This window comes from Medicago truncatula, chromosome 4 (genome assembly GCF_003473485.1).
Source record: "Medicago truncatula cultivar Jemalong A17 chromosome 4, MtrunA17r5.0-ANR, whole genome shotgun sequence".
NCBI lineage: Eukaryota > Viridiplantae > Streptophyta > Magnoliopsida > Fabales > Fabaceae > Medicago > Medicago truncatula.
The window spans coordinates 1,645,399-1,789,577 of NC_053045.1; the positions used below are offsets into that span (position 1 = coordinate 1,645,399).

Here is a 144,179-nt window from a genome sequence, read left to right on the forward strand (position 1 = left end):
CAAAAAAGAGAACAATTGAGTTCTTAACAATAATAAAAATAAAAAAATAAAAAATAAAAAAAAAGAGAATGTTAAACAGTCCTAATGACGTGGTGTAATAATTACTTGACTAAAATAACCGTTTATATTTTTAAGAAATTTTTTTCTTCCTTCCTTAACAAAGAGTTTTTGAAACGATTCAAAAACTAAAAGAACTTATTTGGGATTTTTGAAACTTAAAGGATTTGTTTGGAACTTTTAAAACTTAAATGATCACTTTAGAAAAGACTTTTAGATGCATTAGACTTTTTTTATACATGTTGCATCTTCATATGTAATCTAAATATGCAATATGTAATCTACCTCTCCAAATCCAAAAACTTTAAATTCTCCTGCCAATCACTGCAATATAACTCGATGTCTTACTTGAACTTTTCTATTGACAAACTATTTGTCTTTATCGCTTTAAAATAGTATCGATTTGAAAATTTTCAACTAAAATCAAATAGCAGCCGCTAACTGCTCTGCTATGCCGCTATAGCGCCACTATCTCATTCCGCACCGCTACGACAATTAGCATAGCAGTTCGTCGCCACTACACTACACAGCCGCTATTGGCTACTATGTTAGTATATGACAAATTTGAGATCAGGTATATAACAAAGGGAACATTATTTGCACCTGCGGGTATAAGCTTTAAATCTAGCAAATAAAAAGCAAATTTGAGACAGAGAAAATGACAAACAAAACGCGAAACAGATAGCTAAGTATTAAGATAGAAATATAACTTATGAGTCTCATAAAATATGACAAACCAATTCAGACTTTGCACAACAAACAATTTATAAAAGTAAAATGTGTTATTTCCAAAATTTCAGATGCCCAAATGATCTTGATCTAAAGCCAACAAAAAAATATCAATTGCCCCTAAAATGATTAAACACTGCAATAGTTTAATTCATTCTTTTGATGAGCTCATTGATGTAATTTTCACGGTTTCCAGCATCACCACCTTCAACATAGTGGTTCCTCTTTTTCTTTAAGCCACCCAATGGAGCTTTGAGCTTGAATGGCCAAAGGAAGTTGTTTGCTTCCTTGAAATGTGGTCCAACAGTCAAGATCTCGTGGATAAGATCTTCAATGCATAGGATACCATGCTTTCCCAGTCCCTGAGGGTCATCAGCAAGTCAGCAACGTATAGTGAATAAACTTGCATAGTAATATTTATTTTAATTTAGAAAAGTAAATTACTGCACCTGCTCAATGATGGAGTTGTCAGTGAGAGGAGTTCGCTGCCTGTCTAGCTTTCCATACCCTCGCTTATAGATGAGTTCCCTTACACTCTTCAAGTTAGGGTATCTAAAATAAAATTGAAAGCCTAATGAGTGTTGAAAAAAGAAAAGAATCACTGCCTTTAAATCAATGGGAAGGAAGTTAACATACCCATAAGTCACATAAGGCTCAACCCTGTGCAACATGTTCATTGTTGCTTTGTTAACTTTAAGGAAAACACCATTGAAAATCTGTCAAGCAAAAACATAAGGATCACCAAACTGCTTTTATACCAACAGAAATATGCACTATACAGTTGTTTTAAAATGCTATACGCATCATAGACTCCCTCAAAGAACATTCAATGTGTTACAATTGTATTACCCAACCAGAAACACAACAAGGCAATTTCTTCAAAACCTAACAACTTAAAATGAGGAGATATCAGTATCCGATGAAAACAAATATTACCTGTCTCAATCGAAATAGTTGCAAGATCTTTCTTGTCTTGGGGTCCATGGCATTTATACTGAAATTTTGAAGTTAACCAGAGTTAGGACGACCAGAAGACCAAAACATCTAAGGAGACAACTTGAATAAACTTCTTAAAAATACTTATAGAAGAAGAAAAATTAAAAGAACATTATAGTAATAGTAAGAACCTACATAACATTATATAAAAACGGAGTGGTCGGTAAAGAACATTGTAAGGATATGAGCTTTTGGTTGATTGATTAGAAATGACATTAACATCACAATTGTTTCAAAAGCTTACTGGTAATTGGTATAACTTCACCACAAACACCACTAAACTAACAACTAACAAGTCCTTATTAATTTTTGTAAAGAACAGTAAACTTATTTAACTCAGCTAGCATCTAATACAATCTGAATCAACAAACAACAACAACAGCAGCAGCAGCAGCAGCTACAACAACAACCAAACCATATCTCCCTATGTGAGGTCGGCTATATGGATCAAACAACGCCATACATTTCTATCAAATACCATATTTCTATAAAACACACTAGTCTCTAGATCTTTATTTAAGAGTTTCTTTTATAGTTTTTATAGATCTTCCCCTACCTCTAGTGATTTGACTCCCCCTTGTATGATCTACTCTCCTTACCACAAAATCCACAGGTCCTCTCTCTACATGCTCAAACCATCTAAGCCTAGTTTCCACCATGTTTTCTACTATATGTTCTACCCTGGCTCTCTCTCTAATGTTGTCATCTATGCTACACATCCAACACAACATTCTCATCTATGCTACACTTAAATCAATTTCATGTTAGTTCTTTATATACTAACACTCTAATCCAATCTGAATCAACACAACAGAAATAAACATACCCTCTGATGCGAATAATAAACAAGAGCTTGGCCTCTGGATCAACATAAAATCCACCTTTCAGCTTAGCCTCGCGCTTCAAACTAATCAACTCTCTTTCCTACACAATACAAAATAAAACCACAACACAATTGATTAGTGAGAAAAAATTAATAAATATCCAGAACTATCACTATAAATCGAAAACAATGAAAAAAAACCATTTAAGAGACATGAGAAGTACCTTATCCTCATACTCCTGAGAATACTGCTTAGCCCTACTGTAAATCAGCTTACGGTTCTCGGCTCTCTTCTTCTTAGAAGCTTCAGATTCTTGAGTTTTAGCCAAAGCCCATTGTTCTTCCCTGTTCTGCTTCTTCAACACAGACTCAGGAACAATAGATTTCACTTCTTCACCCATCTCTGTGATTCATTACCCAAAAAAAAATGCAATTACAACAAAGCTATGATTCATAAACAAAACAAGATGAAAATGAAAAACATACAAATGGTGAATCTAGGGTTCAAGGAAAAACGAAAACAGTGTAAAGAGTGAAAGAGAAATTAGGGTTACATTACCGAGGGAGGAAGTGAATGACACTGCAAATGCAAAGGGTTTTCGCTGCGGGAAGGTTTGTGAATATAAAGTAGGGTTTTGTAGTTATGGGCTTATCACAAATAGTGAGGTGTAAGCCCGATTATTTAGATCCATTGTTTTTTCTTATTACCCGCACCATCAATTTTTCTATTTTGCAAAAGTTTACTTTCTCAAACATTTGATAGAATACTTCATGAGTAAAAAAAATAGGAGTCTTGGCTCAGTGATAAAGATGTCGTCACATGACTGAAAAGTCATGTGTTCAAGTTCTTAAAACAATTTCTTGTGTATAAAATAAAGTAAGATTGCGTATAATACATCAAAATGACGGGACACATTCTTGAACTTTGTGTATGTGAAATCTTTAGTGCATCGGGCTACCAATTTTACTCCCTGAGTAAAAAGATAATTAATAGAATAAAGGTTTACTTTTTTTTTGAAAATCAATTAAACAAGTAGTTTAGAACATACACAATGTTAGTGAAAATGTTGGCTTATTTGCTCTTTTGAATGTTGTAATGAATGCATGACATTTTTGCTAATGAACTTTGCAGTTAGATGTTGAGACAATGTCAACTTTTCAAATTGGATTAAGTGTAATCGGAGTCCTTTAAAGATTTTTTATTATATCACTTATTAAAAAAAAATTGACATGATCTCTATTACCAAAGTCTATTTGTTTGAAAAATCTTTCGGAAGTATTAGGAGTCCCTGCATCTGTTTGGATGTGCGATTGCAATTCACATTTTTTTTCGAAATCAGGACAACACAAAAGCTCCAATTATTAAGTTCTTAAAACCACGCCAGTTTTATATTAGATATTGTTCATATGTGTTTGATGAAACCATTGACAACCCTGCCTCATAAAAAAAAAAAAAAAAAAAAACCTTTATGTTTGCATTAGAACGGAGTTTCACACTTTCAAACTACGATTAACATATGTGCTCGGATCATCGTCATAGCTCACTTCTAACTTTAAACTAACTTATCACTTCCACTCTCAAAGAATTCAGTCAGGGCATGCGTAGCAAGGACAATTCAAAAGTTTCAACTACACTTATTTCTCTATCCTCTCGCTCACCAAGTCTCTCTTTGCAAGTGTGTTGGATAAGCCATTCTACCGTAGGCTTGAAGAGACTCAAAAACACGCATTCAAAGTATATCCAATCACACAAATTTTAGAGGTCTTTTAAGGTTGTAATGTGGCTTAGGTTAATGTGGTATATGTTTGAAAAAATAGGCTAAAAATTGAAGTTAATATATGATATTATTCCTTGTCTATTCGTTAAACAACCAACCTTCCTACTCATCACCAAGACAACATGGGTAGTAAAGAAATACTTGTAATGTTTCTTTTTTAAAGAGACCAGTTATTTACTTTTGGCTCTTTTTTTTTTCTTTTTTTTTTGTCTAAACTGATCTTAGATGGAATAAGTAAAAAAATATTAATTTCTTTTGCAATTATATATTATATTTACTCTTCCTTCTTTCATTGTGTTTTTATCGATATAAGTTCTCTTTGTTAAAGGTAATCTTATTCAAACTTTAATTCATTCCACTATGCTCAGCATTTTGGTTATATATAAACGAAAACATACTAAAGTAAAATTAAAAGAAAAACGTGAGGCGCATGGGAGCTGCATGCATGCCAAAAAAGCCCACTAAATAACAATAGTAGGTTTGGTGCATTTGGTGTGTGCGCACGATAGTCGGTGTACCAGTAATGTAGGAAGTTTCCACGAAATTGCCTTAACATCTTTTACAACAACAAATATTGACTCAAGATCCTATCCTCATCATAGTTTCTCTTCCACTATACTTCACTCTCCTTTTTTTTTTCCTTCTTGTCTCATCTCAACTGATATGCGATCCAAATCTCCTTCAGATAGATTTGTGTCTCTGTGCTCATGCTCAATCCCACATGTTATTTTTCTCACGGTACTTTCATTTATTTATATACTTCTTTATTAAATTATTTATTCATTCTCACTTCTTTCTGATACTGATAGTGATGTAACAACACTTAGTAAGAAAAATAGTATAGAATTACCTTTGCCTTATTGGTATTTACAAACTTGTTTAAGATGTGATGAATGCAAAGGTTAGAATCTTTGCACCTAACAGTGACATTCCCTGGACACAACACAAGTGCCTCGCTTAGACACGAAACAGATCCGTACCAGAGGATTAATAATAAAATAACTTGCTAAATAATAAGTAACATTTAGCATAAAAATATATATCGATCAATAAATTGTGAGTTTACAATATCCTTCAAAAAATTACAATATGATTGAATTCATTTTGTTGAGTTGGTTTTCGACAATTGTTATGTCACCTACTCTTTAGTCGAACCTAAAATCAATTTAAGAAGTCTTTTTTATCCGACTTACAAAATGCTTTCTGCACTAGTGAGTAAATTTTAAAATTCTTTTCAACATTAGTGAGGTATTTTAATTGAACAAGAGCCAAACTAATAAGTATATAGAGTTATATGATCAAATGGTGAATACCTATAATTTGTGGTATTGCTTGTGTTTTTCTTTTTTTTAATATTCTTCTTTTCCTTTTAAAAAAAACTTTGGCAGCGCATTACAGCTATATTTGCTGGTTGAAAGAAGTTGGACACATGCTTGGGGTACCAGCTGCAAGTTATAAGTGTACACAGTTGTGTACTTGCTAGTCGTTTTCTCCAATCGTGATGGAGTCACACATATTACTTTAGGTAAACCAGCATTAATTCAGAGAATCCAGCATTATTCACCATATGATCATTTTTTATTTTTTTTTTATCCAACATTATTCACCATATGATCATGTGTTAGTTGCTGCTAATTAAACCGAGGAATTAAAGTCTAACACATGCTCTAATGATACATGTTAGTATGCTAAAAATAGAAATTATATATTGAAAATCGATAATGCTACTTAGAGCAAATTCAATTTTCACGACAAATCCCGACGTGTTTATTCCACCCCACAAGAGTGTTAACTTTCCCATCAATTAATAACTCCCCCTTGAATTCTGGAAAATGACTGTTTTTCATTGGCAGAATGCCTTTTCGGGATGATTTCTTGGAATTTTTAGTTGCATTATATAGCACTACTGATTAAAAATTGTGCTAATTTTTTTCTTAAAATTTTGAAAACTATTTTTTTTAATAAATGCTAATTATTTATGGAATCTTTAACATGTGCCTTAAGAACACATATTAGTACAACGTCATGACGCAATTAAACAATATCTCTTGTTTGTGTCTTTAAATTTTAGCAACGATTAACAATTATTCGTGCACATAAAGAGAATTTTAAGGTAAATGATAAAAATGTAAATAAATTTGGCCTTTGTATATATATATATATATATATATATATATATATATATATATATATATATATATATATATATATATATATATATATTTAAGAAACTTTGTAAATATAACTAATGAGTTTGGTGTAAAATTATTTAATTAATTTATGGTATTGTCATAAAAGGAACTTTGTTTGTTTATAAGAATCATACTAATTTTTTATATTGTATCATATGAGTAATAAAAATTTAGAAAAAATAACTTTTATCTAACTGACATTTTTGGTGAATAATATTTACCTACTATAGTTTTAAATGATAGGAAATGATATTTATTAAAAAAAATTACCTAATAATTTAAGGATTTGTCTAACAAGATTACACATGTTAAAGTAACAAAAGATGGAAACATTTTATTCAAAAGCAACCATTATTTATTAAAATGGTACTATACATATTTATTATTAAATGTATAAGTTACAATGCAAATTTACTTTTTAAAACTTCTAACATGCACAAATTTATTGGTACATGTCAAATAATCGAGTGTACCTAAATCTTCTCTTATTTTAATATCATTCAATTTTATTTTTCAAAATCAACAAGTCATATGGTGATCAGAAATTGGCACAAACAACACATAATCCACCAACATTGTTAGACTGGATGACAAAATGTGTTTGGAAGAAAAGATCCTACTAAAAATGATAACCATGCGTTTCAATCAAGATTGATCATGAGTAAGAATTGATAGATACCTCACACCAGTAATATGATTGAGAAAACTCAAACTCAAATGATAGGTCACTCATAAAAAGACGCACCACCATTAATCGTTATTCTTAAATGCTAGTTACAAAGTTTACTTGGATAACAATATTACAAGTTTTCATTAAATATTTGTGTAAACTATTTTATACTGCCAATATATCTCCACTGAACTCATGAAACAAATCCAAAAAGTCATGCTAACCGGTGCTTCTGAGGTACTGGTTAAGCATATTATAAAAGAGAATTTTATTATCATAAAAGAAACTGTTTTTTATTTTATTATAAATTAATTCACAATGTATTAACTATTATATAATTTCCTTTTTCATATCCTTAACCAGTGCCACCGGAACACGGTTAGTATTTCCCAAAAAAAAATCATAAAATACATCTAACTAGGACTCTATTGGGCAAGATCAATTTTCAAATTTTGGTAGATAATTTATAACTTATAGAACCAAATTTGATAGTAAATTTTCTCATGAACCTATAACAATTTTTATTTAGCTCAGTTGGTAAGAACAGTGTATAATATATGCAAGGTCCGGGGTTCGAATCTCGACCACCACAAAAATAAAAAACAATTTTTACCAACTTATAATAAAAAATTTATATACTTTAGTTCGAATATGTTTGGATAAACAACTTATTTAAAGTTTATAACACAAATGTTTATCACGATAAACTCTTATCTATAAGCTCACGTAAGCTTTTTTTTTTTTTTTTTGCAAATGATAAAACTAAATTAAATTATTTTTGTATATACTATAAGAAATTTTCATAAACTAGTTTGAAGAATTTGTATAAATAAGCTAAACAATTTTTTTCTTCACAAAAGTTATCCTAAACTATATCAGAAAAATTATTGTCGAACAAAAACATAAATACATTTTTTCTCATTATTATAAATAAAGCTTAATTATCTTTTTGGTCCTCTAACTATTTCATTGGTATTGGATTGGTCCTCTAACTAAAAATTGATTTATTTTGGTTCTCTAAGTTTCTCATCGTTATTACATTTAGTCCTTTCTGTTAGTTTTATTCAAATAAACGTTAGGGTTTGTGTTATGTGAGTATCTGACCTCTTATTTCACACATACATATGAACCATAATAGTTACCAATAATATCAGTCACTATTTAATCATAATACCATAACAAGGCATAAGACCAAAATGATACTAATAAATAAAGTTAGAGGACCCACATAACACAAACTCTAACGTTTATTTGAATAAAACTAATAGAAAAGACTAAATGTAGTAACAGTGAGAAAATTAGAGGACCAAAATAAATCAATTTTTAGTTAGAGGACCAATCTGATACCAATTAAATAGTTAGAGGACCAAAAATGTAATTTAGCCTATAAATAAAATAGAATGTCATTTTTTAAATTATAACTAATGTATCTAGTCTATAATATTAATCAAATACGTATATTATAAATAAGAGAACTTCTATGGTACACTCATAAATTAAGGTGTACCGGTATTCCTGCTTCCTAAATTTATGCATTAACAATCAATTTTATGAAATAAAAAGTTATTTGTCGCATTTGTATCTCAGAAAATATCATTTCATAAAAAAAAAAACATCATTCATTGTTTATAAGAGTCATAATAAGTTTTTTTTACATATTATCGTATAAAATAATTAAAGTTCTCTATTATGAGCAATAAAAATTCAAAAAAATTGAATTTTAATTCGTTGATGCTTTTGGTGAATAAGATTTTAATCATTATAATTATAAATGATAAAAAAAAAATTCTAAAAATAATTCATTTAACTATAAATTTAAGGGTCTGGTGTACTGGTACACTCAAATATGTTGGATGTACCGTAAAATTTACCTATAAATAAAGAGTGGTTCTCTTTTACACATCTTACATGAGATGAATCATTCTGGTGATTATTCCATTTTGGTTTATTAAAAAAAAAATTAATCAGATGCGTCCGAGTTAATTTAATGATGATCAAGACATGCTTTATAGAGTAAGACAAAATTTCAGTGTAATGATAAATGAAAACAAAAGAACGATAATGAGGTGTGTCTAAAACTATCCACCAAAAGTTAACAGAACAAAGCGCTTCTCATGCATCACCGTACAATACACACAACTCATTCTTTCAGTTTCTCCGTTTTAATTTTATTTTATTTTATAATTAATTAATAATTAAAATTAATCAATAATATATTATTCTCCATCAATAAACATTTTCCTACTTTTTTTAATCATTTAATTCTTTAGATGAAAAATTGAATGGAGATGGTGGGACCCATCAACGTAACCACACATTGATCTCAAATTGTAAAACAAAAAAAATAAAAAATAAATCTAATTTGTTTGATTTTGTGGTTGTGCCTGTGCCCTACCATCTCTGTGTGGCACTGGGCCTTACTATCATCGTGTTTTCATTTCTTCACGCAGTAACCGTTTTTCAAATTTGCGGCAATAACAATGGCTTCCAACGGCAACGGTAACGGCCATTTCTCCGTTACTATCGGCACCGGTCACAATGACGATGACGACGATAACAACAATCATCATCCTTCCGATAACAACAACCGCCGTAATGATAATGACAACAACGGCGACAACGATGAAGATGATGAACAAATTGATCCTGATGATCCTTTTGATATTGCTCAAACGAAGAATGCTTCTCATGAAACTCTTCGCCGTTGGAGAGTAATTTCCTTTTCTTATTCTCATTTCTAGTATTATTGTTAATTATTGTGAATTTTGATTATTAATCGTCTTATGTTTTGATGCATTCATCGATTTCTTGCTTTTTCTGTAACTGCATTTTAATGTATAAAATCAATTTCTATTTCTGTTTCTATCTAATTAATTTAATTAGGATTATTCATCGCATTTTTTGGCTTAAATTTTGATGAATCTATCAATGTGAATTGCATTCGTTAATTTCATGCTTGTTCTTTAACGTTTCAATCAATTTGCATCGCTAATTATCTGTACTTTCTATATTGAGATGGATCCGTTAGTGTAATTTGAATTAATGTGAATTATGATTATTAATCACATTTTTTTGCCTAATTTTTTATGCATCGATTTCATGCTTTTTCTTTATCCGCATTTTAATGTATCAATCAATGTAGGAGTACATTACTTAATTGTCTGCACTTTCTATATTGAGATGCATTCATTACTGTAAGTGGAAATTGTACTCGTTAACTAGTACTTAATTTAGTTACTAACTTACTATTATTATGAATATGATACGATTATCAATCACGGTTTTCGCCTAAATTTTGATGCATCAATCAGTGTAGTACATTACATTCATGCTTTTACTTTAACCGCATTTTAATGTATCCGAATTTTCGACCAGTACTTTTTTATGCATCAATCAATGTGCATTGCTAGTTATCTGCACTTTCTATGTCAAGATGGTTCCGTTAATGTAATAGGAAATTGAACTCGTATCCAATGAGATATACTCAAATGACACACACATGCTTTCTATTTTTTGAACAAACATTCATCACTCTTACTTGTTACTTGTTGGAGAATTTATACACTCCTCCTCTCATATTAGGTCAACATCTTATACAAAATTGAGAGATGTTGGAGAATTTAAAGAAACTTTCACTCTTATTTTTGTATATGTGAGATGAATGTAATAAAGGATAGGTCAATATCTTGTACAAAATTGAGAGATGTATGTGTCATTTGAACATATCTTAGGAGGATAGGTGAGTGAAATTTATTAGTGTATAATCACCAATTTGTTGTGACTAATCAGAAACTTGCCATTATATGATATGAGTATTTAGTTTTAATTTAAAAATGAAGAAAAAAAGAAATGAGTATGCAAGTTCCGACAATTGATCAACCTGAAAGTGTATCTGCAAGGAGTAGAAAATAGAAGACTACAGCAAAATGTAACCTACTAAAAATCAAAATTAATTAATTTGATTTGAGGCTTGATTTGATTTGGCCACAAGTACAATCTCGATGATGAGCACTGAATTCAAATGGAAAGAATGAAAGTTATGAGATTCTTCTTTTTCCACAGTTGTTCAAAACTACTGATTCATGTAGTTTTTGAGCTAATTATAAACTACGATTATCATATTTATGGCATGTACAAAAATGCATTTTGGTTCCCAAGCACTACATTTAATACTCAATGAAGTAGAGTTTGTCATAGCCAAATCATCAGTGTGTCGGCTTTTAGCATTATCTCGATCCTGTGTTGTGTTTAACTAGTTTAATTTTGGTGAGGAATGGTAGCTTTCTTCCAAGGCATCTAAACTGAAGTTACACTCATGTACAGCAAGCAGCACTGGTACTCAATGCGTCCAGGCGTTTTAGATATACTCTGGACTTCAAAGGGGAAGAGGAAAAACAGCAAAAGAAGAGCTTAATTAGAGCGCATGCACAAGTCATAAGAGTAATGTTTCAGAATGTCAAACATGTTACCTGATTGAATGTTTCTAACCACCTTTGACTATTCTAATCAACAATTAATTGTTCTATCAGGCTGCACTGCTTTTTAGATTGGCCGGTGAACGTGAACTAGGTATACTTACTTTGATATCGTATTTTTTTCTCCCCGTCTTTTATTGATTATGATGTCTGTCATCTTTGCTTACCGAGAACGTAGAACCTAGAAAGAATAATCTTTATTAAACCATAGCCTGCCACCCTTTTAAGTTGTATCACATAATTAACAAATCTTGTATTCGTTGCAATGATGAGTTTGTAGTATAAACATTGGAGAGGTTACGAGATGTAAACCAGAATGGTCAATTGTTGCGATAATAAGATCCAAAAAGAGAACCAAAAAAAAGTAAGCACAACCTTGATTCCTTTTCTTTCATTGAAGGTATCATAATTCACAAGTGAAGATAGTGCCAGATTACTAGTAATGGTTAAAAAGCAATTACATCATCTGATTTTCTCTATGTGGAATAGAAAATTCTACTGTATTTAATATCCTTAAGCAAATATGCAATTTAGAGACATGAGCTGGTGAAAATCATAAACTATAAAAATGTTAATTGCTTTCTAGTTTTGTAGTTTGTATTCCGCGGCAGGAAGGAATTTATTCGTAGATTTCAATTAATTATTCCGTTATTGGCTTGTACAAATTTATAAATCAAACTACATGTAGTTAGAGCTTGTGCAACTGAATCATTATCTACATGTGGAGTTACTTATTACGACCTTTCAATTTATATTTTGAATTATCCAGTGATAAGTCCAGCAGCTACACCCTCACCTCAACATTCAGTTGGTGACTTTGGAGTTGGCCTAGAACAACTTGCTTCGATGTCTAAGGATCAAAATATTTCTGCTTTACAGCAATATGGAGGGGTAAGTCTACAGCATACTCTTTTGTTTCTAACACAGATGTTGCAATGAGTCACTTTGCTAATATAATTTGATGATATCTTCATCAGGTTAAAGGCCTATCAAGTTTACTAAAAGCAAGTCCAGATAAAGGAATTAGTGGAGATGATGCTGATCTATTGAAAAGGAAAAATGCATTTGGAACTAATACATATCCTCGGAAAAAAGGGAGAAGTTTCTGGGTATGTTTATATCATTATACTATTGTTCCCAATGAATTAATTATGATACTGGCATTAATTCATTTTGATTGTTTACAGAGGTTTTTATGGGAGGCTTGGCAAGATCTGACTCTCATAATATTGATTGTAGCAGCTGTAGTGTCATTGGTGCTTGGAATAAAAACAGAGGTGTGATCATCATTCATATTTTCTAATTGTATCGTTGATTGCACATTCCATTTAAGCTCAATATTCACTCTACAATTTCTGAGCTTTTGACATCACTAAATTTTAATTGTTTACTTTATGCATTTTATTTACGAAACCCTCTCTTCTCTTTATATGACTGTTTCTGCATGGTGCTTGGTTCTGAATCTTCTGATTATTCTTGTCATTTCATTTGATATTGGATAAGTTTGTTGTTTACATTCTACTGACATAGTTATTATAATATTATTCCTGGTGGTTTATCCTTTCTTTCACTTGTAATTCGCAGGGTTGGAGTGACGGATGGTATGATGGGGGAAGCATTGCTTTTGCAGTTTTACTTGTTATTGTAGTTACTGGTACTGCATATAACTCTTTTTAACGATGAATTTACTCCTATCAAAAATATTATGTTATACGTGTGTAGAGGATGGCATGTTGAGATTTGGAAGAAATTCTATTTCCCATTGAACCTATTTGTGTTCTTCGATTTTTCTTTATTAATGACCCTAATGCAAACTGTATCAATATATTTGTAAGACCGACTGCATGCTGTTACTGTTAATTTTTGTTTGTCCAGCTGTCAGCGACTATCGACAATCTCTGCAATTTCAGAATTTGAATGCAGAGAAACAAAATATACAATTGGAGGTGTGTAACACATCTTAGCAACACATAACTTGCTAATCATTGGGAACATAAGCTAACATAACTATCCTATACTTTGAGCTTGTTACAGGTCATGAGAAGTGGGAGAACGATTAAAATCTCCATATTTGATATTGTTGTTGGTGATGTTATACCCCTTAAAATAGGAGATCAGGTGAGTTTGCATGATATTTTGAGTTTGTCAGGAAAGTAAATGTGTTTTCTTTTTCAATAATTACCTCTATCGGTATACTCAGGTTCCTGCTGATGGAGTATTAATCACAGGTCACTCACTTGAAATCGACGAATCCAGTATGACTGGTGAAAGCAAGATTGTATGTATTTTAATACCCTCTATTTACAAAATTTAACGGTTTTTAATTCTTATGACTTTAAAGTAAATAGTGTTATGCAGGTTCATAAGGATCAGAAAGCACCCTTTTTTATGTCTGGTTGCAAAGTAGCAGATGGTGTTGGCGTTATGATGGTACAATATGATAATATTAGACTATTTTTTGTGAGCAGTGGCTTTTGTTGATATATAAAAAATGAAAATTGCTAAATGATATGAAAGTATTTTCGTGAAACAACTCAAATCGAAAAAAGTATGTTTTATGTCTCACTTGCCCATTGAATTTTCATTATTGTTCTTTTCTTTTCCTAACTATCATCGGTTATTAGGCATTTTTAAATGTTTCATTCATAGAGATTTCCTAAAATAAATAAAAAAAATTGCTGGTAAAAATTCGCTGATTTTAAGGTTTTTGGAATTGTTTCGGTGCCAAATGTTTCTGGCTTATTCTGCTTGCATGTATTCATGCTGATATTTTCTTTTCTTGTGGTTAACTTTGGCTTCATTTGTTCCCGTGAACTTAGCTCAGTTGGTATGGACATTGCATATTATATGCAAGGGTCGGGGTTCGAACCCCAGACACCCCACCTTTTCAACTTAAAAAGAAGAATTCCTAGCCACTAGACTACTTGATAAAAAAAAAAAAAAAAAACTTTGGCTTCATTTGTTTGGGGCCAAATATTGAGAGCTGGCTGATTGTGTTCCATTGTTGATACATAGATGAATTAAAATATAAATTTAGTCTTCTATAATTTTTTTTTTTTTTATAAAATTAGTCTTTCATTTGTTTTAGTAATTAGTGGTCCCACAATTTTCTTGTTGTTTTTGTAATGCAGTGAATTTAATCCTTTCAATAATAACTTTTATTGATAAACTTTTCGTAGTGTGCTCTCTATGTAAGTCCTAGTGTACTATTTTGATTATGGTTGTCTTCAAACCCGTGAAACAAAATTTATAGAATGCCCCTACCATAAAGTCACATTTTAGACTGCCATATGTAGGTAACTGCTGTTGGTATTAATACTGAGTGGGGATTATTGATGGCAAGTATCTCAGAGGACACAGGAGAAGAGACTCCATTACAGGTCCCCCCCTGCTCCATCCTAATAAAAGAAAAGAAAGACTGTTGCTTTAGCAGTATGTTATCGAACCCCATGTGTTAAAACTGAGATTACTTTTGGTGACATGAAATAGGTACGTTTGAATGGAGTGGCAACTTTTGTAGGTATAGTCGGGCTTTCTGTAGCTGTTTTAGTGCTTGCAGTCCTCTTGGGAAGGTAATCTGAAGTTTTTCTTTTTTCGTTGGCTATAACTCGTTAAACATGTATTGTGTCATTATTGACATGTTATGTTATGGATTTGAAATTGTAGATACTTTTCTGGCCACACATATGATGCAAAAGGAAATCCCCAATTCGTTGCCGGAAAGACTGAAATTAGTATAGTAGTTGATGGGGTCATCAAAATTTTTACCATTGCAGTAAGTGCAAGTTTTGAACTGTTTTATACATTTATTTGTTCATCTATGTGTAGCAGCTTTTGACTATATATAGAGCCATACAGGTCACAATTGTAGTCGTTGCAGTGCCTGAAGGTCTACCTTTGGCTGTTACTTTAACGTAAGAACAAGTGGCTAGGTTACTTCATTATACAATTTAGATGTAGCAAAACGAACCCATTGATTTTTCTTCTAATCTGTGTAATTTTCTTTCTCTGTTGCTATCACGATAGCCTGGCATACTCGATGCGGAAAATGATGGCAGATAAAGCCTTGGTAAGCATCATTCACATCTCCAATCCTCAAGTCCATATCTTAGTTTTGCAAATTTTTATGCTATTTTTAGTTTTAAAACCTAACGACATAGATGTGCAGGTGCGAAGGCTGTCAGCCTGTGAAACTATGGGCTCTGCTACAACAATTTGCAGTGATAAGACAGGAACATTGACGTTAAATCAGGCGAGTTTCAAAATCCAAGGCTTGGATAGTCTGAAAGGAGTTATAAGTAATAACTATAATTTACATTTATGCAAATTAGTAAAAGCTTCGAGCGTTGTGGCTTTTATCTAAGTGTAGGTGATTGTGGGTTCATAATACATTCGTAATTGCCACTTTCCTATAATTTTCAGTTATTGTGTCGCAATGCATGTATCAAAATGCTGATATTTCCAGAATTCTAAACAGTATAACTTCAGAGATTAATCCCTGATTTATTTGTTTGGGTTGACGAAGCATTGTGGTTGAATTTCTGTCCCTTACAAAATTCAAGGCTTCTGTATGGACGGGAGAAGGATACATTATTCATTATTAAGTGTGATATGGATAAATAGAGAGAAGGAACTCATAGAACAAATCAGTTGTTCAATAAGTGGCTTCATTTGTTTGATAAAACCCTTGAGCTTGTAATAGCCATAGTCTACTCTATCCGATAGTTTATACAATTCATCAAAAAGCTAGTAGTCCATTCTGTTGAACTCTCAAGTATCTGTATTTATTTGTTTTTTTAAATCCTTGAATTATGGAGACATCGTAATAATTTACTGTATGGCACTACAGATGACTGTTGTTGAAGCATATGTTGGGAAGAGCAAACTAAATCCACCAGATGACTCTTCAAAGTTCCATCCAGAAGCATTATCTCTGATAAATGAAAGCATTGCACAGAATACCACCGGAAATGTTTTTGTCTCTAAGGTTAGTCTTTATATGCTATTTTAATTACTGTAACTAGGATTCCCTTTTATGTTTTTGTGATATTTGGTGCTAAATTAACTCAACGATTTTGATAAGTATCAAGTACTTGATGAGAACCCTCCCTTAAAAGCTAGCTATGAAGGGAGAAAAACCAAGCCAGTTAAACACTCCACCGAGCATCCCATACTCTCGATATGGGACTTGGGCACCTCATAATACCCAAGTCCCTATCATAGCACTGCCCTTCTGAAGCGACGCCCTGATGGCTGTACTCTACGACACTTTACTCGGCCTTTCCGTCAGCCGTTCCGTAGGTAGCCCTTTCCGAGCCATTGACAACCAGCTTGCATATTAGTTTATAAGCATATCTAAGCACTTGAGGAACCTCCCTTAAAAGCTAGCTATCAAGGGGGAAAAACAAACCAATTAAATAATCCACTGAGCATCCCATACTACTCGATGTGGTACTTGGGCACCCCATACTACCCAAGTCCCTATCAGATTTTTTCGTGGTCTTGATTAAAGTTTTTGTTTGAGGAGAGTGATATTTTAATTCTTCAAATTGACAACCGAGTACAATCATATTTGCTGTGGTCATTTATCTTCTAGAAGATCTGAAACAAATTCAGTAGTATTTCAATAGAACTTGTGTGCCTCAGAGATATGAAATGAAACCTCCACTTAATTGCTTCAGTTTTTAGGGAAGTTAGTCCATCATATGTCGTCAGAGCCTCCATGACTAAGTGGTTATTATTTCAATCCTTGCTACCCTAAGTCAGCACGTAAGGTGAAATAGTTATGTGCATTGTGCATACTGCAAGTCTAAAGGGCTTTTAGTTTTATGTGAGGTGCATGTTAGATATGAGACCAATAAAATGCCTGACATACACTATAGGTAAATTGACTTCATTGATTTTTCATTTACTGATATGAATCTGCACTGGTCTTGCGAATGTGTTGCATAAAAGCTGAAAGATAAATTCTTTATTAACCTTTTCTTTCCCTTTTTAATTGTCACCAATGTGTTTTTGATTTTATGAATATGACTAGAGTTTTCTTATCTAGAGTTAAATCTCCGATTTTATTCTGTTTCATAGGATGGTGGAGAGCTAGAGGTTTCAGGATCACCGACAGAGAAGGCAATTCTTTCATGGGCAGTCAAGGTACCCTGACTTTTGTTCCTGTGTTTTTTTCCCTGTCAATCTCCCCTTTCGTTAACAGTGTGTTGATTTGAAACTGAACTCATTTTTATATGCAGTTGGGTATGAATTTTGATGTTATCAGATCTAACTCAACAGTTCTTCATGTCTTTCCATTCAATTCCGAGAAAAAACGAGGCGGTGTTGCTCTGAAGCTGGTAATAATTTGATCAAAATATTTACCAATTCATCCTTTCATTCATTGTAGCTTATCCTAGTATCGGACATATTCAATTATTGTAGCTTATACTAGTATCGGACATATTCAATTGTGAGCTAAATTAAGTTATAAAAATGAATGTTGTTTACTCTGCTATGATGAAACCATATCACGTGGATAGATTACATCAGCTTTTTATTGAATTTTAAGTTCCCATTAACTTTTCTATGATAATAAGATACATAAACCAATATTCATGGCAGGTGGACTCTGGAGTGCATATACACTGGAAAGGAGCTGCAGAAATAGTTCTAGGAGCATGTACCCAATATCTTGATTCAAATAGTCACCTGCAATCCATCGAACAAGAGAAGGTTAGGAACAGCAGCTTCAAGTCCGATGAAATTTTAAGAAATTCAGTGAACTTAATATTGGAGATAAAATTTTCTTTTGATTAATAGCCAGTAAAAATTAAGAAAAACACGTGGAATAAGGTTACCACCAAAATACTTTATTATCATCAGTATGATTATGGTGTTTTTTCAAGTTACTGATGCCAAATTATGCAATTATATATCAACTGATAATCTTTCCAAAGTATAACAACTGAGAGCGGTAAGCATTCCTTTTGGCAATGTCCTAATTAAGCAGACATTTTTTGTTTAAAACTCTTTCAGGATTTTCTCAAGGAGGCTATTGATGACATGGCTGCTCGCAGTTTGCGTTGTGTTGCTATTGCATACAGATCGTATGAATTAGACAAAATTCCATCTAATGAGGAGGATTTAGCCCAATGGTCCTTACCAGAAGATGAGCTTGTTTTGCTTGCTATTGTTGGAATCAAGGTAAAATGCAAGTGTAGGTTTTCCTGTTATATTGCATTAACTTGATGTTTATCTCATTACATCCATTTTATCTACAAATAAGTCATGGGTTCTGGTCAAAATATTCTTAGTTGTATGTTTAAACCCTTATATGCGTGTCTATATCTATATGTTCCCCCACTAACAATATATATATATATATATATATATATATATATATATATAGAGAGAGAGAGAGAGTGTGTGTGTGTGTGCGCGCGCGTGTGCGTGTGCGCTTGCATGTGTGTTAGGAACAAATATTACAGATTATGAGCTTTAGAATATTCTTTTTTGCTGAATATGAAATTGTGTACTGTGTAGAGTGGAGCTTGTTTGGTCCTTATGCTTTCAAACTAACCCTAAATAAATTCCTTCGTCTGAGTTAAAACTAATCCATGTCTTCAGGATCCTTGTCGCCCTGGTGTCAAAGATGCCGTGAGAATATGCACTGACGCTGGTGTTAAGGTAATATATGCGTCATGTTTGATGACTACAGTATTCATATTGCTTGATCAATTAACAGTGTTGGAACGTGGTTTCTGACTTTATAATAGCACATGAGTGCTAACCCAAAATTTAATCAAGGCAACCCAACACATGGTACATTTATGAACTCTCAGGTACGCATGGTTACTGGAGACAACCTTCAAACAGCAAAGGCAATAGCTCTGGAGTGTGGGATACTGGCTTCAAATGAAGAAGCAGTTGATCCATGTATAATTGAAGGAAAGGTATTTCGGGAGCTATCTGAAAAAGAAAGGGAACAGGTTGCGAAGAAAATTACGGTATGCTTCGTCCTTTCTTCCATTGTGATTTCTTTTGTTATCTGCATGAGTTGCTATTATTCGATAGAGGATGTTTAACTCTCTATTCATAGCCTTATTCAAAGTAATGCTGTTTGTGCTAATAACTTCAATTATATTACATCCGATGGAATTTTCTAATAGTGATTTGAATAATATATATATAGGTGATGGGCAGGTCTTCTCCTAATGACAAGCTTTTGCTCGTGCAAGCACTGCGTAAAGGAGGTGACGTGGTTGCTGTCACAGGAGATGGCACCAATGATGCCCCTGCACTACACGAGGTTTGTCATATTCCTTGGATGCACCATCTTGACTTTTGAGGAATGAAATAACTTAAAAAAAATTAAAAAATCTTCTGGATTCTTGCGTATGAGTGAACCTGCACAGTAATCATAGATATATTCCACTGAATCGCTGATGCAGACAGCAGCATTTTGATCAGTATATAATAGAGCATCTATACTTGTTGACTTGACTTCATCATAAACTTATCTCGTTAAAATATTTCTACGTGCAGACATATATTTCTGTTTGATTTGTCCTTTGAACTGTCAGTTGCTCTTAAGTAATCATGTAGATATGATTGTAGTTGCATTTGCAACTGTTGAATGCAAAAAAATTGCATATATGAATGTCAAGATTATAGTTATCAGCATTCAGTATCAAAAAATATTCTGGATCTAATATTGCGAATACAAGTGGAGGAAGTAGGGAGCAAATATATTGTTTCTGTAAACTAACTGTTTTTCTACCAAAATCATGACCATGTCCATGCCAATAGTCGTTGGCTTTAATAAGAATGTCTTGTTCCTAGAACTATTAAGCTTATTGTGTTTGGCTAACTTATTGAAAAGCTGAAGAAGGGAGAGTAGAAGAGAAAAGGAGAGAGAATGCAAATAAGCCATCTCTTTGGGTGATACTGCTATTCACTGTTTAGGACATTTTTATCAGCAAAATACTTTTCCTTCCATACAAGAGTAGTAAATTCAATGTGTTTTCTTTTTGTTAGCATTTCTAGCATATTGATGCTTGCAATTAATGTAGTACATATATGTGCCCCTGGTTGATGGTTTGAAAGTTTACTCCCGCCTTTTGCGCCTCCATCTGCTTGATTGGGTTGTGATATTTCATTCTTCATTTTCAAATTCATGTTTACACTGAAAAAATATCCTTTTTGTAGTTGACTTTGTGCTTTACTATTTTGTTTTGTAGGCAGATATTGGTCTTTCTATGGGCATCCAAGGAACTGAAGTTGCAAAAGAAAGCTCAGATATTATAATCTTGGATGATAACTTTGCATCAGTTGTAAAGGTAAGCATTTTGTTTATTGGCTCAACTCTCAAGATGATGATATCACCTTTGTCCCATGTTTTTGCATGTAAATGGTTCAATACACTACTAGAAAGTCATTACTTTTTTGTTTGGCGTTGTTTTATTTTCTCCAGTTTTTATCAACATTTACATCATTTAGCCCTTTCGGCTTAAAAAATTTGGCCATGAACTTCCCATGGCCGAGAAACATTCCAATTTACCAATTCACTACCGTAGTGGGCATAATATGGTTTTATCTTCAATTTGGCTTAAGGAGAAATATATTTTACCAGTTCACTAAATTGATCAATCTGTAAATTATCTAAGATGTCTGTTTCAATATTTATGTAGGTTGTCCGCTGGGGCCGCTCTGTATATGCAAATATTCAGAAATTTATCCAGTTCCAGCTTACTGTGAACGTTGCTGCTCTTGTAATAAATGTAGTGGCAGCAATAAGTTCTGGTGATGTTCCTTTAAATGCAGTACAGGTACCCCTCTTTCTTTCTTCTTGTGATTATTTTTTAGTTACATTTATGTCGATGCTCCAAAACCTGATCAGAAGGTGGGAAAGTAGGTAACATGACCAAACTTTTAAGGCCACAAATTTGTAGCATTGTTCAGAATCAAAACAGAATAACCAAGTTGCTTGGGCTCCAGTGGCAAGGAGCTCCTTCCAAGGACGTATCCGGGGAATACCGGGTTCGATTCCCAGGGGGAACAACACTTGGCCAGTGCGCATGCCTCTACGCATGAGCCGGATTAGTCGTCCACCAAGCCAAAAAAAAAAAACAGAATTTTTTTACTAATATATCAATTGTTAACCCTAGAAGTGCCTTTGCTTGCTGGTAAGGTAAGTGATAAGACAAATTGACTCTGGCTGGTGCTTTGATGGACATAAAATGTAACAAATGTTAGGTGTATCGCTAGAGTGGGTTGGGTTTGCTTCAAAGATATCCATAGTATAGTAATAGGTGGCACAATGTGTAGAAGTAGCTCTGACGTCTTATCTGTTTGGGTCAAAACTCACCTTACAGAACTCTTACTGCGTTTGGGTTATAGTTCTGAATGTTTGTTGTCGACTACTTTTCTCATGCAGTTCAGGAGAAAAGGTGTTGAATTGCTGTATCCATTAATATAATTGTGGCTTAGAAATTCTGAATGTTAATTGTTATTGGAAACCAAGACTTTTAAATTAAGTAGGGAAGAGCTGATTGAATTAATCAACAATGAAAACAACATCCATATTGTTTTTTAACGCACCTGCTCTTGGGTGCAGCTTTTGTGGGTCAACCTTATCATGGACACACTTGGGGCCCTTGCCCTGGCTACGGAACCACCAACAGACCACCTAATGCACAGATCACCAGTTGGTCGAAGGTTTGGATTGACTTGCTTTCTCATTTGTCACTTCATTAGCTATTAATTTACAGTAACACTCTTAATTCTTAAAGCTGGGCTGGCACGTATATGCACACTCATGTACACATGGCTTATATTTGATGTGTTTTCAGTTTTGATCCTTGGTGTGTGTGTGTGTGTCTGTGTTTTCTCAACAAAAATTTATGGCATTGAAGAAGTTTTGAAAGATAACTCTTGCATTCTATACCATTTTGCAACTAATGAACATAAATGCTAGCAAAATGTTCACTTCCATGAAGTGTCACTTTTTCTTCCAAGAGCAGAAAAGTCAGTGGAAAAGAATCTAAGTGTGCATTGTGTAGTCTTGTGCCCTTGTTTCTTGTTTAATTGAGTCTTGTGCCCTTGTATCTTGTTTAATTAAGTAATGAGAAAGTTATGTTGTTTTTCCCTTCACATTTGAATTTTATACTCATTTTCCTGAAACTCTCCGGGGTTGCGTTTTCGTCAAACATTGAGTTAAAAATGTACACTTTTAATTTTAACTATGATCTTTTCTTGGAATTTCAGGGAACCTCTTATTACAAATATCATGTGGAGAAACTTGATCGTACAGGTAAAATAGTTTATTCAATGTAGATACTTCGTAAGATTAAAATGGAATTTGAAATATGACACTCTTTAAGTTTGTCTAATTATATTATTTGTCATCTCAGGCTCTTTATCAAGTTTCAGTTCTTCTCTTTCTGAACTTCTGCGGTGAAAGTATTCTACCTAAGCAAGATACTAAAGCCCATGACTATCAAGTGAAGAATACTTTGATATTCAATGCATTCGTCATGTGCCAAGTAAGTGGAATAGTAAATTATTGAATGTGTGGAATAGTAGATTGGTATTTTTCAACCCTTGTTTTTCCTTTTTTCCCCACATTTTGAGAGGAGAGAAGCCTTTAGGTGCAATTATACAAATACATTTTTGCTATAAATTCATCCTATTCTTGAGTAAACAATTTTAAGTTTCCACTAACAGATATTCAATGAGTTCAATGCTCGGAAACCAGATGAAATGAATGTCTTCCCAGGAGTGACTAAGAACCGTCTCTTCATGGGAATTATTGGAATAACCTTTATACTTCAGGTGAATACGGAACCTTTTGTTTTTCTGTTCATAAATCTTATCTTAATTACTAACATTTGCATGCTCTATCACTCTACTCCAAATTTTCAGATAGTCATCATTGAGTTCCTTGGAAAGTTTGCCTCAACGGTGAGGCTTGACTGGAAGTTGTGGCTTGTTTCTCTTATAATTGGCCTTGTCAGGTTAGTTCGCCAAACTTAATTAGCATTTAATCTTGTCCATGCTCTTGATATTATCTAGAGTTCAAGACATCTATGTTTCGAGACTTGATCATGACCATTGTTTTTGCTATCTCACAGCTGGCCTCTTGCTATAGCTGGAAAGTTCATTCCAGTTCCCAAAACACCATTGTCACGTACGTTCATGAAGCCAATTAGACGATTGAGGAGGTCTCGTTCTTCGCAATAGGAAGTCGAACACGTGCAATTCATATTAAGCTAACGCCTGACAAGTAACAATACACATAACTAGCCCCAATTGTTGAAGCTTTTCTTCTACAATATGAATACAATGTAATGTATATTCAATACTTCCCAAAGGGATTTAATTATAAAGCAATCTTTATGTGATGTGTTAACCTTTACCTCTTTTCCTTTTTTATTAATATTTTTGATCAACTGTACATTGTAACATTTCCAGATATTGTTAGAATTACTTGTTGTAAATGCTATCAAACTGAACTAGCACAAGGTTCAATTTCAACAAAAATAGGAAAGAAAGGAAAGCATTGGCATGATTTTAACTTTGTACGTTTCATTCATCACATAAACTAGCATTCCCTTCCAGTTACAAGTTGCGACATCTTTAACTACTTTTTATAAGAAGAAAATGCATGTCTGTTTATTCAAAGCCAACAATTTAACTGGTTTTTGCAATTTGTGTGAACTGTAAAGGATGTGGTATGTTAAGCTGAAATATTAAAACGTACTTCATTATAGGAGAAACTGAAAAATTCACTTTGGAACCATTTACTCATCACTTTCTATTAATTTAATGAAACAAAGAGAGAAAATACAAATACGTAAATGAATGCTTTAAACTTTAAAGAAGGCTCTTGTATTAAAAAAAAAACTGAGAATTTCTTTTCCCACTTTTCTTGCTTCTTGTGGGCCCTCCATTTTTTGAATTTTATCTCTGTTTGGATTATATAATCCGAAACATTTCTATAGCATTCTGGAGTATATAATCTGAAATCTCTCAAAACTCAGAAAATCGGGTGTTTTCCCATTGAATCTATCTAAGCATGTTTCACAACCTTTTGGCAAATGCAATCTAAATACAAATTTAACGGTTCAAACTATAAAAACCGAAATGTATCCGCACATAAAATATCCATAATTTATATAGAGAGTATAAGAATTAAATCATGTAAAATTAAATCATACATATTCGACATGCATCAAAATATAACACATGATAATATTATACATGTTATCCAATTAAAACCAAATATTTGAAACAATATCCTTACTCTTACAAAATATCCAAATCAAAATATTCCGAAACACAATGAAACACCATAAACCTTACTGGGTAGCATGCCCCCTAGAACCCCCATCTTCCTTTGGCGAAACACCATCTCAACAATGATTTGTAAACCCTTTCAGACTGGACCCCCTGCTCCACTTGACCACTAACCAGTATCCTAATGGTTATCGTCCTGATGCAGCCTGATTGTGGGCTCATGTCTTCTTACAAGGTGTTGATCTCCTCTTCAACATCAATCTTTCTAAGGGCTTTCTGCTCGGGTGGTCTAGGAGGACCTCCTGCAGGTGTGGAAAGTATATAGTCAAATCAATATACCGAAGAAAAGCATGAGTTAAATCCAAACTCAACACATGTGTTTTAGATTATATAATCTAAAACATTCCTATATGTATACAACCACATACTCTTTCCCTTGTTTCAAGAGTTATGAAATTTGCCCTAAACTACTCTCAAACCATCCAAAATCCAAACATTCACACATTGTATCATTTGAAGTGAAGTTCCTCTAAAAGGGTGCGGCCGGCAGAGGGAGGGAGGGAGGGAGGAAGGGAGTGAGTGTGTGTGTGTGTGTGAGAGAGAGAGATTAACAAAGTCATTCTTCCTAATAGGTACTCTTTTCTTTTGCTGCACAATGGGAGTGTCTGTTAGGTACCAAGTCTTATAGAACAAGACCCTCTCGCTGTGGTGGATGATCAGGTTATAGCCTTTCATTAGTCAGTACTTGATATGTTGTCATTGACTACTTTGTTGACATAATTCAGTTCAGTTGTATTAGACAAGACATTTTAAATGTTTGATTAAGCATTACTTCTTGAATTTGTTAGTATAGTTTTTTGAGTGCATGGATTTATTGCATAGGATAGGTAGATATTATATCGTGTAAATATGGATATGATATCCTGTACTTTTTTTATTGATTGTTTTAAGCCTATATAAGAGATCTTGTTGTATAATTGAGACACACAGTATTTGACATATGTGTCTCTCTTTTCTTCTCACAAAGTAACATTTGTCGAGTAAATTTTCCATAGCAAATATGACCCTAAAGATGTTGAGTTCTGCATAATGATCTATGGAAAATGTAAATCATGTTGATGAAGATTATGGAAGGGATGTAATATCCAATACTTAAAATAAAAAATTGACTTAAACATGTGTTTATTCCTTTTCTGAGGTTTAAAATTTAAATGCTTAAGAAAAAAAAAAATCTTTTCTTTTTCAGCATTTTGAAGACTTCGTTGTGAGACATTTTATCAGTCGTGCTAATGATATCATGGTGGCATGCAATGCATACATGGAAGGTGCTAAAATGAGGTGTTCGGTTAAAGGTACGGTTCAGGAGGGTGGCGAAAGCTGCTCGGGGAAGTCTAAGACTTCTTTAGCTAGAAACATGAAAGTGGCTGCCCTAAATTTTACAGGAACTGGAGCTATGTACTCTGTGAGTATCATTCCTATGACGACAAAAGCAAGAGATCAAACGGTCTCAGAGATTTATAATAGTTCATTGGCTGAACGTATGAAAGCGATTGTCAAAGAGTTTATAAGAATTGGAGCCACATACCGCAAGAAATTCCTTGATTGAGCAACAAGAAACGCAAATGAAAGAACATTCTGAATTTAGGTCCACCCTAACAGGCAAAGAACAATGTCAAAACTTCAACAATTGCTTCTGTGTGTTTCATACTCCGATCCTTTCCTTTGACTGCTTAGTAGAAAGCTTTAATTTAATCATCATTCTTGCTCAAAAGAGTATCATTTACTGTTCTATCATGTTTTTACTTGTATAAGACTAATACATCATAAGCATCAAATCCATCAATTCATTAGAGGGAGAAGCTGAAAATTAACCTTGGAAACAATATATTGGGCAAAACTGTACCAGTGGTCTTTGAAGTTAATTTAAACTTACTTATACTCGTAATCATGCATATGTCTAATAAGTGAAAATCAAATTGTGTTTCTTACCACTAGAATTCTAGTAATATTGCTGGCACCAAAGACCTTATGAAAAAAATGGTGCTAGCACACAATATATGTTGGAAATGTTCAGATTCTTGTAAATCTGTTCAAATATTTATAGGGGACCAAATTTTTTTCATTTAAATGGCAACAAATTGAGTAATGATTTTTCATATTTTTTAAATCTGGTTCTATTAATCGAATGTAACGGCTAATTAATATACATGTATATAGTTCAATTTTATTCCACTAAGAAAGATACAAAAAAATAAAATAAAATAAAATAAATAAAAAAATGCAAAAATCATCGCCGTCTGTGGGAATCGAACCCACGACCACGTGGTTAAAAGCCACGCGCTCTACCAGCTGAGCTAAGACGGCTTGCTGGCATTATTTCTATTGGATTTGTATATATATTCAGTATTTACATGATTAGTCTTTGTTCTATTTTCAGTATAATATCAACAGTTTCACTACGGTAGAAACAATATAGGTTAAATATTTGTTTAATTGACGTATATTTCAAAACAACTATAACTAAATATGATAAAATATGAGCACTTTAGTACTACTTATTTAATAAAACCACCAAATTTAGAAGAAGAAAAAAAAACCAAACCGGCAACTTTGGAAGAGTAAATCGAATTTGACTTATAGAACAATGTAATGTAAATGTCCATAAAGTTAAATAATATACAGACATATATTAATACAGTAAAAGAATAACAAAGTTTTATGTCATTATTCAAAAAAAAAAACAAAGTTTTATGTTCAAAGTGGTTGGTGTGTAATAAACTTTGGAGTTTCAAATTTAATGCTTAATGATAAAAGAAAATAAAATAACAAGGTGCGACAGAAGACTTGTTTCTTTTCACATTCATGCATACCTTGGGTATGGTTGAAAGAAATTTAATAACAAAAAAAGAAAATTTGAAAAAAAACTCAAATTCATTTAAATATGGAAAAACGAATGTAAATGTAAGTAGTCTTTAACAACCTTAAATAGTCCTTAAAAAAAAAGTAATCTTTTTTATAGAAATTGATGAATTCAATTCATTCAAAATTTAACTAATTAACTTTTTCAATAAACATTTTCTTAATTAAGAATCCTTGAAGAATGTTTTAAGACACTCGTTAGCAATGGAATTAAGGTGTTTTTTTTTAAAGAGAAACAAGAAATCTTCTTTGTTTCAAAAAACAATTAAGTCTTAAAATTTCCATGTTAGTACTTTTTTTAATCCAAATAGTCACACCAACATAAATATAAATTAAAGTAAGCATCATCCTCAATTTGTATTCACTCTTTTTCCACTTTTACCAGAGACAAATCTATTTGAAGTAGATGAACAACAACACAAAAAAACTTCTCATAGGATTTATATTTTACAGTGATCCAATCAAATACACCCCATTGGGATGAATGTTTATCTATCAAAACATGCAATAAATAGCCAAAGTCAATGAATGCAGTATCAATTGTTTCACTCATTTAAGAACAAGAATTATGGGGCAGCCATAATTTTACAAGCCAAATATGTGAATAGAAAGCCTTGTGTACATACATGTTAAATGACAAAAATTTCAATCTAGTGAACACTTGATTCTCCCTTTTTGCTGAAAATTTCATTAAAATCTGCAAACAAAAGACCTTGGGCCCTAAAAAAACTGAAACTCTTGAATGCATTGTTACATTGACAAACAACATACTACTAACAATAACAAGAATATGCAAAGTGGTTTTTCTTGGAGATATAAGGGGATAAGAAGCTTGAGGCTGAAGCCGATGAATCTGAAATCACGGCCGGAACTAATATTTGTGTTTTACCAGAACCAATCCTTTTACCAGCTACGTTCGCATACAATAGACCCGAAATTGCTGGTACGAAAACATCACTCTCAGTACTAATGTAAAAGTCGATCACATTCTCCAATTCAGAATCTTTAGAATCTAGGAACTTTGTCTTCTTATCTGCCGGCATGATGGATTCCTGCAACATTTTTAAGCGGAAATGAGAGATATATTACACTTCTTAGTATGAAAGATTGTAGACTATTCCAATCTGAAAAGAAAGAAAGTACGTGTGTGCAGGACTTTTATTGCCTGCAATCACAAACTTACACATTCACACAGTCAGCACATCAGTGATATATGGATGAGATCGGACGGTCTAGAAAGTAAGCAAATTTTGATTTTTACTAAACTAAAATACTAAGCTTGAAATATGAACCGTCTTATCTCAATCCTATGACCATCGATTTGCTAACTGTGTGAATGGGTGGGATTGCAACCGTAGGCTATCCAAACCCATGTGTGTATTTGTGTGCTCGTGTGTGTGAGAGATAGAGATGAAGAAATCAGAACAAATAGCTCACCTTCGTGTAAGTTTTGGGAAACAGGTCCTTAAGAGAATCAAGGCTATCATCCCATCTTGATTGTGTCAAATAAATTGTGGTATCCTTATCAATACCAATCTTCCTCAAAAACACTGCAATCTCTTGTGCATTGAAACAGGTCTTTTCTCCATCATTATCATCATTTCCTTGGCAACCCTTCTTGTTCAACATCTCAACTCTCAAGTCCACGGCTATAAATTGACCATCTGATTTTCGGCTTAAAGTTCTAAGTCTTTCAACCATTGAGTCAACAAGGTCATGTATTTCCGGCTGCAACTCCAAACTTCCATACATTGCCAAGCATGCAATGGAATCAGTGTCACCTTTTTTCCCCGACTTTCTCATGTTTATTGAAGGAAAGTAAGTCGCTAGCCTTACGTTTCCCTTTGATCTATAAATTGGTTCGACGTGTCGAGCTATGTAATCTTCGGTAACCCGATTAGGGACCTTCACGGCAGCAATTTTCTTAGTTGTTACATGAGAAGGAAGATCTTTCACCACTTTGACCACTCCTTCCATGCTTTTCATGAACACATCAACATCATAAATGTCCTCAAAGTTCCTGAGACATGAATTATATTAGACACACACCCCAGAATGAAATATATGCAAAACTTCACCAAATTATTGAATCACGAATGTGACATTCTTTTATACACCGAATCTTTATGGTCAGAACTAACCTCTTGTCACCAGGTTGGCTTCCTCTAATGTCAGGGATCACAAGTGATGCTCCAAGATTTCTAGCCACAATGACCGCATCAGCTATCTGGACATGAAAGCATATTGGTGACGAAAGAAGAACAAGGAAATGGAAAATGAAGGAAAGTATAGAAAATAAAGAATGGATACAACTTCAAATTTCACAAAACTGCACTGGCTAAAGGAGCACATCACACACATAAATGTAATATCATAGCGATGCATATTATTAGTCTTATCATAACTATCATTGGTAGCATATGGTAACTACTACTGCTAAGTTCGTTTCCGGTTCTGTGGTGACAAAAATTGAGCTTGAATGAATTGATTTTGTAGAACTGATTCCACCTAAAATTGAGTTCAATGTAAAGTGATTTATAGAATCATATAAAATCGGGTTGAACAATAAATTCGAGGCTAAAAATCAACTGTAGAAGCAAAAAAAACTTCAAAATTTGGCTTCAAGTTTATATCAATTTTGGAGGCAAAATCAGTTCTACTTGAAAACATCCAAACATACACCTAAATATACAATAATGACACCATTTCTTTTGGTGGAGAAGAAGGAAATTATCTAAGGGAAAATATCTTTGGTGTTAAACAGCCGCAATATCTTACATCACTAATACCAAAAAAAAAAATCCTCATTTTGATAAGTCAATGACAATGATTGAATCGTTTACCTGAGATAAGTGGTACTCTGGACCATTGGTTAGTGAAAAGGTAACGAACCCGTCCGTCTGCTCCACTTCGTCTGCCAACCATATCGACAAAATATTAATTAATAATGAAAGAAGAAAAATACAATCCACATGCATATGGCTTCCTTGAAAAGTTGCAAAATTTAAAACTGAATATTACCTCCAGACGGCTTAACCCAACACTGTTTTAACTCATCAGTATCTCCCTTCCAAAGCCCTATATTCTTTCTTACATGTGTAGTATCCATCTTTACATTTTCATAGGTTACGTCATCTGTTGATCCTGGAAATTTATTATCCTTGTAAAGCAAAAACAAAGAGAAAGACAAGTGAGTTTAATATATTGAAACTTATACAAAAAAAACTAGAAGACTAATAAAAACAAATCCGGATCAGAAAAACACTTGCATCTGTATTGATAGGAAGTCGAGAGAAAATACGAAGAGAAAGCTAAAAACATAAGAAAAAAACGAGTTTATGATTTTCCTATTAATCTAATATCTATCTTAGGTTGATTAATATATTCAGCAGCTCCATGGTTCCATCAAAACAATGTTTTTTGTTAGTCGTAGGGATCGAACCCTGGACTCACTCAGCGTCCGAACTCATACCACTGAGCTGCACCTTCGGGGACACAAGGACAACAATTGACAGCTAAACAACAATAACACTAGATTTTCTCACCAAATCAAAATCATTTTCTTGTCCAAAAAAAATCAGACATAGAGCATTATTACATGTCTTCACACAAATCAATCAATAATCTCACAACAACTATACTAGAGTAAAAGAATCATAACCTATCACTATCCAAATTATATAAGCTATATCACTACTCATAAATACCTTCAAATGAATATCCACCACAAATAATTAATATCTCCTAGTCTATAAACTAAGGATCTAGCATCTCTACAACGTTTAAGATGCATACACAAAAAAAAAAATTTGATTTTTCATTGACCCTTGAAAGTTAAAATTCATTTCATTTTCTATAAAATTTATATAGAAATTCAGATCCCCTAAAATTAACAAACTTTGTTCATAACAAAATAAAATAGAAAGTGATAAAAAAAAAAAAAAAGATAAAGTAAGAAAACCCTTTAAGAGATTTATATAGACAGCATCAAAAATATTGATAAAAAGAAAGAAAAAAAAGTGAAAAATTGAAACTTTAGATAAAAAATCAAAATGGGTCTTACTTGAACAGAATCAAAATGGTCTCTTTTAATCATATGGATAAGCATAACAAACATAGTGAGAGTGAGAATACCAGCAACTACTTGTCTCAAATCAAAACCCATTTTCTAGTTTTGGTAATGAGAATCAGTGAGAACTGATAGAAAGAAGAAAAAGAAGAGAAGGTTGAAATGAAAGAGAAGATGAGAGACAAAGCAATGTAATATAGTGAGACAGTGAAGCACCGACACTTTCACTGACAATGATGTTCTTCCTACTAATATCCTACCTGGACTCTTTTTTTTCTTTTCTTTACTTTTTCATTGTAATTAATTCATGGAGTAATCTTCTCATTCAATCTTGGAAACTTGGAAAATGTTATTCCTCCTCATTTATTATTGGAAAATGATTAGTGTTTAATTAGTAAAATTTTGATTTCAAATATTTTTTAAAGAAAAATGTTAAGCATTGACCTTAGGTGGCATTGATTAAGAAGATAAAAATAGAAATATTACATTGAAAAGTAATAAAAATTGATAAATTTAATTTTTTAAAAGTTAAAATATTGTTGAATTCAATGCAAACTTATTACTTTTGATTTCCTTAAAATGTTTGATATGGTTATTTTTGTTGACCATCCATTTCAAGGGGAAGGGATCCATAATTTAAAATTCATAAGTTAAGTAAAATCTCAGGAAAGATTAATTCAACTAAAAATCGAATTTAGATTTTTGAATTGAATTCAGATTCTTCTAAACGACGATTAATGTTAGGTGATATTCATTAAGTATCAAATTCACTCGTGGTTAAAATTATTATATTGGCCCGAATAAATCGATTTTTTAAGTAAAGTCTCTCCGTAAAAAAAAAGTTAAGTTGGTTGAGATGGAGGCATAATTTTTTTTTTGGTAAAGTAGCCTAGTGGTTAGAGCTCACACAATTTAATTGTGGAGAAGTGGAGTGTCCGGGGTTCGAACCCCGGCTCCTGCATATAATATGCAATATCCCTATCAACTGAGCTAAGCTTACGGGGATGGGCATAATATATTTTTATAGGTAATAGACATGACACAAAAAAATTGAACTTTTTTATAACTCGTTCATAAAAGTTTTTTTAAAATAAAAATAATTTATAAAATCGCTATGGGTGTTAGTATTTTGAGTTTTTTTGGTACAAAGTATTTTGAGGGTTCTACTAATTGACTTTATTTTTTTCTTGCAAATAGGGGTGGGAATGAGCCGGGGCGAGCCGGGCTTTGCTTAAATAGGTTAGGTCTTGTTGAAAAAACTAAGGCCTAAGTCTTGGCCTTTTACCTGTCAAAGATTTTATTTTAAGCCTGACCTGACCTTTTTAAAAGTCTGGTCTGACCTATTAGTCTGTCTAAAAGCCTAGTTTATGATGCAAAATTTCAAACAGAGTATGTTCATAAATAAAAAATCCCTTTCAATTTGTGCAACATACTTAATATAGAGATAAACATTAATTAGATACAGATTAAACTAATGAAACACAATTGTAAAATATATAGGCATACTTGACCTTAGGCATATCAGTAGCAAGCCATACAAAATAAAGGTTGTGGTATGAGAATTTGAAGGATCAATAATTCTTTTTGATATATATATATAATAAATATGGAAAAATGTAATATACTCGTATACGGGCCGGCCTGATAGGCTTGATAGACTTTTTTATAAGCCTAAGTCTGGCCTAATTAAATTAATAGGTTTTTAAAAAAGCTCAAGTTTAACTCATTTATTAAACGAGCTAGGCCGAACTAAGCTTTTAATAGATCGAATCATAGACCCTTGACGAACCACCTGACCTATTCCGACCCGGCCACCCCTACTTGCAAAGGTCTGCTATTAGACATTTAATAGTAGTGTTAAATGCTTTCGGTTACTTAGAAAAAGTACTCCGTGGTTTTATTTGACTTCTTCCTTATGAGATGGCTTCAAAGTAATTTTTTTTTACAAATTCAAAGTAAGTGTTCTGAATAGTTGAATATTTTTATTTTATTAAATATTTGTGCAAAATAAAAAATAGTCTCATTCCTTCTTAAAGTGTATTTTTTTTTGTCTAAATATTTCTTTTAAGGGGAATGTTAAACAGTGTTCTTGAAACATTGGTTAAGCAACAATAACAAGTAACTATTTATAGATTCGTTAACCATTGTCATGAGTGCATCAGTTGGCAAGATCCTTCTTTTAATGCACTTAGAATATCTACCAGCTTAAATAGGTGTCACATCAATAATGTTACGGTAATAGCATCAATTTTTTTTCAATTAAACACTTCAAAAAAATAATTAATAGGTCTCACAAATGATTTTATACTATCATTTTATTGCAACAAAATTTATTTATTTCATTACGATTTATTGAATGAGACCCATGAAAAGTGAAAAGAGAGAGGATGTTTTCGTAGTCACCATTCTCGAGACAACCAAATATTATGCTACATAGTGATGGTGTTTATCGGGTATCCTCCGCGCGCAACTGCAAATACTAACTCATCGAGCAATGTGGGATTTAAATGGACGACAAGTTCTTACTAAGAGTTTTAACGCAACTGCCCAAGATTGGGTTTGAATCAAGGACTTTGGTTAAATTAGAAGAGATATGTGTCTTTTCATCTAAGCGTTTTTGGATAGAGATGTTTATTTAGTAGGATACTAAGTAGGTAAAGTAGCCAGGTGGTCTTCTTTTGGCTTGTTAACAAAAATCTTAATCGTAATTAATGCCAACCAAAAGCTGAAGAAGAGGACTACTGATGATTGAATCGTAATTAGTTAATTATTGATATCAGAAAGTATAATACGGTAACTTTTTTGTAGTAAAATTATAGTGGTAACATTTAAAATTAGGAATTCATTTTTAATAGTAGAAGCTATTGGTAGTATTTTTCAATCAATATATCCCTAACAAAGACAAAAGGAAATGAATCTGATGGATTAATTAAGTTAAAGATTTGGACAACACGTTGAGAAGGAGCCGTTGGAAACAGCAAATGGGGTCATTCTATCATTTGTAAGCACGAGATCCGAAACCAATGTCCACAGAAGGAAAATAATTTACTACTACTACTACATTATCAACTTGAATTGAACAAATTTCTTTTGATAAAAATATCTTACCTCATGGAAAGTTACTCCTAAAGTGGGTCCAATATTTTGCAAAACCACATACATTAGGTCATCTTAAATATGTTTGGATCTCATTCTTTGAGTTAGCTTTTGAGATGAGATCCATAACTATTTAAAATTGTATTAGAGTTGAGTTAAGAATTGTAATATGAAAATTGGACTCAGACCTACATTAGGTATGAAGATGGGTGTTCAAGTTGGTTTTGAAGTTGTTTGTAGTTTGTTATTTGTCTCACATTGCTCAGGTTCTCGGGTTGGGAGTGTATAAATATGTTTGAGTACTTTCATACGTTTGAGCTAGTTTTTGGAATGAGATCCAAGCACATTTAACAACTCATACATGTTTTTATTAGACCTGGATTCCTTGCTGCAAAAATACCACGTAGTTACACGCTATAGTGGGGATCTAAGCCATACATTTAAGATCGGGTGGTTCAAATTTCAAACACAGCCGTGGGAAATCTAATTCAATTTTCATTGATAACAAGTACCACTGCAAAAGTCATATACACAAATGATAACAAGTACCACTAGAAAAGACATATACCCAAATGTGAGGTTTTAGATTCAAACTAGATCAACCACCAAAAGCATTCAACCTATCTCTAACAATCTTGCAATTACATTTTTATAAATAGCTACAAATCACATTAAGGATATTAATCTAGGAAATTATTATTTTTGTTTGAGCTATGAAACACATACACCCACACGATAATGATATAAAACACGTCGACGTCAATAATAATTTGAAAGAATGAAAACTCAATGTGATCACGTATGTTGATATCGGACACAATATATATTCGACGCTAGGACACGTTGAATCTGAAGAGTATTTATGCATCTTTTCAGGAGTGTGTTTGATTCATACATAAAAAGCAAGAAAATTGTTAATTAATTAGTCAATTATGTACTCCATAATGGAATAAAAACATGGATATAAAAAAGTTGCATTCAGTATTAGGTACATGTCTCTATCTAACAAAGGAGTATCAACCTTTCATATTGAAATAAAGATTGACCATATAGCTAGTCATGTTTGGATATCCAACTAATCCGCCTCAATCAAAGAGTGTCTTCTTTCCAAAGCCCCTCCGCTAAACCCTCCTTCTCATGTCATCAATCATACATCATGTGTGCATGCATATATGGTTTCAAAAGTCCAACTAACTTTTCATATTAAAAATCAAATTCATAATAATTACAGAGAAGATTGAATGTTGTTAATATCGAAAATGATTCTTTAACACACCTGACAGATGCTATAATGCTCAAAATTATTATCATCAATAATATGATTGAGATAGATAAGGAGTGGTAAGAATTTTTCGTTGAAACGAAAAGTCCAAAGACAATTAAATTGTTTGGCCTCCAGTAATAAGGAGCTCATTCTAAAGATGTACTTGAGAAATATTGGGTTCGATTTTCAGGGGGAACATCACTTAACCAGAGTCGCCCACCATTGGTGGGTCAGAAACCGGTGCGAAAGCACAAAAAAAAAAAACCTAAAGACGAAACACAAGAATTGCATTGTGTTAGGTTTACAGTTACATATATATCCTCATTTTATTTCTATATTACCTTTTTACCCATGAATGGTTGGTTTAAAACAGCTCCATCAAAGTTTGTGTTTGCCGTGTTTCGTAACGTATAGCATAACTCTTTTTTAAATTGAATATCTTCGCACGTAATCACAAAGACTGATCTCTTTAGTCTTTTGTAACCCAAGTAAGTGGTAAACTCACTCCAAGAAGTTTTAACACTATTGTATGCCAAGTTTGAGTTCAAATATGAGATTATAGTTAAATTAAAAAAGACTCGTGACATCTAATTTATGTGTTATTTGGTATAACATAATGGTTAAACTTCAGTTTTGATAACTTATTTTATTAGACTTATGGAAAAGTCAATTTTTCAAAATCGAACTTTATAATCTTCAAGTATCATTTGTTAATAGTGAAGTGGAAGAATCGACTTCATCAGGAAATCAAATGGGTCTATTTGACCCGATGCTTTTATGAGACCAAATAATATTGTAGTCGTCGCTTACTCTTTTGTTATTGCTTCCGCCCAACCGTGGAACGCAATGTTATTGTTCATGTTTGCCTTTTTGTGTTCTTGGTGTTTAGTGATTTGTTGAATTTGTATTTAAGTTTTCAATTTCGTTCACAAAGTCCATCATCGAGCATGTCGTAAGAATACAACGTAAATATAAGAAAAAAAATTGTCACAAAATGATCGTTCAAAATATCGTTTCTCATATTTCCGAATCCAACATGTCAAACTTCAATACCAATGACTTCTTTGTGGTTGTTTCTAAATCTAGGAAAAAATACTTACATAGTCAAGGCTGTTAGAATCCTTACAAGAGATGTGACATATAGACACTATACCTTAAAGTTTCTACTGAGATGTTGTTAGTGGGCCAAATATAAAGATAATTTAAGGTAAAGAAACAAAAATTTGTAAAACTAATAAAATTACGGTTTTTTTAAGTTTAGTCGCTTCATAGTTTTTATTCAATTTGTGTTCATACTTTTATTAACTTAGAAATGATTGTTTTTGGTCCCGGTGTATTTAATCTCTATAAGAGTAAAATGAAGGCTAAAATTGAACTAAGATTTTGGTAGAACGAAACTTGAAAATTTGGTTCGTCGGCATGTTCTCCAACCTAATGATAACTTATGCGTTGGTGGATGTGGTGTCAGTGAGATGGCGGATCATTTATTCATAGGATGTGATTTTTTAGAAGCGTCTAATATGTTATTTGTCACTGGTTGGATGTCCCGTGTGTCCTTCCTAGCTTGGTTCAGTTTATTCATTTGGTGGGTCTTCCGCGAACCTCTCTGGTGTGTCTTAAGGTTATTTGGCTTGCTTGCACTTGGACAATTTGAAAAGAGAGAAACAACCGTGTCTTCAAAAATGCGGGTATTGATCCTCTCAATATTGTTGAAAAAGTGAAGCAGAATTCCTTTTTGTGACTGTCTTCGAATTTTGTACCTATTTCTTTTGGTTTTCATGATTGGTGGCGACACCCACTTCTTTATATAAGTGTCTTCTAATGTCATCTTCTTTTTTGTTTGGTGGTGGCATCGTTGTTAGGTGCTTGTAGTTTGTAACAGACTTTGAGTGATTCATCACTTTTAGCACACCTTATGCGGGGTGAATGACTTTGCCTTTGAGCAATTTATACCATTTTGATTTGTTAAAAAAAAAAAAACTTGAAAATCATAAATTTCGTAGGGACTAAAAAAATATTTTTAACTCTAAATTTAATTTATAGATATATTAATCAATATGATAGTAGCTTTTAAAAAATATGTTTTCAAAAGAGTGCAATTGAATGAGTCTAACTTTAGTTTAGCTCTTCATGCATAATTTGATCACTTTTTTTTTTGTCACAATTTGATCACTTATATTTATGTGTGTGAGAGAGATATATGCATGCTCCAAAATGATAGATCCAAGAAAGGATTATACTATTTAAGTCAAAAAGAAAAATGGGATTGGGATTATATTATTAATTGAGACAATAACAAACAACATGTGTAGCATGGTGGTTGTCATTTGTTTATGTGACTAAGAGAAACAAACAAAGAAAACAGGTAACCCATTTGGTATCATTAACGTGATTTGTAGCCATTATGGAAAGAAAAAAAAAACCATAAAGGAAGGAAACCAATAATATTAAGTACAGACAACAATGGCTATGACGTAGAAAGTGGTAAAGTTAAAGGGTATGTTTAAAATTTGAATTAACTTTTTTTTAAACCTATTTGAATTTATTTATGAAAAAAATATATTAAAAATATATTTTTAAAACGAGTTTTAATTTCATAAAAGTTTACTAATGTAACACCCAAGACTAACGAAGACGGAGAGTGGTCGCCGGTGCATAAGACATGACAATGAACGGCTTTCGACACCTTTTAGACGAACCGAATCACATCAGAATGAGAGGGATCATGCGACCGTGTAGGTATGAGAATACATAGTTGAAAGAAAACTTATAAGAATTGTTTGGTACTACCTATATCAACAAGATGCATCTTCTTTTCGGTAGCTCATTTCATAAGAACTTCACAATTTAGCGTGCTTAACTTGGAGCAATTTTGGGATGGGTGACCTTCTGAGAAGTTTTCCAAAAAACGTGCGAGTTAGGACACAACACGCTGAAAAACTCGTGTTGATTTGTGGGGTCGGTCGATAATCCTAAAAGCAGTCTGGGATGTTATAAGTAGTATCACAACAGAACTCTCCCCATACGATGTGGTTCAGAGATAAACCAAACGCAAACAGGTGGGTATGTAACATCCAAGACTGACGAGGGAGGGGAGTGGTCGCCGGTCTTTCTCTACTATCAAGGTACACATAAAAGACTAATTTTGATCTTGTAACAAAAAAACCAAAAAATGGATAATTTATGGACCCAAATCATACGAATTTTTATTAAAAAAATCACTATCACATGACCAAGGAATACAATGCAAATATATAGCAGGATCTTCGTAATTGGATATTATAATTGTAACTTTTATACAATGTACAATACAGTCATTTAAAAGTATTATTATAACGTCTACTTTAAGAAAGCCACGGACCAATGTCATTATTGTCACTCGTTTCTCGTTCTCTAGTGGTTCATTATTATTTTATGTATGATCTTCTATGATTTATGACAATGATAATAATTATGATCCATTCATTTATCATTTTTTAAAAGAAAATTACTCATCTCACTTATAAAATTATTCATTTACTACATCAACGACAGTTACTATCGCTGACACGCCGACATTTTTAAGATCAGTTGAATTGATTTTAAAACTATCAAGCAAGAGTTAACTGCCGTTGAAAAATATCGAGCAACAGTTAACTCTTTCGTTGATGCAATGAATGAGCAATTTCAGAAGAATAATTTCTCCCCACAAACCCCTCACATTGGTTTACCAATGCCCAACCCGTGATTTCCTCAACTCAACACAGTCAATGAATTAAATTAAAATATAAATTATATTTGTTTTGAACTCCTCGTAATTAGAATTTTGGCATTTTAGAAGAAGTGAAAATAAGTTTATAATGTGTTTTTTTTTAAACAACATAATATATATAGAGTCAGGATCCGTTGACACCAGGTGTCAACAGATTCATTGACATCAAATCACAACCATCCATTTAGTTTAATCTAAAGACCCTAATTGTTTGTTTAATTAATTCGGTGAGCCTCTCTTCCTACTTCCCTACCGAAGCACAATCATTTCTTCTCCTCAATTTGCCTTAACAACGTCTTCAATGTCTTGTTTATATTGGGTTTTTTGTTCAGTCCTCGTCAAAACCAATGTGGGAACAAAGATCTTTGTACATATAATAAATAAAATAACATGATAGATTGATAGTGCACACAAGCACAGAACAAAGACTTTTTTTATTGCCGTGAACTTAAATATAATTTAGATCGACATGAATTTGCCAAAGAAAGGCTATGAGTTTTAATGTATTGATGTCTAGAACGTTCCTCCACAACATAATTGTTTTTTCCACCTTTAGCAATTGTTTACCTTATGCTAACCGATTTCAATTTTGATCTTAATGTTAGAATGCAAATCAATTCCAAAAGGGGGAAAAGAGAAGATATTTTATTGGGATTGAAGTTAAAAGATTGTTGCTTTGCACACCGTCGAATCTGGAGGAAAAACTGGACATTTATCAGTAACAACGATAAAATAAAAAACCTAGAACACCTAAGTGTAAGGAGAGTCCACCTAAATTATCATGTAGATAAATGCTAGCCGCTTGATTAAAATTTTAGACGGTTATGATTTGGTGTCAACGGATCCTGACTCATATATATATATATATATATATATATATATATATATATATATATATATATATATATATATATATATATATATATATATTAAGCCTTGCACAAGCAGTGCAAAAAGCTAAAATTACAGGGTGGCCAGAAAACTGGCAGTAGAAGAAAAAACTCCTAACAGGCGCTGATGACTAACAACACACCACCTAAACAACCAAAAAAACTCCTACAAAGAAGGAACAAAACAGACAGCCGGACCAAAAGAAACAAATGCCAAGCTATCAGCACTACCTGCTGCAGATAACAGAAAACAAAGCCAAACCACCCGTGCCAGAAACACAACAGACCACCCATCATCTTCTTTTCAAGCATTCCTTCGGATTCCAACACCACTCGTAAAAGAGGCAAGATGTGATCCTTAACCTACTTAACGCCCAACACCAACACAAAGCCTTAATATCATCCACCAAGTCGTCGACAGTCTTAGTTTGATCCTTAAAAATCCTCGCGTTTCTTTCCTTCCAAAAATTGCCTAGGGGTCGTCACATCACTCCCGCAAAAATCAGCCAAAACGGTTTCAAAAATTGACTAGGGGTCGTCATATCACTCCCGCAAGCAAAATGTGAGCACAGATTATGCGGATTCGTAAAATTAATACCTAGCCAATCCATAATCTTACGCCAAATCGACGAAGCCACTTCACAGTGAAGGAAGAGGTGCGTTATGGTCTCGTCCCCATGGTCACATAAAGCACAGCCACGAGGCTCCCCAAGAGTTAACACTTGCCGAGAAACAAGATTGGATCCAGTCGGAATACGGTCTAGGAAGGCCATCCAAGAAAAAGCAACCACTTTGGATGGAGCCAGACTCCTCCAAAGATTTCAGAAGACCCCATCCTCCAACACATTCACTCCCTCGGTTATAAGGGCCACACCCTCTAGTACTTTATAAGCGGAGCGAACGGAAAACAATCCTCCCTCTTCCGACAACCAACACCATTTATCGTCCTCCTCCCCCAAGGTAACCGTATCAATAAGTAACAAAAGATTAGCCAAAAGGTTACTCTCCCAAAGGAACGGGCGTCTCCTCCACATAAGATTTCAACCTTCCTCCCCATTCCACAAATCCCCCACGGTGGCCTCTTTTTGGGAAGAAATGGAGTAAATCCGAGGAAATAAAGGTGCTAACGGTTGTTCCCCTATCCACCTATCCTTCCAAAAACTCGTCCCTCTTCCATTGGAGATCTTCCTCACCACCCTATCGGTAAACCACTTCACACCAACACCTCTTTCCAGCGACATCAACTCCCTCCACCATCCGGATGTGATCTGTGGCCATCTATTCCCATCCTCCGGGGTGAAACCGGAAATATCATCACCATATTTTTCGCGCAACACCACTTTCCAAAGAGGGGGATCCTCTTGGAGAATATGCCACTTCCATTTTGCCAAAATGCTCATATTTACCAAATTAACATACCTCGCTCCTAAAGCTTATAATGTGTTGAATTGACTGAAAAGTGTTTTTATATAATACAAAGAGATGACTAACTTTTATATAGTTATCTAACTACGTACCTTCTAACCGGATATAAAACTAATCTAACATAATAATAATAATAATAACCGTGGTTAAGTTAGCAAATAATTATTTGCAATAAGGCCCAATATTTATCTCTCTTGTATATGAAAAACCACCTTTATACGAAGGGGTCAAATATAGAGAAAGAGGATAAATTATATATTTTATCGTTAATAAACATCTAGATTTGGGGATTAAATATTAATGTCGTGTTTGTCAGTGGAACTAACTGTTTTTTAGATTGAGATTTTGTTGATTTCTCGGTGGTCGAAATATAGAGAAAGAGGATAAATTATATATTTTATCGTTAATAAACATCTAGATTTGGGGATTAGATATTAATGTCGTGTTTGTCAGTGGAACTAACTGTTTTTTAGATTGAGATTTTGTTGATTTCTCGGTGGTCAAAAGCAAAGCGTATCAATTTTGATTTTAGATATCATTTATGGTGGTTTAACCATTTAACTTTTTTCGGGTTCATGGTGTAACTTTCTTTGTTTTTGTCCCTTTTTTGTTTTTGTTTTTTTGTTGATTTTACCAGACTTTTGATGTAACTTGATACTTTCTTTTCTGATTTCCTCTTAAACATCTTGTGCTAGAAAAACCAAGTGTTTTTAGTACTATATAATCCATTTTAGCTTCTTCCAAAAAATATTGTTGATTTTATAAACGGAAAAGAAAGTTTTATATATATATATATATATGAGATAAAACGAATAAGAGGTTATACATTCATTTTCGGTATTATTACTCCAATTTCTTATTTTATTTTTTACTAAATTAGTGTCTAGTTTATTTTTTCTTCAAGAAAAGAAAAAAGAGTGTAGTTGACTCAGTTGTTAAAAAGTTAAACTTTTGAATTATTTTTTGAGTTGACTAAGTTCTTTGTCAACTCAAGAGTTTAAATACATCCCAATCAATCACATTTAAAAATATATCCAAATAGGAATTAAATTTAAGGATAAAAAAGTGCGTGAAAGTTAAGAGGTCCAAACAAACATTGTCATGCAAATAGGAACGAAAAGATGGGTCGCTCCTACAAGTTTGACTTGTTTAATTTGTCACGTTAAATATATTAAGTTGAAGTTTTGAACTTGACCATTTATGTTGGGGGTAATAATAGCCACAAAATTAGGGGTGACAATTTGACTCACCAATCCATCCATCCAGTTGTTTGTTCATTCAATCCATACAATAATTATATGGTTAGATTTGATCCATCAAACATTTTTTAAAAGATCCGATGAATTAATTTTTTGGGGATTGCTCATTGGGCATCTAACAATTGCTCATAGACACTTATCGAAAGGTAGTTATCTACTGCTCATCACTTTTTAAATTAGTTTAAGTGATTTGAAAGTAATTAAATCGATTTAAAAAGTGATACGAACGATAGTTAAGTGTTGTTAAAGGTATTTAGCATAACTAGCTGCCTAAAGATAAATGACTAGTTGTCTAAATAGTAAAACATGAAAATGACATTGTACGGCTTTTATGGTTTGATTTAAATGAAAAACACACGAGAACAATACTTTTTTATGGTATAAGTTTGACGCAAATTAGACCATAGTTTTCGATTCAAATCGATCAAGATATATCTTTCGATCCAATTAGATCGTAGCTCTTGATCGTTATGTGAAGGGAAATTTTCAAAAATTTGGGAGGCCAACGAGCAATCAAAAGGGTGCATTGAGTATTTTTCATTACTTTTGGTCGAAATGCATGCAATCTAAAATCTCAATTAAGCCCAATTTAAAATACATTAATAAAACTTGCTTTATAGGCCCCTCAATATGGTCACATGCCTTTCAAACTACCTTAAATGCCCCAATTTTACAGTATCGGGTCTTAACACTAGATTGATGTGGTTAGGGAGTTAAGAGTCGATCCTATTGGGGGTTATGTATGAATTGATCCAAGATTGATTGTTAGGATTTGATGTGCCTCTTGCACAAAACATAAGAGTCTTGTTTTTCATAATTGTAGAATAACATTATCAAATTCGCACAACACATCATTTAGATAAACCACATTAATATTGGAATAGTACAAAACTAAACAACTATTAGGGGTGTAAAAAATGTGGTCCGTTCTTACAACTCATACCGGATTGAGCCAATGGGTTGGATTTGACCCAGTAAAAAAATAAATACGGACAAAAATAAGGGATAAGAGAGGGACACAACTGAAACAGTGATCGAGTTCGGGTTACACCTCGGGTTAACCATTATATCCCATCCCAATTTAGTTTAAGGACAAAGGCGTTTTTCTAATATTATTTATATATCCTTTTATAACACTCTCACACTCGACTCACACTTTCTAATTCTTGAAGGTAATTTTGCATTATTTAAGTTCATGCTATTAATTTGTTGTTTATACATGTATGTGTTTTGATTGTTTATTTTCTATATCACCACGCATATTGCTCCCTATTGAGGGATTTATGAGCAATGTAATGAGCTTATAGAGCAATTTCCAACAATAATCACCTTTAAGCTCACTGAGGCCCATCTAAGAATCCATTTCCACCATTTTAGAAAAAAAAGAGATGAAAATAACGAGATAGTACTAAAAAAAAATGAGATATGCTTTCAAAGAGTGACTTAATGCTCTAGGGTCGTTTCAATTGCAGCTGTCCAAATTGTCAGTAGAGATTTGATGTAATTTTGTAGACTTTTAACTTTATTCGTGTATTGTTGTGTAATGTGTTGTCCAATGCTTCACTTTTGTTGAATTTCAAACATTCGTGTAATGTTAACTTAATGTCGAATTGATTTAATGTTAATGAATTATGAAAGATTAGGTAATGTTGTTATCTATGACTTGGTATAGTTGGTGTATTCGGTTTACTTCATCTAGAATTGTCGTTTTGAATTAAAGGTCATAAACATGCCGAAAATTGGCTTGGTTGAGAATACAACATGCACTGACTGCACAACTGTCAACAACGGTAGTTAACTACTGCTATGAAAATGGCAGTTAACTACCGTTAAAAAGGAGACCAACTGCAGTTAACTACTATTGTGATCACCGAACGGTAGTTAGCTGCGGTTGTGATCAAACGCGTAATTTCCATATGTTTTTTTTTTTGTTTTTAGCAAATTTACAAGTGGGAAAATCAATTTTCATTTCCAACAGTTATCACTAAGCCCATTCAGGCCCATCTAAGAATCCATTTCCACCATTTCAGAAAAAAAATGAAAATGACGAGATCTGATTTCATTTCAAGAGTGTCTTAAATCTGAAATCATCTTCTTCATTCTTCACACTTCTCACTCTCTCTCTCACAAACAAACACATAGTGAGATCTGAATCTCTCTCATTCTCTCCAAAACCGATCTCTCCAATTTCTTCAGATCAAACCAGATCTGAAACCTTCAACAATGGAGAAATCGTGCAGCCTCATCGTCCACTTCGACAAAGGAACACCAGCACTCGCAACCGAAATCAAAGAATCTCTCGAAGGAAACGACGTCGCTGCAAAAATCGAAGCTCTCAAAAAAGCAATCATGCTTCTCCTTAATGGCGAAACCATTCCTCAACTCTTCATCACCGTCATCCGTTACGTCCTCACTTGCGACGATCACACCGTTCAAAAACTCCTCCTTCTTTACCTTGAAATCACCGATAAAACCGATTCTCGCGGTAAAGTTCTCCCTGAAATGATCCTAATCTGTCAAAATCTTCGTAATAATCTTCAATCCCCGAATGAATTCATTCGCGGTGTTACTTTACGGTTTCTTTGCAGAATTAACGAATCTGAGATCGTTGAACCGTTGATTCCTTCGATTTTATCAAATCTGGAGCATCGTCATCCTTTCGTGAGGCGAAATGCTGTTCTCGCTGTTATGTCTGTTTATAAGCTTCCTCAAGGGGAACAGTTACTTGATTCTGCTCCTGAGATTGTTGAGAAATTTCTTGTTTCGGAGCAAGATGCTTCGAGTAAGAGGAACGCGTTTTTAATGCTGTTTTCGTGTGCTCAAGATCGTGCTGTGAATTATCTTTTTACAAATATTGATAGGATTATTGATTGGGGGGAACAGTTACAAATGGTGGTGTTGGAATTGATTAAGAAAGTTTGTAGGAATAATAAGGGGGAGAAAGGGAAATATATTAAGATTATTATTTCTTTGTTGAGTGCTAATTCTACTGCTGTTGTTTATGAATGTGCTGGTACGCTTGTTTCGCTTAGTTCTGCACCAACCGCGATTAAAGCGGCTGCGAATACTTATTGTCAGTTATTGCTTTCTCAGAGTGATAACAATGTGAAGCTTATTGTGCTTGATCGGCTTAACGAGCTTAAGAGGGATAATAGGGAGATTATGGTTGATATGGTTATGGATGTGCTTAGGGCGTTATCGACTCCTAATCATGATATTAGGAGAAAGACTATTGATATTGCTCTTGAGCTTATTACGCCGAAGAATATTGATCAGGTTGTTATGATGCTTAAGAAGGAGGTTGTTAAGACGCAGAGCGGGGAGCATGAGAAGAATGGGGAGTATAGGCAGATGTTGGTGCAGGCAATTCATACTTGTGCTATCAAGTTTCCGGAGGTGGCGAGTACTGTTGTGCATTTGTTGATGGATTTCTTGGGAGACACGAATGTTGCATCTGCTATGGATGTGGTTGTTTTCGTACGGGAGATTATTGAGACGAACCCGAAGCTGCGTGTTTCTATCATCACTAGGCTTTTGGATACTTTCTATCAGATTCGGGCTGCTAGGGTTTGTTCTTGTGCTCTGTGGATAATTGGTGAGTATTGTTTGTCTCTTTCGGAGGTTGAGAGTGGAATTGCAACTATTAAGCAGTGTCTTGGTGATCTTCCCTTTTACACCATCTCTGAGGATGGAGAAGGTCAGGAAACATCGAAGGCTGTGCAGCAGGTGAACTCGACTACTGTGTCTTCTAGGAGGCCTGCGATTCTCGCCGATGGAACCTATGCTACCCAGAGTGCTGCTCTTGAGACTGCCATGTCACCTCCTACCCTTGTGCAGGGATCTCTATCTTCTATTGGGAACTTGAGATCACTGATTCTTTCGGGTGATTTCTTCCTTGGGGCAGTTGTGGCTTGTACACTGACAAAGCTTATCTTAAGGTTGGAAGAGGTTCAGACCTCAAAAGTTGAAGTTAACAAGGCAACTTCACAGTCCTTGTTGATCATGGTCTCAATGCTGCAGCTTGGTCAGTCTTCTGTTCTTCCACATCCAATTGATAATGATTCTCACGACAGGGTCGTTCTTTGCATTAGATTGCTGTGTAATACTGGTGATGAGATAAGGAAGATATGGCTGGAATCCTGCAGGCAGAGCTTTGTGAAGATGCTTGCGGATAAGCAGCGCCGTGAGACCGAGGAGATTAAAGCAAAGGCACAGATTTCCAATGCACAGCCGGATGACCTCATTGACTTTTACCACTTGAAGAGCAGAAAGGTACGATGGTTGTATTTTATTTACTCTTTTTTGTAAGAACAGTATAGTTGAATTGTTGTTTCAATAGATTCCTTGAAGTTTTTGTTTTGCATGTTTTCATCATTGCTAGTGATTGAACTATTTTGTTGCTTTCATACCTATATTTGTCAAGTCGTGGCATTTCATGAATTCGTCATATGAAGTTAAGTGTTTTGTCAGTTGGGGGTTGATGATATATGATTCAGTTATGTGCTTAGTACACTTGCTCATCTGGTATTCATTCAAATGTTCAATCTGTGTATGCTTTTTAGGGTATGAGCCAACTTGAGCTCGAAGATGAGGTGCAGGACGATCTTAAACGTGCCACTGGAGAGTTTACAAAGGATGCTGATGATGCAAATAAACTTAACCGCATTCTTCAGCTCACTGGATTCAGTGATCCTGTTTATGCTGAAGCCTATGTAACAGTACATCATTACGACATTGTCCTTGATGTTACTGTCATCAACCGGACCAAGGAAACTCTCCAGAATTTATGTTTGGAGTTAGCAACTATGGGTGATCTCAAACTTGTTGAGCGTCCACAAAACTACACCCTGGCTCCGGAATCAAGCAAACAGATCAAGGCCAACATCAAGGTTTCTTCCACTGAAACCGGAGTTATATTCGGTAATATAGTTTATGAGACATCTTCAAATGTTCTTGAGAGAACAGTTATTGTTCTAAATGACATTCATATTGATATCATGGACTATATTGCTCCTGCATCTTGTGCTGATGTGGCCTTCAGAACTATGTGGGCTGAGTTTGAGTGGGAGAACAAGGTATATACATCTCCTTTTTCTCTCATTTTATTTTATATATATATATATATAAAAGTTGAAAAACATGCAGAGTGATTTAGTCCCCTAGGAGTAGCCTAATGATATCTGTATAAGCTGTAAGACTTTCTAGGTTTATCTTCTATCCTGTCATTGCACCCAAAAAATAGCATGCCGAGTCTATATATTATTGTCTCTGTTGAGTAAATTGACATTTGCGTTGTGTTCCCTATATATATGATTTATCCTAAGAGACGATAGCAATAAATTAGATAATTATATATGTCTGCTCCTACTTCTCTACATCTCTATTTGGGTGTGAATGGAGAGGTAGATCTCGGCGGTGTTTGCATTTAATTGAGTTAGGAATAAGATACTGAATCTTGTATCAGTTTTCTAGTTTGTATATCTGTTATAATGTGCAATGCTGCTGTCTGGGTTATTGCCCACTTTGAATAGCTACAGGCATGAGAATCACATCCCAGTGTGATATGCTGATAGATATGGATTTTTATTTTGATTTTTTTTCATACACTGATGCTTATTTGGCAAGGTACAGTTTTATATTACAGTATCACATGTATTCTAGTTGTTCATAATCATTCCTAAAGTCAAAATTTCAACCTGTAATGAAATTTTATATCTTAAACAAACAAATTTATTAGAAAGACTTATGTCCTAAATAAAACAAACAACAGGAAAAAAATTACAAAAAGTATTGACTATTGTAAATTTGTAATAATTATATGAACAATAGAAATCACCCTAGGCCTCTAAAGAGTTCACAGGAAATTTCAGAAGCTGCTCCGAATTTTTGAGGAAGCTATAAATAGTCAGGTTTCTTTTACTGTTGCAATGACTTAATTCGGTCCTGTCTTGATGGGACTGAGAAACTGCCATTTGTAGCCTTCTCAGAATCACAGACATGCAATTCATCCAAAAATGATTGAGTCACAGATTAGAGCTACACTCATTGCTTGCTTAATTTTTGTAGTTTCCTGCTTAGGGTCTTAGCTATAATCAGTTTACTGATTAGACTTGGGGGCAAACTTATATCAATGTTGTTATTCTGTTAGATAAATGTATGTAGTTGCAGTACAGGTATGACACCAAATTGGCCATCATCTAGAAGCATGACTGTGGTCTGTGGCAGAGATATGCACTCAGAATGTGTTTCTGCATTAACTAGATGTTGTATGTGTGATTCTTTTATTAACATCAATTTCATGTTATAGGTTGCTGTAAATACAGTATTGCAAGACGAGAGGGAGTTTCTGGGCCACATTATCAAGTCTACAAATATGAAGTGCCTGACTCCACCGTGAGTTCCTTTAACTTGCATAAACTTTATGACTGTTATTGTTGTGTCCATGTCTGACTATATACTACCAGAATTCTGTTTTTCTTTTTAAGGAAAAATGTTTTTCAATTAAAAAACATGATGCATAGTCCCTATAACTGATTGTGGGATTCATTAATATTTCTACATTTTATGTAATTGCTGTGTCTTGATTTGATGGGGGACCCATGCAATCTGCTTAATTTGGTTTACATTGTCTCTTGTTCAGCTCTGCATTGGAAGGCGAGTGTGGTTTTCTAGCTGCAAATCTGTATGCAAAGAGTGTTTTTGGGGAAGATGCTCTTGTGAATGTGAGCATTGAGAAGCAATCCGATGGTAAATTGAGCGGTTATATCAGAATAAGAAGTAAAACCCAGGGAATTGCTCTGAGTCTTGGGGATAAAATCACTTTGAAACAGAAGGGAACCGCTCAATAGAAGCAATTGCTCGCATTTTCTCTTATGCTTCTATCTATCTGTTTGTATTTCTTATCAACAACTTGTGTAGATTTCGGGTGGCAGCTACAGCTTCAAGCTTGGTGTTATTATTGCTTCAAATTCCTGTGACTTTTGGTGGCAGCCAACTTAATAGTTTTAAATTTTCCCCTCTAAGTTCCATTTTTGTTTGTATTCTTTACATGGATATTACACAACAAAATCCTTATTGCCTATATTTTATTTTATGTAGACATGCAATTGGACAACGTATATTGATATCATAATCTCAATCAGATGACAATGACTATTTGTTATGGCTGGCCTTATGTTCCTATATCCTTAGATAATGATGCTAGTTATTGTGTGAATGATTAGGTGTATTATAATGATTTCTATGCGTTTTCTTTTCATATTCAAAGTTAATCATTTTTAACCTTGAACTTTTTGAGAAAAAACATAAATCAATTCTAAACAGTGCAACATTGTTTGTGTTTTTGTTGTCCTGTTTCTCTCTTCCTTGGAACAATTTAAGGGGAAACGAGATTACAAATGTATTATAGTTTCGAACAGGTGGCTACATACATTGTTTAAGTTTCCAAAAGTAGTAACTTTTCATGGAAAATTGTGTAGTTATGACTTTCATGTGTTTGGCTAACAATCATCTTTTTTATGTACTTTCATTGCATTGTCTGGAGAATAATTGTTGCAGTTAAACTAATAACTTTCCCAATTCTTTAATGTTTCTATGCTGTTAGATTCCTGCCAACTTTCTCCCTGAAATCCCTCTCGAGCACCCTCCAATAAATTACATTAAAGTTTACGTTCCTGTCATCAATCAGAAAATGTGATGCATATAGTTGGTGTTTGTTGAGGTAATTGAAGCAAGACTACTTGCATGTCTTAGACTTCAAATCAAACAAGAAAGCTAGGACAAAATGATGAATAAATAAATAATTAAATAATTGTGCTAAGAAATTTGTTGCCCAAATTCAAGGAAGTTCTACTGCTTATTGGTTGAAGTTTCTAAGATGTTTCTTTGCAAATGAAGTTAACTCCTTTTATTACTTACATTTGTTGAGTTTGGTGAAAGAAAGTGGATTGTTAGATTAACAAGAAACCAACAAAGATCTTCTTTTTCATTACACCAAACATCATGTTGAAATCTAATCATTTCTCAATACAATCTCAAAAGCCAAACTAACAAACAGTTAATTTTCCAATCTTTAACATGGAAAGCAAAGAAAACATTGAAGCTACCAGAAAGTTATTAACTTCTAGCTTAGAAACATCAATATCTATTTCATCTGCATTAGATGAGTCTAGTTCAAGATTACAGCTTCTTAACCAAAGATGTTTATCCATGCAAGCTTCACTTAAATCCATCTCTATGCAATTGCAAAGTATTTCATTTTCTGATGTTGAACATGGTATAGACAGCGTTCTATGTTCTGTTTCAGCAGTTCTCAAAGTTTTTCAATGTGTTACTCAATTGGAACATTCTCTTTCGATAGATGCGAGTTTTGATTTACTCACATATGTCTCCAACACAAAGAAGCTTGAAGAATCATTGAAGCTTCTCACAGCTAATTGCAAGTTAGCAACCAGTTGGTTGAGAAGTACTTTTGAGTTTTTACAAGACAAAACAACAATTAGTACCAATGAGTTTTACCTTCTTAATGTAAACAAATCCTTGAGAATATTGCAAGAATTGCAAACCATGGAGAACGGTGCTCGTGTCGATGGAGGAATTCTCAGTATTGCTTTTGACAAACTAGAGATTGCTTTTCACAAACTTCTAATGGAAAATTCTATGCCTCTATCTTTGGGTTCATTAACATCACACGTTGGTCAACAAAACAACGCTGTGAAGCAAGATTTGAATTTTCCAAGTTCTTTAACACGGAAGTTACAGGTCATTGCCGAGAGATTAAATGCTAATAACAGGATACAAAAGTGTCAAACTATGTATGTTGAAATTCGTGGAACGAATGCTCATCGAAGTTTGAAGACTTTGGATTTGAGCTACCTTAAGTTTTCAATAACTGAGATTGAAGATGCACATGGAATGGAAAATTTGATAGACAAATGGGGAAACCATTTGGAGTTGGTTGTTAAGAAACTTCTAGACGTGGAGTACAAGCTATGTCATATCGTGTTTGAGAAAATTGGTTTAGAAGCATCCATGAGTTGTTTTGCAAAGATTGCTATTGAATCGGGAATGCTTACATTTATCGAATTTGGAAAGGTTGTTACTGAGAGGAAAAATGATCCTTTCAAGCTGTTGAACTTGTTGTCAATGTTCAAAGTCTTGAATGATTTAAGACTAAAATTTAATCAACTTTTTAGAGGGGAAGCTTGTGAAAGAATTAGAATTGTGACAAAGGATCTTATCACAAGAATTGTTAATGGTGCTAGTGAGATATTCTTGCTACTTTCAGAACAAGTGAAGTTGCAAAGACCAACATGTCCTCCCTCAGATGGAAGTGTTCCTAAATTGGTAAGTTTTGTCACCGATTATTGTAATAGGCTTCTTAGTGATGAGTATAAGCCACAATTGAATAAGGTTTTGGAAATATATCTTAGTTGGAGAAATGAACTATTTGAAGAGGGTATTTTTGTTGGTCAAATATATAGCATAATTAAGGAAGTTGCAGTTAATTTGGATGATTGGTCAAAAGCCTATGAAGATATAAATTTGTCATATTTTTTTATGATGAATAACCATTGTCATTTCTACAATTTAAAGGGTACTTTAGTTGGAAATATGATGGGAGATTCTTGGTTAAGAGCACATGAACAATATAAAGAATATTATGCAGCCCTTTATTTGAGGAATAGTTGGGGAAATCTTCAAAATATTCTTGTAGTTTCATCTTCAATGACTTGTCAAGATTTGGTTAAGAGAATAAATGCTTTTAGTCTAGCTTTTGATGAAATGTATAAGAAGCAATGTAATTGGATAATCTCTGATGTGATATTGAGGGAAAACATATGCAAGCATTTGGTGGAAGGTATTATACCAATCTATAAGGTTTATTTGAAGAATTACATTTTGTCAATTGATCAAAATGATGAAGGTGTGGTTGATAAGCATATTATTAAATATACAACAAAGAGTTTGGAGAATGAGATTTGGTCATTGTTTCAGCCAAAGATGAAGAAGCATGATAATAGCATTAAACACATAGATTTGATTAGTAAAATAAAAGAATTTAGCCATCAATTTCGTTTAACATTAGCTGGTTTATAGTTGTGTAATGTGTTATTTTCCTTTTACAGGGTAGATGGAATGTTGATCTAACTTCTCTACTCTTTGAGTGTTTATGTATTTTATGATTCTTCTTTGAGATTTGAGATGTGCACATTTTAATGTTATTAATGTATAATAATTTATTTCTCCCTATGTATCATTTGTCTCATTTTAAGTTTGCAAATTTTTTATTTGATTTTTTTATGAAGAAATTCATTGCATTTCATTGGTTAAAATGTGCCAAATATATGAAGGAGCATCATCTATAATATGTGAGCTAGGATTTAATGGGGCTGTCCGAGCTAACTTGTGAGTGACCCCATTTACTTGCCTCCTATTGAACTCGATATGAGAGTTCTGAAATCTATTTTGTAACAATCATCTATAAGCAGAAATTATACAACCAAAGTCACTATTATCATCTTCATAAGAATTAACATGATCAACAACTCTTTTAGAATCTAGAGCGAAGTCCACGTTGTCGAATTGAAGGTCTGAGATCCATTGCAGAGTTGTGTGTAAACCAACGGTTTCCCTTAGATCAACATCGCATAAGGGAGCAAACCAATCCGTTTTGGACCGCACAAATTCACCAGCATCATTCCTAATGCATATTCCCAATCCTACAATGTTAAGCAATGAAGAAAATGATGCAGCAATATTACATTTATACCTGCCCGCTGCCGGTTTTTTCCATGTCTCCCCTTCATGACTTATATGTGCTTGCCTTGCTGTAGTTGTCCTTTCTTCACTTCGGGACCTGATAACTTGAGCCACTCTCCAGTCATCCGATAAATGAGTTGCGCACTGAACAATTTAGGAACTTTGTTCATTCTGTTGTTGCCAAAGTTTCAAATTGCAACTTTTCCAAAGACTCCACATTGTCGTCACAAACAATTAGCTTTGAATTGGAGAAATTTGTTGCAAAAGAGTGAAAATTAGTGTATGAATATTATAATCTTGCAATTTTTTTTTTGTGTTAACCTTTGGTTTTTCAGTATTCAAAGTTCAACCGTGATATAAGGAGAACATGGTCCAAAATTGTTTCAACTAAAAATTGAAATTAATTAGTCATTTGAGCCCAATCACTTTATGAAATTTGATTTTTTTTTTTTTTTTATATTTTAAAATATGAATACTTTTATCAATTTCTAGTACAAAATAATATAATAAGAATAAAATATCATTTTACTATGTTTGTTATCTGTCTTCCATTTATCACCTGTCTTCTAATACTTTCAATTACTTTAATATCATTGTGCTTCGTCAAAATCAACAAAACTCTTTGTACCAAAGTTTGTTATTGATAAGTATATCACTTTTAATTCTACGACGCACAAGTAAAATAGTTATGTATGAAATACAATGAAAGTAGAAATCAATATAAAGAGTATTTGGACTTCGTATTATTGATAGGAATCACTTTAATCTATGACACATAAGTAAACAGTTTTGTACCATACATAAGTTTGTTTTTTTACAATTAAATCAATAATTTTTATCATATCTTATTTAGTCCGATGGCGAGACTTGTTGATTCAATGCTAGAAATAAACATGTACATGTTACAACAACTATCTTAATTGTGCATTATAGAATAAAATTATGTTTGAAACAAAAATGTTTTAAGTTTCACCCAAAAATTTGATTGAGATTAATCACCACTAGACAAAAGTAATACTTCATATCAATAACATGATTATGTATGTAAAAAAAATCAGGTTACATATAAAAATGCCGCGATTCTACCGTCTCAACCAAGTTTTACCATATACAAGATTCAATTATCAAATTCTTGTCCACCAACTTTTTTGAAAGCAATTTTGTCACTCACAAGTTGCAAAAACAAAGTGATTTCATAAAATTTCACAGTGCTAGTGCTCCTACACGGCTGGAATCGCTATCAAAGTGACTATCTCACATGGAATGTGACGTCATGTTTAAGACTGATTCAAAAATCTTATCTGATGCTCTTGCCACCACCACTACTGCCATCAACGAGTTCGGTGATCTTGTAACTCAATGTAGAAGTTTACTACTTAATAGACCCAACTTTGTAGTGTCGTATGATAGGAGGCAAGCAAATAGAGTTACTCATAGTATTGTTAGAGCATCACTATCTCAGCCCCCATATCTTTCATCATGTAATAAGGCCGACTTTCTATCTGTTAATTTTTAATGAAATGAATTAACTTTGTCTTTGCTAAAAGAAAAAAGTTAAATAGTTTTGTATGAAGTACAATGGAAGTAGAAAATCAATATAAAGAATATTAGCAAATAGTTTTGTACCAACATAAGTTTATTTTTAACTACTAAATCAATAATTCTTATCATATCTTATTTAATTCGATGGCAAGACTTATTGATTCAATGTTAGAAATAAACCTATACATGTAAGAACAACTATCTCACTTGTGCATTATAGAAAAATTATGTTTGAAACAAAAATATTTTAAGTTTCGCCCACAAATTTGACAAGGATTAGTTAACACTAAACGATGTTGTCAAAGAGAGACTTGCAGGATGACCATGCAGGATGACCTTTTCGAGAAACTTGCAGTTCTTGAACAATTGAAAAAGCAAAATGTCGTTGACGTAGTAATGATCAGAGAGATTAAGCTTGCGGAGTTTGAAGAGTGCCAATGAAAGAGCCTCTAATTCTATTACTGCTATTAATAGAATTTAGGTTGGAACAGACGAGTGAGGTTAAGCTCGCAAGCCATTAGCGGGAAGGTTGAGTTGGTTTGAGATATTGAGCGATGTGAGTTTCAATGGGAAACAGGAGATTTGGGTGAGAAGCGCATCGAGGTTAAAGTAGTAGAAGGAAAGGTCAAAAGAGGTGAGATTGGTGAACCTTTGTAGGAGGCGTGGAAGGTAACGGGTTGAATGCCAGATAGTGAGAGAGAATTTGTAACTGTTGGTGACGGAGAGGAAGTGTTTTGAAGCGACTGAGAGAGACTTCATGTAGCGTTTCCGGTGGTCGTCATCCTTAAGCAATCTGAAGACACGTTCCCAGCAATCATCCGGTAAATCTAAATCTGAAGAATAATTCAATTGTTGTGAAGATGATTTGAGAGAGTTTGTTCTCTGCTTTTTCATTGGTGCCGCGCCAGTGATTGATTTCTGAAGCTGGGTGGATGGGGAAGAAGATTTCTGTGATTAGGTTATGTTAAAAAGTTAGTTTTTTCATTTTCTAAAGGAATAAATATATAAGTAACAAACCTAGGAAGAAGATTTTGTACATATATTCATTCTCTCAATTGATTTCTTTTAAATCTTTTGACTCCGATACAATTTCCACAATTGATTTCTTTTGACTCTGATACGATTTTCACCGTTCAGGTCATCTGAAAATTAAGGGCCCAATTAAATGGAGTGAAGAATTGCATATGGGGAAGCCATTTGGAGTTAATTGTTAAGTATGGATAGTTTGAATACAAGCTATTTACTAACTACTGTAATTGATAAAATTTGTTCAAAACAAAAGCATGAATAGTTTGATTTTCAAAGATTGCTATTGATCAATCAGGAAACATCTCCTTTATCAAATTTGGAAGAGAGAGAAAAACGACCCTTTGATCAAGTTATTGAATTAGTGTTGAATGGTTTAAGACTAAAGTTTAATCAAATTTATTTGAGGAGTAGTTGGGGAAATCTTCAAACTATTATTGTAGTTTCTTCCTCTATGACTCTGAGTTGTCAAGATTTAGCTAAGAGAATAAAGGGAAGCGATTCGAGATTACATAAAGTGCAGCGAACAATTAATATTAGACGATAGGGTGTTGGAATGGGAGATGGGAGTTGGTTGCTTGATAACATTAGACGAGAGGTAGGGGATGGGTCCTGTACTCTGTTTCGGAGGGATGCTTGGCTAAATGGTGTCCTCCTTAATATTAGGTTTAGTGGGCTTTCGATATGCATTTGTCAGGGTAGGGGTTGGGAGGGGAAGCTTGGAAGTGGCGTCGGCCTTTGTTTGCTTGGGAGGAAGAGTTGATGGGTTCAAATAACCATTTTTTAGATGTAAAATATTAGTTTTACCAAACTGTTGTATTTTTGGAATTGGAAAAAAAGTGAGGGGCGACCACAATGGTAGTCGAACCCACGACCTTCTGATCCGAAGTCAGACGCGCTAATCCACTGCGCTATGCGGTCCTTCTTTCTTTGTTTTCCCGTTTTCTGAGTGTACCCTAATATTTAATTGTAGCGAGCTAGCGCGAAATCAAAAAAATTTAAAACAAAGAAAATTGACTTGCAGATCAAGGGATTCGAACCCTCCTCTTCTTCTTCTTCACACAACATGGGTCCAACTCCGTTACAGTCAGCGATGCTAATGGGTTCACCTTGTTTTCCAAACTCCATTGTTTGGTCTCAAGACAACCTCATTGCTGTTGCTTCTGGTCACAAGAGTTGTGAATGGTGATAGTGATATATTCTTGCAACTTTAACAAGTGAAGCTGCTAAGCTAGTAAGTTGCTCTACTACCAGAATTCTGTTTTTCTTTTTAAGGAAAAATGTTTTTTAATTAAGAAACATGATGCCTAAATAATGAAGTGCCTATAACTGATTGTAGTATTCATTAATATTTCTACATTTTATATAATTGCTGTGCTTGATTTAATGGGGGACCCATGCAATTTGTTTAATTTGGTTTACATTGTCTCTTGTTCAGCTCTGCATTGGAAGGCGAGTGTGGTTTTCTAGCTGCGAATCTGTATGCAAAGAGTGTTTTTGGGGAAGATGCTCTTGTGAATGTGAGCATTGAGAAGCAATCCGATGGTAAATTGAGCGGTTATATCAGAATAAGAAGTAAAACCCAGGGAATTGCTCTGAGTCTTGGGGATAAAATCACTTTGAAACAGAAGGGAACCGCTCAATAGAAGCAATTGCTCGCATTTTCTCTTATGCTTCTATCTATCTGTTTGTATTTCTTATCAACAACTTGTGTAGATTTCGGGTGGCAGCTACAGCTTCAAGCTTGGTGTTATTATTGCTTCAAATTCTTGTGACTTTTGGTGGCAGCCAACTTAATAGTTTTAAATTTTCCCTTTGAAGTTCCATTTTTGTTTGTATTCTTTACATGGATATTACACAACAAAATCCTTATTGCCTATATTTTATTTTATGTAGACATGCAATTGGACAACGTATATTGATATCATAATCTCAATCAGATGACAATGACTATTTGTTATGGCTGGCCTTATGTTCCTATATCCTTAGATAATGATGCTAGTTATCGTGTGAATGATTAGGTGTATTATAATGATTTCTATGCGTTTTCTTTTCACATTCAAAGTTAATCATTTTTAACCTTGAACTTTTTGAGAAAAAACATAAATCAATTCTAAACAGTGCAACATTGTTTGTGTTTTTGTTGTTCTGTTTCTCTTTTCCTTGGAACAATTTTAGGGGAAACGAGGTTACAAATGTATTACAGTTTTTCACTTGTTTGGTATGACTAAAAGTATTAAACAAGTTAAACTAAAATATGGGAATGTATTGTATTAAAGTTTATGTTCCTGTCATCAATCAGAAAATGTGATGCATATAGTTGGTATTTGTTGAGGTAATTGAATCAAGACTTGCATGCCTTAGACTTCAAATCATACAAGAAAGCTTGGACAAAATTTGTTGAACATACGGTGCCCCAAATCTACTGCTTATTGGTTGAGGTTTATAAGATGTTTCTTTGCAAGTGAAGTTAACTACTTTTATTACTTACATTTGTTGAGTTTGGTGAAAGAAAGGCAAGCGGTTTTACTCTGTAAACTTGCAATTTTTTTAATCGGTTTTACTGTGTAAGGAACTAACATTTGATTTTACTTAGCTCTCGCTATTTCTCTGTGCAGAATCATCTTCTCAGACCAAAATCAAAGACTAATGTTGTTCTGGAACCTAGGCGCTCTTCTTGTGCCAGAAACACAGTTCCTTCGTATCGTGAAGAGGTAAGCGGTGTTTCCTTGCAAAGTTCAAACTATATCATAATGCAATGAATCACACAAAAAGTGTGACTCTGACTCAAGAAAGAGGATCAAATCACCTTTGCATAATAAAATATATAAAGCTAGTATGAATGGATATAGTGCAAAAATATATACTAGGAAAATGTTGGTTGAACATTTTTGTTCCCTAAGACAAAAGTATGAGAATTTAGCTCTAGAATTTTGCAGGCCAGTGTTTTGTGATTTTTGTTTTCCTTTGAGAAATCGTTGATTCTTTAATTCGAAGATTCACCATTCTTTTCCAACATGATAGTTTTGCAGAAATATCTATTTGACTGTATATATTTCACTTTATTACAGTTTGGCACAGACCTTCCGCAGTTGCGGAAGAGGTCAAGGTCAAGTTCATCATCTTGGGGAAGGAGGTTAAATAACTAATTACTCATGAGTTATCTTTATTGCTAATTGAAATTGAAATTTTAGTGACATGGTTATGGGACTCTCAGTTACACTAACACTGCGAGGCCACTGAATGAAATAAAAAAAGCTACAGATCAAGAAAGAAAGCGTGCTTTGGATGCTGCAGAGGCACTCCAAATAAATTTGCAGTCTTCAAATCCATCACTTATCAAGTCAATGGTTTGGTCTCACGTTTATAGAGGTTTTTGGTTGGTAGGTTTCAGCTCATAATGTTTAGATTAACCTTGTTGTTCATTCTTTAATGTTTCAATTATTTATAATCAATAAATTTAACATATGTACTTTTCAATATATATTACCTTTATTTTGTCAGGGTCTTCCAAGGAGATTTTGCGAGGAACATCTTCAAAAAGTAGACTATAAAATGGTTTTAGAGGATGAAAAAGGATCAGAACATGATGCTGTTTACCTTAGGAAGAAAACTGCGCTTAGTGGTGGCTGGAGAACATTCGCATTGAAACATAAATTGGATGATGGTGATGCGGTAGTTTTTGAATTGGTTGAAGCAGCAAGATTTAAGGTACTTTATGTTGCCAATTTTCATCCAGCTCTCTTTTAACTTCAAAGGTTGTTATACTTTCCCGATCAATCGATTGTGATAGACAGGTTAATAACTGATATCAGCTTGGTGAAATTGGTTGATGGTCAAAATAATTAACTTAATTTGGTAGTTGTCCATGATTTGTTATTGACAAAACTAAACTGTGGATAAATTTAAGTTATTCTTGAGGAAGAGGAATACTTTCAAATGGACTACCGCTAATGAAGTTAGATATTCAAACTTATGAAATTATTTATAACACTCACCTTTGATATTGAGTTTCTTCTTGAGTTCAAGGTTTTTCATTTTTGTAATATTTTAAAATCTTCAAATTTAAAAGGTTTTATAAATATATCTATTGAGTTTTCACGTTAGCAAGAGATATGACCAAATTAATTCTTACAAGGCTTAAGCAATTCCTACCTCGTGTCTCATGTGCTAGCCTTTTAGGTTGAGTTAGGCCAAGTTTCAAATATAGCAATGACCTGTGAATAAAGAAATAGGGAAAATATTGGTTAGCAGTAAGGGGAAACGCTCACACCATGCGATAACTTTTGAAGATAGCTTTTGTCATATCTAAAATGGTATTAGAGTCTATGTCATATGTGTTTCTGATCCACCACTTATCACGCCACCTGCAAAGGTCCTAACTTGCAACCTTCATGCTCCAGATGTCTCGTCTTGAGTGTGAAAGGTATCTGTTCGAGATCCCACATTTACTAGTGATATGTCCAAAATAGTTATAAGTAGCAAATAGTGTTCTTCCTATGAGCTAGCTTTTGGAGTTTACATTTAAGGTTGAAATTACGGTACGCGAAATTCTAAGTAGTTAGTTCCATTTGATTTTCTCAGCGATGGCGACTACCACAACAACATGTCCTTAAAGTCTCTCTCCGTTGTCTCAAAGGAGTTCCTCTCCAACACCAACCGTCTCCGATTCTCGATCACCATCACTGTCCCAAACCGCCTTTGCCTCAGTCAACTCTTGCAAAGATTTCATAATCTCACCTACCTCAACCTCATTCACAACTACGGTGATGAATTTCGTAGGGTTTTCTCCCACGCCTCTTCCATTAGAATGAAATGCACACAAAATAATAGTGTAGACAATTCTAATTCATTTGTTGTAAGCCCTCAATTAAAGCAATAGAGTGCAAGTTAATATTGTTACCTCAATGTATTTTTAAGACCCTCATTCAAAAAAGGTAATTACTCCAGATCTTTATTATTTCATCCAGAAAGAGCAGAAACTCTTGTCGCGTCAAGTATGCCTTGTTTGAACTTTGAAATGTAAGCTATAATTTTATTCTAATTAGATATAGGCTAAGAAACAAAGTTCAATGATTTGAGATGATTTATCTGAGATCAGTTTGGGTGTTGATAATGATAGCAATGTCTTTCTCATTATATATTTTTAGGTCTTCTCTTTTCATGCTTAGGGGTTTAGATTAAACTTAGATTTCAAAACGTGAGATCAATTAAAACTTTCACCCCCTTGGGTTTTTTTCAAGAAAAGGTTTAGATTGAAACTTCGATTTGTTGATGATCTCCCATGGTTTACAAGCTGATACTGACAAGGTTTGTACAGTGAATTTGTTTCATAGATAAGTTTTAGACGTTGGCCTAATTTTGCGACCTATGTTATTAATTAGTCCTTTGAGGATCAGAACATTTGTTACTCTGCATCATTTTTCAACGTTAGTTGAGGTTAAATATTTTTGTTAGATCAAAATATTAAGTTTTTGCTAGTATTTTGTTAGATAAAAAATTGAAGCTTCTGTTTGTGTTTTGTTAGATTGCAGAATGAAAAATTTCTCAATACATGTAAAGTGATATATTTACCAAAACTCGTTTATTTTGTTTCAACTTTGATTAACTCAAACTCCTTGCCTTTGAATGATGATTGACTTATCAAATTAGTATATTTGATCGTTATTATTTGAATATTTGATCGTGTACTAGTGCTTCGATGCAATCTAAATGGTTGTCTTAAAGCAATCTCACCCCTCATTTGTTCTATAAACATAAACAATCTAAAAACCAAAGTACAAGTTTACATTCCTCAACCTTTTTACCAATAAATAAGCCCTCATTTACTAAATCCTTCACACTATATTGAAATGTCCTCAACCTTCTATTAGTGATAGGTTGCGAGTGCACCTTCACCTTGTGAGTTAAATGGAGGAGACTAATTTCCCACTTGTGACAGATTGCAATTTGAATCTCACTAACAGAAGTGTTCATATTTGAAAATGTTTATAGGCAAGTTAATACAAAAACCATACATTTACTTTAATATAAAAATGGTCAGATAATTTTGTTGCAGTCTTAAATATCCTCTTGTGTCTGTTTTAGATACACGTGATCGATCACATTATAAGTGATACTCACAAGGGCATTAAAAGGGTGGAAGGATGATATAGTTGAACTTTAATTTTGTTTACATTACAAGTTTACATTTCACTCTTTAACCTTTTATAGAGATTGATTGAACATCCATGATTTTTGTGGGTGAAATGGGGTGAAGTTTTAGAGCGACAATGAATGAAATGAAGGTTTTAAGAATATTTAATATAAATGGGATGTTTTGGTATTATTGTAAAATTCTAAGTAACTAAAAATAACTGGGGTGTGATTAGATGAATTGTTTGATTTGAAAGAGCCCATTATCCAATTACCACAGTACTTTTATTGAACATAATAAATAATAGAATTTCTGACTCTTTCTCAATTCGCCCTAAACTTAAACCCTCAAATTGTAAACCCTACACAAAGTGTTGAATATGAAAAGGAAGAAAACAAGAAACTTTCTCAATTTTAAACAACGACAACAACTATCACGTTCTCAAACAAAATCAGCTGAAGTGATTGGAACACCAGAATTTTATTTACCTGATGAGTGCTGGGAATGTGTCGTCAAATTCCTCAACGACGGCCACGACAACAACAGTAGATCCTTGAAGTCTTTCTCTGCCGTCTCAAAGCAGTTCCTCTCCATCACCAACCATCTTCGATTTTCAATAACCATCAAAGAACCAACCCACCGTTGCCTCAGTCGACTTTTCCAAAGATTCCCTAACCTCACCTCCATCTGCCTCACTCACTACTACGACAATGACACATTTTGTTGGCTTTCCTCCATAGCCTCTTCCATTAAAATGAAATACACAAAAAAAAAAAATAGTGTAGACAATTCTAATTCTTTCGTCGTCATCCCTCAATTAAAGTCTCTCCATTTGATTTCGAATTCACGAATACGAGATGAAAGCATAGAAATGATTGCTGCCCTTTTCCCCAATTTGCAATTGCTTAATTTGACTTATTGCTATAACATATCTGAAGAAGGTATTTTCCATGTTTTAAAGACATGTTCTGATATTAGGCATTTGAACTTAAGAAGATCTTTAGGAAAGAAGCTGTGCGGAATGAACTTTGAAGTTCCCAAACTAGAAGTGTTGAACTTGTCATATACAAATGTTAACAACGAAACACTGTGTGTAATCTCAATGTGTTGCCGTGGGCTTTTGCAACTCTTACTGGAAGGGTGTTTTAATGTCACAGAGAAGGGAGTGAAGCATGTGCTAGAAAAATGCGCACAACTAAGAGAGATCAATTTGAAAATGTGTGGTCAAGTGCATGATGATGTTCTTGCCTCATTGATATTTTCAAGGCCATCGTTAAGAAAGTTATCAACTCCATATGATTATCAATTCAGCGACAGAGAGATGGAGCTCTTATCACTTCAAGGATGCATTGTTTGCTAGTATTCTAAAAGTGATTTCTTGTAGTTTGAACTTTTTAATGTAAGATGTTTTTGTTTTCAAATTTACTTCTATGAGATATTGCTCTGTTTTTAAATGTCAACTTGAAAATGTGTATTTACTTATCGATTTGTGCATGATATTTCCCTAAGTAAAGCAAGCGGTTGAGTATGATATTACTTGCAGTTTCAAATTGTATTGTTTTTCATCACTTTGCCTCATCAGTAGCATTTTTTTGGTTTTGCATACTTTTGTAGCACAGTTTTCTCTGCTCTCACTTTTATGAGTTTTCCATAGGTCCTACCAACTTTCAAAACCCAACTTATGTTATCTTTTTTGAACAAAACTTATAAGAATTAACTTATATATTTTCCTGGTCATAATATGTAAGGACCCAAATGTGAGTGCGCGCTCAAGCGGGCTTAGCACATCGGCTGCCATTATGCTCAAGTGGTAGATAGAGATGATTAGTGCAAGGCTATTCAGTTTTAGTGGTATGGGGAGTGAGGATTGAGAGATATGTGGAATTTGGGTTTGCATTATAATATAATATGTGGAGTATATATTCCACTTAAGACTAATGGTTTATTTATTTGTTTTCGTATATGCAAGAGTTTTCCGTTTTTAAAAGTGGATGTCCCTAGTTATTTCTATCAGCAACATTAGGTGTTAAAATAAATTGATAGTTTGCCATTTATTGTTCGTTGTGCTGAATGTTTTATGTAAAATAATCATCTTTCTAATGATGTCTACATCTTTCATGAAAATAAGTAATTGTGTTAACGTCATACCATGCCAACCAGAAACTTTCTATTTCTTTTTGTGCTTGGTATGAAATTATGCTTTGTTTGATATTGACTAAATATTGTTTCTTTTCTACTTTAATTTGAGTGTTTAATTAACTCTATTTGATCATCGGGGAGTGATATGGCTGTTTTAAAGATTTTTCTTAGAGTTTGTTATTGACTAACTATTGGTTCTTTTTCTACTTTCATTTCAGTGTTTAATTAATTCTGTTTGGTCGTATAGAGTGTCTTAAAAGTTGTATGAAAGCACATTTGAGCGTATGTTTTCTGCTGGCTTTTGATAATGAAGCTGGAAAATTAATGGTGTGTTATGGCTGTTTTATTTAAGCATGGCTTGTTGTGGTTTAGAGTTTGTTATCGAGAAATTAGTGGTGGTGTGCTGGCTGGTTGGTTTTTGCATCACCTGCAGATATATTAGTGTTAGGAGTATTCTATATGGATCCCTAAGCTATCCGTTTTTGAGAACTCTGGTTCCTTTGCAATTGTGCTGTTGGGATTTTTTTATGAGTATCTTGTATTAAGGAAATGGGATATGTGAACAAAGCATTTTATAAAAACAGCAGTTTCTCTTCTATTATTGGTTTTTGAGAACTCTTGTCCTTGTAATTGTTTCACAAGGCAAAGCTACCGATGTCACTAAATTTTGGATTTTGTAGAAAACATAAGGAGGGTGGTTGTTTTTGTTGGCCAATTACCTTCTTCGCTATGTAGTCGCGATAGTTTTATTCGCTGTATATAGCATTATTTTTATTAAAAAACTTGAATTCATGGATGCCATATATGAGACAAAAGTATCAATTTGTGTGCGTGATTTTGGATTAATTTGGTCTACTTTGTGTTGTTGTTGTTGTTAATATTCTGACTTTGTTGTTGGATTATTCTGCTTGTGATTATTGGGGTCTCTCATTTCAGCTATTATCTTCGTTATTCATTGCTTCACTGTAGTGATGTTTAAAAATGCTTCCGATTTAAATTGGTGCAACATTGTTCATTTAATGGGCTGCTCAAAATCTAGTGTTTCAAAACAAAAACTATGATCTGAATTGAAATTTGTCCTATTACTTTGTGCCAAACAAAAACATCACTTGTTGTTGTTGGTTGATTCTGATTATTGAGGTCTCTCACTTTACTATTTTTGTCTGCACTTATTTTTGCTAGTGCTGATGTTTGAAAATATTCCTGATATAAATTGGTGTAGCCTTGTTCATACTGTAATTGTATGTTATTAGAGGTTTTTCATAATTTGTATTATGAACTGAATCAAAATTTATGACTCCTTTGACAGGAATTTGAAATCCAATGGAAGATATTTGAAGATGTAAATGCAAACTTAGGAATTCGAATTTTTGAAATATTGTTCATGTGGATGTCAGAGAATTTCGAAGGCAGTTAAAATCAGCATTTGTTGGATCTAACTTTGTTTCTCATGTTGTTTCATGGTAACCAAAAACTTGTCTCGTACTTCACTGTGTCTCATCTCAAGTCTTGGGTGTCTGCCTTGCATTATATTCATTGTCTCTTTTCTGATTACTTTTGTTTTAAGTCACTTTTGATTTCTGCTTATGGCTTTCATGTATGCAATCATGCATCATGCTTTTACTAGTTGTTTGAACTATTGAAATTTTGAGTTTTATATCAAGTCATTTTTAATTTCTGTTTAGGTAGCTTTTATTTTTGCGTTTTTAATTTCTGTTATGTAACTTTTATTTGTGTGTAGGATGCTTAATTTTTTTGATATAATTATTTTTTAACCGTTTTGCGGCTTCCGCTATTGGCCCGCTTTTCTATCCGCTATTTGTTATATCGGATTTTTGGCGATCCTATATTTTCCGCGATCCAATTTAATACCACTCACTAAAACAAATCTGAAAATTTATCTGGGGCGGATTCCATGGGAAACTGCGATGAAGTCCTGGGAAAACACGCAATTTGCCAAGGCCTTTGCAAGGAGCGGAAACTTCAAAGTTGGTGCCTTTCACGCTTGAGTTTTACTTTTCAAGTTGGTGTCTTTTATTTAAACTCATAAATCTACAGACCATCCAAAAAGAAGCATGTCCTTTTTTCTCAGACAGGAACAAAGAAAAAGCATAGTTAATAAAAGAGTTAAAGAAATATGATGTAACAGATTTTAGGGCAGTTTTACAATCTATCAAGTCCATATCGTGCGGTTATGGTGCATAAGGAAATCCTTATGCACCCTGCATAAATCTAGAAATGGTTTTGGAGTACAACTCACAGAAACCATTTCCATAGTAAAATGGTTTTGACATAATTGTGTTGGGATTTATGCAGGATGCTGAAAACCATTAAGTACATCTAATGGTTTTGGAGTATAACTCACAAAAACCATTTTTGAATTTATGCATGGTGCATAAGGAAATCCTTATGCACCATAACCGCAGCCCATATCCTCCACTCTAGAATCAATTTAATCAATCTATTTAAAAATATGGATGGATCCGATGGATCCCTTCAAATAATTCTAAAATCCAATGGATTATTTCTAATGTTATTTCAACGAATAAAAAAAAAAGTTATTCAAAAAATTAGATTAATTAATAAATAAAAATAGAAACAAGTTAATAATTCTATTAATTTAGATAAGGGATCAATTTGCAAATAATTGTAAGATTTTCTTGTCATCAATATCATATCCGAAGACATTATATCCTTTTGGATCATTTTGTCAAATAATTACAAGATTTTCTTTTATCTTTTATAAACGTCGAATATTCAATTCTTTACATTATTCTCATAGCTTTGTCTATGTATCAACTTATATACTCTTGATAGGGTTCACCTATTATCATTAATCCATGACACTGTTGTCAATTTGAGTATATGTACTAGAGTGGTGATAGGCATACCTCCTTAGGTGGCAAACACCATTTGACCTCCACACAAAAAATTGACACATGACAAACTTTAACTATTCAAAACAATCCAAAAAAACAGCGAGAATCTCCCTCACAACTTCTCTTGCTCCCCCTTCTCTCTCTACTTCCTCTCCCCCCACCAGCATTCTCCATCACCACCGTTTGTCACCACCATCATCTTTTTTATTTTTTTTAAACAGCTTGTCACCACCATCATCTCTTTCAAAAAAAAAAAAAAATTTTCTTTTCTCATTAATCTCTGTCTCTTATCCATCCAACCACCCTCTTCTCAATTTTTCGTCCACCCCACCTCCGTCGCTCAGCCCCTCATCTCCGCCACACCTCAGTCTAGATCTAAGAACTCTGCTGGTGGCATCCCTTTCATAACTACTTACCCTCTCTTCATCCATCAGCCACCACCACCGGCCACATCCACCACCGTTATCCGTCGTCTTCAACCTCAATTAAAAAGAAAGTATTGAGAGAGAAGAGAGAAGGGGCTGAAGAGAGAAAAAGGATGAACGATGAGAGAGGGGGAAGAGTTTAGACTGTACGTTTGCCAAGAGAGAGAGAAAGCAAAGTTCTGAAATGAGTGAAATTATAAAATGTGTGAAACTACTAAAATGCCCATACCACATCATCAGTGGTACAAAAGGGTGTATAGAAAGAGTGGTTTGTGTATCTTTTTCCTATGTACTAATAGACAAACTTTTTCACCTTTGTTATTAAAATATTTAACATGCATTTCAATTTGAACTTCAATATTTCGTTTATATCTAGCCAAAATATATCATACATTGAATGCATGGAACATACGTAACAAAATAAATCATGATCATAAAAGAATGTCATAACCAATTTTAACTTCATAAGAATGTCATAACCAATTTTAACTTCATAAGAATGTCATTAATATTTTCTATTACTCTTAATTTCTCCATGAACATTTATCAACTTACAATAACTCAAAACATGCTGAAAATATATTTTAATACCAAAATAAAAAAGAAATTAACAATACTTTCATATCATCATGCACAATATAAGATGTGAGCATCAATTTTAAATTTAATAACCCTACAAAAAACAATAATATCACTAAAGCATGCACATCAAAATTAATCCATATACACTACTTTTATATAAAACAACATGCAATCAAATAATATATTGATTTACACTAATTGTGTAACTTTTCTAAATGTTTTAGTAGTGATCATTGAATATTATCTTTGTAAAATGTTTATACTACAGCAAAGGCTGCCATTGTAAAATGGTTACAAATGTCACCACACATATTTACTTTTAAATAATTTATTATTCCAAAAGGTCAATGAGTCACAAGTTTGATCTTGAAAAATACTTTAATGTGCCACTTCAAAATTGTTTCAATCATAATTATTCGTCAGTCACTAAAAGATTAAACTTAGCCATGTTTATACGTCATAAATTAGCCATGTTTCTGTCATTGTTCATATTCTGTTTGTTTTTAATTTGGCTATGTGCAAAACACAATTAAAATACTCCAATGGATTTCTGTCTATATTTCTGACTCTTTTCCATGTCTTTTTTATGCCTCCAAAATGTCTCTTTTTATAGAGAAACTTATGTCATTTGGTGAACGGAAACAAACCTTTGAAAGAATTTTGTTCATGAATGGTTATATTGCTTCAACTGTAAAGCTTTACACCTTTTCTCTAAATGGTCTCTTTTAACCATTGCAACTTTCCAATGTAATACCGAAAAAGTGTCAAGTCCTATTAACGTGAAATATATATAAATAAGATTCACTTCAATTTCAGATCATCGCTGGTAGAAGAAATTATTTATCAGTCACAGAATTCAATCTCATAGAAATACTATTCACAACAAACTCTAAGAAGTCCTCAATATGAAGAGGAAGAGGACAAACTCTTTCAATTCTTCACAACAATCTATTTCTTCCATTATAACTAGAAGTAAATCAAAGGCTGCAAAATTTTATTTACCTGAACATTGTTGGGAACATATCTTAAGATTGCTCGGAGACAACCCACTTAGAGACGATGAGGAAGACCCCTACAAATATGTCTCCCTCGTTTGCAAACAATTCTTGTCCATCACCAACCGTCTCCGATGCTATCTTTCTGTAGAAGATCATCACACACCCCCTCTCCTCCGTCGTCTCTTCGAAAGGTTCACCATCACCATCCTTGACCTCTCATCCTACGATGGTAACCTTGATACACTTCTCTGTGAAATCTCTCTTTTTCCATTGAAAATCACATCCCTTGATTTATCTGACCAACCCACGATTCCTGCTATAGGATTGCGATATTTCTCCCAAAAAATTACAACTTTAACCTCTCTAACATGTACTAGCATTCATGCGATCCATTACACTGACTTGGTCCTCATCGCGGATTGTTTCCCCAACTTGGAGCATCTTGCTTTGAATGATTGCGATGACATATCTGAAGAAGGTATTGGTCATGTTTTAAGGAGATGTTGTAAGATGACACATTTGGACTTAGACGGATGTTCTAATTTGAAAATGACGATACACTTTGAAGTTCCTAACCTCAAGGTGTTGGATTTGTCAATGACAAAAGTTAACGATGACGCACTCTTTGTAATCTCAAAGAATTGTCGTGGAATTTTGCAACAATTACTGGAAAATTGTCATGATATCACAGAGAAGGGAGTTAGGCATGTGGTAGAGAACTGTGCACAACTACAAGAGATCAATTTGCGAAATTGCAGTAATGTGAACAGTGATGTTCTTGTCTCATTGATATTGTCAAGGCCATCGTTGAAAAATGTAACAACTCCACATCGTTATCCATTCAACGACAAGGAGATGGAACTCTTATTGCGCCAAGGATGTAATGTTTACTAGTAATCTAAAAATGCTTCACTGATGTTTGAACTCTTAAATGTAAGATGTTTCTGTTTTCAAATTTACTTAAAGATACTACTTTGTTTTTGTTTACAAGGAGATGGAACTCTTATTGTGACAAGGATGTATTTCACTACTTTGTTTCATACTTACTTTACTGCATCCCTCATTAGTAGCATGGGTTTTGCAACTTTGTGAGTGATGATGTTCGAACTATATCATCTCTTGGGTTAGGATTAACTTTGTGAGTGTGCGTTAGGATTATCTTTTATCTTTTTGTAGTTATCTTTCATCTTTTACCTGTTTTCCTTTATGCAAGAGAGTTTTCTGTCTTAAAAAGTGGAAATCTGTTTTTTATTCTACTTGGGTGTAAAATGCATTTGATGGTTTACTTCTATTATCTCTGCATTATAAAATAATTGAATACATGGATTTCATATAAAAAAACACTAATATGTTATAGCTTACATTGGGGTTGTTCGGTTATTCTGCTTCTGGCGACTAGATTTGTGATTATTGGGTTCTCTCGTTTTAGCTATTATTTTTGTTGCTCATTGCATGGTAGTAGGGATGTTTAAAGATGCTTTTGATTTAAGTTGGTGCAATCTTGTTCATAATATGGATTGGCCAAACTCTAATTTTTCATAATCTCTCCTATGAACAGAATTAAAATTTGTATTATTATTGCATGTTAGACTAAATCGTCACTTGTTGTTGCTGATTTATTCTGATTATTGGTGTCACTCACTTGACATAGTGTCTTGTTCATATTATTATTGTATATTATAGGAGATTTTTCATAATATGTACTACTATTGACTGAATTGAAGTTTATGACTCATTTGATATAGGACATTGATTCAAAGACCGGTGGAAGACATTTGAAGGACCAAAATGGAATGAAAGATGTTAATATGCAACTTTAGTTTGGTTTTGTTGAATCTAATTTGGTTTCTCATACAGTTTGAAGTTTCTTTTTGGCTATTTTATTGTTCTTAATTTTAAGCTTTTTTATGTTGAGTGCATTTCATTTTGTGTACTTTTACTCCTAGCACTCTGTTTTATGTGTGTGTTATGAACTAGTATTTGAATCTGGGAACAGAAATATTGATAGAAGTATGGTAAACAATTTTCAGATAATATGATCAATTCTTTCGAATCCTGTTTCTTATTGTTTGGTACCTATCCTCTATAACATTATTTGTGTTACAACAAATTAGCAAAATATCTATGATCAAACTTTAGACTCAGAGTTCTCTTTAGAGGATTACTACCGCTAATCTCTTAGGTGAGTCCGTAACCACCGTCAAAGATTTTTATTGAAATTTAATTTAGAAGTCACAACCTAACAACCAAATATCTCTGAAGCAATCTATTAGATTGCCAGATTGGACAGAATTACTAGGTCAATTGAGAGATTTAAGTTCATTTATATTCGATCTAGATACATAAAGCATTAAAACTATAATTATTGAATAGAGTTTAGAGTTTATACAATCACATTATTCAATCAACTTGATATACAAGTTCATCTTTGACCTAATCATTGGAACATAGCTACATGGTAAAAGCACAATTAACTAAATTAAAAGAAGGTAATATAACATAAAATAGGACCAACTATGAGTTGGTAGACAGCACCATGAAATCCTAAGAGAATTTTCTTTACAAAATAACCTCAGTTTGTTGACCTAAATTTTTGTTACAAAACATATTTCATCATAAATCCGAGGCTTTGTAACCAAAAAAAAAATCCGAGGCTTTCACTCAAACAGACCCGTTTATTGTGTTGGTAAATGATTGGTTTATTATGTTGCTAAATCACTTTCATCTTAACAAGAAATTTTTATTTTTTTTTCCAAGCTTTTTCTTCCAAGCTTGATAAATAATTAGTCATTAGATCAAATATTTATCACATCAATGTGTTGGTGAAAGATTTTCGCTAAAATTTTCTAGGAATCGGTCTTCAAATTCCTTGGCCAAAGAAGTAATTTGAAGTCTGTTTTTATGGTTTGCAAGAAATTCCATTACATTAAAAACATCCATTTTGTTCCTTCCAATACTCAAAGTCATAGACCTTAGCCACTTCATTGGAGAACTAGAAAGCTTGCTTCATCAAATTTTATAATCTAGATTGGACCTTAATTTGGTTAATCTTTGCACTTATAAATCCCTTTCGTCTCTATGCCAATACTCGATATCAATGGACAAATTAAATTTCATTCTTCACATGTTTTAAGATAACCCAAGTTGGCCTTGTTTGTGCAATCAAAATAATTCCTAGTTTGGGTTCCATTTCTTTTAACGTTGAAAAGAAAAGACTACATGGACCTGGATTGAAACCCCTACCTATTAAATTGGATTTGACTGACTCATTCGCTAGTTTAAAATGATTAAAAGCTATTGGTTTCTCAAACTCTTTTATCTCGAATGGTTTTCTTATCTCAGTTGCAGACCATGGTCGTGATTTTCTTAAAATATTGGTCCTCCAATACTGGTGTAACTTTAAATTTTCAGGAATCATTTATGTTCAGTCCAAATTATGCCCAATGCTTAAATCATTGAAAAGCTGTTTTTATAAGTTATAACCGATCAATATATAAGTTAGTTTAAAGCTAGTTTGGACTGAAATACAGACGCTCTAGCAAAAATGTGAGCGGCTCTATTAGCTTGCTCACGAATAAAAGCTAGTTTAAAGCTAGCATGATCAGAGAGATATGACCTGCAACAAGTAATGATAGTACCTAGTTCATTTTCGTAGATACAACCACTAAGCACAACATGAACTAGGGATTGGTTATCGCTCTCATACTCAACGTGTTCAAAGCCTTTGTCAACCAGCTACCTTCATAGCAATGAGGAGAGATGTAGCCTCACATTCGATAACCGGGATAGTATAAGAAAAACACTCTGTATATGCTTGAACCAAATGTCCCCGTGCTATCACAGAAACAAATGCCAACTCCAAAACAACATTTGTCTGTGAAAAGGGCACAATCCATGTTACACTTAAACCAATTTGGACCAGGTTTCTCCAAAGATACTATGGGTGGTGGTGTAGACGTATGATCTTGAGAGTGTTGGATGGCTTGAGTACACCAACGGAAGTCTTGGACTGCATTGGTTGCTGCCCTGCAAGTTGTAGAAACATTCAATGTTTTATGCTCCCAAAGAACCTCGTTATGAGTGCACCATATGCTCCATTAAAGTGCAACAAAACGTGATTTTTCTATTTCAGATAAACCTACAAAAATTGAGAAAAACAACTTGGGTTGAGTATTAAATGACAACAACTTTTGCTCAATTTTTCTCCATAAGTTTGTGGCAACCCAACAATCTCGAGAATGTGCACATCCAAAGAAAAGGTGCATCTCATCATCTACCGCGTCATCACATAGTACACATATCGTCGGGTAAGAGACACCTCGACAATGAAGGTTGAATCTAGTTGGAAGACATAGTCTAACTAAGCGCCAACAAAAGTGCTTCATTTATTGTGGTAATTGAAGCGACCAGACATCTTTCCAATTTCCATCAACTCGAGGGAGAGATTCATAAGCAGTGAGAGATATTGATAACTTATATGTTGATTTGACAGTATAACAACCACTTGGCGTAGATGTCCAAACAACTTAATCAGACAAAGCTCTGGAGAGAGGGATTTTACAAATATCAAATACATCTTGTGTATTCATAATTGAGTTCAACAAGGTAAGATCCCAAGTATTTTGTTGGTGATCAAAGAGTTGTGAGATCATCAAATGAGGGTGGTGATACAGTGGTGTTGTTGTAGGCTTCATATTGTTACGAGTTCTAATCCACAGATCAGACCATACATTGATACTTTTTCCGTCTCCAATTCTCCACCTATATCCAAGTGTTAACAGTGGAATGGTGCTCCATATACTCCTCCATGTATAGCTTGGACTATTACCAAGTTTGGCATCCAAAAATCCATTTCTAGGAAAATATTTATCTTTGAGAACTCTGGTAAGAATAAAGGAAGAGTTTATGGGAAGCTTCCATACTTGCTCTCCATAGTCACCATAGTCTTTGCGGATTGTCATCTTGTCTGTTATCATGGTTTTTGGGTGCCAAGCCATTTAATTGGGCTTGAACCTTTTAACCGTTGATATCTCTCTTTTTTCTTGGGAAGGGTAAAAGGAGAAAAACCCTTGAGTTTGGATTCGGGGGTCGTTTTCACTACGGGAAGGTGTTAGGCACCCGGAGCGATTATGGTATTCCATAAGAACCGCTTTACTAAGTTTATTTCTACGCTCTAGTTTTATTGCTTACTTGTAAAAAGAAAGGTATGATTAGTTAAGAATGGGGGTGAGAAGAAGTAGAATTTTGATTTTTATTTCGGCTTGGATGAGTTTTGACTCATTGCCTACGTACCCTTTTAAGGGATCAAAACCGTTCGTAGTTCATTCTCAAAAATGGTTTTTTGCTTTTGTTGGTTGATTTTAAGTTCGAAAAGAGATTTTGAAGAAAGGAGATGAGAGGCCTCAAGGGCATAAGATTTAGAAAGCGTGAGGTAGAATTAGTCATTTTGCAAAAATAAAGTCCAAGGAGGATTAAGATTTATTGAAGATTTTACTTAAGAAAATAAAGGGGAAATAAGGAGTTTTGACTCCATTTTATTTTCAAAAAGGTTTTCAAGTGTTATTTGCATGTTTTAGAAAAAAGTTGATTTTTATCTAAGTGTTCGAAACTAAGCGTTCATCTAATCATGCAATCCTAGCCATACATCTATGCATACAATCCTAAGCATACATCTAGGGTGAGTGTGTGCGTGTCGGTGCGTCATAGTGTCCATAGTCCATATTACAAAAATTGCCTAAATACATTCTATGGCCCCTTTGCCAAGCTACAAATCAATTATAACAAATTACACCTCTAAATGAATTAAAACTTGTAAAAAAAATAAATGCTAGGCTAAAGAAAGTGGAGGGAATGCTAAATGGGATGCATGAAACATGGAAATAAACTTGTTAGTGAAAAGAAAAAACATAACAAGTACTAAGAAATAAAAGCATGCAAGATGGCACAAAAAGTTAATAAAATGACATTAAACCCTAAAAACTTAGGTATGAAACCTAAAGCATTCTTGGCCTCTAATTTTCATGCTTTAACAAATTTTGAAAGTGTTTTCTTTATCTCAAGTTATAGCATGGAATTATTGGAAACATGCAAGCATGGTTTCATGCCATATTTTCTAGAATAAACTTGGCATTTTATTATCTTTCAAAATATGCATATATTGTTCATAAAATCAAGCACTTATGAACCAAATCAAAACAGCAAATCAACATGAAATTATAGGCACAAATCTCTCGTATTAACACATCAAGTAGCTTTTATCACATATTCTCACATCAAGGACAAATGTGTGAAGAAGAATCCATAACAAATAATTCAAAGAGAATTAAAATGCTATGAATTAATTATACAAAAATTTCATAGATCCTTAATGTGCAAAAAAATGTCATAAAAACACTAAGAAAATATCAAGAAACATGTATGAATTTTTCTAGGAATTTTATCACGATTTTAATCAAGACATTGGTTCAAATAGCAAAGAAAAACAGTGCAAATAGCAAAAAAGTAAACAAAAACGTAAAAAGCAAAGAAATAAAGCCCAAGCCCAAAAAACCATAAGATCCGGATGCACAGGGAGCGTTGGATTGATCCAGAGGGGGAAACCCTAGATCCAACGCTCAGGATTGAAGGGATTGGACCGGTCTTGAACCGGTCCGGTTTAGTTGCCTATATAAACATGCTAGCACCGGTTTTTTTCATTTTTACAAATTCTTTCTCTCTCTTCTCTCAGAGCTTCTCTCTCTAAACTCACTCTTCTCTCTTCTCTCACCTCCACCGGTTTCTGGCTATGTCGCCGGAGAAGATGAAGGTGACCGGAAACTTCATCTTCTCCGATGAACCTCCTAGGGTTCCGGCGAAGAAATTTCCAGAATTCTAAGATTCCTACATTTTCTGATTCGTCTTCTTATTCTAAGTATGATTCTGGCACTGGTTTTTTCAAACGAGTCTTGAAACGACGTAGATCGGGAAAAAACTCCGTACGGTTTTGAAACTGATTTTGATCTTTTTTGAAAGAAAACGTTTAGATCTTTACGGATCTACATCGTTTCGTCGTTTATTGCCTCTCTAGAGCTTGTTCTTGTTTTCAAAACTTAGATCCTTATGGATCTAGGTTTCGTGTTTACGGTTATGGTTTTCTGTATTCTGGAATTTTTGATATGCTTCGCTTGCGTGATTTTTACAGGTTCAAACTATGATTAACACTTTTTGAAAAGAGATTATGAGTTTTACCTAAGGTTTTGGTTGAAACCTTTAATGGAGGAAATCTTTGGAAAACTTTTGATTCTGTTCTTGATGGTTTTGATGATTTTGCTTGCTTTTGGACCGAAAATAAATCGGTGATTCACCGGTTCTGTTTCTTCATCTTCTTCGCCGGTTTAGAACCTTGTTTCTTTCCCTCTTCTTCTCGCTGAACCTTCTTCGTGATCGGTACTGGAATTTGCTGCTTCTGCAGTGAATCCGTGCCTTGAATTGCGAAGGAGATGATTCAATGATGATGATTCCTAAGGAATCTCTGAGAATCAATGGAAAATCCAACGAATTTTGATGATTCTTGCTTTCTGGAAAACGGTTAGGGTTTTGTGTTCTTGGTGAATCTGAGAAACTTTTCTGTTTTGATTCAGTTGCTGGAAAAAGAAAATTGAATTTGTGTTTATGAGTTGGCGTGTGATTAATGGCTTTGAAATCTGACTCAATGTATTTATAGCTGACATGTGTACACTTGAGCCAATGGAATTGTGACACCTGGACCTGGAGAAAAATGGCACGGCCTTGGACAAAAAATGAAATTCTGGACCTTTTTGCAAAAACAAAGAAATTGAGGACTAAACTGTAAAATAAAATAAAAAAAGCTTGAAATGAAAATAAAAAAACAGTTTGGACAAAAATGCAATTTTGGGACCTCAATTGAGGGACCAAAATGCAATAAAAAATAAAATTTGAATAAAAAACGTAATTTGACCAAACGTAAAGTGAAACAAAAAATAAAACTGACAAAACGGACTAAAACGAACCAATGGCCTAAATGAGGTACTTCAAAGTAACCTCCCCATGCCAAAATTTTATGTGAAATGACCAAAATGCCCCTAGGGCTAAAAACGACCTAAACAGAATCAAATTGACTTGACACTGACTCAGATGCAAGTTTGAAATGAATTTAACAAGGTTCATTGATGAAATGCTAAAAATCAATCTGAAAAGACTCAAAGACAGTCACAAGGATGAAAATGGGTCCCACTGCAGGAAATGACCAAAATGCCCTCCTGTATGACTTTTTGCAAATTTTGAAATAAACTGTAGAAAAAGCAATGCAATGATTCAGAGACACTTTTGAATGACTTACAAGACAAGTAAAGACATTATGAAAGGTTTTATGCAAGAAAAACATAGGTAAAATTGTGATTGAAAATACTGCGAGGCAGAGACAGTTTGAACTGTGCAGTTGAAATTTGATAATTGACAAAGCTTGAAATGAAATTGGGCCCAGTATTTTTAGGTCCAAAAACAGAGTATAACAGCTGCCCCTATTTAAGTTTCTTTGTCTGGAGAGTCAAGAGACGGAGTCTTTGGCTTGACAGGACGAAGATACTTAAATATTAGCATTTGCACTGTGTCTGGACGTAAAAATACGCCTACCCATTTTCAAATAATATGCATGCCATGCATCATCTGGATTATGAATGCAAGACCTCATGGGGATTGGAATTAACAAAATATGTCGTATCCATTGCGGGATTGGTAGACATTGACAAAAATAGTGAATAGCAGAGTAACGAGAAACTAGAAACAAGTTGGACAGGTACAAGCTGTTCTTGGATTCAAACTAGCCACTTGACCGGGGATGAAACAAACAGACAACTGCGAGTTGTTCTTATGGATCCGAACTGGTCACTTCACAGGGGATAGGGGTTACTGGACAAACACGAGTTGTTCTTATGGATTCGAACTGGTAACTCTCTTGGGGATATTGGAAAGTGCGAGTTGTTCTTATGGATTCGAACTGGTGACCCGACGGGGGAAATTGACAAGTACGAGTTGTTCTTAAGGATTCGAACTGGTGACTCGATTGAAAACATGTAAAATTGGTAGGTACGAGTTGTTCTTAAGGATTCGAACTGGTTACTCGACTGAAAGCAAGGCAAATAGACAGGTGCGAGCTTGTTCTTGGATGCGAACTGGTTACTCCACCGGACAGAAACGGATAGACAGGTACAAGCTGCTCTTGGATTGAGCTAGTCACTTGACCAAGCGGAAACATATTGACAGGTACAAGCTGCTCTTGAATCAAGCTGGGCACTCGACCGATAATCATAAGAAAATTGATAGGTACAAACTGTTCTTGGACTTGAACTAGCCACTTGACCAAACAGAAACATATTCACTGGGGATTGGCTTGTTTGACAAAATATAGATTGAGATTGACTTGACGTCGATTTGAATGGAAAGGCAGAAATTGACCGACATTATTGGCTCACAAGGTTTTGACAGAGAACCTGACATGAGTATTGAATTGAGACTGATGTTGATATTGGAAATGCGATATGCATGGATGATATAACAGTTTCATTAAATGCATGGGCACGTAATATGCATGATTATGCATGTATGAATGCTTGTAATGTATGACTGTTGGCAGTTTGTAGGCACGACTTCACGGGGAAGACAAGACATCAGAGTATTGGGCACGTAGTGGCTCGCGCTATATTACGCATTCCTGGAAATCCTCTTTGGAGATGACGTCGTTGGGAGACGTGCCGGAACCATGGCCGAGGGCAGGTAGGTATGCAACTTGCTGGGGATAGAATCTTGAGAGACTCCACCGGGGAAAACGCCGTTGTGCTGGGCATGTTGTAGACATCGCATCTGTGGTCAATGCTTTTTGCATGTTATTTTCTCAATTTTCATTCATTCATTTTTTGCATCCCATTCTTGCCTGGATCGCCCTTTCGGATTTTCAATCCACCGGGGAAATAAATTCTTTTCAATGCCCCATTTTTGCCTGAACTGCCCTTTCGGGTTGTCAATCCAGCGGGGTGCTCATTTTTGCCTAAGTCGCCCTTTCGGGTTTTCAACTTAGCGAGCTCATTCAATTTCATGCATTTTCATTCTGTTTTTTCATTCTTGCCATTGACCACAGATTATCCTGGAAGAGAACCTGCTTGTAACGTATATTGAAATAGACATCAACACACTCTCGCTCATGCATGTTTCATTTGAATGTACCCTGTTGCTCAGGTTTGCTTTTCAAAATAGACAAAAAGTTTTCAATTTTCGAAAATGTTTGTTTCAAGCATTGTCATTATCAAAATAGAAGGAAAATGATTTGTATGTAGCTTTGAAAATAGAAGAAAATAGAGTTTTAAACAAAAGCACAGGCTCAATTTGATGTATAAGAGTGGTGGTCAGCCAAAGGCATGACTCCACGGATTCACAAGGTTTGGAAAATGGTAATTTTATTGGTTGGTGGTACATTGAACACAGCAATCATTACATTTCCCAGAAACTTTGAATTCACAAGTACAGAAGCTTCAGATGAAGATGGTCATTAACAGCTGCAGATGCCCCAAGGAGGACGGTGGTTGGCCAGATATAGTTACTTGCCTTTTGTTTCAATCTCATTTTTGCATGAACCGCCCTTCCGGGTTTTCGGCTCATCGAGACGCTCATTCTTGCCTGAGTTGCGTACAATCTCAGCGAGCTTTTCATATTTGTTTTTTTTTTGTCCCTTATTTTTGCCTGGACCGCCCTTTCGGGTTTTCGATCCACCGGGAAGCGCATTTTTGCCTAGGCCGCCCTTTCGGGTTTTCGACCTACCACGCTGTTCTTTTCATATTTCTAGGCAAAGTATTTCTTGACTATATCGGCGTTCACTGGATTTGGAAGTTCTACACCATCCATGTGTGTAAGGATTAAAGCACCGCCGGAGAAGGCCTTCTTGACGACATAAGGACCTTCATAGTTAGGCGTCCACTTGCCCCTTGGGTCGGGTTGCTGGTTTATCCTCCTTTTCAATACAAGTTCCCCTACCTTGAATTCTCGAGGATGGACCTTCTTGTCAAAAGCAGTCTTCATTCTTGCTTGATATGACTGTCCACGAGCCATGGCATCCATACGTTTTTCCTCAATCAAATTCAACTGATCATACCGGCTTTGGCACCATTCAGCCTCGGATAACTTTGCTTCCATGATCACACGGAGAGATGGGATCTCCACTTCCAAAGGAAGAACTGCTTCCATACCATATACAAGAGAGAAAGGGGTTGCCCCGGTTGAACTGCGCACGGTAGTACGGTAGCCATGCAGAGCATAGGGTAACATCTCATGCCAGTCCTTGTAAGTGGTCACCATCTTTTGGACAATTCTCTTGATATTCTTGTTGGCGGCCTCAACTGCACCATTCATCTGAGGTCTATAAGGAGAAGAATTATGATGCTCAATTTTGAATTCTTCACAAAGAGCTTGTACCACATTGTTGTTCAGGTTGGTACCATTGTCGGTAATAATCTTGCTGGGAACACCATATCGACAGATGATGTTGTTCTTGATAAACTTAGCTACCACTTGCTTGGTCACATTGGTATAAGATGCCGCTTCAACCCATTTGGTGAAGTAGTCAATTGCCACTAAGATAAAACGATGACCATTTGAAGCCTTCGGTTCAATTCTTCCAATCATGTCGATGCCCCACATTGAGAACGGCCATGGGGATGACATAACATTGAGAGCGTGTGGAGGCACATGAATCTTATCAGCATAGATTTGACATTTGTGGCATTTTCTGGCGTACTGGTAGCAATCATGCTCCATGGCCATCCAGTAGTAACCTGCTCGTAACAACTTCCTTGACATAGTATGCCCTGTAGCATGGGTCCCGAAGGTACCGTCATGTACATCATGCATTAACTGCTCTGCTTCATGTTCATCAACACATCTTAACAATACCATGTCATAGTTTCTCTTGTACAGAATATCTCCATCTAACAGGAATCTACTGGCCAATCTTCTCAGGGTCTTCTTGTCTTGTTTGGAAGCACCCGGCGGATACTCACGGCTTAGCAAGAACTGCTTGATGTCGTAGTACCAAGGTTTATAGTCAACCACATTTTCACCAGCCTGATCGATCACATCCCCAATAGCAAACACATGTGAAGGTCTTTCAAGGCGTTGCACTTTGATTAATGGCACATCATTCCAATGGTTTACTCGAAACATGGAAGATAGAGTAGCAAGAGCATCAGCCATTTGGTTCTCATCACGAGGAATATGGTGCAGCTCGACCTTTGTAAAATATGTCAGCAGACGTCTCGCATAATCACGATAAGGAATCAACTTAGCATGGTGGGTCTCCCATTCACCCTTTATCTGATTGATGACGAGCGCAGAATCTCCATAGATGTCGAGGTGTTTGATTCTCATGTCAATTGCTTCCTCGATCCCAAAGATACATGCTTCATACTCAGCCATATTGTTGGTACATTCGAACAAAATTCGGGCGGTAAAAGGAATGTGATGCCCCTGTGGGGACACAATGACTGCCCCAATTCCTTTACCATAAGCATTGACAGCACCATCAAAGATTAAACCCCACTTGCTATTGGGATCTGGACCTTCATTAATCAACGGTTCATCGCAGTCTTTGGATTTCAAATACATGATCTCTTCATCGGGGAAGTCGAACTCAATTGGTTGGTAATCATCAAGAGGTTGGTAAGCAAGGTGATCGGCAAGAATGCTACCTTTGATTGCCTTTTGAGTTTTGAACACAATATCATATTCAGACAAAAGCATCTGCCAACGTGCAATCTTTCCAGTAACAGCAGCTTTCTCAAAGATATACTTGATCGGATCCATTCTGGATATCAACCAAGTTGTATGATTCACCAAATAATGACGCAGGCGTTTGGCAGCCCAAGCTAAAGCACAACAAGTCTTCTCAAGCATTGTATACCGAGTTTCACAATCGGTGAACTTCTTGCTCAGATAGTAGATAGCATGCTCTTTCTTTCCAGTTTCATCTTGTTGACCAAGTACACATCCCATGGATTCATCAAACACTGCCAAATACATAATCAAAGGCCTTCCTTCCACGGGTGGGACAAGGATAGGTGGTTCTAGCAGATAATTCTTGATGCTATCAAAAGCTTCTTGGCATTCATCATTCCATACAATAGGCTGATTCTTCCTGAGTAGCTTGAAGATCGGCCCGCAGGTTGCGGTCATGTGAGATATGAATCGGGAGATGTAATTCAAACGTCCGAGGAAGCCTCTGACTTGCTTCTCTGTCTGTGGAGCTGGCATTTCTCGGATGGCCCGGACTTTATCAGGATCGACTTCAATGCCCTTTTGGCTGACAATGAAGCCTAATAACTTCCCAGATCTGACGCCGAATGTACATTTGTTAGGATTCAATCGAAGCTTGTATTTTCTCAACCTTTCAAACATCTTTGTCAAATATTCAACATGCTGATCTTCATCTGTTGACTTCACGATCATGTCGTCCACATATACTTCGACCTCTTTGTGAATCATGTCATGAAACAGAGTAGTCATTCCCCTTTGGTAGGTGGCACCAGCATTGATTAGGCCGAACGGCATCACTTTGTAGCAGAAGGTCCCCCATGGAGTGATAAAAGACGTCTTTTCTCTATCCTCAGGAGACATCTTGATCTGATTGTAACCGGAGAAACCGTCCATGAAGGAGAACACCTTAGACTGAGCAGTGTTATCAACAAGCACATCAATATGAGGTAGCGGAAAGTTGTCTTTTGGACTGGCTTTATTCAAGTCTCTGAAATCAACACACATCCGGACTTTACCGTCCTTCTTCGGCACTGGTACAATATTAGCAACCCATTCAGGGTACTCAACTGTCATGAGGAAACCCGCATCAATTTGCTTTTGAACCTCGCTCTTGATCTTGAGAGCCATATCTGGATGAGTCCTTCTCAATTTCTGCCTGACGGGAGGACATTCGGGCTTGGTAGGGATCCGATGCTCTACAATCATAGGGTCTAGACCTGGCATATCTTCATACGACCATGCGAAAATATCCGGATATTCCCGGAGGAGTTGGATGATCTTACTTTTAACCTCTTCTCCTAGAGCAGCACCGATCTTGATTTCCCGTTTGTTCTCCTCGGTACCTATGTTGATAAGCTCAATCTCTTCCTGATGAGGCTGAATGGCTTTCTTTTCCTGCTCGAGTAACCGAGTGATCTCATATGGTATATCATCACCGTCCTCATCTTCGGCTTCATATACCGGGAATTCAAAGTTTGGAGGAACCATAGGATTACTGTGTTCAACGGGTTTATTATGGTTCAACCTGCATATAATGATTGGATGATTTTTAGAAAGAGTTTTTTTTTTCATGCAGATTTTTGAAATTAATAAGAAAATACAGACGTTTTGGTTTTTTCTGGCATTACCATTTTTCCAAGAAAAGGCACTAAATAAAAAAAGCAGTCGTGAAAGAAACGACAATTTTTATTCATCAAACGGCAATGCCGAAACAAACACGCCCTTACAGAAAATATCACTCTCGCTTTGGGCAGAGCGAGAGGATTGTTATTTTTGAAAACAAAGCGCTAAAGCAACAAGACACATTACTCGGAAACATGCATGATTGAAGGAATGTCAATGGCATCCCAATCTCTCGCAATGCCTCCTGGTGTAACAAATGTAGGCCTGAGACCAGATCCAGTGGCTTCTTCAGAGATAGCATTAACAAACCCAGCACTGTGGAAGACTCCCGAGGAAACCCTTGATGACGGAGAGAACCCGAGACCTTCTTTACGCTTGTTCTCACAGAGCTGTATTACCTTGCCCCAGCCGGCAGTCTGACCTTCCTGGATAACCTTCTGAGCATCTTTCAATGAAGCCATAGCAGTCCCAGCTTTCTTAGGCTCTGCACCTTCAATAGTCAAACCTTGGAAAGCAGTCCCTTCAGCAGACCCTGCTTCAATACAAGAAAAGGAAGATAGCTGGCTAACTAAGTATGCCTCTTCACCATGAATGGTAACAAGCTTCCCATTCCTTATGAATTTCAACTTCTGATGTAAGGTAGAGGTTACCGCACCTGCATCGTGTATCCATGGTCTTCCCAGCAGGCAACTGTAGGATGCATTAATGTCCATCACCTGGAAAGTAACCAAGAAATTCTCAGGGCCAATGGTTATCGGCAAGTCTATCTCCCCCAGCACATTCTTTCGAGATCCATCAAAAGCTTTGACCAAGAAAGTACTCCTCCTCAAAGGGGTCCCACGGTAGCTCAACTGATCTAGAGTTGTCTTGGGCATTACATTGAGAGAGGAACCGGTATCCACTAACACATTTGATATCATGTCTGATTTGCAATTCACCGAGATGTGTAAAGCCAGATTGTGACTCTTTCCCACTTCCGGCAACTCTTCTTCACTAAACCAGAGATTGTTACAAGCAGTAATATTTCCCACTATGCCACCGAAACGATCTACCGTAACCTCGTGGTCAACATAAGCCTGCTCCAGCACTTTCAACAAGGTATTCCTGTGAGCCTCAGAGCTCAAGAGTAATGACAATACAGATATCTTCGAAGGAGTCTGCAGCAACTGATCAACGATCTTGTAGTCGCTCCTCTTTATTATTCTCAGAATCTCATCTAAATTCGAATCCTCAATAGACTTGCCTGACTGGTTCACATCTGTAGCAATGGGTGAAACAACGGTTGGAGTTGCTTCTTCAACTGGTGGAATGGTCGGCGTAGCTACTTTCTTCTGAAATAACGGCGGACGGACCTTCCCGCTTCTTAGCGCTGCAGAAGTCCCTTCGGCAATATTGCTTACTGTGGCAAAGGAGGCTAGAGGCACCTCTACTCCATTTTCTATCATAGTAGCATTGTACTTGTATGGCACTGCCTTGTCCGAAACATAAGGAATTGGTCCTGGCAACCTTATCACCAAAGGCTCAGCATTCTTCTTCAAAGGTACACTCTTGACAGGCGGATCGTGAAAAACTGGCACGACCACGCAAACATCACTGACAGTCAGAAGATTATCATCCATCAAGCTTTGGATGTCGTCTTGAACAGTATAACAACCCAAAGGATCACGGAGGCATCCCAGACACTTGGCATGATCATGGTTGAACAGAGAAGCTTTGCACAACTTGATGTGTAGAGGTACTAGAGGAGTTGCGACGTTGCGGACATCAAGTCTAGGAGCTTCCTCACACACTTCGATCATATTCACAGCGGCATGATTTGGTAGCGGATTGTCGAGGACATGCGGAACATTATTCTCAAAAGTCAGCTTTCCTTGATCAATGAGCTTCTTCACGATGTACTTCAAAGCATAACACCCCTCGACATCATGACCTAAGGCACCCTGATGAAAATCACATTTGAGATCAGACCTGAACCTTGGAGGCAACGGATCAGGTGGAGGCTTGCCCTGTCTAGTTGTACAATGCCCTCTCTGGAGTAAAGTTGGAAGCAACTCAGCATATAACATCGGTATCGGAGGGAAAGTAGGCCTAGCTTGCTGATTTTGTTGTTGTTGTTGAACCGGCAACTGTTGTTTCATCTGTTGGGCAATTGCATTGACGGGCACTTGAGGTTGACCCGGTGGCAGAGGGTACTGATGATAAAATGGCGGAAAGAAAGGATGCTGAGAATACGGCATATACGGGTATGACGGAGGCATTTGAGCTGCATTGATAGGAGCAACAGTAGCCATGGATTGACCGGCTCCAGCTGATACCATCCCCACTTCAGTTTCTTTCTTCTTGTGGTGTCCATTACCATATCTCTTTGACGCACTCGTAGAAGATTCAGCTTTCTCAAACACAATGATTCCATCCCTGACGGCTTCCTCAAGACGGGTTCCCATGGTGACCATCTCCGAAAAGTTGTTCGGGGCAGCTATGATCATCCTCTCAACATAATCCTTCTTTAAGGTCTTTAAGAATGTCTGGGTCATTTCTTCTTCATCTAAAGCAGGAGTGATACGGGCAGCTGCCCCTCTCCACCTTTGTGCATATTCACGGAAACTTTCCTCCTTCTTCTGAGATAGGGACCTGAGGAACTCCCTATTCGGCTTCAAACGAGTGTTAAACCCGTAGTGGCTCTTGAAAGCAGTGGCTAGTTCATCAAAAGTATGGACATCGTCTTTGCTCAGACTAGTATACCACTCTGCTGCATCCTCCATCAGACTGTCTTGGAAATAATGGATCATAAGGGAATCATTGTCCTTGTAGTTGCCCATCTTCCGGACATATTTGACAATGTGATTTTGAGGACAAGTCAGCCCGTTATACTTGTCGAACTCCGGGACTTTGAACTTTTTAGGAACGTCTACCTTCGATACTAAGCAGAGATCCTGGGTTTTAATGGAGTCTCCATTTCCCCTGTTGGCCTTAATTTCCCGTCGGAGCTCTTTGGCAAGTTCTTCCATTCTCTCTTCCATAGTCCCGGTTGTGGCAATACTCTCACGGTGCGCATTAGCATGAACAAACAGAGGCACCGTATTCACAATGGGCTCGGTAACAGTTGTTGCAGCTTGAGTCAAGGCGGTACTAACAGGAGTTAAGTTTGCCCCCGGGATTGGGCCATTGTTGGTAGTACCAGAGGTGCCTGCCCCTGTATTAGCAGTATAGTATGGCGGAAGTCCGTAAGGGAACCCGGATGGCATGATGAAGCGAGGATCAGTTGTTACAGTAGGAGTCACATTTGCAGCTGTAGAAACTACAGGAACTGGTTGTTCCTGAGCAGCCAACAGAGCAGTCATAGCATCATGAGCCTTGGCCAATTCCTCCTTCAGAGCTGCCAATTCGGTACGGAGCTGAGAGTTCTCTTCTTCCATAGCCCTTTTCTTTCTTCTGTATTCTCTGGTTCGATCAATTCTATCAGGTTCGTAAACTCTCTGAGCACGAGCCACTTTTCACACTGCGGCAGAGGAACCAGGAGATAGTGAGCACTTGGAAGCCTTTGTGACCAATGCATGATGCATATGATGCATGATATGCAAATGCGAATGCAAAAGACTTATTTTTTTCATCGAAGGATTTTTAAACAAATTAGAAATCTTGCAAATAAACAAAACTACATAGCATTTTCAACAAGGTAAACAAATGAAGCTCTCAAGCATAGGAAGTAGTCGGAAGATCATCGGACTCGGAATCTGAATCACAGTATCTGTCAAAGAAGTCCCGTCGTCCTCTGGCTCTCTTGGAATCTCTCATAAGCAGCTCGTCTTTCTCTTCCAATTCCCTCCGGACCTTAGCTAGTCCTTTCTTCAACATCAGATTCTCATGAGTCTTCTGCTCATCTCTACCATCCAAAGTCATGATTAGATTCTCGGCTTGATTGTACCGAGCTTTCCACACTTGCTTCTCATGACTTTCCATAGCTAGATGCTCCTGATACATATCCTGAGTCGCAGGGAGCAAAGGTAGAGGCATAGATGGAGTGGATGAAGATACGTATCTCATAGCTGGATAAGGCATACCGATCTCCTCAGCTCGATCTATCACCCACTGAGTATAGGCCTCATGAGCGACACCGGATCTCACACCTAGATGCTTCACACTCTTCCTTCGAACCTTGGACCAAGCATCCATGAAAGCTTTCCTTTGTCCGGTAGGAGCATTCGTGTAGAAGAAGAACTCTGGAGATGTGGCAAGATTGATGGGCTTCGACTTCATAGGAAAACCAAACTGTCTCATAGCAAGCTCGGGATTGTAGTTGATTCCTCCACGGGTACCAAGAAGAGGTACATTGAGAAAGTCTCCGCAACCCATAATGATTTCCTTTACCTGAGCGGCCGGAGTGAGCCAGACGACCTCATTAGGAGTGAGAGCCATAATCCGCTGAGAGTAGGACCAATTTTCCGAGTTATCATGGAAGGAACTCGGAAGGTGCGAAATAAACCACCTATACAAAAGAGATGTGCAGCAAAGAATATACCCACGGCCCTTGAGAGTCCTGTCATGGATGGCGTGGTAGGTATCCGCTAGCAAAGTAGGAACCGGGTTCTTGGAATGAAAGATCTCGATAGCATTCATGTCCACGAAGTTGTCGAGGTTCGGGAAGAGAATGAGCCCGTAGATAAGCAAAGCAAGAATAGCCTCGAGTGTATCCTGACGAGTAGTACCGAGATTAGCCTGATCAAGAAGATACTTCGAAGTGAACCCCCGGATGTGAGATTTGGTAATAAGATGGTTGGAGACATCGGAAGTCTTGAGGTAGAGATCCTTAGCAATAACCAGAGGAGTAAGAGGAGCCCCGGGACCGGTGAAAGGCATCTTCTCGGCTATAGGTAAACCCACTAGGTTGGAGTAAGCCTCAAGAGTAGGAACCAACTGGAAGTCCGGGAAAGTGAAGCAACGGAAGCTCGGATCATAAAACTGTACTAGAGTGTGCACTAGCTTCTCGTCCACATCGGTTCGGAGCAAAGTAAGCAATCCCCCATACCGGAGTCGGAACCCTATTTGACTCTTGACCTTGAGTGCCAACTCTCTCAAACTAACCAAATCCACTTCCTTGAACTTGTAGCACTTAGTCTTCTTCATACCTGTGATTATTTACAAAAATTTCCATTTGTTTAAACCCTTCGATGAATGCATGAAAAATGTTTATGCATGAATGCATGTATGCATGATTGTGTTGTTTAGTTTACAAAGGACAAGGTGGGTTGAGGTTCAAAGTGACGGATGGACACGGCGTCCGGTGAACTAAGGCTTTGGATAGTAGTAACCAAGGTTCTAACACAGTTCCCAAACTGCAACCTCTCTCACATATATCATGGTAGTACAGGACGACACCCGTTCCATGATTATTTGTGAGAAGGTCTAGTTTGAGTGTAGTATCGCGTGACGACTAAAGTTTGAGACAACACTCAATTTAGCCACCGCACTACGTCCTAAAAAGGCTAGGATGGGTTTGGTAACTACGGTTCATAGCTTCGTCGAACAATTGAAAGTGAAGTGCCTAAGCATGACAACACACGCCGACAATATCACCTTCAAAATGCCTCAGCTATGTGAGATTGATCGCATAATCCAATACACGAGGCAACCCCCGGATCGAATTGTCGATTATATCTCTACCTAAACATAAGTTCACTCAGCCCGGGTTAGGACTTTTGATATTCTCACCCCACACGTCAAATGGAAGTAAACAAAATATTCACATATATAAGCAATAAAACAAAGCGTAAATATAAACTAAGGAAAACTAGGCGTGACCCGCTAAAAAGACTCCCCAGTGAAGTCGCCATTTCTGTTATCATGGTTTTTGGGTGCCAAGCCATTTAATTGGGCTTGAACCTTTTAACCGTTGATATCTCTCTTTTTTCTTGGGAAGGGTAAAAGGAGAAAAACCCTTGAGTTTGGATTCGGGGGTCGTTTTCACTACGGGAAGGTGTTAGGCACCCGGAGCGATTATGGTATTCCATAAGAACCGCTTTACTAAGTTTATTTCTACGCTCTAGTTTTATTGCTTACTTGTAAAAAGAAAGGTATGATTAGTTAAGAATGGGGGTGAGAAGAAGTAGAATTTTGATTTTTATTTCGGCTTGGATGAGTTTTGACTCATTGCCTACGTACCCTTTTAAGGGATCAAAACCGTTCGTAGTTCATTCTCAAAAATGGTTTTTTGCTTTTGTTGGTTGATTTTAAGTTCGAAAAGAGATTTTGAAGAAAGGAGATGAGAGGCCTCAAGGGCATAAGATTTAGAAAGCGTGAGGTAGAATTAGTCATTTTGCAAAAATAAAGTCCAAGGAGGATTAAGATTTATTGAAGATTTTACTTAAGAAAATAAAGGGGAAATAAGGAGTTTTGACTCCATTTTATTTTCAAAAAGGTTTTCAAGTGTTATTTGCATGTTTTAGAAAAAAGTTGATTTTTATCTAAGTGTTCGAAACTAAGCGTTCATCTAATCATGCAATCCTAGCCATACATCTATGCATACAATCCTAAGCATACATCTAGGGTGAGTGTGTGCGTGTCGGTGCGTCATAGTGTCCATAGTCCATATTACAAAAATTGCCTAAATACATTCTATGGCCCCTTTGCCAAGCTACAAATCAATTATAACAAATTACACCTCTAAATGAATTAAAACTTGTAAAAAAAATAAATGCTAGGCTAAAGAAAGTGGAGGGAATGCTAAATGGGATGCATGAAACATGGAAATAAACTTGTTAGTGAAAAGAAAAAACATAACAAGTACTAAGAAATAAAAGCATGCAAGATGGCACAAAAAGTTAATAAAATGACATTAAACCCTAAAAACTTAGGTATGAAACCTAAAGCATTCTTGGCCTCTAATTTTCATGCTTTAACAAATTTTGAAAGTGTTTTCTTTATCTCAAGTTATAGCATGGAATTATTGGAAACATGCAAGCATGGTTTCATGCCATATTTTCTAGAATAAACTTGGCATTTTATTATCTTTCAAAATATGCATATATTGTTCATAAAATCAAGCACTTATGAACCAAATCAAAACAGCAAATCAACATGAAATTATAGGCACAAATCTCTCGTATTAACACATCAAGTAGCTTTTATCACATATTCTCACATCAAGGACAAATGTGTGAAGAAGAATCCATAACAAATAATTCAAAGAGAATTAAAATGCTATGAATTAATTATACAAAAATTTCATAGATCCTTAATGTGCAAAAAAATGTCATAAAAACACTAAGAAAATATCAAGAAACATGTATGAATTTTTCTAGGAATTTTATCACGATTTTAATCAAGACATTGGTTCAAATAGCAAAGAAAAACAGTGCAAATAGCAAAAAAGTAAACAAAAACGTAAAAAGCAAAGAAATAAAGCCCAAGCCCAAAAAACCATAAGATCCGGATGCACAGGGAGCGTTGGATTGATCCAGAGGGGGAAACCCTAGATCCAACGCTCAGGATTGAAGGGATTGGACCGGTCTTGAACCGGTCCGGTTTAGTTGCCTATATAAACATGCTAGCACCGGTTTTTTTCATTTTTACAAATTCTTTCTCTCTCTTCTCTCAGAGCTTCTCTCTCTAAACTCACTCTTCTCTCTTCTCTCACCTCCACCGGTTTCTGGCTATGTCGCCGGAGAAGATGAAGGTGACCGGAAACTTCATCTTCTCCGATGAACCTCCTAGGGTTCCGGCGAAGAAATTTCCAGAATTCTAAGATTCCTACATTTTCTGATTCGTCTTCTTATTCTAAGTATGATTCTGGCACTGGTTTTTTCAAACGAGTCTTGAAACGACGTAGATCGGGAAAAAACTCCGTACGGTTTTGAAACTGATTTTGATCTTTTTTGAAAGAAAACGTTTAGATCTTTACGGATCTACATCGTTTCGTCGTTTATTGCCTCTCTAGAGCTTGTTCTTGTTTTCAAAACTTAGATCCTTATGGATCTAGGTTTCGTGTTTACGGTTATGGTTTTCTGTATTCTGGAATTTTTGATATGCTTCGCTTGCGTGATTTTTACAGGTTCAAACTATGATTAACACTTTTTGAAAAGAGATTATGAGTTTTACCTAAGGTTTTGGTTGAAACCTTTAATGGAGGAAATCTTTGGAAAACTTTTGATTCTGTTCTTGATGGTTTTGATGATTTTGCTTGCTTTTGGACCGAAAATAAATCGGTGATTCACCGGTTCTGTTTCTTCATCTTCTTCGCCGGTTTAGAACCTTGTTTCTTTCCCTCTTCTTCTCGCTGAACCTTCTTCGTGATCGGTACTGGAATTTGCTGCTTCTGCAGTGAATCCGTGCCTTGAATTGCGAAGGAGATGATTCAATGATGATGATTCCTAAGGAATCTCTGAGAATCAATGGAAAATCCAACGAATTTTGATGATTCTTGCTTTCTGGAAAACGGTTAGGGTTTTGTGTTCTTGGTGAATCTGAGAAACTTTTCTGTTTTGATTCAGTTGCTGGAAAAAGAAAATTGAATTTGTGTTTATGAGTTGGCGTGTGATTAATGGCTTTGAAATCTGACTCAATGTATTTATAGCTGACATGTGTACACTTGAGCCAATGGAATTGTGACACCTGGACCTGGAGAAAAATGGCACGGCCTTGGACAAAAAATGAAATTCTGGACCTTTTTGCAAAAACAAAGAAATTGAGGACTAAACTGTAAAATAAAATAAAAAAAGCTTGAAATGAAAATAAAAAAACAGTTTGGACAAAAATGCAATTTTGGGACCTCAATTGAGGGACCAAAATGCAATAAAAAATAAAATTTGAATAAAAAACGTAATTTGACCAAACGTAAAGTGAAACAAAAAATAAAACTGACAAAACGGACTAAAACGAACCAATGGCCTAAATGAGGTACTTCAAAGTAACCTCCCCATGCCAAAATTTTATGTGAAATGACCAAAATGCCCCTAGGGCTAAAAACGACCTAAACAGAATCAAATTGACTTGACACTGACTCAGATGCAAGTTTGAAATGAATTTAACAAGGTTCATTGATGAAATGCTAAAAATCAATCTGAAAAGACTCAAAGACAGTCACAAGGATGAAAATGGGTCCCACTGCAGGAAATGACCAAAATGCCCTCCTGTATGACTTTTTGCAAATTTTGAAATAAACTGTAGAAAAAGCAATGCAATGATTCAGAGACACTTTTGAATGACTTACAAGACAAGTAAAGACATTATGAAAGGTTTTATGCAAGAAAAACATAGGTAAAATTGTGATTGAAAATACTGCGAGGCAGAGACAGTTTGAACTGTGCAGTTGAAATTTGATAATTGACAAAGCTTGAAATGAAATTGGGCCCAGTATTTTTAGGTCCAAAAACAGAGTATAACATTGTCCCATTTGAGCCAATTGATACCGAACGCTCCATTTTTCTTTGAACCTGAGTAAAAAGAGTTCAGCATCCTTTCAATTTCTTCTCCAAAAGAGGTAGGAAGAAGAAAATCACTCATGCAATAAGAAGGAATAACTTGGGCAACTGATTTGATTAAAACCTCTTTACCTGCTCTAAAAAGTGATCTTTGGCTCCAATTCTGAATATTTTTCCAGATCTGCTCCTTTAGGTATATAAAGATAGCTTTTTTATTCCTCCTGACCATAGAAGGAAAACCCAAGTATTTACCTTGGCTGATTACCTCACGTACCCCTAACAATGAAGTAATAGTGGAACGATAAGATGGGTCAGTATTCCGACTAAAGGAGATAGTCGACTTCTGATAATTTATTGCTTGACCACTAGCTGATTTATAGCTATCCATGATATATTTGAGTGTGTTGATTTCTTTGGTGTTGGCCATACAAAACAAAAAACCGTCATCTTCTTGACCACTTTGAGTAGGAATTTTTAACAATATACATTAAGTTCTTTATATATTTTTTAACAATATTTGTATTGTTTATTCTTGTCGGAACAAAAAACAATATTTGTTTATTTCCTTAAAAAAAATTGGTTATTCAAAGTCGAATCATCTAATTTTTTTATAAAAAAAATAATTTATGTTTACACATCTATCTATACCACAACAGTACGTATGTGTAGCCGGTACAATTTTTTTTTTATGGTACTAATAATCCAACATGATAAACATAATTTGTTACCCTTATCTTCCTAAACCTAACCCCCCAAGTTGTAAACCCTAAACAAATCGCGTATTCAATATGAAAACGAAGAGGACAAGAAGCTCTCAATTCTGAACAAAGACAACAATCATCACTACTCAAACAAAATCAGATTTATATTTATCTGATCAGTGTTGGGAATGTGTCGTCAGATTCCTCAACAACGGCAACAAACACAACAACAGCTCCTTAACGTCTTTCTCTGCCGTCATAAAGCAGTTCCTGTCGATCACCAACCGTCTTCGATTCTCAATAACTATCTGTGACCCAACCTGCCTTTGCCTCAGTTGACTCTTCCAAAGATTCCCTAACCTCACCTCCCTCCGCCTTGCTCACTACTTTTGTGACGACATATTTTGTTGGATTTCCTCCCTTGCCTCCTCCATTAGTCTGAAATACACTAAAATTAATAGTGTAGACAAGTCTAATTCCTTTGTTGTAGGCCCTCAATTAAAGTCTCTCCATTTGATTTTTAATCCATGTTTACGAGATGAAAGCATCCAAACGATTGCTTCCGTTTTCCCCAATTTGCAATTGGTTAATTTTAGTTATTGCCATAACATATCTGAAGAAGGTATTTTCCATGTTTTAAGGACATGTTCTTAACCGGCTGTTTAGAAAGGAAGCTGCTCGGAATGAACTTTGATGTTCCCAATGTAACATCCCTAATAGAAATTTACCTAGGATATCTAGCATGTGTGTTAAATTTGGCATTGGATACACTAAAATTACAATAATAAAGATTTCCTCTGAATAAGATATAGAAAATTCTCGTCTTATACCTCTAAAATAACACTACTGACGTGAACTTCCAACGACTTCTGCTTCTTCATCACGAACCATGATGTTGTCTAGTAACCTGAATATCTGAAATAAATAAAAGGGATTGGGGTGAGACAAGATGTCTTAGTGAGTTCCACCTATCCTAGGTTGTAGGCAATCTCAGGGAACCTAGGATCGCCATCTGTTCTAAACTCAACCCATTTCAGATTTATACAGTCTTTATCCTACATAACTGAGTGATCGGGGATAACTAGAATCGCTGTCTGAAATGTTACCTTGATTATATAATAAATATAGTCATACTCATAACTTTAATCATAAACATAATTACCATAATCATAATAATAAACATAAACATATATCCAATATATCGTATTCTGGTATAACTTATACTTCGACATACTTATCTGAGTATGTCTCTGATTCTTTTATGATAACAACTAGTTTGGGCTAACTAAGCCAGAGTTCCGTAACTAAAATTTCTCATTTTCCAGTGATTGGCAAAATGCCCATAAAATATTTCTTCGTAACTAATTCATTTTAAACATAATTTTCATGTTAATATGTGTATGCTATGTAGTATTCATGTTGGAGGGTCCTTAGAATTTTTCCTTCAAATACTAACCGAATAACTCTTGACTTAAAATTTCATATCGTTTAGTTATACATTTCATTATGTGCCTATATATCACATTGCCTATTCATTGTAGCGAACGGTAACTATTTCATTTTGTTACTATGAGCCGTACATCATAGGCTACATTATCTCTTCGTTGTAGCAAACGGAGTTTTCACATTCGTTACTATGAGCCGTACCTCATAGGCTACATTATCTCTTCGTCGTAGCAAACAGAGTTTCACATTCGTTACTATGAGCCGTACCTCATAGGCTAAATTATCTCTTCGTTGTAGCAAACGGAGTTTTCACATTCGTTACTATGAGCCATACCTCATAGGCTACATTATCTCTTCGTTGTAGCAAACGGAGTTTCACATTCGTTACTATGAGCCGTACCTCATAGGCTACATTATCTCTTCGTTGTTGCAAACATAGTTTTTCTCAATTTTTTTTTCTTTCTTTCTATGAGCATGTTACTCATTTCAATTTTTTTTTCCACATTTCAATTTTCTTTCAAATCATTACTATAATTATATACATCAATTGCGTTGATAGAATTCCCCTCCAACATTTATACTAGCATAAACATATTTATTAATATAAATGAGATTTTAGAATAAACAAATAAGGATACCTAATTCAGAAATAATCATTCTACCATCTCATATCTATTCTGTTTCAAATGTACCATTCATATGGTATGATAGTCATGCTCGCACAATCGGCAAGTAATCATAAAAATGGTCTAATTATTCATGTTATCTCAATAATCTAACATAATCATAATTGATCCCCAAAGGTGGGTTCTAAGCTAAAGGAACTCACCTTAGCATTTTCCTGAATTCTCTACACCATTTAGGTCTCAAATAACTTCTGTCAGCTTCTGAATCACGCTTCTGCAAAACGGCTGATTTGGGGTTATCTTTTCTGCTTTTAACTTTCTGTATTTCAACTTGAAAACAAACACTTATTCAGCCCTTTGAACATACATATTAAGTTCTGGAGTCATTCACCCAACTTAGATTCACGTTTTAGCTTATTTCAGAAAAATCTACGTCAAACCAGTAAGTAAATTTCAGCAGAATTTTACAAACTTTAAATGCGTTTTCTGAGTCCATTCTTAATCCGAATCATGCAAAGTTTATATCCGAACTGAAGGGAAATAAGTGTAGAATCCGAAACTTCAACAATTACTTAATTCCAGATTACACAGAAAGAGATATGACGAATATACTACCAATATGCCATACAAAGTTTTACCCAATTTTCATAAGGTTCGAGTACAATCACCTTTAACAATAATACACCATTTTGATCACCAACTCATCTTTCTTACATCAACAACAAACCATTAACAATGATCTTCAACAACAATTCTCTAATTATCTCATTTCATGAACCAAGCTACTCTAACATGAAAATTATCATAGAAATTCAAACTTTCTCACACAATTCACATACCCATTAACTTAATCAACAATTCAATCTATAACAATTCAAATTCAAGCTTAAATTTAGGATTCTCAACTTGTTTAAAATAAACCCTTACTAGAATAAGCTTCCTACTTGAGATTCCACTCCAAACCTTGAACCTAGCAACCAAACAAAACACCACCATGAATTTCCTCTCTTGAACTCTTTCCCTCTTGCTTGCAAATGAAATTTTCCCAAAGTCTAGAAGGATGGGTAGATGGCTGATTTGAAGGAAGAGGGATTAATTTTGAAGCTTATTTCTTGGTCTAATCACTACAAGGGACACTCTTAAACAGTTTTCATGATGATTTCATGAAGAATTAATGATTTTTGGTGGATTGGGTGAGGAGAGGAAGAGAGGGCGTGAGCTAGAGAGGAAGAGAGAAGAAAAATCTGAAATTTGGAGAGAGAGAAAGATGGAGAAAAAGTGTAGAAATTTCATGTTTTGTCTTATTTATTCCTTAGTAAGAAATGCCCAAAATGCTCTTTTCTACACTCTTCTTCAAACTAAAATATCCGATAAAATATCGTAAAAGTTTTAAGCGAAATATTTTATTCCCCATAGTCTGTTGAAATAATATGTTTCAGTCCCGAAAAGTCTTATGCACAATTACCATTTGTCCTTCCCTAAAAAAATTCCAAAGATAAAATAACTTATACTGAATTTTTACATGCGGGGTATTACACCCAAACTAGAAGTGTTGAACTTGTCACATACCAATGTTGATGATGAAACACTGTGTGTAATCTCAAAGTGTTGTCGTGGGCTTTTGCAACTCGTGCTGGATGGTTGTGCTGCAGTCACCGAGATGGGAGTGAAGCATGCGCTAGAAAAATGCACACAACTAAGAGAGATCAATTTGAAATATGGTCCTAAGGTACGTGGTGATGTTCTTGCCTCATTGATATTTTCAAGGCCATCGTTGAGAAAAATAACAATTCCTCTTGGTTATCGTTTCAGCGATAGAGAGATGGAACACTTATCACGTCAAGGATGCATTGTTTGCTAGTATTCTAAAAGTGCTTTCTTGTAGTTTGAACTTTTGAATGTAAGATGTTTTTGTTTTGAAATTTAGTTCTATGAAATATTGCTCTATTTTTAAATGTCAACTTGCAAATATGTATTTACTCATCGGTTTTTGCATGATATTTCCTTAAGTAAGGCAAGCGGTTGAGTGTTATATTACATGTAAATCTATCTTGTCATTGGGTAGTGTCTTAAACGTTGCATAAAAGCACATGTGTTATGTCTGTTTTATTTAAGGGTGGTGCTGCTGGCCGATTGGTTTTTGCATCATCTGCAGATATATTAGTTTAGGCTGTTGTATTCTATATGGAGCCCTATGCTATCGGTTTTTGAGAACTCTTGTTCTTGTATTTGGTTTGACAGTTTGGGTGTCTAGCACATGATAGAGTAGTCCCTTTGCAATTGTGTTGTTAGGATTTTTTTTGAGTATCTTGTATTAGAGAAGAGGGATACATGAACAAGGCATTTTATGGATTTGTTGGTCAATTTTAAAAGAGATGAATCTTGTAGTTCTATTTTGTTATCTCCTGCCAAATTCAATGTGCTTCACAAAGAAGTTTTTCTTCTATTATCTCTGCATTATAAAAACAGCAATTCTATTTGCAGCAAAAACACTTACTACGAATGTATAAAGTGTGATTGGAAAAGCTACTGACGTCACTAAATTTTGGATTTTGTGGAAACATTAGGAGGGTGGCGGCTTTAGTTGGCCAATCACATTCTTTCGGTATTTAGTCACGATAGTTTTATTCGCTGTATATAGCATTATTCTTATAAAAAAATTGAATTCATGTACACCATATAAAAAAAAAACATGATATGTTATTGTGTATGACACAAGTATTAATTTGTGTGCATGACTCCGGATTAAATTGGTCTACTTTGTATTGTTGTTGTTTATATTCTGACTTTGTTGTTGTTGGGTTATTTTGCTTGTGATGACTTGATTCTTGGTTATTGGGGTCTCTCATTTTAGCCATCATTATCGTTATTCATTTCTTGCCTGTAGTGGTGCTTAAAATGTTTCTGATTTAAGTTCGTGCAACCTTCACTACAAGAAAATCACTGATTTGCTACAAAACAAATGGTAGCTAACTCGCAGCTAATTTCTAGCAAAACTCATTTAGCTACCTTTTAGTTGTGATTTAGCTGTCATACTGGCCGTAGCATGGATTGGCAGGCATATTATCTAGCAAAATGTAGGTCAAAAGTATAAGTTTTACAACTAAATGGCTTGGATATTGTTGCAAAAGTTTCATAGTAAATCACTAGCTACAAGTTCCTAGCTATTTCAAATGAAAATCAAAGCTTTTACGGTTTATTCATATATTATAAATGTTGCTCAGTTGTTTATTCTTAGGCGTTACTCCCAATAAATATATAGCAATTACACACTAGTTTCTATGCAATTAACACATGCAATCTCTAATATGAATTAGGCATATACCAATTGAATAATGAAGAAAATACATTATATCATGTGTATTTCAATGAATTCTTGCATAAAAAAAGAAAATACAACTCAAGACTCTTGTTCTATACTATTATCACCAACTAATTCCAAGACATTGTAGTCCCACCAAGCGAACGAGCAACATGAGGAGCATAAAATGGATGACTTTATCGACTATTTCATTGAAACTCAAATCTTTTTCTCGGATCGTCTTCTTGCAGTCCACAACCTTCACATCCTCATTTTTCCTCCAAAAACGTCTTTTGAATTAGAAGCAAATTTGAACAACCTAATGAAAATTATATAAAAAAGATATTATATTGGTACAAACGTCTGTAATTTGAAGAAAGGGTAAATCATGCTCAGAATTTAAACTCTTACAAATACCCTAATGTCTTAAGCATATTTTCAACTAGGGAAAAAAAGAGTAAAAAGCATTCTAAGAATTTTGTGAATACTTATTCAACCTGTTCAAAAGTACTAGCTCACAACAGAGCTTTGAAGTAACAGAAATTTGATATTATTGAAAAGACATTGATAATTAGAGACATATCTACTCTATTTATGAGAAGATGAAGCCACCTGATATGCCGCTAACTTTAATGCAGCATCTGATGACATTTTAGGCTTGGTAGGTCGCAAGCCTACACTGAACAGCACCACACGGCAATCTTGATCTGAACCAATGGAACAAACCTGCTATGCCGTTAGAAACTTAGAATCTACCATCACTACGACAGAGTCATAAAAATATCATTCCAGACACCAAACTTCCAACAGAAGAGAGTTCAACTTAGGGCCTGTTTGGATTAACTTATCTATACATGTTGATCATAAAAACAATTAACCATCACCTTCTCCAACATATTCAGAAGTTTATACCTTAACTAATTTCATCTTTTTCACAAGACGATGCTAAAAAGCTTAGTTGAGGCATGAGATCCCACACTTGCAGCCTGAAGAGCAGCTCGACAGAAGCATCCTACAGGGACAGTGAGCATAAGGAATAAATAATGAACAATGCATATCCCATTCCCATTGAATCACACACATAAAATAGGATATGCTTGCGATTCATAAAATAGGTAGATTCATAAACATTACTTTAAAATGTAGTAAGCACGTGAAAATTTTAACTGCATCAAAAAGGAAGTATGATTTTAATATCTCCTAAACATGCGCAGAGGATGCAGAGTGGTCTATGCTAAAATAACAGGCCATCACATTTCCTTTTTGAAAAATATTGTTAGTTGCAATATTTGCACAAGCAACGGTATCGATTTTCAACAAAGATTTTAAAAATGTTTTAGAAGGATTTGGAAATTTACACTCTGACTGCATTAAAAATTCATAATACCAGAGATCATACATACAGCTCAGTTCATACTCCATAGGCACTTTTTTAACCATTAGAATGACAAAGAGAATCCGGAACATGCAATGGTATACAAACACAAAAAAAGGCTCTGAAGGCACTCCATTATACCAAAACCATCAACCGATAGCAATCACGAAAATAAAAAACTAAACAGCATGAAGCAAGAATAAACTAAAGCATGCTTTCAGGTTACCTTGAAGTAATCATTTTCCACAGCTTTTTCCTCCTCACCAAGAACTTTCCCAGAGCCACTGCCACCCGTGTTGCAATTGCTGTACGATTTTTACTTTTTTAAAGCAAATGCCTGAATGATATACAATGATGTGTTCCACTTTTTTCTTTTCATTTTACATAGATATGTTGACAGTATGAGAATGGTTGAATGATCATGACATGGCAGTATGAGCTAGGTTCTATGAGATTGGTGCAAGATCTCTGGATCTACACCATGATGCAAATTGTACAACATTGGATCTATTGTAATAATATATACTAAACCAGAAAGAAAATCTCCAGTAAAAATCAGTTCCTTTATCTATGTTATGTAGTTAATGGGTTTGGATCTCATTCTCAAAATCTATCTCAGAGGATGAGGATGCCCAAACAGATATATACATTGCACAATGCAGGAACTTTGGCAATGTGGGACTCAATTGCAAATTCATTATTGACATTCAACATAGAGTACAAAAAATGTATAGCTAGAAATTTCATTCTACATGTGTTTAACCCTGTGAATCAATTTTGCGAGGGCAAACTAGCAACTAGTTTGCAAAGGGGGAGTTCAAGGAACTTACTTGACTAGGGATGTGCTTGCCACTGAGTAGGTCAAGAAGAACAGTTCCAAAGCTCTAAATGACACTTTCAGGGGTGACCCTTCCTGCAACAATAAAAGAATATATTAATTAGAGACGGTGCAATTTATTATTGTGTGAGAAAACAAAGAATGAAAGAGAGAATACGTAAAGAATCATTTCTTAAATACACGGTGCAATTTATTTGTGCTATAACTTTTCCCATCCCTACTGCTCTTCATTAAACCAAAACAAGAGAGATGCAGATCACCTTCCTGTAACAAATACACATGATTCATTAATTTCATTTTCCTTAATCAGACAAATAATTAATTATTAGAGACATTGTCTAGCACTAAATGTGGGCACATCTCCTGACCAGAATTCAAAGTTTTAATTCATTCTTTACTCAATCAATTAAATGTGGATACATCTCCTAACCAGGCTTCAAAGTTATGATTCATTAATTCCTTAATCAGTCAAATAATTAATTATTAGAATCAATACTAAGCATGAAGCAGCAAGAACAATAGAAAGAAGAGTAAAAACCTCATCGAAAAGAACGCGATAAGTAATCATTTGTGTTTTTCTAGTATTTCAGTGGTATTTTTAATTCAGATTTGCTAGCATCACAATTTGTAGTAAAATAATGGTAGTAAAATCTATATTTTCTTGTAGTGCTTGTTCTTTTTCTGGGCTGCTCAAAATCTAGTGTTTTATAACAAAAACTATGATCTGAATTGAAATTTTTCCTATTATTGTGCCAAGCGAAAGCATCACTTATTTCCTGCTAGTGCTGATGTTTGAATATATTCCTGAACTAAGTTGTTGCAGCCTTGTTCATAATGTGATTGTATGTTATTAGAGGTTTTTAATAATTTGTATTATGAACTGAATCAAAATTTATGACGCCTTTGACAGGAATTCAAAATCCAATGGAAGATATTTAAATGCAAACTTTGGTTTTGTTGGATCTAACTTTGTTTCTCATGTTGTTTGATGATTCTCGCTACTATTTAATTTTTTAAGCTTTTTATGTTGGGTGCTTTTTATTTATGTACTTAAATTTCTCCAAGGTTGGTTATTGACTAAATTAACTTCCTCTCATCATTTGCAAAAATACTATTCATTGTTCAGATCAATTTCTGGTAGCAGAGGGAAACTAATTGTTTTTAAATTCTAAGTTTCATGAGATCTTGTCACCACCATAGAAAGAAGTTCTTGGTATTAAACATGATATGCATGATTCTAACTTCTTCTCATCATTTGCAAAAATTATGATTGTTCATATGAAAAGCACCCACCATAACACAAGATAATAAAACTAAGAAAACTATAAGAAACTAGGTTTTAAGCTAAAAGGATATGTTCTGAGATTAGGCATTTAAACATAACAAACTATTTAGGAAAGGAGCTGTGCGGAATGAACTTTGAAGTTCCCAAACTAGAAGTGTTGAACTTGTCATTTACAAATGTTGATGATGAAACACTCTACGTAATCTCAAAGTGTTGTCGTGGGCTTTTGCAACTCATACTGAAAGGTTGTATTGTCACAGAGATGGGAGTGAAGCTTGTGCTAGAAAAATGCACACAACTGAGAGAGATCAATTTGAAATATTGTTCTAAAGTGAATGGTGATGTTCTTGCCTCATTGATATTTTCAAGGCCATCGTTAAGAAAGTTATAACCTCCATATGGTTATCATTTCAGCGACAGAGAGATGGAGCTCTTATCACTTCAAGGATGCATTGTTTGCTAGTATTCTAAAAGTGATTTCTTGTAGTTTGAACTTTTTAATGTAAGATGTTTTTGTTTTTAAATTTACTTCTATGAGATATTGCTCTGTTTTTAAATGTCAACTTGAAAATGTGTATTTACTTATCGATTTTTGCATGATATTTCCCTAAGTAAAGCAAGCGGTTGAGTATGATATTACTTGCAGTTTCAAATTGTATTGTTTTTCATCACTTTGCCTCATTAGTAGCATTTTTTTTGGTTTTGCATACTTTTGTAGCACAGTTTTCTCTGCTCTCACTTTTATGAGTTTTCCATAGGTCTTACCAACTTTCAAAAACCAACATATGTTATCTTTTTTGAACAAAACTTATAAGAATTAACTTATATATTTTCCTGGTCATAATATGTAAGGACCCAAATGTGAATGCACACTCAAGCGGGCTTAGCACATCGGCTGCCATTATGCTCAAGTGGTAGATAGAGATGATTAGTGCAAGGCTATTCAGTTTTAGTGGTATGGGGAGTGAGGATTGAGAGATATGTGGAATTTGGGTTTGCATTATAATATAATATGTGGAGTATATATTCCACTTAAGACTAATGGTTTATTTATTTGTTTTCGTATATGCAAGAGTTTTCCGTTTTTAAAAGTGGATGTCCCTAGTTATTTCTATCAGCAACATTAGGGTGTTAAAATAAATTGATAGTTTGCCATTTATTGTTCGTTGTGCTGAATGTTTTATGTAAAATAATCATCTTTCTAATGATGCCTACATCTTTGATGAAAATAAGTAATTGTGTTAACGTCATACCATGCCAACCAGAAACTTTCTATTTCTTTTTGTGCTTGGTATCAAATTATGCTTTGTTTGATATTGACTAAATATTGTTTCTTTTCTACTTTAATTTGAGTGTTTAATTAACTCTATTTGATCATCGGGGAGTGTTATGGCTGTTTTAAAGATTTTTCTTAGAATTTGTTATTGATTCATTCTCTCATCTCTGATTACTTTAGTTTTAAGTCACTTTTGATTTCTGCTTATGGCTTTCATGTATGCAATCATGCATCATGCTTTTACTAGTTGTTTGAACTATTGAAATTTTGAGTTTAACGTCAAGTCATTTTAAATTTCTGTTTAGGTAGGTTTTATTTTTGCATTTTTAATTTCTGTTATGTAACTTTTATTTGTGTGTAGGATGCTTAACTTTTTTGATATAATAATTTTTTTTAACCATTTTCGGCTTCCATTATTGACCCGTTTTGTTATCCGCTATTTGTTATATCGGATTTTAAATTAATATATAAATAAAAACAGGAAATAAAATCTTGAAATAAAAAATAAGGAAAAAAGATTTTTAAATTGATTTATAATTTATTATTTTACACTACAAGGAAAAAAGCATTTTGAGACACTTGCTTTGCGACCCCTATCCAGAATAGACATTTGAGACAGTTACTGCGACTGGTAGGCCCAACAGTGGTAGGTTTTTTGCCCTTTTTTATTTCAACCGCCTTTCAGTTATAACTTTTTGCCTAAATATTTTGTCTCCTTTTTTCTTACTTTCAGTATCCCTCTCATAACTTTAAAACCCTAAAACTAATTCTCACTTCCCCCTCAAAGCTTTGTTCTCACCGTCACTAACCCTCTCACACAATCTAAAATCGATCACTGTTCCACTCAAATCTTTGCTCAATCGAAGATTTGCTCTCACCCAATCTGAAACCGAATCACTGTTCCCCTCAAAGCTTTGCTCAATCCGTTCACTTTTCCTTTTTCCAATCTCAATCGGTTCACTCATTCTCCTCTTCCACCTCAAAGCTTTGTTCGGTTTAGATTCAAACTCAATCTCAATCGAAGCCTTGTTCAGTCCTTTCTCCACCTTGCATCCAGTCCTTATTCTCATTTGAACCCCAATAAGGTAAATGATTTACAATACTCATCTTTATATATTGTTTATTTTGCTGCTATGTTGTGATTTTGGGTCTTATGTCTTATGTACTAATAGACAAACTTTTATATCATTACACCTTTGTTATTAAAATATTTAACATGCATTTCAGTTTGAACTTTAAGTTTTCTTTTATATATGGCCAAGATATATCATACATTGAATGCATGAAAACATACGTAACAAAATAAATCATGGTAATAAAAGAATGTCCTAACCAATTTTAACTTCATAAGATGGATTTAAACATGCAAGTCACGTATTCCACATAAATTTAAATATATCACAAACATTTTGATCTTAGTTATCATAAAACTTATACATGTATTTAAATTTTAATGTGTTAAATTCATGTTTTCATGTCTATAAATGTTCTATGATTAATCTAAATAAATACAATAGGAAATAAACAATGAACCAAAATCATTAATATTTTCGATCACTCTTAATTTTTCCATGAACATTTACCACCTTACAATAACTCAAAACATGCCAAAAATATTTTTCAATACCAAAATAAAAAAGAAATTAACAATACTTTCATATCATTATGCTCAATATAAGATGTGATCATCAATTTTAAATTTAATAACACTACATGTACAAAACAATAATATCACTAAAGCATGCACATCAAAATCCATATACACTACTTTTATATAAAAACAACATGCAATCATATAATATATTGTTTCAGTCAGTCACTAAAAGATTAAAATTAACCATGTTTCTGTCATTGTTCATATTCTGTTTATTTTTAAATTGGCTATGTGCAAAACACAGTTAAAATACTCCAATGGATTTCTGTCTATATTTCTGACTCTTTTCCCTGTCTTTTTTATGCCTCAAAAATGTCTCTATTTCTAGAGAAACTTATGTCATTTGGTGAACGGAAATAACCCTTTGAAAGATTTTGTTCATGAATGGTTATATTGCGTCATTTCTAAAGCACTACACCTTTTCTCTAAAATGTCTCTTTTAACCATTGCAATTTTCCAATGTAATCCAAAATACAGAAAAAGTGTCATGTCCTATTAACTTGAAATATATATTAATAAGATTTACTTCAATTTCAGACCATCGCTGGTAGAAGAAATATTTAGCAGTGGCAGACTTCAATCTCATAGAAATACGATTCAATTCAACTCCAATTGGAACACCCTAAGAAGTCCTCAGTATGAAAAGGAAGAGGACAAACTTTTTCAATTCTTCATAACAACAACAACAATCGATTTCTTCCATTATAACTAGAAGTAAATCAATGGCTGCAAAATTTTATTTACCTGAAGATTGTTGGGAACATGTCTTCAGTTTGCTCGGAGACAAAACCGATGAGGATGACCCCTACAAATATGTCTCCCTCGTTTCCAAACAATTCTTGTCCATCACCAACCGTCTCCGATGTTACCTCTCTGTAGAAAATCACCACACACCCCCTCTCCTCCGTCGTCTCTTCCATAGGTTCACCATCACCGACCTTGACCTCTCTTCCTACAATGGTAACCTCAACGTGCTTCTCCGTAAAATCTCTCATTTTCCATTGAAAATCACATCCCTTGATTTATCTGACCAACCCATGATTCCCACTAAAGGCTTGCAATGTTTCTCCCAAAAAATTACAACTTTAACCTCCCTAACATGTTTTAGCATTCATGCAATCCATTACACTGCATTGATCCTCATCGTGGATTGTTTCCCCAACTTGGAGCATCTTGCTTTGAATGATTGCGATGACATATCTGAAGAAGGTATCGATCATGTTTTAAGGAGATGTTGTAAGATGACACATTTGGACTTATTTGGATGTTCTAATTTGAAAATGATGATACTCTTTGAAGTTCCTCAACTCAAGGTGTTGAATTTGTCAATGACAAGAGTTAACGATGACGCACTCTTTGTAATCTCAAAGAATTGTCGTGGAATTTTGAAACTATTACTGGAAAATTGTCATGATGTCACAGAGAAGGGAGTTAGGCATGTGGTAGAGAACTGTGCACAACTACAAAAGATCAATTTGAGAAATTGTAGTATTATTGTGAACAGTGATGTTCTTGTCTCATTGATATTGTCAAGGCCATCATTGAAAAATGTAACAACTCCAGATCATTATCGTTTCAGCGACAAGGAGATGGAACTTTTATTGCGCCAAGGATGTAATGTTTACTAGTATTCTAAAAATGCTTCACTGATGTTTGAACTATTAAATTTAAGATGTTTTTGTTTTCGAATTTATTTCTATGAGATACTACTTTGTTTTTGTTTAAAAGGAGATGGAACTCTCATTGCAACAAGGATGTATTTCAATACTTTGTCTTGTTTCAAACTTACTTTACTGCATCCCTCATTAGTAGAATCGGTTTTGCAACTTTGTGAGTGATGATTTTCGAATTATAAAATAATTGAATACATGGATTTCATATAAAAAATCACTAATATGTTATAGCTAACTTTGGGGTTTGTTATGAGTCCCACATCGGTTAGGAGTTGACCTGACAATTTGTTTATAAGTGGGGGCAATCCTCAGCTCACAAGCCGGTTTTGTGGGGTTGTGTTAGGCCTAACCACGATTTCTAAGATGGTATCAGAGCCTTTTCACGATTCTTTGGGCCACCTGTTATCAGGTTTACGTTATCGGGTTACAAAATTTAGTAATGGAATTAGAGATGGATTTCACGTTTTCTCTCATGTCATAAGACATAAAAGGCTTATATTGATGTATACACATGGTAAGACAACTACATCAACCGACAATACTACCAAACAAACTAATAGAATATGCTTATAGGACTCTTTCTAGAATAAACTAGAATGTTCATTATTTTTGCTTCCATGATCCTATCATTTAAGAATACAATATTTAACCGTTGTTTTAAATTGGAATTTTTTTTAAGAAATAAAATGTTTTATCATTTCACACAAAAAACTTAAACTTATCTTATGACAGTAACAAATTTCAACAAACATCTTACCTTATTTTCTACAAATATGTAACAAAATTCTTCATATGTTACTCATACATGTAAACATGAAAGGTGAAATTTAAGATGATATATGCATAATGAAGGGACGGAATGCAGTAGAATTCGTTTGTTCTTCCTCTTCAAACAAATAAAAAAAATTCATTAGATCTTATTGCCTGATCAAATTTTTCAAACTCCGGAAGTTTAATCTCACTAGTCATCACTATATCAACGATCAATACCTTCTTCGAGGTCTTTTCCTTTTCCTGTTATTTCAAATTGGACTGTGTAATGATATTTTCTCAATTATAGTCTTTTGGAGTTACTTGCAATGCAAGGTTAAGAGATGAAATGAAAACATCAAAATGTTTACTTTCATCTTCACTTATTTGCCCTTGCTTTATTTTAGCTATTTCTATAACATACTTGAAGGTATTTGTCAAGTTTTAAGAAGATGTTGAAGGATTAGGCATTTGAACTGAGCATTTTAATTAAGAGAGGAGCTGCATGAATGAACTTTGAAGTTCCCAAACTAGAGGTGTTGAACTTGTCACATACAAGGGTTGATGAATAAGCACTCTATGTGATCTCAAACACTTGTAATTGTGTTTTGAAATGGTTACAAATATATTGTTGTGAGATATCACAGAGATGGAAGTAAAGCACATGGTAGAGAAATGCGCACAGCTGAGAGAGATCAATTTGAGTGGTTGCGAAAAATTGCACGCCAATGTTGCTGACTCAATTGTATTTCAGGCCATCAATGAGAAAGATTATTGATCCAACTCATTATTGTTTCAGTGGCAGAGAGAGGGAACTCTTCTTGCACCAAGGATGTAATATGTTTGATCTGCTATGCTAATGTTTGATCTCTGAGATGTAATATGTTTTTTGTTTTCAGATTTAGTTCTCTGAGAATTTAAAATAAAATAAAATTGTGCATTTGATCATCCGTCAGTGCAAGATGTTTGTTTTAAGTTATTGTGTAATGCAAGCAATTGGGTGTTATGTGTTGTTTTACGTTGTATCTCTGAGAATTAGGTTGTTTTATTTTTTTAGCAAAATAAGATATTTCTCTGATTGAAGGGAAGACACTCTTGCACATTCATGGAGATAAGTTCTTGCTGAATGAAGTGAAAAAAATAACCAATGGAGATAAGTTATAATAATTTTTTGGCTTAATTGGACTTTTGGTCCCCTAACTAATTTGTCGTTTTCATTTTGGTCCCATAATTCGTAAAATCAACATATTGGTCCCTCAACATTTGCTCTGTTAGTCAAAAAGGTACCTGACTGTTAACTTTAACCCCAAATGTTTATGGTAGATCACCTTTAAAGTGATCCACCATAGATCCTATTAATTATTTTAATTTAAACCGTTTGATTATATTTTTAAAAGGATGACCATTAGATTACGTAAGTGTATTTTATCTTACGGTGAATCAACAACACCTAATTATGTCTCCCTTTCTTCATCTTCTTCAATCTTTTTCATCATGTTCATATCATTTTCACCTACATTGATAATAAAAAATCCAGAAGGAAAAAAACCTCATAATTTCTTCTTCTCTTTACAAAATTTACTCCCCTCATGACTCTTCTTTCTTCCTCTTTACAAAACCATACACTCCCTCTCCTCTTTTCCGGCCAAACTTTCCGGCCACCTACCATTGTGTTTCCGGCCATCTTTTCTCAAACAAAATACATAATATTCGTCATCTCTTTGTTCTCTATCTCATCCTAAAATTTAATTTTGGATCGGAGACATTTCTTTAGTGTACAAACCCTCACTTTCATTGTTAGATCTAGACCACCACAAATTGTTTCGTGACAAACCACCACCATAAACATACTCTCCTTCATATTTTCTACAAAACCCACAAAGAAAAACATTGATTGGATGAATTTTCTCCGGCGACCTCCGCGCCGGAAAATGACTCCACCGCGCCGGTCCTTTTTTCTTTGTTGTGTGGTGTTTTTTATTTCTGGATTGGTTTTATGAAATGGATTTGAATTTGGATTGGTTTTTTTATTTGAAATGGATTTGAATAATCCATTTTAGTGGATAGGCAAATCTCTTCCCCACTCCACTGTTATTATTATTTCACTACAACCTGTTTTGCAGTACAACCTGTTTTGCAGTACATTTTTGTCTTTCACTTCAATTAATTTGGCAGGTGAAGTTGAAAAGAATTGCATGCCATTGCTTTCTTCTTTGAGTTTCGATGGATTCTATCTGTTGAAATCAAATCTAAACAATTGATGTGTAAACAGTTTTTTTTCTCAGTTGTTATTGACAGAAATCAATGGTGACGATGATGTTGTTATTGTTGATGATGGTTGATGTTTATGTATTTTCATGGATTTAATTAGTTTCTGGATTTTTTTTTTTTTTTTTTAAATTCTGGAAAAGGTTAATGAAGATTCAAGGAAGAAGAAATGATGAAAAGTGGAAAAAAAATTAGATGTTGACGGTTCACGGTAAAATACATTGGACATACAATCAAATGGTTAAAATAAAATAAAAAATTTAGACATTAAAAAATTAACGAAGTAAAAGTTGAGGGACCAAATTGACTAACGGAGTAAAAGTTGAGGGACCAAAATGTTGATTTTACGAATTATGGGATCAAAATGAAAACAACAAATTAGTTAGAGGACCAAAAGTCCAATTAAGCCTAACTTTTTCTTAAGCTTATGTACTTCACACTGATTTTCAGTTGACCTTACAAGTGGCAGATTATTAGCCTATGCTTGATATGCATTCTTCCACAGTTCCACTATCTGCATTCTTCCTCTGTTCCACTGTCTAAATTTCTTCAGTTCAAAGTATTTTAAATTTGATTATGAGTACTCGTCTTATTGGAGATGTTTGTGTGTCACATTATCATTTATCATCATATAAAAATTAGGCTAAAATGCACTTTTCGACCCCTAAGTTTCAAAATATTGTAATTTTGACCCCTTAATTTTACAAAACGTTCCAAAGCTGCTGAGAAGACGTCACATGTCCCAAAACAGAGGGAAATTTTTTTCATTTTTTTTAATAGGGGATCAAAATTGTAACATTTTGAAACTTAGGAGGCGAAAAGTGCACTCTAACCTAAAAATTATCAAATGTTATTTTATCATATCAAATGTTCAAACTAAATTATGTGTCAATTTAGTAAAAACTGGTTGATCGAGGTTAAACTATTTGATAACAGATGAACTTATAAAGGATATTAGATAAACGTTTGGAAAGTTGATAATGGATAAATATATAGAATGGATCTGAGTGGAGTAACCCAGCCACATTCCTTTGCTAACCGGCTAATTCCCTATATGAGGGCTAGGATCAGATTCCTCTTGTCGTCATGAAGGTTCCTTGAAGGGTTGACCTATCTAATAATCTAGAGCTTTTATGAGCCACAACTTATCTGACTATATACACACACACATACATATATATGAGTCGTTATGAAGGATTAATTGGGAATGTTTGCATGTTGAGTTTGGTTGGATTAAGGATGAGAAATGGTGGATTTAAGGAGAGGAGAGTGGCTGAGTGAGAAGAAGAGTGTACGAGGGAGTTTTATTTCAGCTTGGTGAGTGAGAAAAATGATAAAAGAATGAGAGATGAGTGTGTTTTTAGGCTTATATACTTATGCAGAAACTACCACCTTACCTCTCTGTAAACAACATTATCAGGCACGATTACAATCAATATTGTAGTGTGATAAACATTATACGGGATGTTACACTTTATTCCCTTAAGAATAAGCGTGGATAGTTTATTTGCACTTCCGACCTTAGTTTCCAAACATACATTCGCCACTAACTGATTCTTTTGTCCATACCTATTCAAGGGGTTACATCTTGATCATCCATACAAATTTGTGATACAAATTTGTTATCCTTTTTAATAAAACTAGCAATAGATAGTGTTATAGAAAAATCTGTTCAAGGGTATATAATTGAAAACAACAATATATCGTTGTTAGTAAAAGTTGTTCAAGATATCATTTGAATAACGAAAAAATTAGTCCAAAATCCTATTTTTTTTGTTTATATGTAATATAAAATAGATATACATTTACTATTACAAAAGATCTTATATATAAAGCAAATTAAGTGCACTTGACCTAAAAAAATAAAATAAAAAGTAAAGAGTTTTTCTAATTATACCCTGTTTAATCCTGGTTGCATCCTAAAATGACAAAATTACTCTTCCATAAAATTTAATTTTCAAAAAGCATCTTTCTTTTTTCTTGGTTACACCCTAAAATCCCTCTTCAGTTTAAGTAGGTCATGTAAACTTAGTTTCAGTAGGTCATGTAAACTGAGTTTAACTGTACATACTTAAACTCAGTTTAAGTAGGTCATGTAAACCGAGTTTAATTGTAGATCTAAAAGTTCAATCTTGTTCAATGATTCTACGTAATCTCAGTTTAAGTATGTACATGTAAACTTATTTTAAGTAGGTCATGTAAACTAAGTTTAAGTGTACATACTTAAACTCAGTTTAAGTAGATCATGTAAACTTAGTTTAAGTAGCTCATGTAAACTGAGTTTAAGTGTACATCTAAAAGTTCAACCTTGTTCAATGATTATACGTAATATCAGTTTAAGTATGTACATGTAAACTTAATTTAAGTAGGTCATGTAAACTAAGTTTAATTGTACATATTTAAACTCAGTTTAAGTAGGTTATGTAAACTAAGTTTAAGTAGATTATGTAAACTAAGTTTACATGAACCTACTTAAACTAAATTTAAGTTAACCTCAACAATGTAAAACTGAAACTGTTGTACAGTGCAGTTGAACAAGAAGAAGAAAATTGAAACCAGCGTTATTAAAAAAGAAGAAAAAATTCACTTATTTATATGCAATCGAGTATGAATGAAAGATGTTTTGATTCACTCTTTAATCTTCCATAGAGATTAATTGAACATCATGATTGTTTGATCGTTGGTGGGTGAAAGAGAGTGAAATTTTAGAGTGACAATGAATGAAATCAAGATTTTAAGAAAATTTATATAAGAGGATAATTTTGGTATTATAAAAAACTTTTTAAAAAAACTAGGTGTATCCAGAAATATATAGGATGTGAATAGAAAACTCAAAAGTAAATTAAGCGAAACGTGGATCATTGCCTCAATGGAAGAGTCCAGTCCACTAACAAACGAACTAGGTTTTCTAAATTAACGTAAATCCTTAATGGCAATTCAATTCAATTCAACATGAAGAGGAAGAGAACAATCTCTCTCAATTCTTCTTCCATAACAACAAGAAGCAAAACACGTGCTGCTGCTGCTGCTGCTGCAGCAAAATTTTACTTACCTGATGACTGTTGGGAATCTGTCTTCAAATTCGTCATCAACGACAAATCTAAATTCAAAAATCGTAGGTACTTGAATTCTCTCTCTTTGGTCTCTAAACAATTCCTCTCCATTACCAACAGTCTCAATCTCTCTCTTACTATCTATAATGGATCACGCCCTTTCCTCCGCCGTCTCTTCCAAAGGTTCACCAACCTCACTTCCCTCGATCTCACGTGGTACGATCGTGATCTCAACAAGCTTCTCTGCCAAATCTCTCGTTTTCCATTGAACCTTACAACTTTGACTTCTCTTACTTGTTCCAGAGTTGATTCTCTCCGTAGCGGTGACATGTGCCTCATCGCCGACTGTTTCCCCAATTTGCAGCTGCTTGATTTAAGTTATTGCTCATACGTATCTGAAGAAGGTATTCTTCAGGTTTTAAGGAGATGTTGTAAACTTAGGCATTTGAACTTAGCCAACTGTTCTAAAATAGAACTTCATGGAATGAACTTTGAAGTTCCCAATTTGGAGGTGTTGAATTTGTCACGTACAAGTGTTGATGATGAAACACTCTATATGATCTCACAGAGTTGTCGTGGGCTTTTGCAACTGTTATTGCGTAGTTGTTATGTCACAGAGAGGGGAGTGAATTATGTGATAGAAAACTGCACACAACTGAGAGAGATTAATTTGAGGGGTTGTTGTAAAGTTCATGCTAGCTTTGTTGCCTCAATGCTATTATCAAGACCATCATTGAGAGAGATAATTGTTCCAAGTCTTCGTCATTTCAGTGTTACAGAGAGAGAATTCTTCAAGCGGCATATATGCCTTGTTTACTAGTATTCTGAAACTGCTCTGCTGATGTTTGATCTCTTAATGTAAGATTTCTGTTTAGATTTACTTCTTTGAGAAATCACCTTTTCTTTTAAAAATAAATTTACAAATCTGCACTGTTCATCCAACTGAGCATGACAATAATTACCAAGTATTTACCTAAGAAATTTTATAATTTAAGCAGTTTGTGATTTGATATCAAGGACATCATTGGCTGATCAGAATTAATTAATTGACCACTGGTATATGTATTGTAGATATATGTGGATATGATCTTCTTTGTTGGTTTGCTTTGGAAAGATAACAATTTAACTGTCAAACTTGATTTCTGTTTTGATTGGACTTGCACATTGTGAATATTGGCTATGGTTTAGTGTCAATCTTATTCTGCAAATTGAATTGTTTATTATCCCTTCGATTGTGTTAGAGACATGAGAAAATATTATTGGTCTGATATGTGATAACATGTTTTGGCATATATCACTTGATTCAAAATATGGTATCAGAAATCTATTATAGAAACTACTACCAAATTTAGTAAAACAATGTCTAAAGTGTAAGACACACTTCAAAAGTTCGGATAAACTGAGATTTTGCCATAATGAAATTGTTGTTTTAGAATCTCAAAAGCATCTATAGTCACCGGGAGCTATATATCCTTAAGGCACTTTAAAAATCTCGCTATACTTTTATGCCTTATTGATCCAAGGGTTTGAACTTCTTATATAAATAGATATCTCTCTGGTGCCTCTCCATCCTTTATTGACCATAGCTTCTTTACTGCAATAACATGTTTTTTTGGAGTCTATACACGATAAACAAATTTGTTATAACATCATTGATTGAGAAGTTAAGCTTTTAAAATGGATTTGAATCGCATTCCATAATTTCACCTTCATCAATGTTATGACTCCCATAATCCCCAATTGAATCCTTGGTGCTAAAATAACTTCACAAATGACAATAGCAGAAATTATTTACCTCTTTGACCTTCACTTTTAGTATGGTTTTTGACCTTCACTTTTCTATATCAAACTCGATTTTTTGTTAAATTGTTTTTCTTTTCTTCTGTTGGTTAGTTTTTAAATAAAACCCTTTGTTTTCTTGCAGGAATGTTTAAAAGCATATAATTAATTTGCTCAACATCTGTCTAGAAAAGATAAGCCATTCTGAATACTTCTCAGTTTCTTGTTACATATACAAGCTTTATACTCGCAAGGTTGTAACGAAAGTTCTAATCATGAAGCCAGAGAAGACTTACTAAAGGTTTCCTAAAATCTATATGTATTATAACAAATTACATTCCATCCATCCTATTTATCATTCATGTGAATCAATACTATTGTTTGACCCGATTAACCTTTGATTACCATTTTCCTACTTATCAAGTTCTGTATGTGCTTATCTAGGATACATGGTTATTCTAATATTTAAACGATACATTATTATTTATTCCTAATTCAATTGTTGTGGAATTTGAATCTGTTAGCTGAAAATGGCAGAGCAGATACCATTGGTATGAATTTTGAAAAGTTACGATGAACCAAGTTTCATCAAATTAATAAAGAAATAAACAAATCACTGATAATTTAAGAGATGCATGTGGCCATCCTACTAGCATGAAGCACGACACAAGGAGGGCAATGTTAGAAAATTCAACAAAATAAGACTGCTCAATCAGTATCCTTTTCCAATTTTTTTTTTTGTGTGAATCATGTATCCTCTGCCCGAAATTGCAGAATTAATTCCACGAGGCAAGTATAACGCAAATGATGACAAAGCTCTCCCTCAATAGATTTAACATTATCTTATGTTCAACACTGAATTCAAACTCATGATCTCTAGTTAAACTGGAAGAGATTTGTTACCATCTAATCCAAGTGATCTTGGGTCCAAAATGATTTTTTTAAACATAAGCATATCTCATATCATTGCTAATAGAAGATTACTCCGATAGTTTAAACGCCAATGATAATTGTAAAAAAAAAAAAAACGGCTGTAATAATGTCACACAAACAACAAATGGTTTCTCCCACAGAAACAATCGCCGATTTACAATTACCAGTCGAGTGTTGGGAATCGATATTCAAATTACTCATCGACGACAACCACCGCTACCTTGAACCTCTCTCTGCTTCTCAAAACAGTTTCTCTCTATCACTAACCTTCTTCGATTTTCTTTCACAATCTCTGATGCAACCCTCTCCCATTCCTCCCTCGCCTATTTGATAGGTTCCCAAACCTCACCTCCCTCCATTTCACGCACTTCTCCGGTGACCTCAACTCTTTTCTCTGCCCAATCTCCACTTTCCCATTGAAACTCAAATCCCTCAAATTCTCCAACCAACCAAGAATTCCCGCAGAGGGGTTACGAGTTTTGTCCAAATATATTACAACTGTGACCTCTCACATTTTCCAATTTTCATTTTATACGAAAAAAGAACATGGTTATGATATCGAATTGTTTCCCTTCCCTTGAAGAACTTGACCTTAGTAACCCTAAAAAAGATGGAAATTTTGCTGCAAAAGCTATGCTTTTGGAGCTTCCTAAGCTCCACAAGGTTAATCTCTCTGGTCATCACTATGCAAATGACTCGTTGCTTTTGCACTTGTGTAAAAATTGTGTATTTCTTCAAGAGATTTTGATGTTGAACACTTACAATTTAACCGACAATGACATTGCTTCTGCTATTCGTGAGAGACCCGGTTTGAGGTCTATCTCCATAACTAGAATGACGTTTGGAAATCTCAACATTTTTATTCAGTCGTTGGTGAATTTGATGGGCTTAACTTGTCTTGATTTATCATATTCGTTTATCCCAGATGAATTGCTTTCATCTGTTGCAGAGAAAGGTCTTCCGATTAGGAAACTCTTCCTCCAAGGATGCTTTGATACTTATGTTGGAATCTTTAACTTATTGTCAAAGTGTCAATTTATTCAATATTTGGATCTTCAAAATTCCAAGTTTATGAATGATTTGCATGTCATTGAGTTGTCTTCGTTTCTTAGTGATTTGTTGTCTATAAACATTAGTAAATGTGATAGCCTCACACATTTAGCCTTGTTTGCACTCCTTAAGAATTGTGTGAAACTAAGTGACGTCAAAATGGAATACACAACTATTGGGAAAATGAGCGTAGAGAACTCTTATACCTTGATGGATTTTGATGTATACCCTCAATTGAAGTCTCTCCGTTTAGCTAACAACCCATTCTTGAGGGATGAAGACATTGATATGTTTGTTTCCGTTTTCCCCAATTTACAACTCTTAGATTTGAGCTATTTCTATGGAATATCTACAGAAGGAATTGGTCAAGTTTTAAGGAAAAGTAGTAAGATTAGGCATTTGAACTGATTCCACTGTTCAAGACTGAAGCAACTTATAATGAACCTTAAAGTTTCCACGCTGGTGGTGTTGAACTTGTCGCATACTAGAATTTGTGACAAATCACTCTACATGATCTCAACGAGTTGCTTTGGGTTACTGCATCTTGACTTGGGACATTGCTATAATGAGACAGAGAATGGAGTCATGCAAGTTGTAGAAAACTGCACACAACTGAGAGAGATAAATTTGCAGGGTTGTTGTAAAGTGGTTGCTGATGTTGTTAAATCAATGGTATTTATAAGGTCGTCACTTAGAAAGATAGTGGCTCCGCCTTGTTTTCATTGTAGTGACAGAAAGCGGAAATTTATCTTGCGTCATGGATGCCTTGTTTGCTAGTATGTTGGAACTGATCTGCTAAAGTTTGAATTATGAAAAGTAAGTAAAATATTCATATTTTTAGGAGTTACATCTACATTTTTTTTGTTGTTGAAGATGTCAGCTTAAATTTCTTGTATTTTCTTATCACTCGGTGCATCATAATTGCCTAGTAATTGTGTACGGTAAGATTTTTATATAATGTACGTTTTGAATTGAATTATTTTTCTTTGCTTTCTCCTGAACTATATCACTAGTATTTGATTGTTTCACTTTCCATAGCACACTATTCTCAGCTGTTGGTCTTTAGAGTTTAGCATGGGTCATATATTAACTTTCAAAAACCAAATTTATGTTATTTGTTTTTGGATAAAACTTATGAACAGTTATAGATATTTTTCCTGATTTCCATTTTCACAATATTACCTTGGAGTATGGATCTTATTATGTATGCAAGACTAGAAGCAAGGTAATAAAAATCAAATCAACCATTGCACCAGTGTGCTCACTGGTTCAAGCTTCAAAAGACGGATCATGGCCATTCCAAAACAACAGCTTTTTCATGTTATCTTTCGGAAAAAAATGTATCCAAAAACGAGGTTTCATAACCTTTTTATTTAAAAAAGTAAAAGAAAATGTGGTCTAACTGCTAGAACCAGCCCAACCGTCTCTTTACCTTTTTGCTCGGTTTCATGGCTTTCTTACCGGTTCTATGGTAGGCTAGTTTTTAAGGTCTTTTGGATTAGTTATCATGCCAACGAGAAATCTATTATTCCTTATTCTACTTGTTGTGGAACTCTTTGTTTGGTATTGATTCTATAAAGTTATTGACTAACTATTGTTTCTTTTATGTTTCGATTTGAGAATAGTATTGAATTCACAAATGATAAAATGTATTAGCATCCTTTTGTAGTGCTGAATGCACATGAATGTTTAAAGTGTATTAACATGTTTTTGAATATATCATGTTTAAGAGCTCAGTTTTAGAAACATAATACAACCTTTGATTAGTTGGGTTTAAGAGCTCCATTTCAAATGTACTTTTTTGTGTTCTGTCATGGCCACAGCATTGTTTCCCGAACTATATAGATTCATGTAAGTATCAATATGTGAAGCAATGAATTTTTTTTGTTACTAGTAAGTAGTAAATACTACATGCTATTATTTTCTTAAACCTAGGGATATTAGCACTCAAATAAAAACTTGAATCAACTTTTAACTTGTTGATTTCATAGTCCAAACTTAAATCAATGCCTGTAAACAAAGTTAAACTTGGACATATAACCTTTTGGTCATCTGTAGGTAATCCTTTGACATTCTTTCATTTTGATCTTTAGGCAAATTCTCTACATCTGTGTTAAATATCTGCATCAATGACAGAAAATTTTGTGAATTATATATTCTGTCAACTAATTTCATCAAAGACAATAATTGTTCTATACAACTCTGACATAAGCTCCTTTCAATAGTACTAACTTCAGCATCTGAAACTATAGTGACAGTGTTCCAATTAAGTGTTCTGTTTCAATCGATTCTTGCCAGTAATGTGAACAGTGATGTTCTTGCCTCATTGATCATGTCAAGGATGCATTGTTTCCTAGTATTCTAAAAGTGATTTCTTGTAGTTTGAACTCTTGCATGTAAGATGTTTTTGTTTTCAAATTTACTTCTATGAGATATTTCTCTGTTTTTGTGTAAGGGTATTCAGTTGTACTGGTATGGGGAGTGAGGATAGAGAGATATGGGGGGGAATTTGGGTTTGCATTATAATATAATAATATGTAGAGTATATAATAATTTGGGTTTGCATTATTTGTGTGTAGGATGCTTAATTTTTTTTATATAATAATTTTTTTAACTGTTTTGTGGCTTGCGCTATTGGCCTGATTTCCTACCGCTATTTGTTATATTGGATTTTTGGCGATCCGATACTTTCCACGATCTAATTTTAATACCACTCACTACAAGAAATCTGGAAATTTAATAGGGGCAGATTCCGTGCGAAATTGCGATGAAGCCCTGAAAAATGTAATTTGTCAGGGCTCGAGTTTTACTTTTTAAGTTGTTGTCTTTTATTTAAACTCATAAATCTACAGACCATCCAAAAAGAAGCATGTCTTTTTTTTTCTCAGACAGGAACAAAAAGAATTATAGTTAATAAAAGAGTTAAAGAAATATGATGCAACAAATTTTAGGGGCAGTTATATGATCTACCAAACCCGTATCCATCTATTATAAAATCAATTCAATCCATCTATTTAAAAATTCGGATGGATATGGATCCCTTCAAATAATTCTAAAGATCTAAGGATTATTTCTAATGTTATTTCAACGAATAAAAAAGTTACTTAAAAAATTAGATTAATTAATAAAAAATCTTGAAATAAAAAATAAGCAACAAAAAAAATATTTAAATTGATTTATAATTTATTATTTTAGTAAATATTCAAAGTAAAAACAAATGTAACCAAAAAAAAAAAAAACAAAAAACAGCCACCACGTCGAAGAACCACCACCGTCCATCGTGGACCACTGTGATTTATAACAAAGAGGACCAATATGATTAACCACAACTTAGATAAGGGATCAATTTGCAAATAATTGTAAGATTTTCTTGTCATCAACATCATATCCGAACACATTATATCCTTGTCGATCATTTCGTCAAATAATTACAAGATTTTCTTTTCACTTTTATAAACTTCGAATATTCAATTCTTCACATAGATTTTGTATTCTCATAGCTATGTCTATGGATCAACTTATATACTCTTGATAGGGTTCACCTACAATCATTAAATCATGACACTATTGTCAATTTGAGTATATTTATTAATAGACAAACTTTTATATCATTACACCTTTGTTATTAAAATATTTAACATGCATTTCAATTTGAACTTCAACTTATCTTTTATATCTGGCCAAGATATATCATACATTGAATGCATGAAATTGAAACATACGTAACAAATTAAATCATGATAAAAAATGAATGTCATAACCAATTTTAACTTCATAAGATGGGTTTACACATGCAAGTCACATACTCCACAAAAATTTAAATATATCACAAACATTTTGATCTTGGTTATCATATAAATAAAACATGTATTTAAAATTTATCTGTTAAATTCATATTTCATGTCTATAAATGTTCTATGATTAATCTAAATAAATATAATAGAATTTCTAATCTCACCCTCTCCAACAAGCCGGTCCTAGTTTTCTCTTTCTAGGTTTTCTCTTACAGTTTCTTCATTGAGGGGTGGTATTGGGTCAATTCTTGACCTGAAATCACCCCTCTTTATCTTTTCTCTCTCTATTTCAATCTAAATAAGTGATTTTCACATAGATCTAGATTTTTTTTCTTTGTGATTTCATCATCTAAGTGTGGTGGTTTGTTGTCTGTCGTCTTGTGTGGCGTTGTTTGATTTCCTGTCTTCGTGCGGTGTTTATTTGATTCATGTTGAAAGATCAATTATTCAATCAAAAATTTGGGCGTCAACGTTGCAGAACCGGAGGTCATGGATATTCTGGACACTTTAATTTTATCATATATTTTTGTAGACATTATGCCGTTATATGCTATTAACTTGGATGTTGTGAGCTTGTTCGCAGATTCATCCTTTATGTTTTTAGCGGTGTTGAATGACGTAATCTCTCGATTTGAATGAATGAATATCATTTTATTTTTGTTAACAAAAAAAATACAATAGAAAATAAACAATGAACCAAAATCATTAATATATATTTTTTGAAATAAAAATCATTAATATTTTCTATTACTCTTAATTTCTCCATGAACATTTACCAACTTACAGTAACTCAAAACATGCCAAAAATATTTTTCTATACCAAAATAAAAAATAAATTAACAATACATTCATATCATCATGCAGAATATAAGATGTGATCATCAATTTTAAATTTAATAACGCTACACAAAACAATAATATCACTAAAGCATGCACATCAAAATCCATATACATTAATTTTCAAAATGTTTTAGCAGTGATCATTGAACATTATCTTTATAAAATGTTTATACTGCACCAAAGGCTGCCATTGTACGGTGATCACAACATTCATCACTTGTGTTTTATGCAATCCTTTGTTCAAATTCCGTCAAACACGTCATAAATTATAGTTTTACAATTTTTTTTTTTAATTCTAATAAATTTGTTATCAAATTAAAAATTGGTCTCACCATGGAATTTGAATACGGGACCGAAATGTTTCACCAAAAACACATAAGACAAATGTCCACCACACATATTTACTTTTAAATAATTTATTATTCAAAAAGGTCAATGAGTCACAAGTTTGATCTTGAAAAATACTTTAATGTGCCACTTCAAAATTGTTTCAATCATAATTATTCGTCAGTCACTAAAAGATTAAACTTAGCCATGTTTATACGTCATAAATTAGCCATGTTTCTGTCATTGTTCATATTCTGTTTGTTTTTAATTTGGCTATGTGCAAAACACAATTAAAATACTCCAATGGATTTCTGTCTATATTTCCGACTCTTTTATAGAGAAACTTATGTCATTTGATGAAGGGAAACAACCCTTTGAAAGATTTTGTTCATAAATGGTTATATTGCATTACACCTTTTCTCTAATAGGTCTCTTTTAACCATTGCAACTTTCCAATGTAATCCAAAACTTTAACTTGAAATATATATAAATAAGATTCACTTCAATTTTAGACCATCGCTGGTAGAAGAAATATTTAGCAGTGGCAGACTTCAATCTCATAGAAATACGATTCACTTCAATTCCAATAGGAACACCCTAAGAAGTCCTCATTATGAAAAGGAAGAGGACAAACTCTTTTGATTCTTCACAACAACAACAATCGATTTCTTCCATTATAAGTAGAAGTAAATCAATGGCTGCAAAATTTTATTTACCTGAAGATTGTTGGGAACATGTCTTAAGATTGCTCGGATACAACACCGATGGGGAAGACCCCTACAAATATGTCTCCCTCGTTTCCAAAAAATTCTTGTCCATTACCAACCGTCTCCGATTCTATCTCTCTGTAGAAGATCATCACACACTCCCTCTCCTCCATCGTCTCTTCCATAGGTTCACCAATATCACCATCCTTGACCTCTCATCCTACAATGGTAACCTCAATGCACTTCTCTGTAAAATCTCTCTTTTTCCATTGAAAATCACATCCCTTGATTTATCTGACCAACCCACGATTCCCGCTAAAGGCTTGCGATATTTCTCCCAAAAAATTACAACTTTAACCTCTCTAACATGTTCTTACATTGATGCAATCGATTACACTGACCTGATCCTCATGGCGGATTGTTTCCCCAACTTGGAGGATCTTGCTTTGAATGATTGCGATGACATATCTGAAGAAGGTATTAGTCATGTTTTAAGGAGATGTTGTAAGATGACACATTTGAACTTAGAAGGCTGTTCTGATTTGAAAATGACGATAAACTTTGAAGTTCCTAAACTCAAGGTGTTGGAATTGTCAAGCACAAGAGTTAACGACGACGCACTCTTTGTAATCTCGAAGACTTGTCGTGGAATTTTGCAACTATCACTGAACGATTGTGATGATGCATGTCACAGAGAAGGGAGTTAAGCATGTGGTAGAGAACTGTGCACAACTACAAGAGATCGATTTGATATATTGTTGTAATGTGAAAAGTGATGTTCTTGCCTCATTGATATTGTCAAGGCCATCATTGAAAAATGTAACAACTCCAGATCGTTATCGTTTCAGCGACAAGGAGATGGAACTCTTATTGCGCCAAGGATGTAATGTTTACTAATTTACTTCTTTTATCTCTGCATTATAAAATAATATAATACATGGATTTCATATAAAAAAATCGCTAATATGTTATAGCTAACTTTGTGATTATTGGGTTCTCTCATTTTAGCTATTATTTTCATTGCTCATTGCATGGTGTAGGAGGGATGTTTAAAGATGCTACTGATTTAAGTTGGTGCAATCTTGTTCATAATATGGATAGGTCAAACTCTAGTTTTATATAATCTATCCTATGAACTGAATTGAAATTTGTACTATATATTATTGTATGTTAGACTAAATAATCACTTGTTGTTGCAGATTTATTCTGATCATTGGTGTCTCTCAATTGACATAGTCTTGTTCATATTATTATTGTATGTTATATATAGGAGGTTTTTCATAATATGTACTACTATAGACTGAATTGAAATTTATGACTTATTGTGTACTCTTCTTAACTCCTAGCCCTCTTTGTGTTTATGTGTGTGTTATGAACTAGTATTTGAATCCGGAAATGGAAATATTGATACAATATGATCAAAGTCTTTTGAATTCTTTGTTTTTTTCGTTCTTTGGTAAATTACACCTATTCTCTATAATTATTCTTTTAGTGTTACAAAAAATTAGAAAAATAACTATGATCAATCTTTAGACTCAAAGTTCTCTTTTAGGGTTACTATCCCTAATCTCTTAGGTGAGTCCATAACCGTCAAACGTTTTGCTTGAAATTTAATATATAAGTCACAACATAACAACCCAATATCTCAGATGTGATTTGTTAGATTGAATAGATTTACTAGGTCAAATTCAACAACTATGACTAGAAATCAATTGGGATTTAAGTTCATATATATTTTATCAAGATACACAAAGCATTAAGCTCAAGTGTTCCTGGATAAAAAGTAGAATTATAATTAAATTAAATAAATTTTATACAATCACATAGTTCAAACAACTTGATATACAAGTTCATGTAAGACCTAATCATTGGAACATAACTACTCATGGGAAAAGCACAATTAACTATATTAAAAGAAGGTAACATAACATAAAACACGACCAACTATGAGTTGGTAGACAGCCACCATGAGATTCTAAAGTAGATGCTGTTTTTTTTCTTAAATTGTAGGAAATGCATAGAATGCCTTTTTAAGTGCATTTTAAAAATAAAATAAAAAATTGTGATTTTTTTTTTTTAAGAAAATAGAGATTTTTCTAGAGGTAATAAAAAGATTTTGTTTCTTAAAAAAGTTATAACAAAAGGTCTTTCGAATTCAGCCGGAAATGGAAATATTGATTTTTTTAAGATGATTTATCTGAGATCGGTTTGAGTGTTGATAATGATAGAAATGTCTTTCTCATGATATATTTTTAGGTCTTCTCTTTGCTTGCCTATGTGTTTAGATCACTGGCGGAGCCAGGAATATTGTAAAGCCCGGGCAAAAAAAAATTTGCAACACATTTATAGGGCATACATAAGAAATTGCAAGCAAATAATAAAAAATGTAAAGAAATTGCCCAATTTATAGGGGTTTATATAAGAAATTCATAGGGATTTACACAAGAAATTGCAAAAAATTTGGCCCGGAGCCCGGGCGAGTGCCCCGGGTCGCCGGGCCTTAGAACCGCCCCTGGTTTAGATTAAACTTAGATTTCAACACGTGAGATTAATTAAAACTTTCACCCTGTTGGGTTTTTTCAAGAAAAGGTTTAGATTGAAACTTTGATTTGTTGATGATCTCCCATTAACAGGGTATAAGGAATTCTTGTACACATCATAAGTAACACAACCAACATAAGTAAGGAATTCCATGTACATTGCTAGTGTATATGCAATGAAATCACCATTTGGAAATTATTTCAAATGCTTCATTTAGCTGGCTTCAAAATTTTTACATGCACGTCATCAATCTTCCCCAAACCAAAGTTGCATTTACATCTTTAAATTCTTTTAGCTCCTCCAAATACTTTTATGTGGATTTTGAATCCCTTCCTTACGTCAAAGGAGTCGTAATTTTCATGCACTAAACTCATTGAGATTACACACTAAACTCATTAGTGTCAATAGATGCTCTATCTATTGAGCTTGCAACACTATACTTAATAAACTCGTTCTTAATCAACATATCTTACTATAAATTTAGTTGAACTTTAATTTTGTTTACATTACAAATTTTGAGCCTTCTGCATAGGGAAGTTGAAGGCAAGTATGTACCACATCCGGGTAAGTAATTTTTGCGTATGGTCTTGAAGTTTTAATTTCTTGTAGTACCAATAATACACATATGTGCCTCTTTGGGGTCTCTGCAAATTTTCTTCAAACAAAAGCCTATTCTATTTCAAAGTCCAACAATGTTAATAAACTTAAACCCCAACAATGTTAATAAACGTTAACATGTGTGTTGCACCATCAAGTAACCGTTGTTGTAGAGTGCATAACACATCAATGTTGTACAAAAAAAAATAGAAATCTAAAATCATTAAAAAAAATCACTTACTTATATGCAATAGAGTATGGATGAAAGATGTTTTAATTCACTCTTTAATCTTCTATGAGATTGATTGAACATCCATGATTTTTGTGGGTGAAATAGGGTGAAGTTTTAGAGCGACAATGAATGAAATTAAGGTTTTAAGAAAATTTATATAAAAAGGCAGATTTAGTATTATTGTAAAATTTTTAGTAAATTTGGGTGTAACTAAAAATAACTGGGTTGTGAGTAGAAGAATTCTTTGATTAGAAAAAGCCCATTATCCAATTATCACAGTACTTCATTGATAAACAGAGTTTGTCACTCTTTCTTCCTAAACTTAACCAGACAAATTGTAAACCCTAAACAAATCGTATTCAAAATGAAAAGAAAGAGGACAAGAAACTCTCTCATGTCTGAATACCAACAACAACCATCTCTTTCTGAAACAAAATCAGATTTATATTTACCTGATGAGTGTTGGGAATGTGTATTCAGATTCCTCAACAACGGCCATGATCGCAACAACAGCTCCTTAAAGTCTTTATGTGCCGTCTCAAAGCAGTTCCTCTCCATCACCAACCGTCTTCAATTCTCAATATCTATCAGTGACCCAACCAGCCTTTGCCTCAGTCGACTCTTCCAAAGATTCCCTAACCTCACCTCCCTCTGCCTCACTCACTACTACCGTGACGACTCCTCCCTCGCCTCTTCCATTAGAATGAAATGCACACAAAATAGTGTAGACAATTCTAACTCCTTATTTGTCAGCCCTCAATTAAAGTCTCTCCATTTGATTTCGAGTCAATGGTTAAGAGATAAAAGCTTCAAAATGATTGCTTCAGTTTTCCCGAATTTGCAATTGTTTAATTTGAGTTATTGCTTTCCAATATCTGAAGAAGGTATTTTTCAAGTTTTAAGGACATGTTCCGAGCTTAGGCATTTGAACTTAACCGGCTTAAGAGGTTGGAAGCTGCATGGAATGAACTTTGAAGTTCCCAAACTAGAAGTGTTGAACTTGTCATATACAAATGTTAATGACAAAACACTGTGTGTAATCTCAAAGTGTTGTCGTGGGCTTTTGCAACTTTTACTGGAACTTTGTTATCTTGTCACACAGAAGGGAGTGAAGTATGTGCTAGAAAAATGCACTCAACTAAGAGAGATCAATTTGAAAAGGTGTGTTCAAGTGGATGATGATGTTCTTACCTCATTGATATTTTCAAGGCCATCGTTAAGAAAGTTAACATCTCCATATGGTTATCGTTTCAGCGACAGAGAAATGGAACTCTTATCACGTCAAGGATGCATTGTTTGCTAGTTTTCTAAGAGTGCTAGATTGTATTTTGAAATCATAAATGTAATGGTTTTCAAAATTACTTCTAATTGATAAGTGGTTACAAGCATCTATTTACGTGTTTTCCTATATGCAAGAGGGTTTTCTGTTTTATGAAAGTGGAGGTCTCTTGTTAATTTTACAGCGTGTTAAATAAAAATTTGATGATTTCCCAATGTATGACTTTTAATTTTCCATTTTTCTAATGCATGTTTGGTGCTGGTATTCCGTATATGGTTCACTGTGACGAAATTTTTATTGAAAATTGACATCTTTCTACTGTTGCCTACATATCTTTAGAAAATAAGAAACTTTGTGTTAATATCTTACCATGCAACGAGAAATATTCAATTTCTTATTGTGCCTGTTATGAAATGCAGTTTTGTTTGATGTAGATTCTAGAAATTTATTGACTAACTATTGTTTCTTTTTGACTTTATTTTAGTGCTTATTAATTTTATTTGGTCACTGGCGAGTGTCTTTAATGTTGCATGAATGCTTTTTATGAAGCCTACGGAAAATATGCATATGTAAGAGGAAATGCTTAAATAATGCTAAAATGTAAAGGCTTGTAAATACTCATCTTATTATGTTCCTCTATGGACAAAAGGATTTTTTGAAATTGCAAAATTTATTTTGGACAAGCCTGTACAAGACCTACACGAGTTGCCTAGACTGAAAAATAAAAATGGTCTCCCTATATAAGAGGAAACACCCAGCCGAAGCACAACAAGCAGTCCCCCGAAAAGAAACTAACCCGCACCCTTGTTCCGGACAGCTGGGAAGCAACTGAGACAGCACCCAAGCCAGAAAACAGACCGAACTAGCGCAGAAAACAGCACACCAAACGTGTTGTACAGCACCCAGCAAAAACAGCCATCAAATACAACAGGACTCCAAGCACATAAAACACACCACTATGCACCACTGCACACAAACTTAGCCTCTTTGTAAAAAATCTTTGGGATCCCAACGCCACTTATAATACAACCACGTAGAGCGATTCGCACAACTCAAACTCCACCTCCATGAAATCACCTTAATCGCCTCCACTAACGCCTCGACCTCAAATGACTCAAATCACGGCATGTCAAATTAACAAAAAACCTTTTCGTAAAATTTAACAAATAAACAAATAAATTATGCGGTGTTGCAAATTTTTTCCCAACCAATCCAACATCCTCCGCCAAACCAGAGAAGTAACAATACAACGCAGGAATACGTGTCGAAAGTGGTGGCATTTTTTTTTTAACGGTGTCATTTTGTGCATTTTTGTTTTATTTTAGTGGTGGTGTGCTGACAGGCCAATATACTAACATTATCTTTTCCCTGTAATTGGTTTGACGGTCCGTCTGTGAAGCACATGACAGTGTAGTGATTATTCTTAAGTAGTGTTTTTATTATTCTTAAATACTTGTATAGCATTATAATTATTTATATTGTGTATCTATTTACCCTTTTCTCATGACAGATTTTAATTGTTTTGTCAATAAAAAAAAAAAACTTTTGAGTACAAACTCTATTCTTTGGATGGAGGAATGTTTTGAGGGAATGTAATGTTTTGAGGGAATTCAAATACTTTGAGGTGAATTTCATTGTTTGGATAATAATTTGTAGAATTTTCAAAATGACTTAAATTTATGGAGAATTTCACACTTTGAGAATTCAATTTTTTTATATACTACTTATTAATTTGAGTCCATATTATAAGTCCGCCCTAGTTCACAAAAATCTCAAAAAAGGGTCTTGTTTGAGTGTATTCACTTTTATTTGTCACTGTTGTTAATATCCCTCAAGTTTAGTACCGTTGTTTATACTACAACAGACCACATTGCAACATTATAGATTATTGATTTCAAAAACTTAAAAACTAATATAACTGAGAATAAGGGTTGGATTGAATTGTTAGTCTAAGCAACGGAAGACTTTGAAAAATAGGTATTTCCAAAGACTTCAGTCATAAAAGACATGAAAAAATACAATTATAGATAAGCGAAGGCATAAGCATGAAATAAAATGGTCTATATAGTTTGAAAATAAATGGATGGCCAATGTAAAACCAAAATCTAAACCCAAATCAATCATTGTTTGACTAATTTAAAGTTCGGCCCTGCTTTCAACCCACTCATTCCTTAATTCTGTGAACATTTCTCATCCTTGTAACCTCTTCTGATCATCTTCACTGCTGGGACTCTCACTACTCATCATATTTTGTTGGATAGTAAATTGAACATATCATTTCAAGAGTCAACAACATGCTTTCCAAACACCAAGGCATGCACTGCAGGATCCAAAAGCGATGAAGTATCATAATCACAAGATAATACAAACTATGATATTAGATTGTTGAGAAAACTAAATACATCACATCACATCGCGAATGAAATTAGGCTATATCCAAACCCAGCATGCTTTGACAAATTTATTAGGTTATGCGCAACAGAATTTAAACTACTCTAAGTGAAAAGGGTGAGAAACTCAACCCCACTATTATAAACAACTTGATTTCAGGCCTTCTTTTCACACTCTTACGCATATGAAAATAATTAACAAATTGGATTTGGATTCAATTGTCAACTGCTCCTATCCCAAATAGGATTGACTGTGGATTTGAACAATAGCACATGATTTTCCCGATCTAACTAAAGACAATTTTCTATGAACAAGTAAATCCAACATTCAAGTTTGATGTAAAATTATTTATAAAAAAAAAGGTAATTTCTCAAACAAGTAAATCTAAAAAAAAATAAAAAAAACTTACACTTCCGAGATCAAACATCAGCAGAGTAGTTTCAATAGTGTTAACTATTGTGTTTAGAACTGCTGCCACGTTTGTTGAGTTCATTTTAATTCTATTTTGAATATTTTAAATATGTTCTCCTAATTTCTAGTTCAGTTTTATTTCCTCCTTGTTTTCAGCAATCAGTTTAATTCTAGTATTCTATCGTGGCCTAACTTATAGGAACATGATATTAGTGGGCAGTTATTTTCTATTCTATACTTTTCTATTTGTATGTTTGAATTGAATAAGAAATTTACTCTTCTTCCACTTGTTCTAGCAACCACCTTTAATCTTTTCCTCTGCAACTTTACAAAATCATAACAAATTGGTATCTAGAGCTCTCTTCTTGAGGGGCCTGTGAAATGGATGATGAGTCAGGTTTTTCAAAAGTTGCTCCTCCTCTCTTTGATGGGAACAACTATGACATTTGGGCTGTCAAAATGGAGGCTTACCTAGAAGCTTTGGACGTTTGGGAAGCCATAGAAGAGGATTATGAAGTTCCTCCGCTGCCAAATAATCCAACTATGGCTCAGTTGAAGTTTCACAAGGAGAAAAAAACAAAGAAGGCAAAGGCAAAATCATGTCTTTTTGCTGGTGTTTCAGAAACAGTTTTCACTAGAATCATGACCCTCAAAACACCAAAAGCAATCTGGGACTATTTGAAGGAAGAATATGCAGGGGATGAGAGAATTCGAAGCATGCAAGTGCTGAATCTGATGAGAGAATTTGAGTTGCAGAAAATGAAGGAGTCAGAGACAATAAAAGAATACTCTGACAAATTACTTTCTATTGCAAACAAGGTTAGACTACTCGGCACTGGATTTGCTGATTCCAGAATTGTAGAAAAAATCTTGGTTACGGTGCCTGAAAGGTATGAGGCATCTCTAGCCTCTTTGGAGAACACAAAGGATCTTTGTAAGATCACTTTGGCAGAAGTCATTCATGCCCTGCAAGCACAAGAGCAACAAAGGGCCATGAGGCAAGAAGGAGTTGTTGAAGGAGCACTTTCAGTCAAGTATCAAGACAGAGAGAAAATGTGGAAGAAAAAGAACAAGAAGAATTTTAGTGCAAGTGATGATGCTACAACAAGCAACAATAAGAACAAGATCGTAAGTTCAAAGGGTAATTATCCTCCATGCCAACACTGTAACAAAATGGGTCATCCTCCTTTTAGATGTTGGAGGCGACCTAATGCAAAATGCAGCAAGTGTAACCAAATTGGTCATGAAGCTGTAATTTGCAGAACTGAATTTAAGGAGCAAGAAGCAAATGCTCAAGTTGCTGATCAAGAGGAGGAGGATGAGGAGGACCGACTATTTGTTGCTACTTGCTTTTCAGGCAGTGATTCAAGTGACAGTTGGTTAATTGATAGTGACTGCACTAATCATATGACATATGACAAAGAAATTTTCAAGGAATTAAGGAGTTCAAAGACCTCAAAAGTCAGAATTGGCAATGGACAAAATATTGCTGTAAAGGGAAAAGGCACCATTGCAATTGTAAGTTGTTCGGGTACAAATCTTATCTCTGATGTTCTCTATGTTCCAGAAATTGACCAAAATTTGTTAAGTGTTGGTCAATTGTTAGAGAAAGGTTTCAAGGTACACTTTGAAGACAAACACTGCCTGATAAAAGATGCTTCTGGCCAAGAGATGTTCAAGGTCAAGATGAGGGGAAAGAGCTTCACACTTAATCCATTAGAGGAGAAGCAATCTGCATTTACTGTCAAAGAAAGTGTCACAGAGATGTGGCACAAGAGGCTTGGTCATTATCACCATCAAGGATTACTACTGCTTCAATCAAAGAAATTAGTGAGAGATTTACCTATGTTAGAAGATACTCTTCCTCACTGCCAAGTATGTCAATATGGAAAGCAACACAGACAATCATTTCCAAAATCAGCTTGGAGAGCAACACAAAAGCTTCAGTTAATTCATACTGATTTATGTGGACCACATAGAACACCGTCTCTCAACAGTAGCCTTTACTATATTGTCTTCATCGATGATTTTACAAGATTTTGCTGGATTTTTTTCTTAAAATTCAAGTCAGAAGTTGCTGGAGTGTTTTTGAAGTTCAAGAAACTGGTGGAAAATGAAAGTGGCTGCAACATTCAAGTTCTAAGGTCTGATAATGGAAAAGAATACACATCTGAAGAATTTAATTCATTTTGCGAAGAAGCAGGTATAAAACACCAACTTACCGCTCCCTACACTCCACAGCAAAATGGAGTTAGTGAAAGAAGAAATAGATACATAATGGAGATGACCAGATGCATGTTGCATGAGAAGAACTTACCAAAAAAGTTCTGGGCTGAAGCGGCAAATACATCAGTTTTTCTTCAAAACAGGCTTCCCACAACTGCAGTAAAGAATCAGACACCATTTGAAGCTTGGTATGGATACAAACCTTCTTTAAACTTTCTTAAAGTATTTGGTTGTTTGTGCTTCACCTATGTTCCTCAAGTTAAGCGTGATAAGCTTGACCAGAAGGCAGTAAAGGCATCTTCATCGGTTATAGCACAATATCCAAAGCTTACAAAGTTTTTCAACCAGAAACGGGAATTATTGTCATAAGCAGAGACGTGCACTTTGTGGAAAATGAAGAATGGGTATGGGATACTTTAAAAGTGTCAAATCAAGCTTCAAATCAGATTAAAAATGTTGAGAGGCAGACTAGTGAAGAAGATTGGAAAAATGAGATGGTGGATGACATTCCAATCAGATGAACTAGATTACTTTCTGATGTTTATGAAAGATGCAACATTGCTGTTTGTGAGCATGCTGATTTCAATGAAGCAAAAATTGATCGAAAATGGATGGTTGCAATGAAGGAGGAGCTGCACATGATAGAGAAAAATAATACATGGCAGCTTGTTGATAGACCTCAAGACAGAAAAATCATTGGTGTGAAGTGGGTGTTTCGAACCAAGCTAAATGCTGATGGCTCCATCAACAAGCATAAGGCAAGGCTGGTGGTTAAAGGCTATGCTCAGATTTTTGGAGTAGACTACTCAGACACGTTTGCACCAGTTGCCAGGCTAGATACTATCAGGTTATTGCTTGCTGTTGCAATACAAATGGGTTGGAAAATGTACCAATTAGATGTTAAATCAGCATTTCTAAATGGTTTCTTGCAAGAAGAAATCTATGTTGAACAACCCGAAGGCTTCATGAAGAAAGGGGAAGAAGACAAGGTTTATCTCCTCAAGAAAGCTCTCTATGGACTGAAGCAAGCTCCAAGAGCCTGGTACAGCAGAGTAGATAATCATCTGTTGAGTTTAGGCTTTGTTAAAAGTCTATCAGAATCCATTCTTTACATTAAGCAATGTGAGGTTGATATTCTTGTTATATCTCTTTATGTTGATGATCTTTTTGTCACTGGAAATAATGCAACCTTGATTGATGAATTCAAGATGGAAATGACAAAAGTATTTGAGATGACAGATCTTGGGCTGATGACTTTTTTTCTCGGAATGGAGATTAAGCAAAGTCAAGATGAAGTTTTCATTTGTTAAAAGAAATATGCAAGGGAAATTCTGAAAAAATTTTGTATGGAAGATTGCAAGTCAGTAAGCACTCCTATGAATCAAAAGGAGAAGTTGAGTAAAGAAGATGAAACTGAAAAAGTAGACGAGGCCTACTTTAGAAGTCTGATTGGGTGTCTTATGTATCTTACAGCAACAAGACCAGACATCTTGAATGATGTGAGTATCTTATCTCGGTTCATGCACTGTGCAAGCGAAATTCATTTGAAGGCTGCTAAGAGGGTGGTTAGATACATCAAAGGCACAATCAACTTTGGCATCAAGTTCAGGAAAAGCAAGGAATATAAGCTGTTTGGGTTCTCTGACAGTGACTGGGCAGGATCCATTGATGATATGAAAAGTACCTCGGGGTACTGTTTTAGCTTTGGATCAGGAGTTTTTTCATGGAGTTCAAAAAAACAAGAAATAGTGGCTCAATCAACTGCTGAAGCGGAATTTGTTGCTGCTACTGCTGCTGTAAATCAAGCTCTATGGTTGAGGAAGATATTAAGTGATCTTCATCTTGAGCAGAAAGAAGACACTAAGATCTTTGTTGATAATCAAGCTGCAATAGCTATTTCCCATAATCCGGTTTTTCATGGAAAAACTAAACATTTCAACATCAAGCTGTTTTTTGTGAGGGAGGTACAGAAGGATAATGTTGTAGCACTTGTTTACTGCAAAACTGAAGAGCAGATAGCAGACATTTTTACTAAACCTTTACCAGCTAGCAAGTTTGAAGACCTGAGAACTAAACTTGGTGTCTGCAGTATCTAAAGCAAGGAGGAGTGTTAACTATTGTGTTTAGAACTGCTGCCACGTTTGCTGAGTTCATTTTAATTCTATTTTGAATATTTTAAATATGTTCTCCTAATTTCTAGTTCAGTTTTATTTCCTCCTTGTTTTCAGCAATCAGTTTAATTCTAGTATTCTATCGTGGCCTAACTTATAGGAACATGATATTAGTGGGCAGTTATTTTCTATTCTGTACTTTTCTATTTGTACGTTTGAATTGAATAAGAAATTTACTCTTCTTCCACTTGTTCTAGCAACCACCTTTAATCTTTTCCTCTGCAACTTTACAAAATCATAACAAATAGAAGTGAACAGGGCAATTTTGACGAGAGAAGAGTTCCCTCTCAGTGTCACTAAAATGATAAGGAGCTGGAGCAGTTATACTTCTCAATGATGGCCTTGATAATACTAATAAAGCAATAACATTAGCATGCACTTTATCACAACCCCTCAAATTGATCACTCTTAGTTGTGTGCAGTTTTTTACCGCATCTTTCACTCCCTTCTATGTGACGCACTCACAATATACCAATAACAGTTGCAAAATTATATGACAATTCTTTGTTATTATATAAAGTGTTTCATCATCAACTCTTGTAAACAACAAGTTCAACACCTCCAGTTTAGGAACTTTAAAGTTCATTTTACATAGCTTCAAAGTTGTAATATTTTGAGAGAAAGATCGCAACCCATTGGCAGGGATAGTGGCTTGGACAGAAAGAACAAGTGTTGTGAGTTTCAATGGAAAAGTAGAGATTTGGTAGAGAAGCTTGTTGAGGTCACCACTAGAGGGCGTGAGGTTAAGGGAGGTGAGGCTGGTGAACCTTTTGAGGAGGCAATGAAGAAAAGGGCGTGTTGAATTTCTGATAATGAGTGACAATCTGATACGATTGGTGATCAAGAGGAATTGTTTGGAGACTAAAGAGAGACACATGAAGTAGAGCCGATTGTTGCCGTGGCTATTGACATCGTTGATGAGGAATTTGAAGACAAATTCCCAACACTCGTCGAGAAAGTAAAAATCAAAATATGTTGCAAGCCTCCTTGTTTTGCTTCTTGTTTGAATGGAACAAGAGCTGAGAGAGTTTCTTCTTCTTGTTCGTCTTTCCATCGGATCGATTGGACTTATTCGTTCGGCCGGAGAAAACGCCAACAACACTTTTTCCCTTGGATTGTTACTTAAAATCCTTTGAGGCTTCGACCTTTGGTATTTGACAATGGATATGTCACTAATGCACGTTGCACAAGTAATAAAACCATTTCATTTATTTCAAAATATATCCAAGTTAAGTTTAAAAAATTATATAACAACTAAAATGTTTTCTGTCAAAAAAAAATATATAAGTTTTTTTTTTGAAGGAAAAAAATATATCTAAGTTAAATTTAAAAATTTATATAACAACTAAAATGTTTTTTGTCAAAAAATAATAATAAATAAAATGTTTATAGTTTGAATTCGATTTCCACATTATTCAAGATCAAACAAGACTTACCTAACTGTTAAACTACTAATTACTAGGGCCCCTTCTCATGGAGATAGAGAGTTAATATAATTAAAAATTACCAAACACCGAAGACACCAAAGACACTAGCTAGTAATATAGTTTAAGAGTTAGTTAAAGTGTAGATGAGTTGGCATAGAATGTAGTTGAGCTAGACAATTAGGTTAGTTCTTTTTGGTGTGTGTATATATAGGGTTGTTAATTTACACATCTAAAAACACCAAGAAGTAAATGAGCAAGCTGCACCACCTAAAATTATATATAGGATGCTGGTAATTTACACCCACCTAAAAATATTAAAGAATAAATTAGCAAGCTACAAAAACTTCTTTTTCGCAGAGTACAATTTTCGTACAAGTGTTTTAAGTTTTGGGGTACAAAAATTGATTTTGATCGGCAACAAGCCCAACTTGCACCGTAATATTGTAATCCTTTTTTTTTTGGCGTACGACCCTCAAATCTAACCTATTTAATAAACAAACCTAATATCCTAACTAACCCCTGCTTGGAATAACAACCGACGTCACTGGAAGTTCAATCCAACACCGACATCAACAATGAAAAGGAAGAGAACAAACTCTCTCCAATCTTCACACCAACAATCGCTTTCTTCAAAAAGACCAAGAACAGTCACTGATAGTTTGTATTTACCTGACGAGTGTTGGGAATCTATCTTCAAATTCATCATCATCGACGGTGACAACATCAACAATCGTGGCTACTTGAAGTCATTATCCCTTGTCTCCAAACAATTCCTCTCCATCACCAACCGTCTCCGATTCTCTCTCAATGTTTGGAAGCCAACACGCCCTTTCCTTCAGCGCCTCTTCAAAAGGTTCTCCAACCTCAACTCGCTTGATTTTTCGTGCTACAAAGGTCGCCTTGACTTTCTTCTCTGGCAAACCTCTCGTTCCTCATCAAACCTCAAATCGCTCAAATCACTCAATGTCTCCTAGAGACGTGGAATTCCCATGATTGGGTTAAAAGAATTCTCCCAAAACATTACAACTTTGACATCTCTCACATGTTCCCACATTTCCCGTCCCCAAAGCATTGACATGTTGATCATTGCCGATTGTTTCCCTTTTCTCGAAGAACTCGACCTTAGTTACCCCTCATATTGCGAGAATAGTATGTTCGATAGGGTAAAGACTCTTTTATCGGCACTTTCCAATCTTCAGAAGGTTAATCTCACTAAGCATTCCTACATCAACAATCAATTTCTTTTTCACTTGTTTAACAGTTGTAAGTGTCTTGAAGAAGCCATCATATTTCGGTGTCCTGAAGTAACCAACGTTGGTATTGCTTCTGCTCTCGGTGAGGCACTAACATTAAGGTCTTTATCCTTTACCAATTATTTTGAACCCCAAGAATGTTCGATGTTGTTTGACCTCGTTAAGAACAGTCCTTCACTTAGTGAGATCAGAATGGAATACAACTTTGAAAATAGTTTTGAGACTTCTAATTCTTTCATGGACCTTGTTGTAAGACCTCAATTAAAGTCACTCTGTTTGACTCACAATTCACGCTTAAGAGATGAAACCATCAAAATATTTTCTTCGATTTTCCCCAATTTGCAACTGCTTGATTTGATTAATTGCAGTGGCATATCAGACGAAGGTATTTGTGAAGTTTTAAGATGTTGTAAGATTAGACAGTTGAACTTAGCTCGTAGTTTAAAAGTGAAGCTACTTTGGACTGAACTTTGAAATTCCCAAACTGGAGGTGTTGAACTTGTCACATACAAGTATTGATGATGAAACACTCAATGTGATCTCAAAGAGTTGTTGTGGGCTTTTGCACTTGTTACAAAAACGTTGTAAAAATATCACAGAGAAGGGAGTGAAACATATAGAAGAAAACTGCTCGCAACTGAGAGAAATTAATTTGGAAGGTTGTTTTCAATTGCATGATGATGTTGTCGCTTCATTGGTATTTTCAAGACCATCATTGAGAAAGATAACAACTCCAGCTCTTTGTCATTTTAGTGACACTGAGATGGAACTCTTCTCGCATCAAGGATGTCTTGTTTGCTAGTATTCGAAAACTACTCTTCTGAAGTTTGACCTCTAAAATGTACGTTTTTTCTTCTCTGAGAAATTACTTTTTTCTTTAATGTCAATTTACAAATGAGTATTTTTCATTAGTCCGTGCATGATATACAATTGCCTAAATAATTATGTCATATTTTTTACATAATAATGTAAGTTGGGTGTTCTATGTTTTGTTACATTGTATTGTTTTTAATTGCTTTGCCGTGAATTATATTAATTGGAATATGCATATTTGTTGCAGCACACTTTTCTCCGTTGATACTTTTCTTTAGTTTTCCATGTGTCCTATCAACATTCAAAAACCAACTTTATCTTATGGATAAACTTTCAAACATTAATCTATATACTTTTAGTTTCTGATTTTTCCCTCTCATAGTATAAGATGTGGATTTTGTATTCCGCTTTAGAGCAGCAACTAGGAGTTTACTTACCCATATGTTATCAATAGCATGATATAGCATGTCTGTACGGCCCTCCACAACTATGCCATAGGCCCCCGAAGCACCATTCAAAGTAGCGTACTAGTGGCCGCTATTAGCGGTTGAAAAGCGGCGCAATCGCGCTACCATAGAAGTTTGATGGCCGCTATTCCACTTTGCTTCTTTTTTAATGGGACGTCATTTTGAGTACTTGTAGAACTTAATTTTTATGGAATGTTATTTTGATTAAATTTAGAATTTGATTTTGATGGAATGTCGTTTTTTCACATTTAGAGCTAATTTAGATGGGATATGACAAAGTTTATTATAATTATTAAGTTTGATTATCTCTTTAATTGTGTGTATTTTTCTGATTTTTGGAATTTATGTTTACTTGTATGTGGTTTTTAAGTCTTCATGATAGCTGTCATCCGCAGTCTTCTATACCGCTATAACATTTTTTAGGTTTGCCGCTACGTCCCGCTATCTACGATTGACAACACAAACATACCCATATTTTTTTATGCAAGAGAGTTTTCTGATTGATTTATGTACTATATGTAAGAGATTCAGTTGTAGTGTGGATAAGCGTATGATTTGAAATTTCATACATCGTTGTTCGAACTGAACTAATTAATTGACCACTAAATTTTAATTTGTCAATATTACATACAGTTCAGTTTAATTGTCAATCTTGATTTCTAATTTGGATTAACTTGCAAGCTGTGAATATTTGACATAGTTTTATTTTATTCTACAAATTATTGAACCATTGATTATTTTCCCTCACAAGATCCAATCTACAAGTAGTACATGCTGGATCTTGGAGGATTGTCATTTTAGAAAAATTGTGCATGAAGTAAATGTGCTATTGTTATGTTTTGATTGAATTAACTGTAGGTATGATATATGAATGTAACCTTTTAAGTTGAATTGAATTATATCTATATGCATGTGTGTTTTGATTTGGATTCCAGTCTTTCTTGAATTAACTGTAGCATATGTGTAACCAATTCTTGATCATAAGTCATAGCTTATATGGTAGTTACTTGAAAGTGTTGGTGCAGTCTTGCTTGTCGAAATATAATATGTTAGAATCATTTTTGAGGTTTTTGATAATATGTACTATGAACTGAGTTGAAATTTATGACTCCTTTGACATATGGCAGGGATTCGAATTCACTAGAAGACATTTGAAGGAGTTAAAGATGTAAATGCAACTTTGGTTTGATTTTTCTGAATTGTTAGGGGAAATTCTTGATGTGGATGTCAATGAATTCGGCAGGCAGCTACAGGAACATTTGTTGTTTCTAACTTTGATTTTCATGATTTTTGTAGTTTCATTTGGATATTGAACTTTTGAAGTCTTTTATGTTGGTGCTTTTTAGTTTATGTACTGGTATTTGAACCATATGTTTTTTACAGTACTTTTGAAGTCTTCATGTCTGTTTACGCACTTCATACTCTTTATATTATGCAAGTTTGCACATGATAGAACGGAGAATACATTATGACAATTCTCTTATTTGAAGCAATTAGTTGAATTCTCTCTCGCAACAAAAGTTCTATATTACTTATTTATAAACATAAACACTTAATACATCCCTTCACGAGCCGAATTGCTCCAAAAGTATATGAATAAGAAACTTGAACGGAAAGAAACCATAAAAACCAACAATAACACCAAAGAACAATGATGGAAACTTCAATCACTTATGCCTGAGCCAAGTATCGAAACGGCGAGGTAGTTCTAAAGTTATAAAGTGTACATATAACCTGTAGGTGTTGTTTAGCATGTATACATGTGTTGAATGAAGTGTGGCTAAATTATATATTGACATCTGCATTTAGAAAAAGAAAAAGTGGCATGCTTAAGAGGTATAAGAAATATAAAGGGTTGATGAGGTTCTCGTCAAATACCTCTCGCGATATATAGCATCCCTCTACAGATAAACAACTAATTCTCCTATCTTAAGCCATAAATATAGGAGAAAAAATTGTTTTTTTCTCCTCTCTTATGCATTTATGTAAATAGTTAATTCTTATCTTTTTTCAATCTCTTAATCTAACTAATTTACATATAAAATAAATAAAATCAAAATATTTAGTGGAAACATTGTTATTGATGTTGATATTTTGAAACTAATATACTAGTTTTCAAAATTTAACCATGTCATTTAATTTCTAAACTGCTATCAATATTCAATAACTCAATTGAAGTCTTTTTTCTCTATTCTCTCCTTTCAAAACTCTAGTTGTCACTACCGTTTTCTTCTTGTCTACTGAAAAGGGTGATTTAAGGTCAATGTTGATCTAAAATTACCCCTCCGAACTGTTTTTCCTTAATTTTTAGTTAATTAATCGACTTCACATATTTTCGGTATTCTTTCATTTGTTTTTGTGATTTTCTATCCTTGTACAAATTGTTTTTCCTTCTTTTTTTAGTTAAATAAGGGATTTCCACGTATTTTCAGTATTATTTTGTTTGTTTTTGTGACTTCGTCGTCCTTGTATGACTTTGTTTATTTTGAATTCGCGTCTTTGTATTGTAAAACAACAACAAAAAAAAAAAAAACTATGAGTTGCGGATAAGTTTCACCAAAAGGAAGGGAAGAGGTAGAAAAAGTATCATTCACTAACCCTTAAGTAACGAGTGTATTATTTTGAAGTCTTTATTGCTTGTTTTTCTTCACTTCTTTTTTCCCAAAGTGCATTTTCTTAGAAGAGTTTTAACCATATTATATTATATTATATTTTCAAAATTAAATTCAAATATATACATATTAAGTTTTGTAAAAAAAAATCTTAGTAAGTTAGAAAAAAATCAATGATTTTGAGGTACAAAAATTGATTTTGATTTGCATTTATCATATTTAACATAGGCGTGGGCTAAAATTGATTTTGTTTGGCAGCAAGCCCAACTTTCACAATGAAAAGGAAGAGCAGAAACTCTCTCAAATCTTGCAAAAGAACAACGGAAGTCGCTGATGGTTTATACTTACCTCATGAGTGTTGGGAATTTATTTTCAAATTTATCATCATCTAAGGCGATGACATCAACAAACTTCGCTATTTGAAGTCTTTATCCCTCGTCTCCAAACAGTTCCCCTCTATCACCGACCGTCTCCGATTCTCTCTCAGTGTTTGGAAGCCAACACGCCCTTTCCTCCGCCACCTTTTCAAAAGGTTCTCCAACCTCAACTCCCTTGATTTTTCGTGCTACAAAGGTCGCCTTGACAACCTCTCGTTTCTCATCAAACCTCAAATCGCTCAATGTCTCCGACAGAGACAAAATTACCATAGATGGGTTAAAAGATTTCTCCCAAAACATTACATTACAACTTTGACCTCTCTCACGTGTTCCCACATTTACGGTCCCCAAAGCAGTGCCATGTTGATCATTGCCGATTGTTTCCCTTTTCTTGAAGAACTAGTTACCCCATATATTGCAAGAACAGTTTCAAGATGCACTGGCATATCAGACGAAGGTATTTGTGAAGTTTTAAGATGTTGTAAGATTAGACATTTGAACTTAGCCCATAGTTTTATAGAAGGGAAGCTACTTGGACTGAACTTTGAAATTCCCAAACTGGAAGTGTTGAATTTGTCACATACAAATATTAATGATGAAACACTCAATGTGATATCAAAGAATTGTCGTGGGCTTTTGCAGCTGTTACTAGAACAATGTAATTATTATGTCACCGAGAAGGGAGTGAAGCATGTCGGAGAAAATTGCTTGCAACTAAGAGAGATCAATTTGAAAGGTTGTCTTAAAGTGGATCATGATGTTGTTGCTTCATTGGTATTTTCAAGGCCATCATTGAGAAAGATAACTGCTCCATCAAAGGGAACTCTTCTCGCATCAAGGATGTCTTGTTTGCTAGTATTCCAAAACTACTCTTCTGAAGTTTGAACTTTATAATGTAAGTTATTTTTCCAGTTTTTCTTCTCTGAAAAATTACTTTTTTTGTGTATTTTTCATTAGTCCATGCATGATATATAATTGACTAAATATATATGTAAGATTTTTAATATAATAATATAAGTGGTTGGGTGTTATATGTTTTTTACCTTTTTTTTTTGTTTTTAATTGCTTTGCCTTGAATTATATTATATTAACTGGATTAAACATATTTTTTTAGCACACTTTCCTCTATTGATGCTTTTCTTAGTTTACTATGTTGTATCAACATTCAAAACCCAACTTTATGTTATGGATAAACTCTCAAACTATATACTTTTAGCTTCTGATTTTTCCATGTCATAATATAAGATGTGGATTTTGTATTCCGATTTAGACCAGCAGCAAGGGGTTTATTTACATCTTTATTGTCAATATTGCACTATAGCGGTGTAGCATGGTGATACGGCCCTCCACTACTATGCTATAGGCCCGTCCCTGTTGAGAGTAGCGGCAATAGTGGCCTCTATTAGCGGTTGAAAAGCGGCACAATCCTGCTACTGTGCCGTTTTGATGGCTGCTGTTGCTATTTAGGGGGATTTCTCAAAGACCTTATACGTGTTTTTGAGTATTTATGTATGTTTTTGGAATTTATGATTACTTGTAGCGGTCATTCTCTATCTGCTATACCGCTATGGCATGTTTGAGCTTCGACACTATGTGCTACTATCTGAGATTTATGCAAGAGAGTTATATGATTGATTTATGTAATATATGTTAGAGATTCAGTGGTAGTGTGGATAAGCATATGATTCAAAATTTCATACATTATTT

The 144,179-nt window shown here is 34.5% G+C and overlaps 11 protein-coding genes, 3 long non-coding RNA genes and 2 other non-coding genes across 19 annotated transcripts; 10 read left to right on the forward strand and 6 right to left on the reverse strand.

The window, feature by feature from the left end:
* Positions 1–739: 739 nt before the first annotated feature.
* Positions 740–3,295, reverse strand: LOC25491242 (60S ribosomal protein L7-4). The gene is made up of 7 exons (XM_013599125.3): positions 3,165–3,295; positions 2,830–3,008; positions 2,609–2,706; positions 1,723–1,780; positions 1,423–1,502; positions 1,236–1,338; positions 740–1,148 (listed from the first exon to the last, which is right to left on the reverse strand). The coding sequence occupies exons 2-7, from the start codon at positions 3,004–3,006 to the stop codon at positions 933–935; spliced, it is 732 nt and encodes a 243-aa protein (XP_013454579.1). The 5' UTR covers positions 3,007–3,008; positions 3,165–3,295; the 3' UTR covers positions 740–932.
* Positions 3,296–4,964: 1,669 nt separating this feature from the next.
* LOC25491243 (calcium-transporting ATPase 9, plasma membrane-type) lies at positions 4,965–24,276 on the forward strand. Of its 3 annotated transcripts, none has more exons than XM_013599127.3 (35): positions 4,965–5,121; positions 5,772–5,908; positions 9,696–9,956; positions 11,569–11,685; positions 11,775–11,814; positions 12,490–12,611; positions 12,698–12,829; positions 12,908–12,997; positions 13,305–13,374; positions 13,596–13,666; positions 13,755–13,838; positions 13,921–13,998; positions 14,079–14,150; positions 15,017–15,100; positions 15,210–15,292; positions 15,387–15,495; positions 15,579–15,634; positions 15,747–15,789; positions 15,889–15,972; positions 16,570–16,707; positions 17,805–17,870; positions 17,966–18,064; positions 18,330–18,440; positions 18,744–18,911; positions 19,335–19,394; positions 19,550–19,714; positions 19,900–20,016; positions 20,948–21,046; positions 21,398–21,535; positions 22,324–22,424; positions 22,974–23,019; positions 23,120–23,251; positions 23,433–23,540; positions 23,631–23,722; positions 23,840–24,276. In XM_013599127.3, exons 3-35 carry the CDS (start codon positions 9,726–9,728, stop codon positions 23,946–23,948), a joined length of 3,315 nt encoding a protein of 1,104 aa, XP_013454581.1. In that variant the 5' UTR covers positions 4,965–5,121; positions 5,772–5,908; positions 9,696–9,725; the 3' UTR covers positions 23,949–24,276. The 3 variants fall into 3 exon arrangements, with proteins under 3 accessions (XP_013454581.1, XP_039689090.1, XP_024637342.1); XM_039833156.1 differs by having other exon boundaries at positions 4,981–5,121; positions 5,782–5,908; XM_024781574.2 differs by lacking the exon at positions 5,772–5,908 and having other exon boundaries at positions 4,981–5,121.
* Positions 24,277–27,295: 3,019 nt separating this feature from the next.
* Positions 27,296–27,368, reverse strand: TRNAK-UUU (transfer RNA lysine (anticodon UUU)). The gene has a single exon. It is a non-coding gene; the product is annotated as a tRNA-Lys (tRNA).
* Positions 27,369–28,410: 1,042 nt separating this feature from the next.
* LOC25491246 (protein MANNAN SYNTHESIS-RELATED 1) lies at positions 28,411–32,193 on the reverse strand. Its single transcript, XM_013599130.3, has 6 exons — positions 31,987–32,193; positions 30,945–31,083; positions 30,767–30,837; positions 30,065–30,150; positions 29,361–29,943; positions 28,411–28,975 (listed from the first exon to the last, which is right to left on the reverse strand). The coding sequence occupies exons 1-6, from the start codon at positions 32,086–32,088 to the stop codon at positions 28,697–28,699; spliced, it is 1,260 nt and encodes a 419-aa protein (XP_013454584.1). The 5' UTR covers positions 32,089–32,193; the 3' UTR covers positions 28,411–28,696.
* A 13,537-nt stretch (positions 32,194–45,730) lies between these two features.
* LOC25491248 (coatomer subunit beta-1) lies at positions 45,731–50,839 on the forward strand. Its single transcript, XM_013599131.3, has 4 exons — positions 45,731–47,949; positions 48,240–48,752; positions 49,985–50,070; positions 50,318–50,839. The coding sequence occupies exons 1-4, from the start codon at positions 45,901–45,903 to the stop codon at positions 50,523–50,525; spliced, it is 2,856 nt and encodes a 951-aa protein (XP_013454585.1). The 5' UTR covers positions 45,731–45,900; the 3' UTR covers positions 50,526–50,839.
* A 95-nt stretch (positions 50,840–50,934) lies between these two features.
* On the forward strand, positions 50,935–53,880 carry LOC25491249 (exocyst complex component EXO70A1). The gene has a single exon (XM_013599132.3). It carries the CDS (start codon positions 51,754–51,756, stop codon positions 53,773–53,775), a length of 2,022 nt encoding a protein of 673 aa, XP_013454586.1. The 5' UTR covers positions 50,935–51,753; the 3' UTR covers positions 53,776–53,880.
* A 3,973-nt stretch (positions 53,881–57,853) lies between these two features.
* On the reverse strand, positions 57,854–57,927 carry TRNAR-UCG (transfer RNA arginine (anticodon UCG)). The gene has a single exon. It is a non-coding gene; the product is annotated as a tRNA-Arg (tRNA).
* Positions 57,928–58,072: 145 nt separating this feature from the next.
* LOC25491253 (B3 domain-containing protein Os05g0481400) lies at positions 58,073–60,756 on the forward strand. The gene is made up of 6 exons (XM_024782499.1): positions 58,073–58,191; positions 58,445–58,526; positions 59,625–59,720; positions 60,078–60,142; positions 60,224–60,389; positions 60,511–60,756. The coding sequence occupies exons 1-6, from the start codon at positions 58,073–58,075 to the stop codon at positions 60,754–60,756; spliced, it is 774 nt and encodes a 257-aa protein (XP_024638267.1).
* A 9,316-nt stretch (positions 60,757–70,072) lies between these two features.
* LOC25491256 (F-box/LRR-repeat protein 4) lies at positions 70,073–71,059 on the forward strand. Its single transcript, XM_013599138.1, has one exon. It carries the CDS (start codon positions 70,073–70,075, stop codon positions 71,057–71,059), a length of 987 nt encoding a protein of 328 aa, XP_013454592.1.
* Positions 71,060–73,684: 2,625 nt separating this feature from the next.
* LOC120579856 (uncharacterized) lies at positions 73,685–94,274 on the reverse strand. The gene is made up of 3 exons (XR_005645600.1): positions 94,132–94,274; positions 93,962–94,011; positions 73,685–75,126 (listed from the first exon to the last, which is right to left on the reverse strand). It is a non-coding gene; the product is annotated as an uncharacterized lncRNA (long non-coding RNA).
* A 598-nt stretch (positions 94,275–94,872) lies between these two features.
* Positions 94,873–98,033, reverse strand: LOC112421198 (uncharacterized). Of its 2 annotated transcripts, none has more exons than XR_005645599.1 (3): positions 96,976–97,670; positions 95,531–95,615; positions 94,873–95,138 (listed from the first exon to the last, which is right to left on the reverse strand). It is a non-coding gene; the product is annotated as an uncharacterized lncRNA (long non-coding RNA). The 2 variants fall into 2 exon arrangements; XR_003011356.2 differs by lacking the exon at positions 94,873–95,138 and adding an exon at positions 97,700–98,033 and having other exon boundaries at positions 95,446–95,615; positions 96,976–97,046.
* A 9,190-nt stretch (positions 98,034–107,223) lies between these two features.
* On the forward strand, positions 107,224–108,129 carry LOC25491262 (F-box/LRR-repeat protein 2). Its single transcript, XM_013599144.1, has one exon. The coding sequence runs from the start codon at positions 107,224–107,226 to the stop codon at positions 108,127–108,129; it is 906 nt and encodes a 301-aa protein (XP_013454598.1).
* Positions 108,130–114,133: 6,004 nt separating this feature from the next.
* Positions 114,134–116,453, forward strand: LOC25491264 (F-box/LRR-repeat protein 2). Its single transcript, XM_013599146.3, has 2 exons — positions 114,134–115,103; positions 116,170–116,453. Exon 1 carries the CDS (start codon positions 114,145–114,147, stop codon positions 115,063–115,065), a length of 921 nt encoding a protein of 306 aa, XP_013454600.1. The 5' UTR covers positions 114,134–114,144; the 3' UTR covers positions 115,066–115,103; positions 116,170–116,453.
* A 1,050-nt stretch (positions 116,454–117,503) lies between these two features.
* Positions 117,504–118,415, forward strand: LOC25491265 (EIN3-binding F-box protein 2). The gene has a single exon (XM_013599147.1). It carries the CDS (start codon positions 117,504–117,506, stop codon positions 118,413–118,415), a length of 912 nt encoding a protein of 303 aa, XP_013454601.1.
* A 5,247-nt stretch (positions 118,416–123,662) lies between these two features.
* Positions 123,663–124,382, forward strand: LOC25491266 (F-box/LRR-repeat protein 20). The gene has a single exon (XM_013599148.1). It carries the CDS (start codon positions 123,663–123,665, stop codon positions 124,380–124,382), a length of 720 nt encoding a protein of 239 aa, XP_013454602.1.
* Positions 124,383–137,282: 12,900 nt separating this feature from the next.
* Positions 137,283–140,976, forward strand: LOC120580276 (uncharacterized). Its single transcript, XR_005645977.1, has 2 exons — positions 137,283–139,044; positions 140,611–140,976. It is a non-coding gene; the product is annotated as an uncharacterized lncRNA (long non-coding RNA).
* Positions 140,977–144,179: the final 3,203 nt, after the last annotated feature.

Bases quoted from the DNA above. Each gene is read 5' to 3' on its own strand.
- LOC25491242 (XM_013599125.3), bottom strand. From the start codon at position 3,006: ATGGGTGAAGAAGTGAAATCTATTGTTCCTGAGTCTGTGTTGAAGAAG. The intron at 1,781-2,608 runs GTATGTTTATTT...TCAAAATTTCAG, and splicing joins TTTATTATTCGCATCAGAGG to TATAAATGCCATGGACCCCA. The intron at 1,339-1,422 runs GTATGTTAACTT...ATTTTATTTTAG, and splicing joins GAGCCTTATGTGACTTATGG to ATACCCTAACTTGAAGAGTG.
- LOC25491243 (XM_013599127.3), top strand. From the start codon at position 9,726: ATGGCTTCCAACGGCAACGGTAACGGCCATTTCTCCGTTACTATCGGC. The intron at 13,999-14,078 runs GTATGTATTTTA...AGTGTTATGCAG, and splicing joins TGACTGGTGAAAGCAAGATT to GTTCATAAGGATCAGAAAGC. The intron at 15,790-15,888 runs GTAAGCATCATT...ATAGATGTGCAG, and splicing joins TGATGGCAGATAAAGCCTTG to GTGCGAAGGCTGTCAGCCTG.
- LOC25491246 (XM_013599130.3), bottom strand. From the start codon at position 32,088: ATGGGTTTTGATTTGAGACAAGTAGTTGCTGGTATTCTCACTCTCACT. The intron at 31,084-31,986 runs GTAAGACCCATT...TTGCTTTACAAG, and splicing joins ACCATTTTGATTCTGTTCAA to GATAATAAATTTCCAGGATC. The intron at 30,838-30,944 runs GTAATATTCAGT...TATGGTTGGCAG, and splicing joins TTGGGTTAAGCCGTCTGGAG to ACGAAGTGGAGCAGACGGAC.
- LOC25491248 (XM_013599131.3), top strand. From the start codon at position 45,901: ATGGAGAAATCGTGCAGCCTCATCGTCCACTTCGACAAAGGAACACCA. The intron at 48,753-49,984 runs GTATATACATCT...TTCATGTTATAG, and splicing joins AGTTTGAGTGGGAGAACAAG to GTTGCTGTAAATACAGTATT. The intron at 50,071-50,317 runs GTGAGTTCCTTT...TCTCTTGTTCAG, and splicing joins ATGAAGTGCCTGACTCCACC to CTCTGCATTGGAAGGCGAGT.
- LOC25491249 (XM_013599132.3), top strand. From the start codon at position 51,754: ATGGAAAGCAAAGAAAACATTGAAGCTACCAGAAAGTTATTAACTTCT.
- LOC25491253 (XM_024782499.1), top strand. From the start codon at position 58,073: ATGGGTCCAACTCCGTTACAGTCAGCGATGCTAATGGGTTCACCTTGT. The intron at 60,143-60,223 runs GTTAAATAACTA...TGGGACTCTCAG, and splicing joins TCATCATCTTGGGGAAGGAG to TTACACTAACACTGCGAGGC. The intron at 60,390-60,510 runs GTAGGTTTCAGC...TTATTTTGTCAG, and splicing joins TTTATAGAGGTTTTTGGTTG to GGTCTTCCAAGGAGATTTTG.
- LOC25491256 (XM_013599138.1), top strand. From the start codon at position 70,073: ATGAAGAGGAAGAGGACAAACTCTTTCAATTCTTCACAACAATCTATT.
- LOC25491262 (XM_013599144.1), top strand. From the start codon at position 107,224: ATGGCTGCAAAATTTTATTTACCTGAAGATTGTTGGGAACATGTCTTC.
- LOC25491264 (XM_013599146.3), top strand. From the start codon at position 114,145: ATGAAGAGGAAGAGAACAATCTCTCTCAATTCTTCTTCCATAACAACA.
- LOC25491265 (XM_013599147.1), top strand. From the start codon at position 117,504: ATGGTTATGATATCGAATTGTTTCCCTTCCCTTGAAGAACTTGACCTT.
- LOC25491266 (XM_013599148.1), top strand. From the start codon at position 123,663: ATGGCTGCAAAATTTTATTTACCTGAAGATTGTTGGGAACATGTCTTA.